The sequence below is a fragment of the Panthera onca genome, chromosome X (assembly GCF_046562875.1).
Source record: "Panthera onca isolate mPanOnc1 chromosome X, mPanOnc1 haplotype 2, whole genome shotgun sequence".
Lineage (NCBI taxonomy): Eukaryota > Metazoa > Chordata > Mammalia > Carnivora > Felidae > Panthera > Panthera onca.
The window spans coordinates 83,034,933-83,142,257 of NC_138357.1; the positions used below are offsets into that span (position 1 = coordinate 83,034,933).

The following is a 107,325-nucleotide window of genomic DNA, read 5'->3' on the forward strand; positions in this document are numbered from 1 at the left end:
TTGCACAGGTACCCTCCAAGACACGCACTGCCCCCATTTTATTGATGCTGACACATATTTAATCCTCAGGAAACAAGTGACTTTCCCGATGACACACAACCAGGATTTGGGGGTCCGGGCTTTGGAATCATATCTGCCAGCTTCCAAACCCCTCAGTTCCTGGAAAGAGACCTCACAACCACAAAGATAAAAGATTTTACTTCTCAGACACAGACGCCAAACAGCTCAGATACCCAGGGACACCAAAAACAGATCCCTGAACACACCCTAAAAAAGATTCAAAAAATCTCTGCACAAAGAGCTTGCAACTTGAGTCACAGAATACAAAAAAACAACAGAGATCATACACACTGAAACAACTCCTGCCCCCCCCCCCGCCCCCGCAACAGATCAACGTGTTCACTCCAGGAAACAAATTAAATCTGCTCAGAGACCTCACATCCTAGAGAAGACTCCCAAACCCTGCAGACACCTCCCAAGCTATTACAAGGACCTCAAAATAAAAAGGGAAAGACAGAAGCTCAAATAACTCAGAAACATCACATAACCTTTATCTTTAAAGTCCCCAGACATTTCAGAGAACCCACACCTTGGACTCGCAAACAGCACAGATCCTTTACACCTTAAGATAATGCCCCCCACCCCACGCAGCTCAGAGATATCACAACTTGAAACAGAATCACAAACAGCTCAGAGACCTCATACCCTGGGGTGCAGACGCCCACACAGATCTCAACCCCACGGACATAAATGCGCAAAAAGCTCAGAAAATGCACCCCCAGATATACAGACACGCACGGCCTAAAGTCCTTATCCCGTGGCGTACAAAATCCACTCAGATAAAATATCCCATTCACTCACAATCTCCTAAAAGGCTCAGAGAGATCAAATATACTCAAACTGTGCCTGTGATGTCCTCTCTAGCCATACACATCCCCAAACTGCTTGACACACTCTACTTCCCAGGCAGGGACGCCAAACAAGCGCACAGACCTCGCCCTGGACTTAATTGATTGCATCTGTAGGATGGATGGCGCCGTGCCAAATGCGCCCGACTAGGCTTGTGACCGAGTTAGGGCTGAACAAGACTGAAAGAGCTCACGTGAAGACAGTTGCACAGTCACGGCGCGCGTCCAGCGCCAGACTCTGGCTACAAACGAGCTGTTGCGCCGAACCTCGCCACCGACTGGGACAGCATCTTCAGCCCCTCGGGGCAGTCAGTCGGAGAGTAGTTCAACTCGGAGAAAAACTGCGCCCTCTGAAAAGCCACACACACACAAACACACCCACACCCACACAAACACACACACACCCCTCGCCCAGAGCTCCTGCCCTCGTTGTGCCTGACCCCGCTAGATAGCCAATGGGAACGGGGTAGACGAAGACAGGGGCGGGGAGTAGGGAGTTTTTCCGGAGCCATTTTGCGCCCCGGAAGGGCTTACTCTGGCACACTCTCTCCCGGACCAATCATCACCTAGAAAGTCTCTGACCTCGCCCCCTATATATAGGAGAGCCAATCTCTCACCTCGTTGCTGCCCAGCTGGACGTAACCATGTAGAAACGGAGGGGTGGAGTCGGCGAAGTGCAAATGAATAAAGCGGCCTGAGACCCGGTGTTCACATAGGTTCACATGGGCAGGAAGAATGGAGTGGAGCGAGTGGGGAAGGACCTGGCGGCGCCATTAGCGCCTCCGCTGCGACCTGTGGCTGATGCCACACGCTGTATAAGCAGACCCTCAGTACTGTCACATACACAATGGATTATTCCAAAATCGGAGTCCCCTCTCTAGTGGTACCTCCCGGAGTGGACGGTCCTGCCTCTGTGGCCCTGAGAGGTGTGTCCAGTGACGCTTACCGTTCCAGCTCGCGCGCCCCTTAGTGGCGCGTACCTGGAATGGCTGGTCGATGCAGATGCCCACGGACCGTTCCAGGCTGGTCCCAAAGGGAGGGAGGGCAAAGCCAGGGTGTAAACCCCAGCTCGCTGCAGTGGTGGACTCGGGAGAAAGTCTTCCTGCGCTGAAATTTACCTGTCTCCGGTGGCCGCCAGTGTAATAGGGAGCGTTAAAAGTGATTTTTTTTTTTTTTTTTTAATGTGGTAGGCGTTGTGCTGGCTTGTGCCTCCGTGGGCAATGCAAACTAGGTCTAGTGGGGGAACAGGGGCAGGAGGGGTAGAGCACGGGGATGGTGTTAGAGGTCTGCTGTGTGTCAGGCCTTTGTGATTGACTGTCAGTAATAAGTCATTTGTTTCTGTTAGGGAAAGGGCCATCTTCCAGGGGCCCCAAGGACACTGAGAAAGTGATATAAAGACTGCGGACTTTGTCAGCATCCTGCCACCCGTGAACATGTTCCCTAGGAGAATCCTTTGGCCTGTGTAGCTATGCGTCTCACCACAGCCTTGTACTTATTCATTCTCTCATTCATTCATTAATTCCCTCCAAATTATGTGTCAGGCACTATTATGGGTGTTAGGAATACGACCGCGTGGAAACAACAACAACCCCCCCCCCCCCCTTGCTCTCATGGAGCTTACATTCTATTGGGATCATACAGCACAAAAATGTAAGTAATTTGTCAAGTAATTTGGCAATTGCGATTAAAATTAAATCGGAATAATGAAATAGAGGGGGACAATTTTTAGAATCAGGTCAAGGAAGGTCTTTCAAAGAATGTGACCCTTGAGCAGACACCTGGAGATGAATATCTGCTAGAAAACAATCCCAGACAGAGGTAGGAGCCAGTAGAAAAATGCAGGAGTGGAACTCAGTGCAGGGTGTATGAGGTACAGTGAGGAGGCCACTGCGGCTGGCCAAGTATGGTTGAGGGAGAGAGGTAGGAGACAAGGTGAGAGAGGTAATGGGGGCCAGATAGTGAAGCACCTTCAGGGCCATGGTGAGGAGTTTGACTATCGTGTTTGAGCCATGGAGACTTTTTGTTGGTTGGTTGGTTGGTTGGTTGGTCGGTTGGTTGGTCGGTCGGTTGGTTTTTTAGCAGAGAAGCCCCTATTTCAGAAGCCCCCTTTCAGAGGCCAGAGGCCCAGGCCACCCAATACATGGGGATCAGCTCCTTGCTTGCCCTAAGGGAGAACCTTTTTTCTACCCATCTGCAGCTGAACATGCCTTCTTGGACAGCTCCATAGACTCGTGAGCAACCCCCTAACAGTTCCCCATGAGTATCCATGTCAAAAGATGATAGCCTCAGGAGAGGCCAAGCAAGGGTCCTCTTGGGTGAGTGAGGTCCCACCCACGTGGGTGGGCAACAGAGACAAAGTTTCAGGCACAGAGAAGACAGAAAGGAAGATAGCATTAGAGAGACTGAGACAGAGAGACCATCTGGCAGCACCACTGTCCCCACTGAATTAGTACCCACCTATGGGCTCCCAGCTCTGCTACTGGATGATGTGCCTGTCTCTCCAGAGGAAAAGACGCCCCTCCCCAGGGGTATCTAGGAAATACCTCAGCAGCCTGTGGTCTTGGTCTCAGTCCCACTGCTTTGACATACATCAGGACCCTCTGCCTATAAGGACAAGGACACATTTCAGGTATGGGGAGGCTTATGCTGTACACAGGGTTGCCCACACCCCCTCATGACCTTGACTGCCCTCCTTCCGATCTCAGTGCCCAAAAGTGCTGCAAGGAGGGAAGCGGGGGCAGGAATCTCTAGGTTTGCTTGAGGCTTTGTGAAAATTGGTGCATTTGAGGTGCTTCCCTCACCTGTCTACCTTCTACCACCACCTCTACGTTTGTGCATCAAGTATTGTGCCCGGTAACGGGGCATGTGAGTGAGTGCCAGAGAGGGACAGACATCCTGAAAGTGAGTCAGTTACAGGGTCCTTGTGGCCATGCACTAACCTCAGCTTTCCCCCTTCCTGGTCACCTCCTACCTGGCCTTGCTGTGCTGACGTCTCCCTGCCTGCTTCAAAAAGCTTAAGTTACATCCAGTTCCTCCCTCCTCAGGAGCTTAGATTGGCCTCCCTTGCTGGGCCTCAGGCTCCTCACCTGCAAATAGCGACCTTCTCCGTGAGGACTGGGCAGATCAGCTGAGTTAGTACATGTCCATAGGTTTGTCACAGTGGTTGGCCCCTAGCAAGGATGGGAGTAATGCTAACAGATATTCCTTTGACCTGTATTGTTACCATGGGCTCCTAGGGGCTGTGTATGGCTGAGGAAAGGCCCTCCCTGAGGATGGGGGCCCTAAGCCCTCATCCCTAGCAGGGCAGGCATGGGGGAAAGCACAGCAAATGTGAAATCCCAGGCCTAGTGCTAAGCCCTGTGAGAGTAAGGTGCATCCTGCCTTCCTCTCAAAATCATTCTCAGATGCAGATACATGAACATTTCAGAGACCCACCCCTCTGGACAAAGACTCCCCCAAATAGTTCAGAGACCTCATACCCTGGGATAGAGGCTCACAAATCATTCAGAGGCCTCTCATCCTAGACCCCAACCACAAAGAGCTCAAAGATGTCACATGTGACAACTAGACTCCAACCAGCTGAGAGGATTCCTAGTTGAGGTAATAGCTCCTTTTCAGCTCAGCGGCCTCACGCACCCACTCACAGAGACTACAGGCTGCACCCTGTGACACAGAGCCACAAATCTTCAGCTCAGGGCTGCTGTGTGGGCCGTGACAGTGAGTCTCTGTTCAGTCCACCCTATGGGGGAGAGGCCTGGGCTCTTGCAGCCCTCGCTGTCTGCAGTCACCACCACGTCATCAGGAAGGCAGGTTCACCCCAGGGATGCGGAGGTCTCTTAGACTGAAGGATTCTGAGAGACATCTCAGGTCTGGATCCTGGGAATGACCATCGTCTGACCCACCCTGGTCACCTCTGATCATAGCGACTTCTGCATCCTGCCCCATGGGGTGTTAAGGTGAATCCCAGATCCACAAATGGAGGTCGTGGATCCTGTCGTCTCTGCCATCTCTCCGCGCCCACTGTGGGATACTGTATCCCGGAGAGAGGGATACTGTATCACTGCCTCTGGCAACCCCCTTAAATCCCTCTGATCATCCCTGTCCTTTCCCTAAACCCCCTCTCCTGGTGGCAGCTTCTTCACCTCTTCCCTCTGCTGAAATCTCCCTGCTCCCCTTGCCAGCCACCAGGTGTCCCCTTCTCCCCCAGGAGCCTCTTTAGCCCCCTCCTCCAGCCCTAGTCTTGGGCCTCAGTTACACCCTGTCCCTCCTGTTTTTGTCCTGTCAACCAGCACCCCAGTTCTACCTCAGAGGACCCACCCAGAGCCTTTCCTGCTCCCTGCAAACGCACAACATTGTGCAGGACAGAGGTCTTCCTGCCACCATGTAGGGGTCTGTAATAATGTCCCTGTTAGGGAGGAACAGAAAATTCTCCAGGATTCAGGTGAAACTCCAGCCCTGGACTGGGGATCCAGGGCAGTCCCCCAGGGCTGGAGGTAAAGGGAAGGTTTTCTGAGAAGAGGAGCTGGGATGAGTGTCCCATCAGGAGGTGGGATGACACTGTGCAGGTCTGGGTCTGTGAGCACAGAGAAGGGACCCTCGGGGGGACTGGGGGAGCATGATCGCAGGAGTGCTCCAGTCGCTGTCCTCATGGGCTTTGGCCTCTGGCCAGCTGTGCCCCAAGGCTGCTGGACAGCCCAAGCAGAGGCCAAAGCCCATGAGGGCAGCCACTGGAGCACTTCTTAGGAGTTTTTGATTCCAACCATCTGGAGGGCATCATCACTTGCCTTCCTTCTGACCCCTTTGCCCTCTTTGTGTGTGTTCCCAGTATTCACTGCCCACAGCAGCCCTCTCTGATTCCTTCTCTGAGTTTTCAGCCCCAGCCGAGGCCCCTCTGGAATGGACCACTCCATGCCATACCCCATCCCCAGCAGTGGTCAGGAATTTGGGTTCTGGTGTTTTCCTGAGTGCCAATCTCAGCTTGTTCTCTTCATATCAGCTGTGTGACTGGGGATTTTCCCTTACTGTCTCTGTGCCTCAGTCTTCTCCACCGTGAAATAGTGTCAATCCTCATAGGTTGTAGTGAAAAGCAAATGAGATGACCCTAGCAGGAGTTTTCATAGCGCCTGATGCAGAATAAATCTGTGATAAACATTAACCAGGATCATTATTGTTTTTGTCAGTATTGTTTCCACAGATGCCCTGTTTTAACCATCAGTTAACTCCGTTAATAGCCATAACATCTTTGGGAGGTGGTTATTATTATTAATCACTGTTTTACAGATGAGTAACTTATACTATGTATGAGCTAACTATCTTACTGAAGCTCACCAGAGCCAGGAGGGGAGATACCAGCACCCACTCCCAGGTATGTCTGGCCCCAGAGCTCCTGCCCATAACCCCTGGCTGTGCCTTATTCCACAGCAGTGTCAGTGACAGCAGTAGCTGCTGGCATTATAAAAGTAGCCAAAGCTGAGCAAAGACCCTGAAACAAATATGGTCCCCACAGCATGAAGTGGAAAGACTAGATATCCAGAGTACTCTCAATTTCAGTGAGTCACTCCTCCCTATACATGTCCTGTGGGCTTGTTTTCCAGGGACTTCTTAGCCACTTGCAGGATATGTCCAGGGATGATGCAAGCAACATGCACCTCTCCCTGCACTGCTGAGTGGGACATGCTGAGGCCCTGTGTTCTATGGACTCTCTGCCTCTGGACCCAGCTGAACATTCACAGCCTCCTTCCTGGCACTCTCCCCTTTGAGTGGGTGCAGTAGCCCACATTCACCCCGATTCTGTTAGTAGACCAGTTGATGAGGAAACTTAAGTACCAAGGGGTTAGATCCCCTTGCTATACCAACGGGTTAGATCCCCTTGCTAGTCCACAGCAAAGCCTGCACCTTGTGACTCTAGGTGTATTGACCTAAAACAGTATTCCTTTCTGCCTCTAGTAGCAGATGTTCTTTAATGGTGCCCACATGCCACATGCTTTACACACAATTCTGTAACATCCTCATTATCATAAATAGTGGTAATTGTTAGGGTAGCAACAACTGTTACACCCTTACACTGACAGAACTCTGGGAGTTTCCTTGAACCTCTTCATCACAGGACACACACATGTCACATGAGAAAGACAGCCAATCCTATTAACACAGCATTCAAGGATTAGTTCAAGACTGACAGGATTTGGGGGCACCTGGGTGGCTCAGTCGGTTAGGCGTCTGACTCTTAATTTTGGCTCAGGTCATGATCTCAGCGTTTGTGCATTTGAGCCCCACGTTGGGCTCTGTGCTGATAGCACAAAGCCTGCTTTGCATTCTCTGTCTCCCTCTCTCTCTGCCCCCCCCCCCACCTCTGTCTCAAGAATAAATAAGTAAATTTTTTTTTAATTTGATTTTTTTTAACGTTTATTTATTTTTGAGACAGAGAGAGACAGAGCATGAACGGGGGAGGGTCAGAGAGAGGGAGATACAGAATCCGAAACAGGCTCCAGGCTCTGAGCTGTCAGCACAGAGCCCGACGCGGGGCTCGAACTCACAGACCGCGAGATCATGACCTGAGCCGAATTCGGCCGCCCAACCGACTGAGCCACCCAGGCGCCCCATAAATAAGTAAATTTTTTTTAAAAAGACTGACTTAGGATTTGGATCTGGCCATGATGGAGAAACAGGCCTGGATTTATCCTCCCACTTAAAATAACTAAAAAAACTGGAACAGACAATTCTTGGATCTGGTACAACAGGCAGTTCAGGTCACTGATACCTGACAGAAGGGGGGAAATGAGGTGAGTAGTATAATTTTCCCCATCTTACTGCCTGGAGAGGGTTTTCGGGCATCAGTGCAAGGAGAGGAAACCCAAAACAGAGGCCCATGGTCTCCCCAGAGTTGAGGAAGCAGTTGAGAATTCAGGGAGGCCAAGACAAGGAAAATTCCGAGATTAGAGGACCAGAGAAAAGAGAGCTGCATGGAGGGGGAGAGAACTGCAGAGAGAGAGAGAGTGCAGAGAGAGAGAGAGAGAGAGAGAGAGAGCACGCTCTGGAGATCTGCATAGGGCTCCCCTAGAGTCTCCAGCTGAATTCTGATCAGTGCATATGTGTGAGGAAATTACCCAAGCAAGGGAAAAGTACCACCAAAAAAGAATGTGTGGAGCAACCCCAGAGTTCACAGAGGGACGGAAATAGTTCATCTTCTCACCTGCCAGAAGTGAGAAAACCTCAAAATATGCAGGGGGTTGGGTAGATCTCACAGCTAGTTATTACCTCAGTAGTTGGGAAAATTTACCGTGGACTAAAGGCTGTTCTGGTCACATATAATAATGCTTAAAAGCAAGCCTTAAAAGGATAAAACGGTTTCCAGGTAACTTATCTGCATCCCAGCACAAAGCTCAAAATCACTTAAAGGAATTATTACTGTTATTATAAAAACCAGAACCCCACAGGTAAAATTCACAATGTCTGGCATCCAATAAAAAACTATTGGGGGGGGGGGGGCGCCTGAGCAGCTCAGTTGGTTAAGCCTTCTACTTCAGCTCAGGTCATGGTATCACTGTCCGTGAGTTTGAGTCTCGTGTTGGGCTCTGTGCTGACAGCTCACAGCCTGGAGCCTGCTTGAGATTCTGTGGCTCCGTCTCTCTCTGCCCCTCCCCGGCTCAAACTCTGTCTCTGTCTCTGTCTCTGTCTCTGTCTCTCTCAATCTCTCAAAGAATAAATAAACTTTAAATTTTTAAAAAAAAACTATTAGGCATGCACAGAATTAGAAAATGCAACCAATAATGAGGATAAAAATCTATCAATAGAAAGAGATCCAGAAATAACACAGGTGATAAAGTTAACAGATGTAGACATTAAAACAGCTATTATAGATGTATTCCATGGGTTGAAGAAGATAGAAGAAAGAGTGAGCATGTTAATAGGAGACATAGAGTTATTTTTAAAAGACTCAAATGGAACTGCTAGAGATCAAAAGTACATGGTCTGAGATGAAAATTACTTCTCATAAGATTAAAAGCAGATTTCAGAAGAAAAGATTAGTAAACTTGAAGACATAATGAGATTTTTTTTTTAACCTTCAGGGACACCTGGGTGGCTCAGTCGGTTAAGTATCTGATTCTTGACTTCGGCTCAGGTCATGACCTCATGGTTCATGAGACAGAGCCCCCCATCAGGCTCTGTGCTGACAGTGTAGAGCCTGATTTGGATTCTGTCTCTCCCCCTCCCTCTGTCCCTCCCCCATTCTCTCTCTCTCAAAATAAATAAATAAATATTTTAAAATAATTTTTAAAAACTTTCAAAATGCACACATGGGGGGAAAAAAGCTTTGTTAAAAATGAAGTGGAATCAACAATAGCCAAACTACGGAGAGAGCCCAAATGGCCATCGACTGATGAATGGATAAAGAAAAAATGTCATATATAGAAAATGGAATATTAGTCAGCCCTCAAAAAGAATCAAATCTTGCCATTTGCAATAACATGGATGGAGCTAGAGTGTATTTTGATAAGTGAAATAAGTCAAGAAAGACAAATACAATATGATTTCACTCACGTGGAATTTTAGGAACAAACAGATGAACATATGGGAGAAGGAGAAAAAAGAGAGGGAAACAAACCACACGAGACCCTTAACAAGAGAACAAACTGATGGTTGATTGGGGGAGGTTGGTAGGATATGGGCTAGATGGGTGATGGGTATTAAGGAGGGCACTTGTGATGAGTACTTGCTGTTGTATATAAGTGATGAATTACTGAATTAATTCCTGAAACCAATTAATCCTGAAACCAATATTGTACTGTATGTTAAAAACTAACATTTACATTTTAAAAAACCTACTACACTAATATAAAACAAAGCATAAAACGAGGATACTGGGGATGGAGAACAGATGGGCCAAATAGAAAACAAATAAGAATATGGAATATGTAAACATAGACACATCAATAATCATATTAAATATAAAGGGTCTAAATGACTCCATTAAAAGACAATGATTGTAGGGTTAAATAAAAGCGCAAGACCCAATTACATACTGCATGAAAGAAACCCAATTTGAATTTGAATGTAATGATACAAACAGGTTAAAGGAAAAAGGGTGGGCCACTCAGGGGATTCCACTTCCAGAATGGCAACACAAAGAACTCTGTGGACCTGTTCACCAGCAAAGAAACTAATAAAAATTATTGTTTTACAACCAAAACATTTAAAGTCCCCAGAAATTGTCCTAGAAGAATACAACAAATAAGGAAACGTTTAGTCAAGAAAATCTATTAAACCTCACAGTGAGAGTCTGTGGCACTTGAGCCATGACCCACTCCATCCTCCACCCCAACTCAGCTATAGGGAGGGTCCACTTTGGGAGGATGTGGCCAAAAAAATTGGAGATCCCTCTCCATTCAGCTCCCAATCAAGGGATACAGGATCTCACTGGAAGGGGCAGGACGCCAGGATTTCTCATCCACTCCCTCTCCAAGTTGCAGAGGCCAAATTCCTGGTAAAAGCATCTGAAAGTTCTGGTGTTCCCGTCCTCCATCTAGCCCCCACTCATAGAGTGGAAAACTTATCTCAGGCACAACAGGTCCCAAATACTAGAGCCTCTATAACCTTTGCCCCAGCCCACACGTGAGAAGAAGTTTCAGTTGGGAAAGGCAGAAGTTACAACCCTTACCCAGTGCCTGGAGCAGTGGCTCAGAGATTTTGTCCAGGGAGAGAGGCAGTTCCTATGGGAGAACTCCAAGTTATCCTCAAAGGAAGTAACTTTATTTGAAACAGAATTTGGAGAAGTTCAAACTCAAGTATACTCTGAGACTATGGAGATCCTGCTGGTAAGCGATTAAGAGGAGGCTGGTAGCTCCATGAGAGCAACAAGCTAAACTGACTAGAGGCTCTAGCCAGGGCAGTTAGGTTGGGCCCTAAATCCAATGACAGGTGTCCTTATAAAAGAAAGGCAAAGGGAGATTTGAGACACAGAGAGGAAGGCAATGTGAAGACAGAGGCAGAGATTGGAGTGATGCATCTATAAGCCAAGGAATGTCAAGGATTGCTGGAAGCCACCAGAAGCTGGTGAAAAGAGGCATGGAACAGATTATCCCTCAGAGTCTCTACAAGGAGCCAACCCTGCCTACATCTTGATTTCAGACTTCTGCTCTCCAGAATGTGAGAGAATAAATTTCTATTGTTTAAAGCTATCAAGTTTGTGGTAATTTGTTATGGCAGCCTTAAGAAACTAATACAACCATATGGTGGACCATAAAACAAATCTCTGTAAACTTAAAAGATTGAAATCATACAAAGTCTTCTCTCTCAACGCAATGGAATTAAATTGGAGATAAATTTTTATTTTTTATTTTTTATTTTTTATTTAAAAAAAAAATTTTTTTTAACATTTATTTATTTTTGAGACAGAGAGAGACAGAGCATGAATAGGGGAGGGGCAGAGAGAGAGGGAGACACAGAATCTGAAACAGGCTCCAGGCTCTGAGCGGTCAGCACAGAGCCTGATGCGGGGCTCGAACCCACGGACCGTGAGATCATGACCTGAGCCGAAGTTGGACACTTAACCGACCGAGCCACCCAGGCGCCCCTGGAGATAAATTTTTAAAAGGTATTTGGGAAATACACAAATATTTTTTTAAATGTTTTTTTTAACATTTATTTATTTTTGAGACAGAGAGAGACAGAGCATGAACGGGGGAGGGTCAGAGAGAGAGGGAGACACAGAATCTGAAACAGGCTCCAGGCTCTGAGCAGTCAGCACAGAGCCCGACACGGGGCTCGAACTCACATACCGCGAGATCGTGACCTGAGCCGAAGTCGGACGCTTAACCGACTGAACCACCCAGGCGCCCCGAAATACACAAATATTTTGAAGCAAAATAACACTTCTCAATATTGTGTCGAGGAATAAATAAAAAGGGGCAACAGAAAAAATTCTTTCACTTTATTGAGGTATTATTGACAAATGAAATTGTGGGAAGATGGGTGGGGGGATGGGTGAAATAGGCGAAAGGGATTAAGAGCACACTTATTGTGATGAGCACTGAGTAATGTATAGAATTGTTGAATCGTTACATTGTATACTTGAAACTAATATAACACTGTATGTTCATTATACTTGAATTAAAAATAAGTAATAATTTAAAAAATAAAAATAGCAGGAAAAAATAAAATGTACAGCATCATGATTTGATATGTTTGCATTCCCACCACCATTTCCATTGCCTCACTTACTAACCTGTTTGGTGTTTTGTTTTTGTTTTTGTTTTTTTGGGTTTTTTGGTGAGAACATTTAAGTTTCACTCTCTTAGCACATTTCAATTACATAATGCTGTATTATCAAGTATAGTAGTCACCATGTAACACATTACATCCTCAGACCTTATTCATCTTATAACTGAAAGTTTGTACCCTTTTACCAGCCTCTTCCTTTTTTCTCCATTCCTTAGCCCCTGGCAACCACCATTCTACTGTTTCTGTAAGGTCAATTTTTTTTCCACATATAAGTGATAAGATTCCACATATAAGTGATATCATGCATAATGCCCTTCAAGTTCAAGTTCACCCATGCTGTTACAAATGGCAACATTTCCTTCTTTTTAAAGGCTGAATAATATTCCTTTGTGTGTGTATGTATGTGATATATGCATATATATACACATATGTAAATATATAACATTTGTGTGTACTTGTATACATACATACGTATATGTGTATATATGTTTATGCATAACATATATACATATAACACACACACACACACCACATTTTCTTTATCCATTCATCTGCTGGACACAGGTTGTTTCCATGCTTTGGCTATTGTGAATAATACTGCAATGAACATGGGAGGACAGATATCTTTTTGAGATAGTAGTTTCATTTCCTTTGGCTATATACCCAGAAGTGTGGTTGTTGGATCATATGGTATTTCTATTTTTCATTTCTTGAGAGACCTCCATAGTCGTTGCATTCCACCAGTTTACATTCCCACCAACAGTGCACAAGGGTTCCTTTTTCTCCCCATCCTCACCAGCATGTGTTATCCCTTGTCTTTTCTAATAACAGAAATCCTAACAGATGTGGGATGATATTGTGATGTTGATTTGCATCTCCCTGATAATTAGTGATGCGAACATCTTCAAAAAATCTACAGCTAATATCATACTCTATGGTGGAAAGACTGAATGCTTTCTCTTTGAGATCAACAACAAGGCAAAAATGTCTGACTCCACTTCTGTTCAACATTGTACTGGAGGCTCTAGCCCTTGAAGTACGGGAAGAAAAAGAAATGCATCCAGATTGTAAAGAAAGAAGTAAAGCTGTCCTTTTGTCATATAACAGTTCTGTCTATAGAAAATCCTAAGAAATCTACACACACACACACACACACACACACACACACACCTCTTCCAAATGAATTAAGCAACTTTGCAGGATAAAACCTCAATATTGAAAATCAACTACATGTCTATATACTAGCAATTAGCAATTGGAATTTGAAATAAAAATACCATTTAAAATAGCATTACAATATATACAGTACTTAGAGATAAATTTGACCACAAATGTGCAAGGCGTATACACCAAAAATTACAAAACATTACTAAGAGTAATTAAAGAAGATTTAAATAAATGGAAAGATATCCTATGTTCACAGACTGGAAGACTCAATATTGCTAAGATACATAAATTGACAAACCAATTCTAAAATTCATATGAAAATGCAAAGGATCTAGGATAGCCAAAAAAATGTTTTTAAAGAACAAAGTTAGAGGACTTACACTACCTGATTTCAAACTACAGTAATCAAGACAATGTGGTATTGGTGTAAAGATCAGTGAAAAAGAGAGTCAAGAAACAGGCCCATATATATGTTTAATTAATTTTCCACAAAAGTATAAATGCAATTCAATGAGGGGAAGAATAACATTTTCAACAAATGGTGCTGGAACCATTGGAGAGCCATATGCAAAAAAAAAAAAAAAAAGAACTTTGAGAGTTACCTCACAACATTATACAAAAATGGATCATATAAATGTAAAACAAAAAACTAAGAATTTATTAAAGAAAACATAGAAGGAAATTTTAGTCACCTTTGGTTTAGTAAATATTTCCTAACCAGGACTCAAAATGTATGGTTATAAAATAAGTATTGATAAGTTGGACTTCATCAAAACTAGAAATTTTTCTTCAAAAAGAGACTGTTATGAAATTCGAAGGCAAGCCACAGAGTGGGAGAAAAATTTTTGCAAAATATATACGTAATAAAGAACTTGTACCCAGAGTATATAAAAACAACTCTGAAAAACTCAATAATAAGAAATCAAACAGCACATTTTTTTAAATGGGCAAAAGATCTGAATAGACACTTCATTAAAGAAAATGTACAGATGACAAATACACACATGAAAAAATGCTAAACATCATTGGTCATTAGGGAAATGCAAATCAAAACCATGATAACGTACTACTATGCACTTATTGAAATGGTTAAAATTTTAAGACTGACCATAGCAAGTTTTGGCAAGGATATGAAGGAACTGGAAGTCTCATACACAGCTGATGGGAATGAAATGGTACAACCTTTGGAAAACAGTTTAACTGTTTCTCACAAAATTAAACATCTACTATACGCTCATTCCTATGTATTTACCCAGGAGAAATGAAAGCGTATGTCCATACAAAGACATGTGCACAAATCTTCATAGCAGCTTTATTTGTAATAGACAAAAACTGGAAATGACCTAAATGCCTATCAATGGGTGAATGGATAAAGAAATTGTTGTATATAAATACAATGCAATACTACTCAGCACTAAAAGGAATGAACTGTTGACACACGCAACCTCAAGGATGAATCTCAAACTAATTATGCTGAGTGAAAGAAGCCAGACAATAAAAAAGAAGCAAACATATTGTATGATTCCATTTATATGAAATCTAGGAAATGCAAATGAATAGGTTAGTAGACTTCAGGATGGATTGGATGTGGGGTGCGGAAGAGAAAGGAGTAAAGAATAACTCTAAGAATGTGGCCTGAGCAACCAAAAGGATGAAATTGCCAATGTGATAAGAACAAGACTGCAAGAGGAGCTGGTTTTAGGGGTAAGGTCAAGAGTTCATTGTTGCTTGTGTTGAGTTTCAGAATACCGAGCAGACATTCAAGTGGACATGTTGAGTGGTAAGTTGGATATGAGAGTCTGGAGATCAGGAGAGAGAACTGGGCTGGACAAAATTTGGAAACCTGACTCCAGAACTTTCACTCTTAACCACCAATATGTCTCCTTGCCTCCTGCTCTTCCCCTTCCAATCCATCATTCCTGCCATGGCCAGAGGGACCCTTCTAAACTGCAAAATAGGCCATATGATGCCCCTGCTATAAAAATAAAGAGAAAAAATGAATGAGGAGGAGAGAAAACAATCTTTCAGTAGCATTCCAATCCCCTAAGGGATAAAGTCTCATCTTCTTAACCTAGCACCCTAGGACTTTTGTGACATATCCTTTGCCTTACCAATCTACTCTGCTACCTTGGTTCTCCCTTCCACCTCTAAATGCAGCCCCCTCTGACTTAGCCTTCCCCAGATGTTACTGGTTCCCAGATCCTCACCATGCTCTCCCTCTGCCCGGAAGCTCCCTGTCTCTTTCCGTCTCTTCTCTCTCTATATATCTTCTTAGAGAGATCCTATCTTCTCATCCTTCAAAACTTACCTCCAACATCTCAAAGTCCATCTATCCATAACTCCACATGTATAGTTCTCATAAAGAGCTTGTTCTGGAACTCTGCCTCATTTGTCTGTCTCACCTATGGGGCCGTGATCTTCAGTTTGGTTTTTTCTTTCTTTTACAAGCTATGTATACGCAACTCAAGTTTCCAACAATGCCAGTGAAACAGATTTTTTTAAATTGTGGTGTATTCATACAATGAGATGCTATTCAGCAATAAGAATGAACTATCTTCATACAACGGACTGGATAAATCTCACAAACATAATTAAGTAAAAAAAGCTACCCTCTATTAGCTTTCCACTTATGTAAAGAGCAAAAGTAAACCATGTTCTTAGAAGTCAGAGTAGTTGCCCACCTTGAGGTAGAAAGTGACTGGGAGGAGACACAGTTGGGGATTCTGGGGGCATGATCTGTTTCTTGACTTGCGTATATTCACTTCGTGAAAACTCATCAAGTTGTCCATAATTTTTGTGCGCTTTTGTGTGTGTGTGTGTGTGTGTGTGTGTGTGTGTGTGTTATCTTCGAATAAAGGCAAAATGAAACTAAGGTGGTTAACTGTAAAGAAAAGGAAAGAAATTGTATGCCGATTATGTGTCAATAAATAAAGAAAGAAAAAAGAAAAGCAAGGAAGTAAATACCATAACATTCAGGATGAGAGAGAAGGAGCCATGATTGGCAAAAGTCACCCAGAGGACTTCTAGGATGCTGACAATGCCTGTTTCTTTTTTTTTAATGTTTATTTATTTTTCTTGAGAGAGAGAGAGCAAACAGGGGACAGGCAGAGAGAGAGGGAGACACAGAATTCAAAGCAGGCTCCAGGCTCTGAGCTGTCAGCGCAGAGCCCAATGCAGGGCTCAAACTTGGGCCGTGAGATCATGACCTGAGCCGAAATCAAGAGTGTGATGTTTAACCGACTGAGCCACCCAGATGCCCCTGACAATGTCTATTTCTGAAGCTGTGTGGTGCTTATATAATTATTCTTAAAAAATAAATGTATGTTTTATGTATTTCCTGTATTATATTTTACCACTAAAAGGTTTTTATAAGTATATACATTTTACTTTTATAAGTATATACATTTTCAGGATGTATTGTAAAGCAAATAGTGCAAAGAAAAGCAAAGTGCAAGAGTGTATCTATAGTATGCTATACTTTGTGTAAAAAAGAAGTAGGAATGAAAAATACAGTGTTGTTTATTTGTGCAAAAAGAAACACAATCAGGGTAAACCAGAAACTAGTGGGATTTACTATCCACAGGAGATGAGTGGGAATGGGATGAAAAGGATGGAGGATGGGAACAGGGTACAGGGATGGGAATTATACCCACTTCTTTGGCTATTTTTTTCGTATAATTTTGATTTTTAAAATCATTTTATTGTTTTACATAATCAGTCAATCAACAATGATGGGAAAACAAAATGGAATACAAACAGAAACAAACAAGCCTATTTCAAATGAATAACATAACTACACTGAAGGGGAAAACGGAAAAGAACTGTAAACAAATATTGAGCCTTAGTTAGTAGCTTTATTTTTCACAGTGGTGTGGGCTGGCAGTTCTGAAACTACTGAACGTGTGTCCTAGAATTGAACAAGTAAGCAAATACAATGTAGATAATGAGAACCAGTTTTCTCACTGTTAGAGAAGGGAGTTAGAAAATGAGGAGGCTAGAATGAACCTTGTGGTTTGAGATTGGAATTGGAGTACTAGGACGAACTCATGATTTTTAAGATGATAACAGAGATTGCATAGATAGATAGATAATGTGTATCTATATATTTCTGTATTTATATGTATATATTTCTATATATACACACATACATATACATGTATATATATATGTGTGTGTGTGTGTGTGTATTTCTATACTAGCTCTGTGCCCTGAAATGGCCTAGAAGCAGTGAGTACACTTAGTACCCTTATCTTGGTATCTCTACAAAAAGGAACCAAGGCTGAATTCTTGGAGAAATGGCTGATTCCAGAGCTGGGACAGGAAAGGTACAAGATGAACCTGGAACATCTTGCTGTTCCAGAAAATAAGGAAGTGTTCAAAGAATGATGGGCATATCAAAAGGACACAAAAGCAAGCTTAAAAAGACTCCCCCATCCTTGTCAAATTCTGGGTTAATTTGAGCATCAAAATAAATAATTAATGCTGCAATGTATAACCTATTCAATAAAATTAGAATCCACAAATCCATATGACAAAACTAAATAAATGAATAAACAAATAAATGGAGGAGAAGAGGAAGCTCTTCCTTATTGTAGGATGTGAATTAATAAAGGTAGAAGGAATACTGGAATTAGAAAATCACCATTTGGCAACTGCCATCGGAATAATTATTTCAGTCAAGTGTAGTGGGACTGGGTGAGAGTCAAGGCAAACAATGGCTTGTTATTCCATACACTTCTGTGTTGCTCAAGCGTCTCACAATGTGCGTGTTCTCATGCATAACTTATGTAATTAAAAATTTGTTTATTCTTTTGACATGCTGAGGGACAAGTGTTTGTCACTGTCAGTGCTTACTGCAAGATAGTAAAAGATAAATAAGTCACACTGAGGTGGCATCCAGGAGCACTGTCTCCTGAGAGACAGAGATAACAGCCGCAGCCCTAATTAACTGTAGTACCAAAAAATGCACAAAAACATGGTGATAAGTGGGATTGCTCTTGCCTGAGTTCCTCAGCCCAGTGCTGGGAGTATAATAACCACTCAATAGGTGCTTGCAGAAGATGTAAAACAGTATATCCAGGCTGTGCCCTTTGCGTAAAGAAAGTGGGAAATGCAAAGTGTATTATATATATATATATATATAGATATAGATATAGATATAGATATAGATATAGATATAGATATAGATATAGATATAGATATACACACACACACAATATGTATATATATTATATATAATATGTAATATATATATTCCAGGTCTGGAGCAGGAAATATTCAATATGAGCCTGAGACATCTTTTAATATAGAAGCCAGGAAAACAATAAAAAACTACTAGTGTCATGTCAAAAAAGCACAGGAACCAACTTGAAGGGGTTCCCACTGGCCAAATGAGGGGTAATTTGAACATCAAACAGAATAATGATTAAAATAGATTGAAACACGCCTAATATATTTATTTTTAAAAATCCGTGAGTTCACAGTGGCACTAAAAACAAGAAGAAGCAAAAAAACAAAGAAACAGTCTAAACAAAAACCTCATTTGAACCATTGGAACCATAGGGCATCAATTACTCTCAAATTGACATCGGTAATGACAGAATTACATCTTTATCTTGTCTTAACTGTATTTTAGATAACACAATAGCCCAAGTTGATGAAAGAAATTTTTTACTTATATAAGAATGTAGAAAATCGATAGAATTTTAGAAAAGTTTTAGAAAAATTGCTGATTCGGACAACAATCAACAGATGAGATCATTAGATAAATGGTTGATGGAGAAATTTTCCATGGAGAGATCAGACTGTTACCACCTTAACTCACTGATGAATCTTAACATCATTAAAAGTAGGACCACCAGATATTATATGCCTCCTGGTGTGATGAAATATGAATCTCACAGCACCACCTATGAAGTGTTCTTGCAATAATAATAATAATAATAAATAACCTGAATGCAATAGAGTCCTCAGAGCTAACTTTCATATCTAGGAAGTATGTGTGGTTTATTCTGCTCAGCATAATGTTTGTAGAATCCATCCATATTGTGTGTAGATGTGGGGTATTTCTTATTGGTGTGTAGTATTCCATTGTGTGAATATGACACAATTCATTTCTCCTTTTTCTGTTGTTAGCATTTGAATTGTTTCCAGTTTGGACTATGACAAATAGTGCTTTTAGGAACATTATTTTATGTGTCTTTTGGTAAACATACAGAAACATTTCTGTTGGGCATATACCTAGAAGGATTGCTGAGTTATGGGGTGTGGATATGGTCACCTTCAGTGGATATTGCTAAGCAGTTTCCAAAGTGACTATATTAATTTATACTCTCATCAACATTGAATGAGAATTCCGGTCACTCCACATTCTTAGCAACATTCAGTATTGTCTTTTTTAGTCATTTTAGTGAGCTGATTTATTTCATACTTTCTTGACTAATGAAGCTGCATGTTCATATTTTCCTTTCTAACCCTTATGTATTTTTATTTATTTATTTATTTATTTATTTATTTATTTATTTTACTTTAGTGCACTAGCCAGGACTTCAGTACAATTTGAATAAAAGTAGTTATGATGGGCATCCTTATCTCATTCCCAATCTTAGATGGAAAGCATTCAACATCTCCCATTAGGTATGATATTTGCTATAGGTTTTTTGTAGATTACATATATTAAATTAGAGAATTTCCCTTATATTCTTGGTAAACTTTGTCATGATGCTTTTTTTGTATATATTGAAATGATCATACAATTTGTCTCCAATTTCCTGAAGGAATTTGTGTAAAATTAGAAAATTGGTGCATTTTGTCTTTAAATATTTTGTAGAATTCACCGTTGACAGTCTCTGGGTCTGGAAGATTGTGAAAAGCTTTTTAATTATAAATTCAATTATTTAATAGTTACAGGATATTTTACATTTAAGCTGTTTTCTTGTGTGAGTTTTAGTGAATTGTATTTTTCCAGGAATTGTCCCATTTATCAAAATTTTCAAATTTTTTGGTATAAAGTTCTTCATAATACTATCTTATATTTTAATGTATCTGTGACCCAAATTGTGCTTCCTCCTTTTACTCCTGATACTAGTTATGTGCCTTCTATATATTTTTTCCAGATCAGTGTTAGCGCTTTATCATTTTTTCTAGTTTTTTCAAAGAACCAACTTTGATAAAATACAGATTTTGGAGCCTCATCTCAAACCTCCTGGATTAGTATTTCTGGGAAGTAAATCTGGAGATCCACATTTCACAAGCTCTCCTGGGGATTCAGATGCAAGTGGGTTGCAGGACCATAGTCTGGTAGCACAGCAAGGGGTTCCTAAGGACAGGGAGCAAGTCTGATCCACCTGTATCTCCAGTGCCCACCAGGGGCTTAGCACAAAGCCATGTTTAAGAAATGAGTGAGCCAATGGATGAGAGAAGGAAACAAATAAAAGAAAATTGCTTTATCAAGAGAATCGGAGTTTTGGAATGCTATGAATTAGCGAACCACTATGGTATCATTTTGCCCCAATTGAATCCATTCAGGATAGAAATATTTTTTTCTTGTCTTAAAATCTCTGCCTACTAGGGTTCCTCACCTGTCCCCTTCAGCTGTCCTGGAACACGGCCTTAAGTATGAGTGTGTGCCTGTCTACTGGCACAGAGAAAGTAGGAGTGACAAGGGAGGTGTCCTGAGAGGGGCTGTTCAGAGCTGAGCAGGGCTCCCTGCCCCTCTCCCCACACCAGCCCACAGGCCTTGCTGGGAAAATCCTCACACAACCCATTCCGAATGAGGTCATGAGCTCTACCTCGCAGAGCTCTAAGCATTCCCCGCCCCTCCCCTCCATCCCAAAGCTTTTGAGAAACTTCCATATGACCTCTCAGCCCAGATCCGACCCCGGACCCCTACCCTTCCTTGCCTCCTCTGCACTTGTAGCCCAGGTGAGTTGCTCTCTCAGCAGCCCCTTGGCCGCCTCTCCCCACGTCCACGTCTGCCTCCCTCAAGCATCTCAGAAAAGCAGGAGTCTGACTTCCCCAGCCAGCTACTGTCCGGGCAGCACAGCTGCCACGCCAGCGTCCCCACCTAGTCGGCCAGCCAGCAGCCTGCAGCTCCCCAGCCTCTCCAGCCCCCACCGCGCCCCGCCCCGCCCCAGGGAGGACCAGGCTGGCGGCTGGGAGTCTCCCTGCCTGCTCAGCCTCCCTCCTTCCCTCCCGCTCCCTCCCTGCCTGCCTTCCTCCCCCGCCCGCCCCTGAGGCAGGGACCGTGCAAATCGAGGAGAGGGGGGGACAGACAGGCCGGATGGGGTCCAGCTTAAAGCCCCGGGCTCCCCACTAATGTCCCATCCAGGCCGGGTGTCCCCAACATCTTGGGACCCGGATCTGTGTGAGCTGGGGTGGTTGCCAGGTCAGGAGCATCCCTCCGGCAGGCCCGTGGTGCTCCCGTTTTGCATCAGGACCCCCCCCCCCCCTTGGATGCTCTGAGCCACCCTCCTCAACCCGGATCTAAAACCCGGGACACAGCTATCTGGCCAGCCTCTCTCTCCACCCCACCCCCTCTTTCTGGCGTCCATCCCCTCCCCAACACCACCTCTGCTGCTGCCTCTGGCTGTGGACCTGCACCTCTTCCCCATCCCCGCCAGGCCTGTGGAGCGGGGTGAGCCTGGACGAGAGCCCCCCAACCTGGGGCTCTCCCAGGCCATGGCCAGAGTACTCCCAGAGAGGAGCCCCGGCCCCTGAGCATCTGCTAGAAGCTTGGCAGAGGCCCCGCGGAGACCGTGTCTTCTGAGGACAAAAGGCGGCGGCCAACAGGCAGACGGGGCGGGGGGAGGGGGGTATCGGCAGCCAGGCGGGCAGACGGGTAGCAGGGGCCAGCGCTGGTCCCCCTCCCAGCTTGGAGGTGGCATGAAGATGGGGGTGGGAGTGTGTAGTGGGGGAAGCACCTGCCTGGACCTTCACCTGCCAGCTGGCTGGGCACCCCAAGGCTGTGTGCTGCCCACTTGGTGTTCCCTAATGCCCCCATCCCTGCTCAGTGCACCCCTTCGGTGCCTGCTTCCCCTGATGTCTGCGTTTTAGACCAGCCCGGCCGCTGTATCCACGGCAACAGAAGCAGGAGTGTCACTGGCCGCCACATCACTGAGGACACATCTGAGGGTCCCACAATGTGGCCTGGGCTGTGATTTATCCTCGGTGAGACAGCTTGAGCCCCCTCCCTGGATTCCAAGACAGCCCTGCTGAGAGAGCCCAGGTAAGTAGTCAGCATCCCTCCAGCAAGGATGAGGGGCTGAGACTTCTCTTCTGTCTCCCCACACATATTTCAGAGTCTCCATCACTGCCATGCTCTCTGTCTCTCTCTCTGACTCTGTTAGTGTGTCTCCCCTGCCCCCATCCCCGTTCCATCACAAGGACTACTTGGACACCCAAGCCTGGAGAGTCCTCTAGCCATCTCCATCTTCCCCAATCCCAAATGTCCCATGAGAAAGGGAACTACCACCTGTTTCCCCACTCCCCACATGGGGTCTGTTTTTATCATGATGGTCGCTTTGGGGCATGAGGCTGTGTTAATGTCCCCTTGTGTGCTAGCTGTGGAAGGCATGCCTGGGAGCCTGGCAGTGCTCTCCTCAATGCCTGCACCCTGGGCAGGCTCAGCCTCCTGCGGCTGCCTCCTCTCCCTCTCCATCTCCCTCTCCTTCCTCCTCCACTCTCCTCCAGGTTCCTTGGCCTGCATGCAGGGTGTGTGCATTTCTGTCTGTGTGTGTGAACAGGCAGGTGGGTAGACATGACAGAGAAGCTGATCCCAGCCCAGACCACCCCCCCACTCCTCCTTTCCTTCTTTCCTCTCTCCCGGCTTTCCTTCCTTTCTACTTTCCCCAGTCTCTCCCCACAGGTAGCACAGACTTTTGCTCACTCACCACTGAAGATATTGCTGTGATTCCTAGCTGGTAGGGAAAGTGAGGTGGGGGTGGGAAGCACGTCCAGGCCCTAGGCTGCCTGGTGGCTCTGTGGGGGCAAGGACCATGCCACACAACCTGCAGGGGCCACAGTGTAGGCCCCAGCCTTCACCCAAGGCTATCTCTGCTTCAGATGCCCGTGTTGTATCTGGGACCCCCAGATCTTATGATCTTGTGCACAGTGTGGCCAGTGGTCCTTATGTCTGAAGGGGCAGGGAAGCCTAGTGCATGAAGAACATGGATTCTCCAGGGACATTTCCCCCAACTACTAGCTCTGCAACTGTAGTGAAAGTGTGCCACTTATTGAACCTCGGTTTTCTCATCCGCCAAAGAGACTGGTGACCCTCCCATCATGGGTGTGTGTAGTGACTAGATGAGTTGGTGCATGCAAATAAAGGATGTGCATAGAAGTGGCCCTGAAGCAGTATCAGCAAAGCTCATGGTCAATATCGCTGATTATTCATGATTAATATTGTTAATGATTATTTGGAGGAGGGACCGGCCCCTCTTCTCCAGGGTCTTGGCAGAGATCTAGGGAGGACAGCAGGTAGGCAAATGGGGGTTGGGAAGTGGAGGGGAGGCAGGAGCAGCTCAGTGTTGTCACTCTTTTTTTGTAGGGAGTGATGAGTGGTGGCTATGGGCAGAGCCTTCCACCCCTACTCCACTCCAGTCTCCTTTCCCTGCACTTGCCCCCTTGCACGCGCGTGCGTGTGTGCGCGCACACGCACACAGACAGACACACACACACACACACACACACAGGCTTGAGCCCCCATGAGCTAGCAGAGGCCTGGCTTGCAGCCTGCAGCATTCCTGGCCCTGGTGATGTAGGCGTCTCCCTGTTGAGGGGAGACTTGGCAAGAGTTTGGCCTGTGGTCAGTGGTTGGCAGGGCCTGGAGACAAGGCTGAAGCTTCTGAGATGGCAGGGCTTCGGGTAGAACTGGGGTGTGGCCCATGCGGCAGCTAGACCTGTGGGGGATGGGTCCCAGGGACCCTAGTCTAGAGCCTAGACTGGGTTGGAGGGGGACAGTGGGGTCTCCTGGCTGGTTTCTGGGCATAGAGATGTGGTGGGACATTGCGTGAGGGGTGGGTGGCTGGAGGAAGGTCTTTAAGGCCAGGGGAGGAGTAGGAGGGGAGGAAAGTCTGAGACCCAGAAGACCCCATGGTGAGGGTAGGGAGGGGTGGGGCTTTGGGGTATGGAGTAGACTTTTCTGAAGAAGAATTTGGAAGAGAGTACCCAGACTGTGGTTTAGAGGCATCTGGATCTGAGAGTGGGTATATATGTGTAACTGTGTGCAGTCTGTGTGTCTGTGTATCTGTTCATGGGCATTGTGGATATATGTGAGCCTGTATGTGAGCAGGGCACATGATGGTGTGTGCAAGTGTGTGAATGTCTGGGTAAGCTTGTGTGTATACAGGGGAGTGGGTATGACTTTGCAGGTCTGGGTGAGCAAATGGGCATGTTTGATTATGAGGCTGAGTGAGACTGTTTCTGTGAGCCAACAGGCCTGTTGAATGTCTAGTTGTGTATGTTTGTGGTATCAATTTGTCTTTGAATGTACATGTCTAATTATATGCATATGAGTATGAGGGTTTCAGAATGCCTGGGTATGCATACCGAATTAGGTGAATGTCTAGCTGTATCTGTGTATATTGGTGTGTGTGCCTATGTGTGCATATGAGTGTAGGTATATCTAAACGGTGTGTTCATGAGTATACGGGCATGTGTGTGTGTGTGTCCATGCATGTATGGGAGAGTATTTATGTGTGAACATGCCTCTGTGTGGGTGTATCTGTCATGTATATATATGAGTTGGTCTGTGTGTTAATGCCCATGTGGATTCTCCAGCATTTTGGATTATGTGTATGTCTGTGTGAGTGTTTTGAGTACATATCATCTGTAGACAGACCTGTGGGTCCACATCTGATTAGGGGAATGTTAGTGTAGATGATCACATGAGTAAAAGAACTAATTGTGTGGATAGAGGGGAGTGTGTGAATACATGTTTTGTGCATGAAAATATATTTTGTGGGTATCCCCATGTGTACACATTTGATCATGTATATGGGTCTGGCTGTGGTGGGGGGAGGTCTGTGCCTGTGTGTATATGCACAAAAGGCTATGTGCATAAGTGAATGAATGTATTTGTGTACATGTCTATGTGTGTTTGTGGGTACACTGTTATGTGTGAATGCGAGTCTGATTGTGGGATGCATGAGTAACTACATTTCATAATACTTGGTGCACATATCTCAATATGTGTTTTGTTTGAATTTCTGAGTGCAAGTGTGAATGCGTGAGTATGGATGTGCCTGTGAGTGACTGTGAGTGTATATGTGTGAGTATATGCTACTACCTGTGAACATATGGCTGTGTGTGCATTTGAGTGAACATGTCTGTATATTTGCCACCTCTAAGTGTGTTTGTGTGAATATGCCTGTGTGTGCCAGTCTGTACAGGTATATGGATGTACCATTTTGTGTAGTTCTAATTATTTGTGTATGTGTATTTGTGTTTATTCTGGAACATATGTTCTAGAACAGTGTAAGTGAATGTATGTGCATGCCCTCTTGGTCTATAAATATGTTTGAGCTTGGGTGTGAAAAGTGTTATCAGTTCTTCTTGTGCAGATATACAAGCATGTAAGAATATCTGACTGTTCTTCCATGTGCACATGTGTGTGAACAGACCTTTGTGTCCAAGTCTGTCTAAGGATATAAGTATAAATGGATCTTCTTTTGTTTGCATAGCTTCTCATATGGGTGTATAAACATGTGGGAATGTACATGGTGTGCATATCTTATTGTGATTGTGTGAGTGTATTTTGTAAGTACATTTGTGTCTCTGTGTCTGGTTATGTGCATATAGGAATGAATGATGTACATGTCTATGTATATGTGAATATGCTCACAGGCATACATGCCCAGTTGTGTGTATATGTCTATGTGTGTTAGAATGTCTGTATATGAATACATCATCTCACTGACAAGCATGTGCACATCTGGGTGTTTATGTGTGAGTACACCCTCATGTGAATGCGTGTGAAAATGCTTATGTGGTCATGTCTGGGTGTGTGTGTATATATATTTGGGAGCTCACTTCTGTGTGTCATGTTTCTTCATTGTCTCACTGGGTATGATGTAGAGTGTGTCCATCTGTGGACATGTGAAAGTATGCCTGTGTGTACACCTGTGTTTGTGAGTGAATGTATGTCCTTCATGGGTGTTATGTCATGGAAATATATGCCATGCATGTATGCCTATGTTTGAGAGTAAATGGAAATGCACATATGGGACCAAGAGCAATGCGAGTGTGCCTATGTGTAGGGATAAGTGTAGGTATTTGTGCATGTGCCTGTCTGATGGTGTGTGTGTGTGAGAGAGATTTGGCCTTGGGCTTACCCAGATAGGCCTAATCACTGAAAGAGTGATAAAGGACGGTACTTAAGAGTCTGTGTGATGCTGTGTGTACACCCCAGCATGTGTTTATGCGCATGTCTAAGAGTCAGTGTCACCCTGCTAGACCATAGCTGGCTCTGTGTAGACATCCTACAGGATGGCAAGCTATAACACCTAAGCAATCCATGACCCTCTTCTGGGGCCTCTTTGGCCTTGACCATGTGCTGGGTTTTTGTGGGGGGAGGTGTCTCAGGATAATTCCTGTCATCATTCACACTCAAGAAGTGGGAACCAATCATGGCTGATGTCCTCCTAGGGACTGAAGTCCTCTTAGGAAAGGGGACCTTGTGACCTTTTAGAAAAGGATTTCTTGAAACATAAAGACCTCCCTTCCCATCCCCCCACAATTGAAGGCCCAGAACAAAATGGCATTGTTTAGTGTTTAAGGTTGGTTTTCACAGAGAGCACCCAAATTATGCCGTCAAGGCAGAAATCTAGATGTCAATGTGTATGTATAAGTAAAGGTATATCTAGGTAGAGTGGTGTGTGTGTGTGTGTGTGTGTGTGTGTGTGTGTGTGTAGAAGGTAGTATATTTGGTAAGAGAATGAAAAAGAAAGAGAGAGAGAGAAGGGATCTGGGTTCTGTGTATGTAAGAGACTCTGGGTGTTTCTGGGAAAAATACATATGTGAGAAATTTGGCTGTATTTGGGAGGGGTGAGTGTGAGTGTGGGTGTATGTAAATGGTGTGTTTGTGAGGTGTTATGAGAACATCAGCCTGTTTGGGTGGAGGATGGTATGGGTGAGAGTTTGGGTGTGGGGGTGGTATGATATGTATTGGGTATGGTATGAGTGGGAGTGGGAATATGTGTGAGGATGTGTGTTTTTGAGGAGTATGTGTGTACGGGTGTATCTGGCTGGTGCAAGAGAGTGAGGGGGTGTTTGGATGATGTATGTGTTTTATAGTGTAGATGTATCTGTGAAAGTGTGGGTGCTTCTGGGTAGACTGTGTGCATGAAGGAGTATGGGTGTATTGGGGTAGGAGCATTTAAATATGGGTATATCTGGATAGTGTGTAGGTGGGTGAGCATACAAGTCTATTAGGCAATGGAAGTGTGCGATGGAATATATCTAGATGGTATGTATGTGTGTGGGGGGAGAATTTGGGCACATCTGGGTGATGATGGGGGTGTATGTGAGTATACATATAATTGGGAAGTATCTATGGTTGGTGTGTGGGAGTGTATGTGGATGAGATGTGTGTATAGTGTGTGAGAGAGAGTATGGGTATATCTGCATTGTATGTGTGGAGTGTGGGTATTCTGGATGATGGTGATGAAGAGAGGGGAATCTGGATTGTGTGTATGTGTAAAAGAGTATGCAGGTGTTTCTGAGTATGGTAGGGATATGACAGTATGGAAGTATCTGGTGGGAGAAATGTGTAGGTGTATCTGGATGGGTTGTAAGTGTTTGGGTTTACCTGGGTTGGGGAGTGTGAGTGGGTGTGTCTGGATGTCGTGTGTGTGAGATGTGGGTATATCTGGATGGTGTGTGAAAGAGAGCATAGTGGTACATTTGGGCTCTGTGTTAGATAGTGTGTGGGTATAGTTTGGGTGGAGTGTGTTTGAATATGAGTGTACCTAAATGGTGGGTGGGTGAAAGCACAGGTGTGTTTGGGTGGTGGAGTGCGTAGTATCTCTAGGTGGTGTGTTGTAAGAGCTTTGGTTGTGTATCTGGGTATGGATGTACTTGGACGTGTGTGAGTGTGGGTATAACTGGATGGGGTGTGTAAGAGAGTTTAGGGGGCATATCTGGGTGGAAAGTGCGTTTGGAGTGTTAGTGTATCTGACTGGTGTGGAGGGGATGAAAGTATGGATGTATCTGGGTAGTGGAGTGTCTGAGATGGCATACCTGGATGGCATGTGTAAGACTTGAATATATCTGGGTGGGATGTGTGTGTGTTTGTGTGTGTGTGTGTGCGTGTGTGAATGCAGACGTGTCTAGATTGTAGTGGAATGTATCTAGTTGATGTGTGTGTGTGTGTGTGTGTGTGTGTGTGTGTGTGTGTGAGAGAGAGAGAGAGAGAGAGAGAGAATCTCGATGGTCCACTTGTGATGAATCTGGGTGGTGTATACATATGTATCGGGGTGGATGTATCTGGGTGGGGCTTTGTGAGTGGGTCTGTTTGGTGTGTGTGAGAGAGAGAGAAAGAGGGAGAGAACATGAGAAAATAATGGGTGTATACGTATAAGATTTGTGTGTGAGCAGGTGTCTCTGGATAATGTGTAGGTGCTGTGTGTGTGAACGTACTTAGGCTGGGAATTTGTGAGTGTGAGTATCTGGGTTGGCTGTATGTAAGTGTAGTGTCTGTGAATGGTGTGTGTGTCATTGTGGGTGTGTGCCTTGATACCATGTGTGAAGAAGATAGTAGGTGTGCCTGGGTCAAATATGACGGTTCTAGGTTGGGAGTGTCTACGGATTTGAGTATATTTGAATGTTGCACATGAGAGTGTGGGTGTACTGAGTTGGGAGTTTGCAGAAGTGTGGCTGTTGTTGGGTGGAATGCCTGTGGAATGTAGGTGTGTTTGAGGTGGGTGTGTATGAGGATGGGTGTGTTTAGATGGGATGTGTGTGAGAGAATGTGGCTGTATCAGTATTGGGTATGTGTGTGAAAGTGGGTGTGTCTGAATGGTGTGTATAAGAAAGAGAGTGTGCACGTATCTGTGTTGGGGTGTGGTTGTGTGTGTATCTAAGTAAAGGAGTGTGGGCTTCTCTCTGGCTGGTATATGAGAGATGGATAGGGTATATCTGGGTGGTATGTGAATGAGAGGATATAGGTGAATCTGGGTGGGGTGTGTGAGTGTATCTGGGTGGGGGTGTGGGCATGTGGGTATATCTGGATAGTGTGTGTGAGAGTGTTTGTGGGTATTTGGGTGGGGAACGTATCTGAGAATGTTGGTGTATCTGCATGTGAGTGTGGACTTGTCCAGATGGTGTGTAGGTGGTATAACAGGGTGTTTTGTGTGTTTGATAGTGTGGGTGTGTCTGGGTGGGGTGTGTGATTGTGGGTATGTGTGGGAATGTATATATATTTCCTAGGGCATATATGCCTCTGGTAGAGTGTAAATGTGAGTATGTATGTGCTTACATGTGTGTGGCTATTGGTACCCATGTATGTTGGTACGTGGCTTGTGTGTGCATGTGTTTGTGCTAGAGTGGTGTGTATCTGTATGTGTGTGTGAGGTGAGTGTGTTTCTCCCTGTGAGTAAGTTAGATCCGCAAGTTCTCTGGAGGTAAGCTCTAGATTTGCATCCTCGTTCTGTCATTTATTAGCTGTGGGGCTTTGGGCAAGTCACCTAATCTCAACTAAGCCCCAGTTTCGTATTTTTAAAGTAGGGGTAATAATAGTATCTATCTCATAGGGTGAGGATCAGATGAGTTAATATTTGAAAAGTGCTTAGGACAGTGCCTGGCACATAATGAGTCCTCTGTGCTGTATCAGGTGTTACATAGTACTATAATTATTGTATGTGCCTGGTGTGTAAGTAACAGTATGTGCCCATCAGCAAGTGCAATGGAGTAGTTTCTATGTGCATATTTCCTACATTATTTGTGTTCATGTGTATGTGTAAGAGAGTGAGTGGATCCTGTGTGTATGTGAGAATGTGTACATAAAACTGGCTTTATATTTATATGTGTCCCATTGTGTATATAAAACCATAAGCATATGAGAAAGGAAGTGTGTGTCTAGGAGGTCAATGGAAGGGGTTTGGCCATGCATGTGTATTTCCCAGTGTACATCTGGGTGAATGAATGCATATATCTGTATCTGTGATGATGTGTGTCCATGTGAGTTCAGGTGTTACCTGCAATGCTGGTATGCTGCATATATGAGCATGTGTATGTGTATTTTAAAGTTTATTTATTTTAAGAGAGAGAGAGAGCACAAGTGGAGGAGGGGCAGAGAGAGAGAGAGGGAGAGAGAGAGAATCCCAAGTAGTCTCCACACTGTCAGTGCAGAGCCTGATGTGGGGCTTGAACTCACAAACTGAGATCATGAGCTGAGCCGAAGTGGGATGCTTAACTGACTGAACCACCCAGGTGCCCTGTGTGTGTTTTTATCTGAATATGTAAACAGGTTTGTACTAGTCAGGGTGTAAATGTGTGCGTGTGAATCTCTGTTGTGCTTATACATGTAGGAAGGTTAGTATCCAGGTTTATATATGATGATATGTGTGTATAAAGGATTTGTGCCCATATGGCCATGTAATAGGATGTATTTGTGTTGTATAAGTGAATGCATAGGTGTGAATGGGTGTGTGCATCTGAGGGTTTGTGTCTGGCTGTGTTTATAAGCATCGGTGGCTACATGGCTGTGTGTGTGTGTGAGTCTGCATTGCTCAGTATATGCCTGCCTCTGTGTGTGTAGCAGTGAATCTGAGCAATGTGCCTGTATGTGTGAGAGTGTCAGTACTGTGTGTATAATGTATGTGTACCAGGGCAAGGTTTGTATAAAACAGTGGATTTTAATCTCTTAATGTTAGATCCTGGGGGTAGGGGAAGGCCTGGATCTATAGGATGTGAATAGGACTTAACCTGTGTCTGAATGCCAGTTCTTATGTCTATGCATATGCACGATTGTATCTGAAAGCATGTAGGCCCGTATGATTTGGTTTGTATGTGTATGTGTCTGCATGTGCCCATGTGTATGGTGAATTTTTCTCTGCCTAGGCCTCCATTTCTGTTGAAGGGTAGTTATCTGTGTGTATGTATGTACGTGTATGTTTGTGTGTGTGTTTATATCTTTGCATGATTTGCTGTTAGATGGGTACCTACACACATACCTAACTTTCTGTGTAGAAGAGGAGGTGTGTGTGTGTGTGTGTGTGTGTGTGTGTGTACATATACAAATGCACCTGATTGTGCTTATCAGCTGATGTAAGTCTGGATGTGAGTGCAAATTTGAATCTCCATGTACACATGTGCCTGTGTGCACATATCTGTCCATGTGTGCTAGTGGGTCTGTGCATTGTGACTAGATGTGAATGTCTTAGGGCATGCCCAACCTGGCACATGGAGAAGGGGACTATCCATATGACACATTGGAGTAAACTGAAGAGGATATAGGGATACTGGGGTTTGGTGAAAAGAAATTCCATAGATTTTATTTATGTTACACAAATTGTGATAAGGATAACAAAAATGCAAAGTTTTGAGGGAGTTATTAAATATTGAATTCAAATGACATCTTTTCAGGAATTTTTCACAGCACACGAGCTCACTTCTAGAAATATAACTTTTATTCACTCATGCATATTTGCGGTGGTCAACATTCATGCCCACCTCTGAGCCTTTGATCATGACTGCTTTTATTTATTTTATGGTAATATGACTCATTTATGGACATTTTCATCATGATTTGGTAAATCAGTTTGTGCTGAGCATAGATCTTCGACATCAAGTAATCATGTTTCTTGATAAAAACACAAACAAAACAAACGAAACAAGTAACCATTAGTAGTTCCGACATGGATGTAAACTTATATCATGACTTGCCACTTCGTGGTCTTGGAAAGCCTATTGTTGAAGGTAAGATCTATTCCATGGAGGTTGTGCAGGCACAGTTTGCCCTGATGTCTTCAGTAATTAGCTTGAATGTGTGAAACATAGCTGCATGATTCTGTGGGTCATCAAAGCTCACCTTAAATGCATCAGCTTTGGGGTCATCAGGTACCATTTTGGTTTCTCTGAAGCTTTCACACCTTACCAACCTTTCTTAAGAAATGCAACAACTAACTGCTTGTTTGTGCCTCTCTGTTTCACCTCCCTTTCTAATTCACTTGTTTTTGCCATGGCCAGGCAGAGAGACCCAGGTTACCCAGGTTCTCTGCTGAAATAGCTAATAATCTCTTCTGTCTCTTGGTAGTCACCATCAACAGGAAATTGCTTGCATGTGTAGGTGGCAGCAAATGATCATTGTTTTTTGTTTTTTGTTTTTTACTGGTTAAAGCCTCTTTCTCCTCAATAATCAGAACTTGGATAATTATAGTCTTTGAATTTTGTACTTCAAAGGTAGGAACCTTCTTTAAATCTAACACCTCTTTCTTTTCTTTCAATCAAATGTGATGTTGAAACTCTTGTAATGAATGCACATTAGGGGCTCCTGAGTGGCTCAGTTGGTGGAGCATCTGACTCTTTTTTTTAAGTTTTTTGAGAGAGAGAGCACGCACAAGTGCAAATGTGCATTGTGGGGGAGGGGCAGAGAGAGAGGGAGAGAGAGAATCCCAAGCAGGCTCTGCCCTGATGTGGGGTTCAATCCCAGGAACCGTGAAATCACCACCTGAGCCGAAATCAAGAGTGGGTCGCTCAACCGACTGAGCTACCCAGGGGCCCCTGAGCATCCAATTCTTGATTTCAGCTTAGGTCATGATCCCAGGGTCGTGGGATGGAGCCCTGTATGGGGCTCCATGTTGAGCATGGAGCCTGCTTAAGATTCTATCTCTCTCCCTCTGCCCCTCTCCCCCACTTGCGTGCGCTCTCTCTCTAAATAAAAAAAATGCACATGGATTTTGAAACCAAAAAAAATTTTCATTTTGAGCATTTAAAAATAATTGAAGAAGCTTTTACCCTAAGGAGACACAGACATTGCTCTACTCATCTTAATAAGTCTTTAATATTCAACTTAATAACACCAACTAAATATCACCCAGGGAAGCACACATGACCTCACTTCTTCTAAGTTGAAGTTTGGCTTTGAATCCATAAACCTTAACAGTATACTTTCATATATATATTTTTTTTTTAATATGAAATTTATTTTCAAATTGGTTTCAAATTGGTTTCCCAGTGTTCCTCCCAACAGGTGCCCTCCTCAATGCCCATCACCCACCCTCCCCTCCCTACCACTCCCCATCAACCCTCAGTTTATTCTGTTTTTAAGTCTCTTATGGTTTGGCTCTCTCCCTCTCTAACTCTTTTTTCCTTCCCCTCCCCAATGGTCTTCTGTTAACTTTCTCAGGATCCACATAGGAGTGAAAACATATGGTATCTGTCTTTCTTTGTATGACTTATTTCACTTAGCATAACACTCTCCAGTTCCATCCACATTGCTACAAAAGGCCAGATTTCATTCTTTCTCATTGCCACGTAGTATTCCATTGTGTATATAAACCACAATTTCTTTATCCATTTATCAGTTGATGGACATTTAGGCTCTTTCCATAATTTGGCTATTGTTGAAAGTGCTGCTATAAACATTGGGGTACAAGTGCCCCTATGCATCAGCACTCCTGTAGCCCTTGGGTAAATTCCTAGCAGTGCTATTGCTGGGTCATAGGGTAGGTCTCTTTTTAATTTTTTGAGGAACCTCCACACTGTTTTCCAGAGCAGCTGTACCAGTTTGCATTCCCACCAACAGTGCAAGAGGGTTCCCATCTCTCCACATCCTCGCCAGCATCTAGAGTCTCCTGATTTGTTCATTTTGGCCACTCTGACGGGCGTGAGGTGATATCTGAGTGTGGTTTTGATTTGTATTTCCGTGATGAGGAGCGATGTTGAGCATCTTTTCATGTGCCTGTTGGCCATCTGGATGCCTTCTTTAGAGAAGTGTCTATTCATGTTTTCTGCCCATTTCTTCACTGGATTATTTGTTTTTTGGGTGTGGAGTTTGGTGAGCTCTTTATAGATTTTGGATACTAGCCCTTTGTCCGATATGTCATTTGCAAATATCTTTTCCCATTTCGTTGGTTGCCTTTTAGTTTTGTTGATTGTTTCCTTTGCAGTGCAGAAGCTTTTTATCTTGATGAGGTCCCAATAGTTCATTTTTGCTTTTAATTCCCTTGCCTTTGGGGATGTGTCAAGTAAGAAATTGCTGCGGCTGAGGTCAGAGGGTATTTTTTCCTGCTTTCTCCTCTAGGGTTTTGATGGTTTCCTGTCTCACATTCAGGTCCTTTATCCATTTTGAGTTTATTTTTGTGAATGGTGTAAGAAAGTGGTCTAGTTTCAACCTTCTGCATGTTGCTGTCCAGCTCTCCCCGCACCATTTGTTAAAGAGACTGTCTTTTTTCCATTGGATATTCTTTCCTGCTTTGTCAAAGATGAGTTGGCCATACGTTTGTGGGTCTAGTTCTGGGGTTTCTATTCTATTCCATTGGTCTATGTGTCTGTTTTTGTGCCAATACCATGCTGTCTTGGAACAAGTAAGCATCAAATCGGCAAATGAGAATCATTCACAAAAAAATGCTGAAAATTTTCTTTTAGCTCATAAATCTTTTACAAAATCCTTATACACTTAGGTTTAGAACAATAGAGAAAAATGTACTGATATCAAAGCTTCACAGAAACCCAACACACAGGTGAGTAGTGGTTTGGATTTAATCAAACCCACCTAGCATCATATACTGTGGAGATCAGACCTACAGGCAAACTTTGATAGGTGGGTGCTCCTTGGTGCATGAATCTCGGCATTTTCAGAACAAATTCCCAATGCAAATTTCATGCCATCTCAGCAGCATCAGTTTATGGACTAATGTAGAGTTTCCACAGTATTTCAAAATACTCATGTATCACTTTGAATATTTCAACCTTAGTTTATTTTGGTGCTTCTTGCATTTCTGTTCAGGTTTTCTGACTAGTACTATGAACTGAGCACAATTAATCAACATCTAGAGACTCCTCAATGTAAAATGAAAAACACTTTTGATTCAACAATCTTCTGGGTTAGTGTCATTTCAATGTCCTTTGACCCACCATCACTATATCTCCTAATAGCAATAATTGAAAATGACCCCTTTCTTATTCTTTTTACCTCATTGGTCCCAAATGTGGTGTGGACAATTTTCTGGCAGATTGCTAACATGTGAGATTCTACTGAGAGGAGCACCTTAGCTTTACTTGTTAATCCTGCAACCCTGTCACTAGCTGGTTGAGCTCTGTCTAAGGATGTTATAACCCATCCCATAAAAGAGCCAGGTTTCTTAATTTGCACTTTGAGATGCTTTAAAAACTCCAAATATTTCTCTGTGTGATAGTGTTTTGTGGCCAGTTGACTGACATACCCTACTGGGAAATGAAGTTTCTTTTGATAACTTTCCCACACAAATCGGACATTTAGGTTGAGGAAGAGAGGGCTTATTTGTTTTGTTTTGTTTTTTAATATGAAATTTATTGTCAAATTGGTTTCCATACAACACCCAGTGCTCATCCCAACAGGTGCCCTTCTCAATGCCCATCACCCACTTTCCCCTCCCTCCCACCCCCCATCAACTCTCAGTTTATTCTCAGTTTTTTAAGAGTCTCTTATGGTTTGCCTCCCTAGAGAGGGCTTATTTGGCAGCTGAATCCAAATTTGAAACAATCCTCATTAAACTGCTCAAATTAGGGACAGCCTAGATTTTTTTGATGGAAGACTGTGTTTGTCTTGTGAGTCTCCTGATTTTCCAGCTTTAATCAAAAAGTCCATTTTGATGGGAAAAGAAGTGTCTTAAAAATTAAATCTACTTGAATATAAAGTATTGAAGGGGCCATCAGATCTTTGTGACTTCTGAAAACCTATTTTTTAAATCTTTTTTAAATTTTTTAATGTTTATTTTTTGAGAGAGAGAGACACATACGCAGAGTATGAGCGGGGGAAGGTCAGAGAGAGAGAGGGAGACACAGAATCTGAAGCAGGTTCTGGGCTCTGTGCAGACAGCTCAGAGCCCAACACGGGGCTCAAACCCACAATCCATGAGATGATGACCTCAGCCGAAGTCAGACGCTCAGCCTGAACCACTCAGGCGCCCCTGAAAACCTATTTTTTTTTTTAAAGAGAAACTTGAGGTCTTTTGCGCTGTTAAAAGAGCAGCACTCTGGAAACAAAGCCTTGAATAAAGGCCTTGCTTTCCCTTTAATGAATCAATTCAACTCAACTACAGTTGGTCTTTATTTACTTATTGACAAATATTTTTACCTAAAAGCAAAAGGTAATAATTAATTAATTATGAAATCCCACCAAGAATCAGATTTGGCTAACTTTTAATATTAAAAACCAGTCACAAGTAAGTCAGTAAATGAACCAAGAGATAATAAAAATTATATTGTTGTAATGTCTTTAAAAGAGTCCTTTTAGAAATACTTATGGATGAATGGTATGATAGATATGCTTCAGAGTACTCTGGAAATGGATGAGTTTATAGGCAAAACAAGACCCTGAGAGTTGATCATTGGTGAATCTGGGTGATGGGTGCACTGAAGTTCATTACAGGATTCTTTGTACGTTTTTATATCTGAAATGTTCTAGAAGGGAAAAAAAGTTTATGAAGAAGCAGCAATCAAGGCAATTAACAAAAACAATTATATTCCCTTAAGAATACCTTATACTATATAATAATAATAACAGCAACAATCATACAACTATTTTTGTAGAAAAAAAGTTGTGGAAAAATAAATGAGGCCAAATTAAAAAGAAAAACAAACGCTGTACGTGTATAGGCCAAACCAAAAAACCTCACCGATGAACCAGGGTGGCAATCAAAGTAATAGATTATCTGGGATGTTTCAATAGGAAGCGATCCAAACATTTACAATTTCCCTTTGAACCTCTAGAGGGCTTCTTGCTCTGGATCCCTGCTGTGGCAGGTACCCACCAGCCAAGTAGCTCTGCTAATGTTTCCACCTGTGTCTGAAGGACACATGTGTGGGTTTTCTCTGGGTGTACATCTGTTGCAGGGTATATATATCAAGTAATGTGAGCATGCTTCTGTGTGTACACATCCCTGTGTGTGCAAGAGTGTGTTTGTATACACGGGTGGTTTTTCTCTTTGTGGTTGGTTGTGGTTGCATATTGCAAAGAGGGGTGTGTGTGTGTGTGTGTGTGTGTGTGTGTGTGTTAGAGCTGGTATACTTCTCTGCATAAGTGAGTGTGTACATGAATGGGTATCTGTGTGTACATGTGCCAAGATGTACATGTCTGTTTTGGTGACTATGCCTAATCTGTGTGAAAGGGTTTGGATCAATCGGCCTCTGTGTGTTAGAGTGTGTTAGAGTATGTACATGTGTGTATATATGAGCAGTTTTTTGCTTGTCTATTTTTTTCTCTATGCAAATATTTCTGTGGATATTTAAGGGGGATTCTGTCTGTGTGTACATGCCTGTGTGTGTTTATATGTGTGTATGCATGTGGGAGGGTTCAAGTGCATGTGAGTATGGTGGCATATGTAAATGACTTTGAATGTTAACATGTGTAACAGTGTTTGTATGTGATGATATAGGAATGCCACTGTATACATGCCTGTGTCACAAAAGTTTGAGTGTGTGAGAGGATTTGAACAATGTGTGAATGGGTTTGCATATGTGTATCTATCTGTCGGGATTTGAGTGTTCATCTCTGTGTGTGTGTGTGTGTGTGTGTGTGTGTGTGTGTGTGTTAGGGGAGTTATAATTGTGGGTTTATGGGCCATTGCACATGTGTGTGTGTGTGTGGGTGTGTGTGTATCGGTGTATACGAGCAATTCTCAGCCCTCTCATACCTAACACTCTCTTGTATGTAACACGTATTTTGTAACACCCCTTTACTATATGGACATGAAGTTCTTAGATAATATAGTCTCTGCACATATAATTTCAAAAGAAAATCCATATAGTATTTTATGCAATATGCATATTGTATTAACTAATACAAATAAATAAGTAAAAGGGAAGTAATTTATAAGAAAATAATTTGTATTTCAATATGTAAATGTTTGGGCATGGCACTCCCCAGGAAATTCAATAAGGTAGTTAGAGGCTTGTAACGTCTTGTGAGTAAACATGGGTTTGGGAGGGGAAAACTCAAGAGGCTGCCCCATGCCCAAAGTGCAGGAAAATGACAGGCAAAGGCCTAGGGGTGAGATTTTCTGAAATAGTGAACAACTCAAAGAAAGTGCTCCCCAAAACAAAGTGCAGTCACCTCTGGATTTACTTGACAGCTATATTCCTGGAGAATTTAGGGTATATTAAATTAGGGGGATTTTGTATTTATATGTGAAATACAGTTAGATTCAAGGTTCAGCTCATTACAAGTATAAAGTCTAGGGGATTCAGGATGTATGCTGGCTGTGTGTGACTGCCCCATAGATCACTGGATGGCCAGCATCCTTGTCTGGACCCCTAAATGTTGGAAGGACATCCTACACGTCAGCATTGTGGCCACCAAAAATGCTCTTACAAATTTCCAAAATGTCCCCTAGGGGGAGTAATGCCTTTGTTGAAGACGGAGCACTGGTGTTTAGACAGGGGTATTCAGTGCCTGTGGGAAGGAGGCAGCATACAGATGTACTGTGTGCGAGTATGGGAGGGGCAAGGTCCATATGTGTAAGCTGGTTGCTGTCCGTAGGTCTCCATAGCAGTAGGCTATGTGTCCGTGTAAGCGTGTGTGTAGGTGTCTGCGTAACTTTCTGAGGGTGTCTGGGCACGAGCAGGTGCGAATGTGTTTGTGTGCATGCCCTGTTTTTAGCCCAGGATGGGTCCAGGCTGTGGCTGCCAGTCTGCTCAGAAGAAACCTCTCCTCACCTGTAGAATCGCCCCAGCTTTCTAGGCAACACTAGAGTTTTGTTTGTTTGCTGCTATTGTTTTGTGTTGTTTCATTTTAGCGTTTGTTTTTGTTTTCACTGAGACTCTGGACTACAAAGTATCCACCTTCTCGATCTTAGTGTGTTTCTCTGTGTCTCCCTCTCTCTATCTCCATCTTTGTTTCTGCTTCTATCTCTGTCTCTGCCTCTGTCTCAACCCCTGTCTCTATGTCTCTATATTGTTCTCTCTCTTTCCTGGCATCTCTCTCTTATCTCTCTCTCTTTCTCTCTCTCTTTCTCCCTCCCTCTTTCCCTATCTCCTTTTGTCTCTCTCATTTTTCTTTCTCTCCCTCCTTCTCACTCTCTCTTTCATTCTCTATTTTCCTGCCTCTTTTTCTCTTCCTTTTCTGTCTCTTGTACTGTCTCTGTTTCTGTGTGTGTCTTTGTGTCTTTTTTCTCACTCTTCTTCCCCTTTCTGTCTCTATTTCTATCTCTTCCTGTTTGTGTGTAAGGCTCGCTCCCCTTTCTCTATTTCTCCCCTTCTCCCTCATATGTCTCTGTCCCTCTCTCACACACACAAACCTCTCTCCTCTGTCACTTTCTGTGTGTCTCTCTTCTACATTCAATCTCTTTCTGTCTTTAATGCTTTCCCCCGGCTTCCCCTCAAAGCTAAGGAGTGTGTGTGTGTGTGTGTGTGTGTGTGTGTGTGTGTGCACATTTACACACACTCAGTTGTCAGCTAGTCCACAGTTCTGTGGGAGCTATCAGGCCTTGAGGGGCTGAGAGGGGGGTCCACCAAATCCATTTCTCCCAAGCCCCTTCCCTGGCACCTTCTCATGGCCTATTGGCACCATGTCTGAGACTTTGGGGTGTCATCAAAAAAGCTTGGCCTAAGGTGGCTGTGGCAGGCCAGGTTGGAGCGAGCTGGGAAACAGTACAGAGGGGTGACTTTTTTCCCGGGAGGGGAGTGTAGAGAGGCTCCATTCAGCCCCGTAGCCCCCAACCTCCAGCCCATCCCAGCCCCAACAGTAGTTCTGAGCTTCCTCAGCTTCTTCCCAGGTTGCCTTGCTACCTTCCCTCTGGCACCTACCATATTACCTTATAACACTCCCTCTCCCCCTGCCCCCAGCTCGCACACACCAGGAGTCCCCCTGTTCCCCCCTGCCCCCCACCCCCGCGCAAGCTTTGCCCATGCCCTCCCACCCCTGTATTGGCCAAGCTGCTCTTTCAGCTTATCCTACCTGGGTACCTTCAGGCAGCCGTCCTTGAGCCACCAGCCCATTTAGTCCCTCAGCCAATTAACTGATTTGAAAGCCTTTAACTGAGGGTCTACCATGTACTATGTACTGCTCTTCTGGAGAAGAGCATGTGAATCTCTAATCCCTGCCCTTGTGGAGCTTTTCTTCTAACAGGGAGAGGTGGATAATAAACTGAATTTTGAAAGTTAAGTTATATAGTGCGCTAGAAGAGATAAATTCTAGAAAGAAAAATAAAGCAGGGCAAGGGGCATGGAGTGCTATCATTTCTCACCTGAATTACTGCAGGAGCCTCCTGTGTACTCTCTCCAGTTCCACCTTTGCCCCACATGGTGTGTGCTCCTCCCAGCAGCACGGGGGATGCTGTGCAATCCTGAGTCATCACATCTTGCTTCTGTTCCCATGGCTCCCGTATCACTCAAAGTCAAGGTCCTCACGATGGCCTACGTGATCTGGCCTCACCACTTTTCTGACTTCACCTCCTACTACTTTCTGATCGCTCACTCTGTTCCAAGCACAGTGGCCTCCTTACTCTTCCCCAAATATACCACATGTAATCCCACCTCAGGGCCTTTGCACTGGCTGTTCCCTCTGCCTGGACTTCTCTTCCATCCAATACCCACATGGCTCACTCTCTTGCCTCTTTTAAGTCTTTGCTTAGATGACACCTCCGTGAAGCCTTTGCTCTCCATTCCATCCAAAAGCATACCTCCCCCACCCCTAGCACTTCCTATCCCCTTTCCCTCCTTTACTTTTCTTTTAAGGAACTTACCATCATCTGACCTACTATACTTCACTTATGTATCTTCTTTATTATCTAGAATATCAGCTTCATAAGGGCAGGGATGCTTGTCCATCTGACTCACAGCTGTACTCCCAGTGCCTGTCATACAATAGATGCTCAATAAATCGTTTTTCAGTGAATGAAAGCACACAAGCATACCCACATCTTTAGATTCACAATACTCCCCACCTGACTTAAAATAAAAACCTAAGTCCTTGTCATGGCCCACAGCCCTATATAATCCAGCCCCAAACACCTCAGACACCTCTGTGATCTCACTTTCTACCACTGTCTCCCTTGCCTGCCCTGTTCCAACCACACTGGTCTTCCCACTCTTCCTCGATCATGCTAACCACATTCCTGATCATGAATATATATTAAAAAAAGCCTATTTAATGAGTGGCTACCAACATCCACAAAAAGTCATGAAATAGAGTAGAACTAATGGGGTATGTGACACATAGGATCAGTACCGTTTTCTGAAACTTTTGGTTCAGCTCTGTGTGCACACGTGTGTGTACCGGGTTGTGATGTAAAATGTATGTCTTACTATGGGTAGAGGTCAAAATAGTTTGAGGAACATAACCTTAGGGCCTTGAAAAGGGGGAGGAGAGCTGCACCAACACCCCCGCCCCACAGAACCACCAATGGAGGAAACAGGTAACCGAGGACAAGCCAGAGAGGTGAAGCACCCCCCGCCCAGCAAGGAGGGGGTAGGAGCAGCAGTGGGCCAGGGGCAGGACCTGACACCAGCCAGGGAGTAAGTGTGGAGGCCATGTAGACCCACTAACACTGCCCTTTCTGTTTCTTCCTCACCTCTCCTTTCCACCTGTTTCTCACTGTCTCTTTTTCTTGTGTTTCTCTCTCCCTCTCTCTCTCTCTCTCTCTCTCTCCTCTCTCCATTTCTATCTCTATCTCTCCTTTCCCTCTTTCCCTGTCTCTCTGGTTCTGTTTCTTCTTATGTCTTCTCACTCTCACCCTCCCATTGCTGTCTCAATTTGTATCTATTTATGTCTTTGTCACCATTTTCTCTTTGTTCTATCCTTTCTCACTCTGTCTCTGTGCCTCTGTGTTTTTCTCTCTGTCTCTCTCCTGCCCTCATCTCTCTATCTCTGTCTGTCTGTCTCTTCCCCATTATCCCTATTTGCAGGTGCAGCCCAGCAGGACAACTGATGGAGTCCCCCAGGGCCCATCGAATACCGGACTGGCTGATCCTGTAAGGCTGGGAGCAGCCCCTGCCCCCTCAGTATGGCCAACGCTACTGGAGAACCCCAAGAGGTGAGCGGCGCACTATCCCCGCCATCAGCATCAGCTTATGTGAAGCTGGTGCTGTTGGGACTGATCATGTGCGTAAGCCTGGCGGGCAATGCCATCTTGTCCCTGCTGGTGCTCAAGGAGCGTGCCCTGCACAAGGCTCCTTATTACTTTCTGCTGGACCTGTGCCTGGCCGACGGCATACGCTCTGCCGTCTGCTTCCCCTTTGTGCTGGCTTCTGTGCGCCACGGCTCCTCATGGACCTTCAGTGCTCTCAGCTGCAAGATTGTGGCCTTTATGGCTGTGCTCTTTTGCTTCCATGCGGCCTTCATGCTGTTCTGCATCAGCGTCACCCGCTACATGGCCATCGCCCACCACCGCTTCTACGCCAAGCGCATGACACTCTGGACATGCGCAGCTGTCATCTGCATGGCCTGGACCCTGTCTGTGGCCATGGCCTTCCCACCTGTCTTTGATGTGGGCACCTACAAGTTTATCCGTGAGGAGGACCAGTGCATCTTTGAGCATCGCTACTTCAAGGCCAATGACACGCTGGGCTTCATGCTTATGTTGGCTGTGCTCATGGCAGCCACACATGCTGTCTATGGCAAGCTGCTCCTCTTCGAGTATCGTCACCGCAAGATGAAGCCAGTGCAGATGGTGCCAGCCATTAGCCAGAACTGGACATTCCATGGTCCTGGGGCCACCGGCCAGGCTGCTGCCAACTGGATCGCTGGGTTTGGCCGTGGGCCCATGCCACCAACCCTGCTGGGTATCAGGCAGAATGGGCACGCAGCCAGCCGGCGGCTGCTGGGCATGGACGAGGTCAAGGGTGAAAAGCAGCTGGGCCGTATGTTCTATGCGATCACACTGCTCTTCTTGCTCCTCTGGTCACCCTACATTGTGGCCTGCTACTGGCGAGTGTTTGTGAAAGCCTGTGCCGTGCCCCACCGTTACCTGGCCACCGCTGTTTGGATGAGCTTCGCCCAGGCTGCCGTCAACCCGATCGTCTGCTTCTTGCTCAACAAGGACCTCAAGAAGTGCCTGAGGACTCACGCCCCCTGCTGGGGCACAGGAGGTGCCCCGGCTCCCAGAGAACCCTACTGTGTCATGTGAAGCAGGCCGGGAGGCAGACAGGCAGGGAGGTCATGGCTACCTTGCTGGGGCAAACAATAAGGGAAGGGTGGGCCCCCTACAGGAGCCTTTCTTTCTGAGCTCCAGCCCCAGCCCCTGGAACCACCCAGAATCTAGGCACCTTTGCCAACACCTCCCCAGGGTTGGAGACCGGGGTGGGGGACTGGGAAAGAGGTGTTTCTAGTTCTGTGGGGCCTGTCTCTGCCACCTCATTCTCCACTTCTACAATCTCTGTCATTTCCTCTTTCTTTCTCTCTCTCTCTCTCCTCTCTCTTTTCCTCTCTCTCTCAGAAGTGACAATTCAGAAAAAGAAAGTAAGACTGAAAATGCAGGTTTTTCTACTAACAGCTGAGGAGATAGGCTTTCTTGCTTTAATGTCTCTCCTTCTGACATTGTCCAGAAGGGGGAAATTTGTCCTGTAAAATAGACTTCCAGAGCTCTTATTGCCCCCTCTGCTCCCATGCACCCTCTCCTTCCAAGTCCTTTAGCAAGACCTGGATTTTAGGGAGAAATTCATACTGTTGACAACAGGGATCAAAGGGGGTGCTGGGTCCCCAGGGAGCGGGAATGTTTAATTGCCACGTTGTGTGCAATTGTTGTTTTAAGCTAACCCTGGTCCCAAGCCTGGTTTCCTCTCCCTTCCCACCATGTCCAGACCTCCTGAGTGTTTCTTGAGCATCTGTTCAAGAAGCCAGGAGGGGAGGGAGAAGGACCCTTGGAATGGGCTCAGGCTAGGTGAAGAATGGGATGTGAGCTGCACGCCTCAAGTTGAAGAGACCTGAGCTTGGCTGCATTCTTTCGAGCTGCCTCCTGGATCCCCAGCCCCCAACTCTTCTTCCTGAGGATGGAAATCCACTCCAGCTCCACTAGGGCTGATGTGGGTGCCATACAGGCAGGAGCATTCCCCCAGGGAAGTGTAGGGAGAAAGCCAAACTCCCCAGAGTAACTGGAAACCAGCACCTGGGGTCAGAGCCGAACTCAACCCCAGATTTGTCTCCTGGGTTCATACTATTATCCTGAAGATGAAAAGTTGGGGGGTGGCCTTGGTATAATGCATAATGGTATAAGCTCCAAGGCATTGTGGACTTGAGTCCATTCCTATCTGACCTCTTTTTGTCCCCTTGAAGCCTCAGGGGCCTTGCCCCTCTTGGTAGCCCTTGGCCTTCTGGGCCCTCAGCCCCCAGATTCCTTCCCCTGAACAGCCCTTCTCCCCTTTTTTCCCTCCAACCAAAGTGGAGCAGACTACAGCCAGATTCTTCAGGTGGGAGAGCCCAAGCCTCCCTCCCAGGGCCGAGTCCACCCTGGACTCACATCATGGCCAGTTCTTATGGAACTGGTGAGCCAAGCTGGCATTCCTTTGCCTGGTCTTGCCCAGATTCTTTGTCCCCCTCTCATTTCCTGGGGGAGGGAGAGATCTGTATTTATCCACACCCCTTTCCCTTTCTGATAGAAACCCTTGTCCTAAGCTCCCTCCCTTCCCCCAAGACAGTCCCAGCACTGGGGAAGCCTTGATCCAAGAGGAATGGGGAGGGCACTCTAGGCAGGAGAGACATTAATGAGCCTGGTTGTGGAGTGGCCCTGGAAAGGCAGGCCAGAGTGGCTGAGTGGGTGTGGGGGTGGGTACCTGTTCTCTCAGTGATAGTGATGGGGGTGCCTTTCCCAGGGAGTGGGGTGGGGGGACCACAGGGGTGGGAGTAGATAGGATATATTCTGGAAGGTTTTCCTCCATTTCTTTTTTCTAACTGCCTGGATTCACCATTGGATTTTGTAAATGGAAAACTGAAAAGAACAATGCTATATTGGATGTTTTCTCTTTCTGACTCTGTGTGTGTGTGTGTGTGTGTGTGTGTCTCCTGTCTGCATGACCACATGTGGGGAGGTATGGTCGAGTGAGACTGTGTGCGACTCTGTGTGGGGAGGCAGCACTGCCTGGTGCACACATGTGAGCAAATGCCTGTATGTGGAGACATATGGCACAAACACACACACGTACACATATGCACCTAACTGAAAGGAGACAAACTAGAGTATGTCCCTGCAGCAGGAGGTTGAGTGGTCAGAGAATAGAATTTTAAAACTGTACATATGTATGCAGCAAGAGGGTAGACTCCCATTTCGTAAATCTTCCTCCTTTGGCCCAGGCTGTGAACATGGAGCAGGGGCAAGATACTTGAGAACTCCATCTCTTCCCAAAGCCTGGAACCCCCAGGTACCATTCCAATTCCATGGTCCGTCTCCTCTCAAAAACACAAATGAAGTGTTCCTGAAAGTGGACCACAATGGAAAATAGGGACTGGGAATTGGGGATTAAACTTGAGGGTGAACTAATGGGGTTAGAAAATGCTCCCTACAAAGTAATGGCTTCTAGAGGGACTGCTCAGACTGGGATGGGAGCCCTTCTGAAGAGTCCACTGTATACAGCTGGGACTTTGGTAACCTTTGATTAAACTCAGGAGGGATGTTAGGGGTGAATAAAGCCAAGCCTGGGAGTCTAACCAGCTATCCTGCTACCTGGGCACTCAAATACTTTATTTACTTATTCTCTCAGGTGCACAGAATTGAGTTGACCATACTCCTCAGTTCTTGGCACACTATATCATCGTTGGTCCATGTGAGTCCCTCTTATTCTTTTGTTTTGTTTCGTCCCTTTCATCACTCATCCCTGATCCAATCCCCCCTCCCACATAGACACCCACTCTTGTGTATTTAATGTATGTCCTTCCAATTCACCGTTCATGTATTTGTTTACATATATGTGTATCTGTGAAAAATATATGGTATTGTTATGTGTTTTAATTTACATAAACAGTATTGTACTTTAAATCTTGTTCTGTTTCTCTTTTCACTCAACATTCTGTTTTATAAAGATCCAGCCTTGTTGCTGTATGTAGATCTAATTCATTCTAGTGGTCCATCTTCTACATGTATCACATTTTTCTTATCCATTCCCCTGGTGATGGGTCTCCAGGTTGCCTCCAATTTTCCGCTACCACAGAAAGGCTGCAATGGGCAGTTTCCTACAATTCTTAAGGATCTCTAATTTAGAGGAGAGGAAACTGAAGCTCAGAGAAAGGCAGTGATTTGGTTAGTGTTACAAAATGAAGAGCAGGCCCCTGATGCCAATCCCAGACCAAAGCCAGAGCCCACCACCCTACCTCACTAAAGACCATCCATCTGGTCCCCAAAAATCTAAAATACAATTTTAAAAAAGCATACACTGGGTAAAGGGAGAGGAAAGGATTGGGAGGAGGGCAAGTATTGAGCAGACGAAAAGATAGAAAATCCTAGAAAAATCTAGCAGATGAACGGAATCACAATCATGTTAATGACGCAGAGAAAGTTACTTCTTGTGTGTGATTATTATTTCTAGAGTCATTTTGCAGAGATAGAAAACGCCACGTCAAAATCTAGCTCGAAACCAAAAGTCCTAGGTTTCGAAAGTCCAGACCCCTTTAGGGCAACCCTAGCCCCCGGAGGGGCCACATCAGAGTTCGCCACAGGGGCAAACGCTGGGCACGGGGGAAGGAGCAGATTTAAGAAGTGCGTAGTTGCTGAGGGGAGGGCTGCTAAGAGGGAAAACGATAGCGAGGCTCTTCCAATTTTATCTGAGCATATCCTGCTCGGTGCCTGCGTTTGTTTTTTGTTTTGTTTTTTGGTCTTCAGAACCACTGGTACTTTTCCCATTGGATAAAATGCTGGAGGGGTGAGGAAGAGGGGCTTCTTCCCCCTTAGCTTCCCTTGCAGCCAATCGCCCTGCAGTTTCCCTCTCGTCGCTGGCGGAGTCAGCCCGGTGATTGGAGGGCCCGGAGGGGAGCCAATCGGAAAGAGATGAGGTGTGGTGTTGGCAAGCGGATTGCGTGAGAGTGGGCAGAGGTCGAGGGAGAGCGAGCATCGCGGCCGCGGCTGGCAGCCACTGGCGAGGACGAATGGGCCTCTGACGTCACGGAGAGGGCGGGGCCTGGACACTTGGCGCGGAGGGAGTAGGGTTGGCGCTGTGGGAGGGAACGCCAGAGCGAGGCTGTGGGGAGAGCTGGTCGTGTGAGGTGCAGTGGCTCCGCTTCAGGTGTGACAGGCAGCGGCGGTTTGGCCGAGAGCGAAGGGGCGAGTGCGATCCCCTAAGCTGTGAGCGCGGTCGCCATGGACCGCCAGGATGAGGGGCCTCCGGCCAAGGCCCGCCGCCTGAGCAGCTCCGAGCCCGCTCAGCACGACCAGCTGCCACCGCCTCCGCCGCCTCCGCCTCCCCCGCCACTCCTGCCTCCCCCGCCGCTCCTGCGACTGCCCCTGCCTCCACCCGAGCAGCGCCCGAGGCTCCAGGAGGAAACCGAGGCGGCACAGGTGCTGGCTGACATGAGGGGGGTGGGGCTGGGCCCCGCTCTGCCTCCGCCGCCGCCCTATGTCATTCTGGAGGAGGGGGGGATCCGCGCGTACTTCACCCTGGGTTCTGGGGGTCCCGGCTGGGAGCCTGAGATGGAGTCAGGGTATGGGGAGGCGTCCCCTCCCACGGAGAGCCTAGAAACATACTCTCCTTCGGAGGCTTCTGGGGGAAGTGTGGAGATTGACTTTCAGGTTGTGGAGCCCAGCGGTTTTGCTGAAGAGAATGTCCTAGAAACCTGTAGCGCAGGGCACTGGGCGTACCAGAGGTTAACCGGTCCAGGGGGGAAGGAAGAGGCTATCATCCTAGTGGAAGATGACGATGAGGATGAAAAGGAAAGCGTGAGGAAGCGGAGGAGGAGGAGGAAGAGGAAGCAGAGGAAGGTGAAGAAGGAAAGCAAGAAGAACGCCGAGAAGATAGAATGCATTCTGCAGGCACTGGAAAACATTCAACTGGACCTGGAGGCGGTGAACATCAAGGCAGGCAAGGCCTTCCTCCGTCTGAAGCGCAAGTTCATCCAGATGCGAAGACCCTTCCTGGAGCGCAGGGACCTCATCATCCAGCATATCCCAGGCTTCTGGGTCAAAGCAGTATCCTTGTCATCTAAATTCATGGGCCAGGAGCTCATGATAAAAAAGGGGGGGGGGAAGGGGGAGGAACAGAAAGGGTGAATTTGTGTGTGGGTGGATCCCTATTGGAAAAACGCCTAGGTTTGGTGGAGGAGGAATGGAAGGAGAGGGGCAAAACATCAGAGAAGCTGGACTACAGATGATGAAGGGGGGAGAGAGGCACACAGCATAAAAACTGGACCACAGATGGGAAAGAGAAAAGGGGAGGAGCATAATAAAAATCAATAGTGAAATGGGGAGGATGGTAGAGGGGCACACAGAAAAATTGGACCAGAGATGGTGAAAGGAGGAGGGGAGGGACACACAGAAGATAAAGTGGCTCAGAGATGGTGAAGAGGGAGAGGAAAGGCACACAGCAGAGAAATTGCCCAGAAAGGATGCCTAAGTCACAGGTGGCTCTTCAAGTGTAGGTCTCTGCTGAGATACTAGGGAGACCCCAATCCTTGCTAGAGAGAAGGGGGCTAGAAAGGAGCTGGAACCCTTAAAAGATCAGAAGAAGGAGTACCTAGAAGTGGAGATCAAGGAGTTAAGTGAAGCAAAGAAGAGTAAGAAGAATCTTCTTCACTATTGGTGAAAATCTTATCTCTGGGGTACATATATACAACATGTTAGGAACACATGGGTTTAACTTCATAATGGAATTACATGGATAGAGACCCTTGACACTCATACAAAGTATCACATGATCCCAGGCTGTCAGCACTCTGGCACACAGTATTATGTGGCCGCAGGTCCTCAGCATGCAGACATGTAGCATCATGTGACTTACTGGTTTTCAGCATCCAGACACATTATCACATGGATACAAACCTTCAGACTCAGATACCCAATATCATGTGGACACAGACCTGTAACACTCAAATAAGCAACATCATGACTACAAGCCCTCAACAACCAGATATAACATCACTTGGGCCTGGGGCTTCAGCCCCCAGACACACAATGTCTTGTGAATACAAATTCACAGCACCGAAGGATACAACATCACACAGACATAGGACCCTTAGCACCCAGACACACAGCAAATATGGACCATGGCAAGGCAACCTAATAACAGATGTTTGACATTGCGTAAACATAGGTTCTCACCACATAGTATCATAGGAAGAAAACTATGGGTCATGTCCCATGACCCACTTGCTCCCCACACATCACATGAACACAGAAGGAATTCTGCTCCAGCTTCTCTTTTGCTCTGCCCTGCCTGGCCTTCCCTCCCTCCTTCTCTCATTGAACAGTCACTCCTTGACCTAAACTGCTCCCTCCATCAGTTCCTCAACCACCCCAAAATTTCAATCTTGATCAACCGACGTGATGAAGACATTTTCCGCTACTTGACCAATCTGCAGGTCAGACCAAAGACATGTTTTTTACTAGGATCGGGCAAGGAATCTGGTCCTTGGAGGTGAGGGGGTTTGGGTGGGAAGGGCCTTGGTGTGGTGGGGATTTCAACATTACCTCTAACCTGAGCAGGTACAGGATCTCAGACATATCTCCATGGGCTACAAGATGAAGCTGTATTTCCAGACAAACCCCTATTTCACAAACATGGTGATTGTCAAGGAGTTCCAGCGCAGCCGCTCTGGTAAGAGGCAGTCCTAGGGAAAACCGTCACTCCCCACTGCCATCTGTCTTTGTCCAGTGCCCTCTCTACAGCCTCCTTTCCTCTCAGGCCGGCTGGTGTCTCACTCAACTCCAATCCGCTGGCACCGGGGCCAGGAGCCCCAGGCCCGCAGGCACAGGAACCAGGACACCAGCCACAGCTTCTTCAGCTGGTTCTCAAACCACAGCCTCCCAGAGGCTGACAGGATTGCTGAGGTGGGGCCCCTTCTGGCATTACCAGAGAAAGCCTTGCTAGGCTTGCTTCTGGATGCTTGGGGAATTGGGAGTAGGCTCTGGGGCTTATACTCATAACTCTGTTCCCCTTTCCCCCTCATTTCTTTCAACAGATTATCAAAAATGACCTGTGGGTCAACCCTCTGCGCTACTACATGATGGGAGAAGGAGGCTACAGGGCAAACAGAAAGAAGCAAGAAAAGGAAGAAAGGTGATGGGGGGGGGAATTGGTGGCTGAGAGGTGGTTTGTTAGGGACAAAGATTAGGCAAGTCTTACCCAGAATTTATAGGGCCAAAGCGACCTTTGAGAGAATTCAGTATGTTTTACAAGTGGAGAATGATACGCATAAGTGGGGTGTGATTGGCCTGAGGTCGTGCAGGCAGGAGCAGAAATGGGACTCTCCCCACCCTAACCTCATCCCTTGAATTTCTTGTATCCTACTGCCTCCTCAGTTACTTAGCACCTTTTAGTGTCTGCCCTGCCTCCCACCAATCCTATACTCAACTCCAGGCTTCCCCACAGTAAAAACAGGGACAAGTGTGAGGTGGTGATTATGGAAGACTCTGACGACTATCACATAATGGAAGACATTATCAGCGAGACTTCAGACAGTGATGACATCACCGACAATGAGACCATTCATGACATCAAGATCTCTGACTTCATGGAGACCACCGACTGCTTTGAGACCACTGACAATGAGATAACCGACATTAGTGAGAGCCTCTGTGACAGTGAGAGCCCTGACCACAATGAGAGCCCTGACAATGAGACCACTGACAACAATGAGAGCCCCGATGACCACGAGACCACTGATAATAATGAGAGCTCTGATGACAACGAGACCACTGACAACAACGAAAGTGCCGATGACAACAGTGAGAACCCTGACGACGAGAACCCTGACGACAACAGTGAGAACCCTGAAGACAACACTGATGACAACGAAGAGAACCCTGATGACAATGAAGAAAATACTGATGACAACAATAAGAATCCTGATGGTGATGAGAACCCTAATAGTGCCGAGAATCCCAAAGGTGGCAACCATGGCAGCAGCAGTGATAACCAGGACAGCAGTGACAGTGACAATGAAGGAGACAATGAGGGCAGTGATGATGAAGATAATGATGGCAATGAAGGTGACAATGAAGGCAGCGATGATGATGGCAATGAAGGTGACAATGAAGGCAGTGATGATGACGACAGAGACATCGAAGATTACAGGAATGATAGTGATGACCCTGACAAGGATCAGGATAACAGCAACAACCAGGATGACTATGAGGCCGAAGTGGAGAACATCTCTGAAGAAGGATCCTCAGTGGAGGAAGAAGAAGATGAGGGCAGTGAGGAAGGTGAGCCTAGAGCCCCCCTCTTTTCTCTTTCTCTTCCCAGAAAAAAGCTGGCCAGGGTCAGGATATCAAGGCATGAGTACAGTCTGTTCTTGTGGAGAAAAGAAAAAAGCATTTTATGCAACTTTTTAAACAAAGCAAGGCCAGGGAACCTTTAACCTAACAATTGTAAGAGAACCAAAGAAGCAAATTTCAGTTCTAAGCTGGTGGGTAGATAAGTTCTAAGCTGGTGGGTAGACAAATAAGGAATGAAGAGATAGAAGGTGGATAGAAAATTGAGAAGGACAAGTTCACACACAGAAAGAGGGAAACTGGCAAACATATTACGATTCAGCACACTCTGTACCCAGCCCTGGCCTTCAGGGAACTCCCAGGCTTGTTTGTCTTCTGAGGATCCTTCACCAGCCCTGAAAGCTGTTTCTCACAAAAGGGTCCAGTAGTCAGGTATGTTGGGGACAATACTGCATACATTAATATTTGCAGGTAGAGTGACAGGTACATTAGCCCCTTAAAGGCTCTGAAAAGTCCTGCTGTTAGAAACCTATTTAAACATTGTGGAACCCAGCATTTCCCAAACTTCTTAACCGCAGAAGCCACTGTTTACTGCTCACCAAAACATGTATTTTAGGAAATGCTGAGAAAGGTTTGCACATGAGGGGTTGAGGGAGAAGGCAGTATTTACGGTGACTCCCAGGTTTGGTCTGGCCTGGATGACTGGCAAACGGAGGTGCCATTTCTTAGGATTGGGAACGACATGGTGGCAGGATTGATGAAATGCAGAGGGGAACATGGAGTTGGAAAGGCCTGTTGGACATAAGGTATAGGTAGCCCAGGCAGGTGGTTGCTTATGTGTCTGGGAAGTCAGAAGTTATAAATAAAAGGGGGTAACAAGCCAGAACAGACTCCTAGCCCTGATTCTGGCCAGTTAACATTAATGAAGTGTTTAGCATGTGCCAGGCACTATTGTAAGTGATTTACTTACTAACTCATTTAATCCTCACAGCAGCTCTTATGAGCTAGGTACTGTTATCACCGTTTTATAGATTAGGAAACTGAGGCTCTGAGAGGGTAGAATTAGGAAGAGAACTGGGCATGGAGGGGATTGTGGGCAGTGTCCAGGTCAGGTATAATGAGGACTGGATTTGGCACTGAATAGGTCATCTGTGACCTTGCCAAGAGTAGTTTCAGTGGATTGGTGTGAGCAGAGCCACATCAGTGGGGTAGGAGGAGGGAATGAGCAAGGGGCAAGGCAATAGAATCAAACCTTGGCTAAGAAGGGGATGGCAGAGGACAGGCAAGGGAGATGTTTGAGCCTGGCTGTGGGCAGGCAGACCTTGGAGAGGCAGGCCCCTGGGGGAGGTAGAAGGAGCTGGAAGACCAACCACTCCTGGGGGTTTTGGCCATGGGGTCTCTGGCAAATTTCCATTGAGGGCAGGGGCAAGGAAAGAGGCATTGAATGTAGATTCAATCTAGACATATATTCAGTTAGAATAGGGAAACTGAGGGAGTTGCCACTGGATGGCATCTTCTTTCAGAGAAGGGGAGGAAGAGCTATCTGCCCAGCCCTAGGGTGGGAGTGGGGGTAGGGAATTGGACTAAAGAAGACAGAGTGTGGCCTGTTTGGATCAGACTGGGGAAAAGAAGAGGGGGAGCTGCCTGGGAAGAACAGAAGGTTTATTCAGCCAAGGTTAGAGCTCATAAGACACATACATTGACACATTACATGGGGAGAAAAAGCTACTTTCAGACATAGTATCAATTTTGATAAGCCAGAGGCAGGGCTCCCACCCCTCCTTCCCTCTGGGCTTGCTTGAGATAACACACACACACACACACACACACACACACACACACACACACGCTTTTTCCAAGCAGAGGCGCTTGGGGAGTGGTTCCAGGCCCCCAAAGCCCTGGCTATAGGCTCTGTTCACTGTTAAGTGCTATCCTCCTGCTTCCAAAACTGAGAAGATAAATTTCTATTGTTTAAACAAAAAAGAGTGACATCTACCTGCTCATCTAACCACCCTCTTTTTTCCCCTCCTTGCCTCTCTTCCCCTGTACAGACAGTGAGCAAGAAGGTGAGGAGAGTGATGATGAGGAAGTAAGCGAGGAGGAGGAGGAAGAGGAGGAAGAAGGCATCGAAGATGACTTCGAAGGAGGGGAAGACTCTGAAGACTCCGACATGGAGGAGGTGCTTCAGGTCCAAAATGTTTGGGCCAACCCGGCGAAGAGGGGCAAAACTGGATAAACATTTTACCCTTGCAGGGGTTGCCTCTCTGTATCCCTCTCCCCCTGCCCCATTTGCCCTCCCCCTCAGCTAGGGCCGTGCGGCCCCATATTGCACTTCTGGGGGGTGACCGACTTCGTACACGGGTTTAAAGTTTATTTTTATGGTTTAGTAATTGCAGAGTTCTTATTTTGGGGGGGGGGGAGGGAAGGGGGTATTTCCCCCTTCCTTTTGGCCCTCCTCCCCTGCAAGCTTCTGTGTGCTGCTAAACGTATTTATTGTGATGCCTTGGTCAGGGCCCCTCTATCCTCCTCCTCGTGCTGTGTGGAGTGGACACCCTTGATCCCGAAGCGGGGAGGGCCGCTGTGGCCTTGGGGGGGCTCTATTGCCACCCTGTTCTCCCAAGCCTCTCTTTGCCTCCGTCCCTCGCCCCCTCCCCACGCTGTGCCTGCTAGCTCGCCTTGGTGTCTATGCAAGGCCGCTTGTCATTGCGGTATTCCTGTTCCCCTCCCCCCCAGAAGCCCCTCCTTGTTCCTTGTGAACCTTGGTAATCCTAATAAAACTCTGAGCAAATTCAAAGTGCAACTTCCAGTCTTTTGTCCTGCTTGGCGAGCCATCCCCAGGAGCCAGTCTCCATTCCCACAGGCCCTCAAAACGCCATCCATTTCTCCGCACTGGCCTGCAAGATGGTGGTGGCGGTGGGAGGGGGGGGGTGTTTGGTTTTCTGGGGGCGAGCTCTGCAGGACCGCAGAGGTGTTGCGTCAGCCAATGCGGACCATCTTGGCCAATGGCAGGGTGAGGCTGAAAAAGCCCCACCCCCCTCCCCCCCCCCCCCCATCGGAGGCTGCAGTGGACCAGCCAGGTAGCAAATAACTTCCCACGCCGTCCGGTGTCACGCAGGCGCAAAGAAACGCCTTGCGCCCTGGAATATCCGTTTGTTAGTGATTCATCTTTTTATTTATCATGCGTCAAACCTTTCCTCAGGCCTAGTGTGAGCTGGGCGTGGGGAGCCACTGGAATCCATTTTTTTCTCATTGGCATGTAGTTTTAAAAAAATAATCTGTCGAGACATTACATCCTAATAATGCAGGGATGCTCTCTCATTTTAGGGAGAGGGAGCAGGGTCCCTGGATCTGGGCCTGGAAGAGAAGGCAAGAAAAGATGGCTCGAGCCCAAGAGTGCATAGGGATAAGGGGAAAGCAAAGGGAGATTACTATGTAGCTGTGTGATTGAGGGGGGAAGTGTCGGGAGTTGGGCGTCTGAAAGGCAGACTATCTGGGAGACTTTGGAAAGGCTGAGTTTCAGATTTTGGATAACGATAACTTTATTAAAACGGACACCGTAAATACCTCCAGATTCTTTGTGCCTCATAATAATAACTTATACAAATATCCAGGTTGGTCTTTGGCAATATACCTCCCGAATTTTCCATGCAATGCCCATGTTTTAATGAATAGAAGGCTTCGGATACAGATTTGAGTTTTAGCGGATGCCCTCTGCTGGCTGCCAGGAGAATGGATTGGAAGGAGGGAGAGCAGTGAGGAAGTTAATGCTATTTTTCAGGTGAGAGTGGCGTAATGGGCAGAAATGGGAGGATTTTTAAATAAATTTTTTATTTTAGAAGTTTTAGAGTTCGGGGCACCTGGCTGGTTCAGTCAGTAGAGCATGCAACTCTTGATCTCAGGGTTGTGAGTTCGAGCCCCACGTTTAGTGTAGAGATTACTTAGAAAAATAGAATCTTAAAACAGTTTTAGATTTATAGAATTATTACAAAGATAATACAGAGAGTACCCATATACCCCGCATCCAGTTTCTCCCATTGTTAACATCTTACATTAGTCTGGTACGTCTGTCATAATTAATGAACCAATACCAATACATTAAAGTCAACACTTTATTCAGATTTCCTTAGTTGTTTTAAATATTTATTTTTGAGAGACAGAGCATGAGCAGGGGAGGAGCAGAGAGAGAGAGAGAGAGAATCTGAAGCAGGCTCCAGGCTCTGAACTGTTAGCACGGAGCCTGATGTGGGTCTTGAACCCATAAATTGAGATCATGACCTGAGCTGAAGTCAGACAACCAACTGAGCCACCCAGGTGCCCCAGATTTCCTTAGTTTTTAATTAAGTTTTCTGTTACAGGATGCCATCCAAAAAACATATTACATTTATTTTTAATGTCTCCCTAGACTCCTCTTGGCTGTGACTGTTTCTCAGACTTTACTTGTTTTTGATGACCTGAAGTCATCAACATTTGAGGAATACTGGTCAGGTATTTTGTAGAATGTCCCTCAATTGGGATTTTGTCTGATGTTTTTTCTCATGATTAGATTGGGGTTATGGGTTTGGGGAAGGAAGACCACAGAAGGAAAATGACAGCCTCATCATATCAAGGGTATATGTTATCAATATGTCTTACATTGTTGATGTTAATTCTGATCGCCTGGCTGAGGTATGTCAGGTTTTTCCACTGTAAAGCTACTCGTCCCCTCCCCCCAGCCCCCTTTCTGTACCCTACATACTTTTTGGAAGGAAGCCACTAAGTGTAGTTTATGCTTAGGGAGTAGGGAGTTAAGCTCCATCTCCTTGAGGGGGAAATATCTACATAAATTAATTGAAATTCTTTGACACGAAAGACCTATCTATTCTATGAGAGCTTTTAAGATGATGGAATCAATGGACTTTGGATATGGGAAAAGAGGGGACTGAGAGGAGTCAGGGATGACTGCCAGGTTGTTGTGGGACCTTGGGCAAGGCCCCTTCCCTCCCTTGTCCCATCTCTGTGAAATAGTTGGAACACCAGATCTTAGACATACTCCATGATTCTGATAAATGTTTTGGGGAGAGCATGAAGGCTTTGTTGGCTCTGGTTCTGACTTGGGACTGCACTGTCAGAGGTGGGTAGAGGAGACTCTGGCCCAGAAAGGGTAACATCTTGCCTCAGGGCCAGAGCTGAGAGTGCAGGATCCCAAGTCAAAGGCATCTTGTGCAGAGGAAAAAGATACCACTGTGTAGTATCAGGGGCCAGTCCCAATTATCAGGTGGTGAATTAGGGGAGAAACATCAGGGGCAAAGGGCCTGGAGTAGGCCAGGAAGAGGCCAGTCTGAGAGACAGACAGCCTGGCCTGGGTATCCTTCCCTCAGTGTGCTCTGCCTCACAATGTGATTCCATCACCCTCACTAGAGGGTCTTTTTCCTTTCTGCAAACTTAGATCAAGCATGCTGGGACATCAACACTTGGAGAAACAATCTGCCCAGGATCCCAAGATGGAGACCAGCCCTGAAGCAGACCTCTGAAGCCTGGCCCTCATCATGCTCTTCCCTGATTCCTTTCTGCTCTCCTAATCAAATCCCCAGCCCCTCATCCTGGCATCCTGGCTCCTCTTCACCCACACTGTCATAGAAGGCCTCTCGCTTCAAGGACACTGTTAGAAGCCAATTCTGGGATTCTAATATAGTTGGCTAGGGTTCTCATGTTTTGGGTTAAGACATGGAAGGAGAGGATGTTCTTTGCCTAGAGTGACATCTTTTCCATGTCCTCACTCCTCAGTATGGTGTGGATTCAGGTCCTGCCCCGTTTGGGCCTCCAAAAGGGAGGGCTGTTCTTGAAGGTCTTTAAGGTCACATCCAACTCCAAAATATAGTCTTTGCTGAAGACCAGAGAAGACAGGAGCCATTTTCTGGGAGCCTAAACAGAAACCAGGAGGAGGACCAGATGGAAGATGAGGAGTCATGGACCCAGTGTGCCCCAGGGCCTGTTCCCATGCTAAAGCTATTTGTCTTTGTATCCTTCATAGCTTACCCCACTCCTCTGCAGCAGAAGGCCCTGTTCCTGGGGGTGAGGTTCCCAGGATCTCCTGGGACCAGACCTTTAAAGTTCCACCCACTTCTGTGAACAAAAGCAGATGGACAGGGACAAAAGTAGACTCAGGAATATCCCTCCTTCTCAGGTGACCAAGAGTGCCAGCACTGGTTCCCTTGGTTGGTGGTATGGAGGATGGTTGGGGATGAATCTTATTCAGTTAGTAAACATTGATTGAATACCTACTGTGTGTCTAATACTAAACTTAGTGATAGGGATAAAATAAGGAAACATGATAAACTAAGTCTTCCTGAATCCCAGAGTTCAAGACAAGTTTGTGCCATGGACCTGTTTGGTGATCTGGTGAAGGCTATGGACCTTTTCTTTTCTTTAAAAAAATTTTTTTTAATGTTTATTTATTTTTGAGAGAGACAGAGTGCAAGCAGGGAAGAGGCAGAGAGAGAGGGAGACACAGAATCTGAAGCAGGCTCCAGCCTCTGAGCTGTCAGCACAGAGCCCAACGCGGGGCTCAAACTCACGAACCACGAGATCATGACCTGAGCTGAAGTTGGATGCCCAACTGACTGAGCCACCCAGGTGCCCCAGGCCTTTTCTAAAGCAAAACAAAAGAAAACAAAACAGCATCTTTTAGATGCATAAAATTAGATACCTAGACTTACAAAAGAAACTGATTATATTGAACTGTAGTTATTAAAATATGGAAAAGGCAAATATGTGCTATGGTAATATATGTGCTCCTCACTAATCCCTTAAATCATAAGATCTAGTGGAGAGTCTCATGAGAATCATGATTTTATTTTTTTAATGTTTGTTTGTTTTTTTGTTTGTTTGTTTATTGAGAGAGACAGAGGGAGGGAGAGGGAGAGAATCCCAACCAGGCTCCACAGTCAGTGCCAAGCCCAGTGCGGGGCTCAGTTTCACATAGCATGAGATCATGACCTAAGCTGAAATCAAGAGTCGGAGGCTTAACCCACTGAGCCACTCAGGCACCCCTATCATAAATTTAGATTAGAGATGAGATTACATATTTCAAGAGATCTGCAACATCTGTGCTGTGATATGAAAAGCTCTGTGATTTCTCTTGGTGACAGAATCACAGGTACTACTACTATTTTACATTCTCTGCTGAAAAAAATTCTAAATTTCAATTAGAGTGAAAATAAAGATGTATAATTTTTCTCATCTGAATTCATGGGCCCCTCCAAACCCTGTCCTGGGACTGGATTGGAGGTCCATCAACCCCAGTTAAGAACTCCTGATAACAGAAATGTCCTTCCTGTCTCTCCTTCCTTCTTAAATAGCTTTCCTTTGGAGAACAGAACCTGGGTTTTATTCAGGGTCTTGTTGCTGTGTGACCTCAAGACAATCAGTTTGCCTCTCTGGGGCCATAGTTCCTTCAGTCTGAAACAATGGGAAAGGCAAGAATTAGGAGGGGAGAACTTAACTATATATGCGCCAGGCAATTAATGTGTGTCCTCTAAATCCGCACAACAGCATCGTTAGGAAAGATTTCAAAATTATCTTTCCCTTTCACAGATGGTTAAACTGAGGCTCCTAGTGAGGTTGTCACTTGACCAATGTCTTAGTAAGCAGCAGGACCTGATGGGTGAATGGCCAGAGCCCCATAACCACCTCATCGTCCATGGTTGAAATGAAGCAGTACGTTCATTTTGAGCAAAAGAAACCTGGTTCAGAAATCCCTGCAGGTGGAGGTAAGGTCGTGTCTCTTAGCAGAGCGTTGGCTTAGGTAAAATGGCTCACGGAGAGTAAGACGTCAAGAAGCCGGGAATCTACTTGACTGACGCCCAGCCTCGCTTTGGGCTTCGCGTCTGCGTGTTCCCAACTAATTCCCGAAGTCCTCAAACAGACTGGCAAAGGGCAACGACAAGTCCTCTTCTCCTGGCCAATCCTATTAAAGGGTGGGCTTGGCTCATAAACCAATCAAAGACCCCTAAGAGGGCGGTGTTTTCTTCGGCTTGGATCCCGGCCTGGGGGAATAAAACTAAAGTGTTTCCAACTCCAGCCAATCCCAGGGAAGGCAGGAGGGCACTCCTCCAATGGGAACCCGAGAGCGGTCAGTAGCTGTGGAGGCCTGCTAACCCGCTCGTTCTCCAGCCGACTGGAGGGACGCGTTCAGTGTTCACTAGATCCAGCCGTCGGTCCTTCGAATCTGCTCGCGCTCGGCAGCGGCGACGCGGATGGCAGGAGGTGTCTGGTGAGACGCTGTAAAGACGGGGTTGGGGGGTGTAAAGGAAAGAGGCCGGGCTGGAGCGCAAGAGGGGTGGGGCCTGGGCGAGCTTTTACCTGGGCGGCCTCTTAACCCTAGGTCAGCAGGTTGCTGAGGATCCTGCGGGTAGCAAAGGGAGGGCGAGTGCCCCTGCAGCCCCAGACAGCAACCAGGTGAGTACCCTGCGGAGCCCATCGCCCATGCCCAGTCTCCATCCCCCACTCCTGTCTCTTGGGAAACGGTTCGGTGCAGGTCTGCAGCTCACGTGATCGTCTGCATGCGTGTCTGAAGTCTCCATCTCTCTGCCGCTCCTCTCCCTCTCCGTCTCTACCTCCATCTTACTGTGTATCTCTATATTTCTGCCTCTTTCTCTGAGACATGCTAGACAGCCCAGACCTAGAAGGCTGAACCCTGACCTTACCAGTTAAAACTAGCCATGAGACCTTGAGCCATCTACATCACCCATATAGGCCTCAGTTTCCTCATCTGTCAAATGGGAGTCTAATAATCTCCACCTGAGACCATACATGTGCATCACTTTGCTCAGTGCCTGGCCCCTAGAGAATTCCCAATAAATTATGACTGTCGTGATTGAAAAAAAAAAAAAAAAAAAGATCTCTCTTGGTCTTTGACTTTATTTTCTCCCTGTCTCTGACCCAACCCCCGTTGATTCTTCTTTCTAAATGCTTCTTTCTCTGTTACTGTTTTTCATCTTTGTATCTGTCTCTTTCTCATCTCTAAGCAGGTTAAAGGTGCATTGCTTATAGCAATGAGTTTGGCCTGAGAGCCCTTATGAGCTTCACCTGGGGTTCTGGACTGTTCTGTGGGTAATAAATAAATAAATAAATACATGATAAAAATAAATTAAAAAATGGAGCCGGGCCTTGACTGGCTTCTGGCTTCACTGAGGAGAGACTCCTCTTTATTTCCTCACTCTACTGTGTTAAACAGGCGGAGACCTACAGGGTCAGAAGCAGCTTAGATGAAAAAGTGAACCAGGCCCTTTAACCTTTATCATGTTGGTCACCACAAGAAGACCAGGATTCTTCTAGTTAGATCTCCCACACAGCCCCAGATGCCCTCTTTTCTGTCCCCATCCTGAAATCCTTTAATCAAGCCTTCTGGAACTTGCTGTCAGTCAACAGCAAAATCTCCATTCTCATGCTGGCTTCTGAATAGTCCCTTCGTTTTCTTGCTATGCCTTAGTGATTTTTATACCTATTGGACTCAACACTCCATTTTTTATAATTTATATTTTGAAATGCCCCTTTCACTATTATGAAATGAAGTTCATAGATAATAGAATCTGTCTACACACATAATTCCCCCCAAACCAATGTAATGTCCTAATTGTAATATAAGGGAGAAGTAAAGGAAGAGTAATTTATGATAAAATGATATGCATTTCAGTATTTAAAGGCTGGGATATAATTTCACTGGAAGATATAATGAATGGTCTTGCATGTAATGATACTTGCACCTGGGAATGTGACACATGTGTATTGATTGCTCAGAAACCATGGGTAGGGTGATATGCTTTTCCAAACCATTGTTCATGAATATCAAGAATTGTTATTCTTCATAAAGTTTTAAACAAAACAAAGTGCAATCCTCCCTCAATTTGTATGGTTCATTGAATTTCTGGAAAAGTCAGTACATATTCCATAATCTGGCCCCCATAACCTTTCAGACCTTCTCTCCTACCATTCTCCCCACTTGTTCCCTCTCTCCCACCCATACTGGCCTCCTCTATGCTACTTGAACATAGTAGGCACACTTCCACCTCAGGGGTTTGTACTGGGCCATCCCCTAGACCTAGAATGCTTTCCCCCCAAATATGTACAAGGCTCATGCCCTCACTTCCTTCAGGCCTCTTCTCAGATGTCACTTTCTCAATGAGGCTTACCTTGACCATCCTCTTTAAAGTTACAGCTCTTCCTTAGACTGTACCCCATCTATTTTTTTCCCATAGTGCTCCTCACCCTCTTATATAATATATAATCTACACCTTTATTGTGTTTGTCATTTATTGTTTAAGTCTCCTACTGGATTGTAACCTCTAGAAGGGCAGAGATTTTTGTCTTTTTCATGCCTTGATGTATCCCTATTACCTAAACAGTGCTTAGCACATAATAGGCTCTCTTTTTTAAATTTTTAATGTTTTATTTATTTTTGAAGGAGAGAGAAACAGAGCATTAGCAGGGGAGGGGCAGAGAGAGAGGGAGACACAGAATCTGAAATGGGCTCCAGGCTCTGAGCTGTCAGCACAGAGCCCAACGTGGGGCTCAAACCCACGAACTGTGAGATCATGACCTGGGCCGAAGTCTGACACTTAACCAACTGAGCCACCCAGGTGCCCCAATAGGCTCTCTTAATAAATGTTTGTTGAATGAATAAATGAATGCAATGAATGGGTTTTTCACCTACGTGATCGTCTGGTGGGACATTCTAAAGTTGCATGGGATATGGTATAATTCTTTGCTGTTTGGAGCTGTCTCGAGCACTGGGCACCCCTGGTCCATGCCTACTAAATGTTACTAGTGATCTCCAGTTACGGTGGTGATCTAAAATGTCCCCAAACGTCCCTTGACTGTCTACCCCCTGCTTGAATAGAAATTGGCTTTCCCCTGAGCACTCTGCTCCCCAGCAGCCCCCTCATACCCCTCTTGCCAGGAGGCCTGGAGGTGAAGGTAGGTGTCCTCACTCTGATTGACCATCCCAGACACTTTCTTTCCCTCCTCCTCAAACAACTTTTTTTTAGCATTAAAAAATTTTTTATTTTTACCTAACTTCAGACTTAAAAAGTTATAAAAATAGTACAAAGAATTCTCACCTATCCTTCACTCAGGTTCCTTAAGTATTAATAAATTATGCAACTATAGTTCAACTATCAAAATTAGGGAATTAACATTGGTAAAATAGTATTAATGAAAGTACAGAACTTATTCAAATTGGATCAGTTTTTCCACTAATGTAATTTTTCTCTTCCAGGATCTAATTCAGGATCTTACATTTCATTTAGTTGTCATGTCCTCCTTAGGCTGAATACCTAAGAAGATATGTGTCTTCAGTGTTTTATGTCAGAAAGCATATGATGTCAGTTTTTCCCAATACTGGTTTTGTACACTTTGACTATTTGTTTAAGGTGGTGTCTGCCAGGTTTCTCCATTATAGTTGCTCTTTTTTCCTTTGTAATTAATAAGTGATTTGTGGGGAGATACTTTAAGATTATGTAAATATCAACCACCTTGTTTTAAATCTCAAATCATCAGACTAAACCATTACCCACCCATCTGTGTTATAGTCAGGTATAGGCATACACTAATACCTGCTCCCATCATACCTCATTCCTAGAATTTAGCTACTATCTCACTGTCACTTTTTAGCACTACACCAGTCCTACTTCTTGGTGATTTTAATATCCTCATTGATGATCCTTCCAATATTCTTGTCTCTCACTTCCTTGATCCGTTTTCCTATAATGCTCTTGCCTTTCAATCCCACCTCAGCTACCCTCTCTGATAGTCTCACCCTTCTTATCTGTACCTATGACTATATCACCTCCGTACTCTGTTTCACGCATTTTGCCATCCAGCCAGTGATTCTTATCCTTCTAGTTTACTCCCTCTAGCTCTCCAGCTCCAACAACCCCTCCACACCACCAAGACTGAACGCTTTCACTACCCTTTACTTCCTCTGTGTTCCCATGCCCTTCCTTTAATCAGCTCAGATTCCATGGTGCATCATGATAACCATAGCCTTGCATATATCGTCACTTCCTTTGCCCTCTGTGTACTTCAGCATGTCTATGGGGCAAAACTCCTGCCCCGGTTAAGTCCTACTCTCTGCTTGCTCCGCTGCGCTACCCTGTGCCATTCACTCTCCTACCTTCCTCATTGACTCAGATTCCTTAAATATTAATAAATTATGCAACTATAGTTCAGTTATCAAAATTAGGGAATTAACATTGGTATAATTGGTATAAATACAAAATAGCATCTTCTTTCTCCTTAAATCTCCTGATACCTCCTCTTCCATCCTGTTCTCAAGCTTCCCACTTGCCTGAAGAATTAAAACCATCAGAAGAAAACCTGCACAGATTCCCATAACCACATCTAACCACCAAACAGCACCTGTAGTCACATACTCTGCCTTCTTCTCTGTTATTATGGATAAACTGGCCCTGTTGTCATCAGGGCCATCAGTTGGTCCCTCCACTCAAATACATTGTTCCAGCAATTTCCACTTCTCTACAGATCATTAGCACACAGACATTCTTTTACTGCTCCCACCTTTTTGTAGAGCATTATTGAGATATATTTAATACAATAAAATTCACTCTTTTAAAGGGTGCTATTTTTTTTAGTATATTCAGAGTTGTGCAACCATCACCACAATCAATTTTAGAACATTTTTATCTGCCCCCAAAAGAACTTCATACCCATTAGCAGACCCTCCCCATTACTCCCCTCCCCTCAGTCATAGGTAACCACTAATCTACTTCCTGTCTCTGTTGATTTGTCTAGTCTAGACATTTTATATAAATGTGATCATACAGTACATTGGTCTTTCTGACCAGCTTCTTTCATTTAGCATAATGGTTTGGAGGTTCATCCATGTTGTTGATGTAGCATTCCTTTTCACTGCCAAGTAATATTCCATTTGATGGAATAGACCACATTTTGTTTGTCCTATCTGTTTGTAAATTTTTGGACATTTAAATCGTGTTTGTGTTTGGTATTATGAATAATACTGCTCTGATCATTTGTGCACAAGTTTTTGTGTGGGTGTGTGTTTGCTTTTCCTTTGGGTAGATACCTAGGAAGTGTACTTACTTGGTCATATGGCAAATCTACGTTAACTTTTTGAGAAGCTGTTTGCAAAAGGGGCTGCTCCATTTTACATTCCAATTTCTCCATATCTTCACTGACACGTTTTACTGTCTGTCTTTTTTATTATAACAATCTTAGTCAGTATGAAGGGGTGCTTCATTGTGGTTTTGGTTTGCATTTCCCTAATAACTAATTATGTTGAACATCTTTTCATGTGTTTATTGGCTATTTGTGTATCTCCTTTGGAGAAATGTCTGTTCAAATTCTTAGCCCATTTAAAGTTTGATTGTCTTACTGTTGAGCTGTAAGTGTTCTTTATATGTTCTGGATACAAGTCACTTATCAGATATGTGAATTGCAAATATTTCCTCCTATTCTGTAGGTTGTCTTTTTACTTTCTTGATGGTGTCCTTTGATGCACAAAAGTTTTTAATTTGGGGAAAGTCCAATTGATCAATTTTTTGACACTTCAGCATTTTGTGTCATATCCAAGAAAACGTTCCCTAACCTGAGGTCACAAAGATTTCTTCTGGCTTTTTCTTCCAGGAATTGTATGCTTTTAGCTCTTACATTTAGGTCAATGATTCATTTTTGAGTTCATTTCTGTGTATGGTGTGAGGCAGGAGTCCAAATTTCATTCTTCTGCATGTGGATGTTTAGTTGTTCTAGCACCTTTTGTTAAAAAGAGTATTTTCCCCCCTTTGAATTATCTTGGAAACCTTGTCAAAGGTCAACTGACTGTAAATCCTAAATGTAAAGGTTACTTTTCTGGATTCTTAATTCTACCTCATTGATCTGTATGTCTGTCACTATGCCAGACCACACTGTCTTGATTACTATGTCATAAGTTTTGAAATCAGGAAATGGGAGTTCTCCAACTTTGTTTTTCTTTTGCAAGACTGTTTTGACTATTCTAAGTCCCTTGCATTTCCATATGAATTTTTGGATCATCTTGTCAGTTTCTGCAGAAAAACAGCTGGGATTTTTATTGGGATTATATTGAATCTATATATCCATTTAGGAAGTATTGCCATCTAATAATATCAAGCCTTCTAATCCATGAACATAAGGTGTCTTCCCATTGAGATGTTTAGTTTTTTTCAGAAGTGTTTTGTAGTTTTCAGTGCTTGTACTTTTTTGGTTAAATTTATTCCTAGGTATTTTATTCTTTATGCTGCTATTATAAATGAGATTATTTTCCTGATTTCACTTCCGGAGTGTTCGTTACTAGTACATAGAAATACATCTGATTTTTTGTTTCTTGATCTTCTTCTATCCTGTCACATTGTTGAACTTATTAGTTCAAATGGTTTTTTAATGGATTCCCTAGGGTTTTCTATGTATAAGATCATGTCATCTGCAAATACAGTTTTACTTTTTTTTTTTCTAATCTGGATGCCTTTTATTTCTTTTTCTTGACTAATTGCCCCGGCTAGATCTTCTAGTACAGTGTTGACTAGAAGTGATGAGAACAGATGTTCTTGTCTTGTTCCTGATCTTAGGGGGAAGGTATTGAGTCTTTCTCCATTGAGTGTGATGTTAACTGTGGGGTTTATATAGATGCCCTTTATCAATTGAGGAAGTTTCCTTCTCTTCCTAGTTCTCGGAGTCTTTTGCCATGAATGGGTATTGGATTTTGTCAGATGCCTTTTCTGCATCTTTTGATATGATCATCTGGAGTTTTTGCTTTATTCTATTTATATAGTGTATTACGTTGATTAATTTTCAAATGATAAACGAACTTTGTATTTCAGAAATAAATCCTTCTTGGTCATGTTATATAATACTTTGTATACATTGCTGAAATTGGTTTCCTAGTGTTTTGTTGAGGATTTTTACGTCTGTATTCATATGGTATATTGGTCTGTAATTTTCTTGTGATGTCATTGTCTGGTTTTGGTATCAGAGTAATACTGGCTGCACAGTGTTTCCTCCCCTATTTTTGGAAGAGTTTGTGAAGGATTAATATATGCTTTTTGTATGTCATTTGTCTTTTCTGTTCCTTTGTTTTTCAGTTCCTCTTTTCTTTTGTGTTAAGTAGATATTTTCTACTTTAACGTTTTAATTTCCTTGTTAACCATATATTTTTAGTTAGATTGTTAATAGTTAATAGATAGTTAATAGTTGCCCTGGGGATTACAATTAACATCTTAACTGGAAACAATCTACTTTGAATTAATTCTGATTTAATTTCAATAGTAACTTTGTTCCAATATGCCTCTGTTCCCTCTTTCCTTCTTTGTAGTGTTATTATCATACAAATTACTTCCTACATTATAAGCCCATCAACACAGTTTTATTATTATTGCTTTATAACAGTTGTCTTTTAAAACAGATAGGAGAATATGAGTTACAAACAAAAATACTTTCTTTCATAATACCTATTTCAGGTTACCATTCAGTGTCCCTTAATTTAAGGCTGAAAGTAGGGTTTTTTGTAGGATAAGTAGGCTAGCAACAAATTCTTTCAGGTTTTGTTTATCTTAACTTCTGTTTTATGTTTGAAGAGCAATTTAGCTAGATAGAGAATTCTCAGTTGACAGTCTTTTTATGTAAATATTTTGAAGATGCCATCTTACTATATTCTGGCCTCCATGGTTTCTGATGAGAAGACAGCTGTTAATCATATTGAGAGTCCCTGATACACAGTAAGTTATTTTTCTCTTGCTGTATTCACGATTTTCTTTTAGTCTTTGCTTTCCTCAGTTACACTATGATGTGTCTAGGTATGGATCTCTTTGAGTTTATTCTACTTGCATTTATTTATGTACAGATTAATGTTTTTCATCAAGTTTGCTATGTTTGGCCCCTTTCTCTTCCTCTTGCCCTTTTGGTACTCCTGTTATGCATATGTTGATACTTTTGGTGGCGTCCTGAAGGTTTGTGCAAGCTCTTTTTCTTTTTCTTCGTTCCTTTTTCTTTCTGCTTTTCAGAATGGATCATTTCTATTGACCTATCATCAGCTTCACCCTTTCTCTCTTCTGTCAACTCAGATCTGTTGTTGAACACTTCTAAGTCAATTTTTCATTTTAGTTACTATGTTTTTCAACTCCAGGTTTTCTATATGATTTTTTAAATGATTTCCATGTCTTTATTGGTATGCTCTATTTTGTGAGACATTGTTCTCATACTTTTCCTTAATTCTGTGGATATGCTTTCTTTTATTTCTTTGAAAATATTTATAGTAATAATTTAAAGTCTTTGTCTGTTAAGTTTCAAACATGAACTCCCTCAGGGACAAATCTGTTGGCTGCTTTTTTTTTTTTTTTTTTTTGTACATGTAACATACTTTGCTGCTTCTTTGCGTATCTCATAATTTTTTTGTCAAAAACTGGGCATTTTTATTTTTTATTTTTTAAAGTTTATTTATTTATTTTTGAGAGAGGGAGAAAGAGCACACAAGCAGGGGAGGGGCAGAGAGAGAGGGAGACACAGAATCCCAAGCAGACTCCAGGCTCAGAGCTGTCAGCACAGAGCCTGACGTGAGGCTTAAACTCACCAACTGTGAGATCATGACCTGAGCTGAAGTCAGATGCTTAACCAACTGAGCTACCCAGGCGCCCCCAAAACTGGTCATTTTAAAAAAGTTTTTATTTATTTAATTGATCTCTATACCCAACATGGGGCTTGAACTCACAACTCCCAATCAAGAGTCACATGCTCTTCTGACTGAGCCAGCCAGATGCCCCCAAAACTGGGCATTTTAGATATTCTATTCTAATAACTCTGGTATCAACCTCTTCTACCCTCAAGGTTTGTTTTTCTGGGATGTGTGTGTGTGTGTGTGTGTGTGTGTGCACGTGTGTGTGTTTGCGTATGTTTGGTGGTTGTTATTTTTCACATTGCTGTTTATTTGTTTAGTTACTTTTCTCGACTAATTCCTTGGATTTTATATTCCTTGTACTATGTGGCCCCTGAGTTCTCTGTTAGCTTATTTTTAAAAGGTTCTTGTTTAGTTTTAAGCCTGGATTCCTTGGACATCACACCTGGATAAATATACTTTGGTGGTCAGCCAGTGATTGGTTGGGTTTCCTTAAATGCCTTGTCTGTTTGTCTTCCACCCTTTGACAAGGGGATCTGTGTGAGAAGGCATGCCTTCAAACTAGCCAACTTACTAGCAGCCTTAGCTTTCCCATTCTGCTTGTATAGGGCCTTACAGTCAGCCAGAAGTGAGTGACTTGGGGCCTCTCCTTTTCCAGCTCTTTTTTGGGCATTTGCACAGCCTTGAATATGTGCACAGCCCTTTTTATATACCTGGGAATATGTCAGAGCTTTTCCAAGTTTCCTATGGTTGCTCCATTCTCTGAGATTTCCTTTTAAATTTCTGACCAAAGCAATGAGGCCTCTCTGTTGTCTGCAATTTAGTCAACCTTTGGCTGCTATACTACTGAGCTTGAGAGGGAAGGAGGACGGGAATTAACTACAAGTTAAAATGTCACAGAACCCTTTGTCTCACTGAGATTCAGTAGTTTTTCTTGGATAGATGATTTTTACTTCATTCTGTGTCTTTGGTTCATTGCAAGTTTTGAAATGGTTGATTTTAGTTGGTTTGCCCATATTTTTGTTGTTTCAAAGGGAAAGCTGGTTCACTAAAGCTGTTATTCTGTCATTCCATTTCTCTCCTATTGCTCCCGTCTTTAAAAAACATCTAAAACCCTATTCATCGTACATCCCTACGCAACTATGACTTTCTCTATTCCCCTGAAAGCAAAACTCTTCAAAAGAGCTTTCATTCCTCACTTTATCCTATTTTTCTATTCTCTGTTCATATAAAAGTATTGGATATATAATAAAAATTATATACATGAGTTATAAAGAAATAATATAATCAAAACTGAAGAAATCACAGCTCCATGCGAGAGCAACATTAAGATAGCATCTATCTCTGTGTCCTTTTCTGTTCTATTTCCCACCACCACCACCACCCCACCAGAAATTACCATTTCTTAAGTCTTGTGTTTAACATTCCCTTGCTTTTTTTGATATATTTTTGGGGGCGCCTGGGTGGCTCAGTTAAGCGTCCAACTCTTGATCTTGGCTTAGGTCACCATCTCATAGCTTTGTGAATTTGAGCCCCACATCTGGGTCTGTGCTGGCAGCACAGAGCCTGCTTGGGATTCTCTCTCTCTCTCTCTCTGTCTCTGCCCCCCCCCCAACTCACGCTGTCTCTCTCAAAATAAACATTAAAATTTTTTTGATATATTTTTTCACATTTGTGGAAATGCTTAACCAATACATTATTTATTTGCTTGTTTTTGAGCTTTGTAAAAATAGCCTCATACTATATGTAGTCGTCTGTGACTTACTTTTTTCACTCATTATTATGTTTCAAAGATTCACCTATGTTTTGCATGTAACTATCACTTGTTCATTCTCAGTGCTGCATAATATTTCATTGGGTAACCATAAAACAAATCATTCATCCATTCATCTGTTGATAGACATCTGGATTGGTCCAGCTCTTTGCTCTTATGAACAGTGCTACTATGAACATTCTTGTGTGTGTCTCCTAGTACGCATGTACACCCATCTTTCTAAGGTGTATACTTAGAAATAGAATTGCGAGTTAATGGGATATATAAACATTCAGCTTGACAGTATTATGCCAAAATGTATTCCTATCTGAAGGTTAACAATTTATATACCTTTCAGCAATTTATAAGATATCCCGTTGATCCACACCCTAATTAGTACTTGATATTGTCCCACTTTTTACTTTTTGTCATTATAGTAGATATAAAATGATATTTCGATGTGGACTTAATTAGCATTTTTCTAGTCACTAATGTGGTTGAGCATTTTTTCATGTTTATTGGCCATTCATGTTTCTTCTTTTATGAAATGACTGTTAACATTTTTTGCCCATTTTTAAAATTGGGATTTTTATCAGTTTTACTGATTTGTAGGAGTTATTCAACTATTTGGATACTCATCATTTGCCAATTATACGTGTTGAATATCTTTTCTCAGTTTGTGGCTTTTTTTTTAATGGTGTCTTTGCATGAGCAGGAATTCCTAATTTTAGTTGAACAATTCAATCTTTTGTCTCCAACCAGCACACTTTTTGTGTATCTCTCCTAACCTGTGGTCATAAAGATATTCTTTGTTTTCTTCAAATAAAAGTTTAAAAGTTTATTTTTCCTGGGGTGCCTGGGTAGCTCCGTCAGTTAAGCATCTGACTCTTGGTTTCGGCCTAGGTTATGATCTCATGGTTTCGTGAGTTTAAGCACCGCATTGGGCTCTGTGCTGACAATGCAGAGCCTGCTCGAGATTCTATTCTCTCTCTCTCCCTCTCGCTCTCTGCCCCTCCCCCATTCACACTGTCTCTGTCTCTCTCAAAATAAGTAAACAAACTTTTTTAAAAAGTTTATTTTTCCTATTTAAGTCTTTAGTCTAAATGGAATTGGTTTTTGTGTGGTAGAAGGTGATGGGGTACGGAGTCGGTTTCATTATTTTCCACATGGATAGCCTAATGATCTGAAGTGCCACCCCTGTCATACACCAAAGTTCCATATCTGTATTGGTCTGTTTCTGGAATCTCTGTTATTGGCCAACTTTTTGTCCCTGAATTAATATGACACCACCTTAATCACGTTACACTACCTTAATAACTTTAGTTTCATGAAGAATCTTGATAATGGATACAGCAAAATCTTCCCCATCTTATTCAGGAATATCACATATTCTTGGCCCATTGTTATTTCAAACACATTTAAGAATCATCTTTTCATGTTCTACAAGAATATTAGAATTGCAATGACTCTATAGATCAGTTTGAAGGGAATTGGGTATATTTATGATGTCGAGTCTTCCTAGCTATGAACATGATATATACCCTTTCATTTTAAATAAATTCTTGAATGTCTTTTGGTATAGTTCTCTAATTTCTGCATAAGGTCTTGCATATCTTGTGTCAGACTTATTCCTTGATATTAATGGTTTTGCTTTCAAGGAGATCTTGTTATTTAACATGTTTTATCTCATTTGCAGGTGTATAGAAATGAAGTTGGCTTTTATATTAATATTATAGCCATTCACCTTTCTGAACTTATATTTTTTAAGCAATCTTTTTATTTTCGAATAATTTTACAGTTACAGAAGAGTAAAAAAAGAGATAGTATGGAGAGTTCCTGTGTATTCCTCACCATGGTATATTTGTCAAAACTAAGAAAGCCATATTGGTATATTACTATTAACTGAACTTTAGACTTTATATGGATTTATCAGTTTTCCCACTAATGTCTTTCTTCTGTTCTAGGATCCAGTTCAAAATACCATATTGAGTTTAGTTCTCTCTCTTTATTGTCCTCTGCTCTGTGATAGTTTCTCAGTCTTTCCATGTTTTTTATGCCCTTAACAGTTTTGAGGCATACTATAGAATGTCCCTCAGTTTGGATTTGTCTGAAGTTTTCCTCATAATTAGCCTGGGGTTGTTTTTGGAAGGAATGCCGTAGAGTTGAAGTGCCTTTTTCATCACATTATATCAGAGGTATGTGATACCCTATGACATCACTGATGTTGACCTTAATCACTTGGTTAAGGTAGTGTTTGTCCAGCTTCTCCACTGCAAAGTTGTTATTTTTCCCCTTTTATTTTCTGTTCTTTAGAAGAATCTAGCCCACCCTTAAGGAGAGGAAGAGGATTTAAGCTCCACCTCTGGAAGGGGGTGGTAAATGATACATGTATACATGTATTTACATGTATCATTTGGAATTCTTCTGTAAAAACTATTTTTTCTTCTTTCTTTATTTACCTATCCATTCCCTCATTTATCCAGTCACCTGTTTGTATCAGTAAGAACTCATGCCTATTTATTTAATAGTTTGGTCACTGGGAGCTCCTTCAGGTTGGCTCCTGTGTCCCTTTGACATGCCTCCATCTTTTTTTGTTTGTTTGTTTTTTAGCACTGCCTTACTGGCTTTGGCACTACAAGATGTTCCCTACTCATCTGAAGATTTTCCTGCCTCATCCCTAGCATTGACCATTTCTCAAGGATCCCTTGTTTCTTTTAAGCTGTCTGTATGTTCTTTTGTGTTTTCTATGTTGACAACAATATCAGCTACCAACAATGACATTTTTGTTTTTGCCTTTCCAATCTTTATGCCTTTAATTTATTCTTCTTGTGTTACTGAGATGGACAGGACCTCCAGTACGGTGTTCAAGAGAAAAAAAACCAGTAGTGGGCATCCTTGTCTTGTTGGGTATTTTAAAGGAAACCCCACTAACTTTTTTCCCTTTTAAGAATGCTATTTGCTGTAGATTTCTCCAGGTTTTATCAGATTAAAGCAAGTGCCCACCTGTTTCACTATGCCAAGTTTTTATTATTGTTTTTAAATCATGAAAGGGTGTTGAATTTTTTTTATCAGATACGTTTTCTAGTTTGGGGGATGATTATGGGGTTTTTTTTGTCAGTAATGTGATAGTGTGGTAAATGATGTTTATAGATTTTACCTTTGCATTTCTGGTATAAACACAACTTGGTCATGATCTTTTCCCTTTTATACAGTACTAGATTTAGTTAGTTAATATTTGTTTAGGATTTTTGTATCTGTGTCCATGAGTAAAATTGGTCTTTAATTTTCCTTTCTCATGCTGTCATAATTTGCTTTTGGCCTCAAGTTCTGCTGGTATCATAGAATGAGTTAGCAGTCCCCCTTTGACAATATTCTGGAAGATGCTATATGACTTGGGAATGATCTGTTTGGTAGAATCCTCTGGTAAAACCATTTTGGCCTGGTATTTTGCTTTCTACCATTGAATTAATATTAAATTTCTAAATAAAATCTTTTCAGAAATGTAAATGAGAAGCCTGAAATCTGCTTCCATGCCATGTTTATTTTATATCCGGTTTTATGCTTGAAATGGCTAAACACAAATCCTGATCAAGACTCTTTAATGATACATTCTTCAAATTCTTAACAGTCCCCATCATCAAAAATCTTTCCTTGTACAACTAAGTGATAAAGCATTTAAAACCAATTTTTAACTTGTTAAAAAATGTTTAACAACTGAAATGATACATAACAGCTTTTTTGGTTGTTGTTGTTGTTCTCCTGACAAATCTGTTGTTCAAATTTCTTGAGATAATGTGATTAGATTTCAAATCCAATTGACTTCTTTCATATTAATTATTTCAAAATAATGATGAAGCTCTTATTTTCAGAACACGCATCACTGTTAGAACCATCACCCTGCAGCTAGCTTGGACACCATTAAAAGGGCTCATCAGCTGCAAACGGATAGAAGTTTCTGTTATTCACGAAGACACAGTTTCAGGGCTTCTACCTGGAGCTACCCACCCTCCAGAAGCCCCTGCTTGGCCTCCCTGCACCCAACCCCACACCAATCAGTCACAACTTGGGCTGTGTGTGGTGTTTCTTGGCAACTGGAACGCAGACTCCTCCAGCAGCTCCACAGGTTCCCTGTCCTCAGTGAGCAGAAGACTACAGAAGCTGGCTGCTGAAGAGGCTGTCCAAGTGAGAGAGCTCCTCCTTGGCCTTGCTTATTAGCACACTGACCACAGAGCATTAACTGAGTGCTGGATGTTATTCACTCGTGCTCCCTACCTCCAGGGACTGTAGAGGGATTTTCCAGGCCCCACTTCACAGGAGGCTGCCCTGTAAGGATCTCCCTAGGAGGCTGTCCATAGAGAGAAGTGGCCTGCCTAGGGTCTCCACTGCCTTAAGTCCTACGTGGACACCTCCAGGGCTGAGGGGCTCAATAGCTTTTCACCTACCTGTAATCAGCTGGAAAATTCTGCCTCCTATTTTGTTGTTGTTGTTGTTCTTCTGTTTGTTTTTTGGTAGGAAGAGTTTTAATTGCTTCTTCAGTTCCTCCAGCCACTAGAGGGCTATTCAGGATTTTGTTTTCCTTCTTGAGTCCATTTTGATAAGTTATCAATTTCTAGGAATTGGTCCATTTTATCTGCATTCTCAAATTTATTGGCAAAAAGTTCTCTTTTGAAAGATTCCCTGCTGTATATAATCTGTAATCATGTCTCCTTTTTCATTGCTGATATTGGTTATTTGTGCCTTCTCCCTGTTTTTCTTAATCAATCTCACCAGAGGTTTGTCTATTTTATTAGTCTTTTCGAAGAACCAGCTTTTGGCTCTGTTGCTCCTCTCTATCGTGTCTTTGTTTTCTATTTCTTTAATTTCTGCTCTCATCTTTTTTGATCTCCTTCCCTCCACATTTTTTGGGTTTATTCTGTTGTTCTTTTTCTGATTTCTTATGTTGGACATGGAGCGCATTCATTTTCAGCCTTTCTTGTTTCATAACGTGTGCATTTAAGGATAGAAATTTCCTTCCAAATACTACTTTTCTATACATTCAGACATGTCGTATTTCATTATTGTTCGATTCCCAGTACTTCAGCATTTCCATCATGGTTACTTATTTGGTGAGTTATATAGAAGTGTGTTTATAAATTTCTAAAAGTATGGGGAATTTTTAATGTATCTTTTTGTTATTGAAATCTGTCTTAATTGCATTATGGTCTGAGTATGTGGTCTGTGTCATGACAATTCTTTGAAATTTATTGAGACTTGTTTTATGGTTTAGTACATGATCAATATTTTTTAATGTTTCCTATGTGCTTTATAAGATGTATGTTCTCTAATTGTTGAACACAGAGTTCTACATATGTCTATTATCAAGTTTGTTAATTGTATTATTCAAATTTTCTATATCTACACTGAGTTTTTGGTCATGCTATGCCAGTAATTGTAAGAAGTGTGTTAATTTTCAACTATGGTGGTGGATTTGTCATCTGCTTCTCCTTATAGTTCTTTTTTAAAATTTTATATTTTTTGAGGATATTTTATTAGGAATATTCAAATGAAGAATTATTATATATTCCTGGTAAATATGTAATGACCCTCTCTATTCTCGATAATGTATTTTTTGAAGTCTATCTTATCTTACATTAACACACGCTTTTCTTCTTGTTCGGATTTGTGTGGTATACAGTTTTCTATCCTGTTATTTTTCAACATTGTCATGCCCTTATACTTTAATTATATCTCTCGAAAATAGCATATAGCTGGACCCTTTAAAAAATCGAATCTGATGTTCTCTTTTAATGGACAAGTTTACTCTGTGTTTTCTATGATATGTTTGGACTTGTTTGTACTTTTTTATTTCTGTTTGCTACCACTGCCTTTTCTATGCTTCATTTATCTCTTGCCTGTTTTCTTTAGTTTTGAGATTTACTTATTTGCTTTCTTACTCAATTTTGTCTTCTACTTTTTGGGATTTACACATTCTTTTTTTACCCACTTATTTCTGTGGTTATTCCTGAACTTTTATCATGTGTGTGTAACTTATAAGGCCTAAAGTTAAATCACATTTTCACCTCCCTCTTGAAGAATGCAGGAACCTCACACCTGGTCCATCCTTTCTTTGCCACATGCTATTGTCTTCAGTATGTTAGTTTTTTCCTTTTTTTTTTTTTTTTTGCTAACCTCACAAATTGCACATTGTCCTGAGTATTATTTTATATAGACAGTATTTGTTTGGATTTACATGCATACATTCTTGCATCTCAGACCATGATTCTGGGATCCTTTTCTTTTCTAAGCACAATGTTTAGATGCTCTCTTAGTACAGGTTTCGTGGTATTAAATTCTCCCAGGTGTTGTTATATGCAAATGTCTGTAATTTATCCCCATGCTTAAAAGATGATTTGTTACAGGTATTTAGAAGTCTGCTGTCAGTCTAATTGCTATTTTTGGTAGGTGTTACTGTTTTCTTCTACTCTGGCCACTTTTAAGAAATTCTCTGTCTCTGTCTCTGTCTCAGAGGGGGATGTACAGGGGGCTATGCAGTTTCAGTGTAACATGTTTAGGCATGTATTTCTTTTTTATTCTACTTTGGAAATGTGATTCATGCTTTTGGATTCATGTTTTTTCATAATTTTAGAAAATTCTCAGCCATTATCTTTTAAAATATTGCCTTTCTTCCATTCTTTCTGTATTTTCTTTCTCCGAATCCAGTCAGTCATATTTTGGGCCTCATTATATCTTCCATATGTCATAATGTCTCATTGATATTTCCTATTTCCTTATCTTCCTGCACTTCATTCTGGGCAGTTTCTTCAGATTTATCTTTAAGTTTACTGATTCTCTCTTCAGCTATATCTGATCTACTGTTTAATCCATCTACTGAGTTTTTTATTTCAATAGGTGCATTTTTCATTTGTACAAACTGCATATATTTCACTTTCTAATCTGCCTAGTCATCCCTCATAGTCTCTTTTTGCTTGCTTATCTTTGTGGCTGCATCTGTTATTTTGAAAAACATCTTATATACATTTTTTGTTCAACCAACAATCACTGTTGGCATAAGTATGACATTGTAATTACTGTCCACATCCAAACCACATAGTGCACTCTGATTATACATCCTTTGTTGTTTTCCTAGTAATTGTCTGTTTTTTTCTTTTGCCTAATGTTAGAATACCTATTACTAATTCTTTGAAATTCCTTTTAAATCCATATCAGATCATGTCTCTCTGTTCAAAGTTCTCCTGTGGCTCCCAGCTCCCTCAGAATAAAACTTGAAGCCCTCACCATGGCCCAAAAGTCTACGAAATCTGGTCCCCATCCTCTTTCTGACCTCATATCCTATTAATCTTACAATTACTCACTCTTTTCCAGCACCCTGGTCTCCATGTTCCTCAAACATGTCAAGTACCCGCTCCTTTCAGAGCCTTTGTATCTGCTGTTCTCACTGCCTGGAACACTCTTCTTTCCAGATAATCTTGTGAGTTTCCCACCCACTTCCAGTGTGCTTAAATGTCACCTCCCTAGAGAAGCATTCCCTGACTAGCACGTACAAACTAGTCCTGTTCACCAGTGTTTTCTAACTCTACTTGATGTGTTATGTTTTTGTACAAAACACTGACCACCACCTGATATATTTTATATTTATTTATTGTGATTAATGTTTCCCTCTTCTCAGTAGACTGTAAGCTCCATAAAGCAGGGCTTTGTTTTGTTCACTGTTGTATCCCCAGTGCCAAGAATAACAGTGCATAGTAATATTTAGTAGATACTCAATAAATATTTATGGAATAAACTGTATTAATTAATGTGGATGATAGAGAAATGCATTGAGAACTAGGCTAGGCATGAAGGCCTTTCATGGCATGCCAAGGAGCATGGATGTCATTGTTCAGAAGGGTGAGGGCTGTGAAGAATCAGTGAAGATAGCTCCTGGGTTCTTTCAAGAAGCAAGTTCACATTTGGTAGGGTGGTGACAAAGACCCATGTTCTCTGTGACTGGCTCTGGGCCCTGGGGCTCCTAAAGGTGGCCTGCCTCTTTTTTTATGTTTACTTATTTATTTATTTTTATTTATTAAAAAAAAATTTTTAACGTTTATTCAGTTTTGACAGAGTGTGAGCAGGGGAGGGGGCAGAGAGTGGGAGACACAGAATCTGAAGCAGGACCCAGGCTCTGAGCTGTCAGTGCAGAGCCCAACATGGGGCTCGAACCCACCAACTGTGAGATCATGACCTGAGCCAAAGTCGGACACTTAACCGACTGAGCCACCCAGGTGCCCCAGAACTGTCTCTTTTTCAAACAGCCCCTCAAACTGCTGTGTGGTCATGCCCACCTCTTGGTAAAAAACAAAGCCTCAGCTTTCACTGGGCCTTCTGATCCCAGCTAGAATACCCTTTTTTCCTGCTCTGTGAGTAACTGTTTCTTGGTCCCAGACCAAGCAAATCACCTCCATTGGATTTCTTCTGGGTTGGAGGTGGTACAGAAGCTGGTACAAAGCCTGGCACCTAGTATGTACTGTTATAATGGTGGACTATATGGGGAGGTAAGTTTCAGCTCAAAAAAACCTTTTCTCCATTGTCAAGGCTGCAATTGGTTATGAGGTTTTAGTTGTGACTTTCCCCCTAAACTCCTTGGGGACCACTGTGGCTCCAGTGTACCTACTTGCCAAGAGTGTTGGGATACTAATTCTGTTGTCTAATGTGCAACCTAGTCCCTTAGTTTTTTGTCACCCACTGATTTCATCAAAATGCCATCATTATACACAGGGCCCTACAGCACTCGACTAGAGATTTCCCTCCCCCGACCAACATGAATTCGTTAATCATAACCAGTGGAACCATCTAACTAGTTATAAGTTTAGTTGAGCAAAACTGAGTTACTGCCTACTCTGTGTCAGGCATCCTGCTCTGCACTGAGGACCCAGAGATGAACAAGGTGTGTTCCCAGGCACAGAACCATAATTCAGTATGGCCAGTACAGTGGCTACAACAGACTGTGGGAGCCTCTGAGGAACACAGAACCCAGGATAGGGAACCAGGGAAAATTCCTTAGAAGAGATGGCATACGAACTGAGCTTTTTTTTAAAATTTTTTTAATGTTTATTTATTTTTTGAGAGAGAGATCGACAGAGTGTGAGCAGGTGAGGGGCAGAGAGAGAGAGAGAAAGACACAGAATCTGAAGCAGGCTCTAGGCTCTGAGCTGTCAGCAGAGCCTGACATGGGGCTCGAACCCATAAACCGTGAGATCGTGACTTGAGCTGAAGTAAGACGCTCAACCCACTGAGCCACCCAGGCGCCCCTGAACTGAGCTTTAAAAGATGAGTAGGGATCTTCTGGATGACTAACAAGGGGAGAGGAGGTCAGTTCAGGCAAAGGGTACAGCATGAGCAAAGGCCAAAAGATAGGAAGCAGAATGATGTGTACTGACCTGCCTAACTACCCTTACTATTCACCTGTCTTCCTATGAGATCATCCTAAGATAATCTAGCACCAAAACCCAGATATGAGGAGTTTGTGCCCCCCCCCCCCACGACATGCCAATGTGTTCAAACTCTTAAGAAAAGTAATGAAAATTTGGTCAGACCTGACTGTCTATGAGCTCATCCACACCAGTTTCCAACATCCCTGGCTTCCTTATCTAGACCATGATGTTCATGTGACCTGCTTCCCTTAGACCTCCCTGGGGCAGGGATCATTCCCACTCTCCTGGAGATGGCAGAGTCTCCTCAGCCCTATGTGTGGGAATCTCCTTGTGGAGAGGAGCTTTTCTGACTCCTGACACCAGCCATGATGTAGAGACCCTCATCTCACCAGGAGTCTTGTCTTCAGGCATTGTGATTCATCTTTTCTCGAGCTTCATTCACACCTGCAATAATCTAGGACAAATGGGTTGTGGAGTCTGGCAGGCCCAGTTTCAAATCCTGGAACCCCCATGTCTTGGTTGTGTGACTTAACTGATCCTCTTTAAGCATCAGTTCCCTCATCCGTAAAATGAGTCTAATGCCAACCTTGGACAGTTTTTGTGGGTGTTAGAACATATGTCAAGTACTTGGCCCTTGGCCGCCATTTATTGAACATCTACTACCATCAACAATAAAGGGAGAAGAGCAGAGTGATTAAGAACATGAGCTGTAGATCCAGAACCACCTCAGTTTGGGTCACTGCTCAACTACTTACTAGCATTTTGACCTTGGTCAAGTTTCCTAACCTTTTTTAGCCTTAGTTTTTACATTTGTAAAATGAGGTTAATGTCCCTGCTTCAGAGCTGTTGCCTGTATATATTATTCTAGCAGTGTATAATATGCTTTCACAGGCTCCAGGCCTGTTCCCAGCCTGGCCTCTTCAAAGACCCCATCTCCAAGAGATTTACCCCTTTCTCAGCCTCCCCTTCTCTCCAGGGATGACAAAGAGGACTGAGCTTCTCTGTGAGACTCACGGGGACACTTTGTTATGGGACTTTCTAATGATAAACTGCTCTTGCATTTCTGGAATTAGACCCAATACTTTCATGTTATGTTAAATCTCTTTTTTTTTTTTTTACTCATCTTGGATTCGGTTTGCTAATAAATTGCTTAGGATTTTTGCATCTTTGGTCACCTATTGCATTTGTCTGGTTAAGGTTATAGTGGGCTCATCTAATAAATAAATGAATTTTCTAGAAATTGGTCCCAATTCACGTAAGTTATAAAATTCATTCTATTCTCTTATTTTTTGATTTCTGCTCTTTTACATTGCTCGTATTACTTATTTGTGCCTTTTCTCTTTTTTTCTTGATTGGTCCCTCCAAAAGTTTTGTTAGTGGTTTGTCTTAAAATTTTACTATACATATTTAACCTAAAGTCTAAAGTTAAACATAATCATAATTCCCCACCCAAACAGTACAAAAACTTAATAAAGCATTGTTGCCCAAGTCACATGTTCTTGTTGTTCACTATTTTAGTTCTTTCTTTTCTAAGGAAGTCATTCAATACACAAAGAATAGACACAAATAATATTATTTTATGCAGACAGTGCTTGTTTACATTTGAATACTCATTTATTATTTTATTTGCTAAGCTTCCTTCTTTTGGGGGATGGGTTTTCATCTTCTTGAAACAGATGCTTTAGAAGATCCTTGAGTGCAAATCTCCTCACAGTAAACTGTCTCCAACTGCATTTATCTGTAAATGCCTTTATTTTACTTTATTCTTCTTGAAAGATAGGGTTGTTGAGTACTCAATTCTAAATTACACTTTTTTTCTCTAAACACTTAGGAGATATTACAGCACTGTCTTCTGGTTTCCATTACTGCTGTGGAGAAGTCTGATGTTGTCTAATTGTTTTTTGTTTTTTTTGTGTGTCCTTTTTCTCTGGCTGCTTTGAAGATCCTTCTTCGATTATTGCTTGACTCTAAGGGCTTTTGTTGTTGTTCTCTGAATGTTCCTTTTTTTATGAATGGAAAAAATTCCCCCATTTCTTTTCCTAGGAAATTATTAAGATACAGGACGGTTATTGACTTCTGTACATTTGACTGACTTATAAGCCATCTTATTAATATACTCATTCTAATGCATTTTTCATATCAGAACCTTTTGGGTTTCCTGGGCATGAAATTATATCAGCAGCAAATAGGTTTTTATCTCTGCTTTTCCAGTGTTATACCAGTTATCTGATTGTTTTGTCCTACTATTCTTTTATAACTTCCACGACAACATTGAGGATTATGGTAGTAGCAGGTAGTCCTGTTTTGTTCCTGATGGAATGTTCATTCAACATTTGCAGAGAGGCAGTGTTCTGGGGTCTAAGAATACCTAGGGAATGCACGTTGCTTTTTATAGCTTCCTCATTTTCCTGAATATGCAATATTTTTTCATGTCACATTAAATCTTCCATCCTCAGTACTAGTTTTTGTTTCCACATATGTATGTTTGGGTGTCAGTGACAGTGGGAAACTCTCCCTGATGTCAGATTTGGCCAGAGGCACCACAGATACCAAAGACGTGACATATTCTGAAGTCTTAAAGTTTGTACAGATAGTAGGGGTGGGAAGGTGGGGAGGGGCCCTCTGCTAGAGTACAAGTACGGAACAGTGCCATGGTTCTGTCACTCGACTGCATAGTAGTGCAGTGGATTCTGGAGCCAGAATGCCTGGACTCAAATTCCAGATCTGTCATTTCATAGCTGGGCAAGTCACTTAACTTCTTTTTTTTTTTCTAAAATGTTTATTTATTTTTGAGAGAGAGTGCGCGTGCAAGTTAGGGAGGGGCAAGAGAGGGGGACAGAGGGTCTGAAGCAGGCTCTGCACTGACGGAGGTGAACCTGATGCTGGGCTCGAGCTCACAAACTCTGAGATCATGATCTGAGCCGAAGTCGGACGCTCAACTGACTGAGCCATCCAGGCGCCCTAAGTCACTTAACTTCTATATTTTTTAGTTTTGTCTGTAAAAATGGGGATAATAATAGTACCTATTTCATATGGTGATTGAGGGTATTAAATAAGTTAATTTAGAATAGTGTCTGGCACATAGTAAGCACTCTATATGTGTTTGCTATTATTACCATTATTACTTTTGTGCATGAAGGGATGGAAGGGAGAAGAGTTTCTGCGGTGCAACAAGAAAAGTGCAGAGTGTATCCTGTCCTGTGTGTTCTCCCAATATCTTGAAAACAAAAGTGATTCACAAAAAAACACAAAGTCAGAAATCTGAAGTAGTTATTTGGGCCCCTTAGGGTGTGGGATATCAAGTTCATTAGGTAGAACGGGATAGGATTCTTCAGCAGTGTTTAAGGGTGGACCCCTCTTGAGAGGTGACCTGTATTGGATATTTCCTCAGTGCAGAGCAATACCAAATGGGGGAACAGTGACAGTGAGGGGTTAATTCAGGGCAAGGGATTTCCTAAGCATTTAGTAATGCTTTCCTCTTCAGAACACACCTGTCAGGTACTGAGAGGCTTTAAAAGGTGTGATAGCTCTTCAGGCTGGGAACCTGCATCTGTTGAGGGGCAAGCCTGCCGCCAGGAGTTGATAGTTGCTCTCAGAGGTAGGACTTACCACATCAGAAATGCTTTCAACCTTTGTTTTAAATTTTCTTGGGCCCTCTCTGAGTTTGGGAAAAGTCTCAGCCGTAGTAATCATCTCAGACACAGTCTGAAGGATATGGACAGGAGGAGGGGGTCATACTGAAGATAAGTACTTGGTGGCAAGGCAAATTTGAGGAAATGGTGTCAAAAGAGAAGGTGCAAGAGATGAAAAAATTTTAAACAAAACTTTGTCAAATCAAATTGAACAATATATTAAAAAGAGAAGGTAGAGGGGCGCCTGGGTGGCGCAGTCGGTTAAGCGTCCGACTTCAGCCAGGTCACGATCTCGCGGTCCGTGAGTTCGAGCCCCGCGTCAGGCTCTGGGCTGATGGCTCGGAGCCTGGAGCCTGTTTCCGATTCTGTGTCTCCCTCTCTCTCTGCCCCTCCCCCGTTCATGCTCTGTCTCTCTCTGTCCCAAAAATAAATAAAAAAAAAAAAAAAAAAAAAAACGTTGAAAAAAAAAAAAAGAGAAGGTAGAGGGGCTGGGCGGACTTGGAGGGACCAGGGGCGGGGTCTTGGGGCGCGGCCGCACGAGGTGACCCCGGGCCTGGCTCCCGCAGGAGGCCAGGGCAGAGCGCCCGCTGGCTGCAGGAGGATCTGCCAGAGCATCTTTTGGAGATCGAAAGGTAGAACTTTCCAGTTCATCCCAGCACGGAGCCAGCTACGATGTATACAACCCATGCTATAGGTATCAGCACATTTCACCTGATTTGATCCGGCGCCTTCCTCCACGTTCAGAAGCAGCGAGACTATATGGATCAGTTTGTGATTTAAGGACCAGCAAACTTCCCAGTTCCCCTGGGCTAAGCAAGTCTATGTTTGATCTTACAAGTTCATCCCAGCGGTTCATCCAGAGACATGATTCCCTGTCCAGTGTGCCTAGCAACTCTTCTTCCAGGAAGAACTCCCAGGGGAGTAACAGAAGCCTGGATACAATTACTCTGTCAGGAGATGAAAGAGATTTTGGGAGATTGAATGTGAAAGTGTTTTATAATTCTTCAGTAGAGCAGATCTGGATCACAGTTTTACAGTGCAAAGATTTAAGTTGGCCTTCTAGTTGTGGAGACACTCCTACTATTTCTATAAAAGGAATACTAACATTGCCCAAACCAGTGCATTTCAAATCTTCAGCAAAGGAAGGCTCTAATAGTATTGAATTTATGGAAACTTTTGTATTTGCTATTAAACTCCAAAGTCTACAAACCGTAAGGCTTGTATTTAAGATTCAAACCCAGACACCCAGGAAGAAAACCATTGGAGAATGCTCACTGTCACTCAGAGCTCTTAGCACACAGGAGATGGATTACTCTTTGGATATAACACCACCTTCAAAAATTTCTGTTTGCCATGCAGAACTTGAATTGGGGACTTGTTTTCAAGCAGTAAATAGCAGAATTCAGTTACAGATTCTCGAGGCACAATACCTTCCAAGCTGTTCATCACCTCTCACTTTGAGTTTTTTTGTGAAGGTGGCAATGTTTAGTTCAGGAGAGTTGATTTATAAGAAGAAGACACGTTTACTGAAGGCCTCCAGTGGCAGAGTAAAGTGGGGAGAAACTATGATTTTTCCACTCAGACAGAATGAAAAAGAAATTATTTTTCTCATTAAGCTTTACAGTCGGAGCTCTGTAAGAAGACGACACTTTGTGGGGCAGATTTGGATAAGCGAAGACAGTAATAACACTGAAGCAGTGAATCAGTGGAAAGAAACCATTACAAATCCAGAAAAGGTTGTTATCAAGTGGCACAGATTAAATCCATCTTGAAGACATCACACATTAATTTGATGAAGAATTTGACATTCTTTTAGAAGACTTAGGATTTCAATTTGCTACCAATGAAAAGAGACAAATCAATACATTTGTCAATTTATTTATGGAGGTCATAATTGTAATGTGTAATGGATCTTATAGAAAATTAAATTTGATTAAAGAAAATGGGATGACTTCTATCTGATATCCAAAATAAAGGGGATGTTTTAAAACTATGCCAAAATAGACAGTGAAATAAAGAGTAGTATTTCTGGGGCAACTAAATAAATTATAAAATAAAAAAAAAAAAAGAGAAGGTATCATGACCAAATGGGGTTTATCTCAGGAATACAGGGTTGGTTTAACATTAGAAAATCAATCAATGTGATTCACCACGTGAACAAACCAAGAAAAGAAAAACCCATAGGATCACTGCAATAAATGCAGAAAATCATTTGACAAAATCCAGTATCCATATATGATTAAAAAAGAAAAGAACTACTTGGCAAACTAGGACTAGAAAGGAACTTCCTCCATCTGATATAGGGCATCTAAAAAAACCCACAGCTAGCTTCGTATTTAGTGGTGAAAGACTGAATGTTTTTCCCCCAAGATCAAACATAAGACAAGGATGTCCATTCTGACTACTTCTATTCAACATTGTACTGGAGCTTCTTACCAATGGAATGAAAAGAAAGAAAAGGCACCCAGATTGAAATGGAGGAAGTAAAGCTGTATTTAAGGATGAACTGACTGGGGCGCCTAGGTGGGTCAATGCAGAGCCACTTCAGATCTTCTGTTTCCCTCTCTATGCCCCTCGCCCCATCTCTCTCTCTCTCTCTCTCTCTCAAAAATAAATAAACATTAAAAAATAAAGATGAGGGGTGCCTTGGTGGCTCAGTTGGTTGAGCACCCGACTTCGGCTCAGGTCATGATCTCATGTTCATGGGTTCGAGCCCCACATCGGGCTCTGTGCTGACAGCTCAGAGCCTGGAGCCTGCTTTGGATTCTGTGTCTCCCTTTCTCTCTGCTCCTTCCCTGCTCGTGCTCCCTCTCTCTCTGTCTCTCAAAAAATACAATGTTAAAAAAATAAAGATGAAACAATCATCTGTGTAGAAAATACAACTGTATCTACTAAACAATGACAAAAAACCCTACTAGAACTAATAAGTGAAGCCAGCAAGTTGCAAGATACAAGGTCAATATACACAATTGTGTATACCAATTGTATATAGCAATGAACAATTGGATATAGAAATTTTTTGAATTCCAGTTGTAATAACATCTAAAAATGTGAATTAGCAATAAATTTGACAAAAGATGTGAAGACCTGTATGCTTGTATTGCCGAGAGAGAGAACAAAATAAATGGAAAGATATACCTTCTTCACGTGTTGGAAAACTCAGTATTGTTAATATGTCGATTCTTCCTAAACTGATCTCTAGATTCAACATAATACCTATAAAAATCTCAGCAGGCTTTTTTGCAGAACTTGACAAGCTGATCCTAAAATTCATATGGAAGTACAAAGGCACTGTCGTGCCTGATACAGAGTACAGAAGCCTTGGTTAGAGTCCAGCCTTCCCATGGGATCAGGACAATCAATGGAGCCCACATAGAAAGCAAAATAGTGGAGGGGCCTCCACAAACAGGTCTACAAAGGATTTGAACAAGCAATTTCCTGAAGTTGAAAACCCAAAAAAGGTAACAGGCATAAGAAAAGATGCTCAAATGCATTAGTTATCAGAGAAATACAAAATAAAACTATGATGACATTTCACTTTAGATTTCATAGGTAGGCAACATTTTATTATTTAAAAAATTTTTTAATGTTTTTATTTATTTTTGAGAGAGAGAGAAAAAGAGCATGAGTGGGGTAGGGGCAGAGAGAGAGGGAGACACAGAATCTGAAGCAGGCTCCAAGCTCCAAGCTGTCAGCACAGAGCCCAACACGGGGCTCAAACTCATGAACCGCGAGATCATGACCTAAGCCGAAGTCAGACCCTTAACTGATTGAGTCACACAGAGTCCCGGTAGGCAACATTTTAAAAAGTTGAATCATGGGGCGCCTCGGTGGCTCAGTGCATTAAGCGTCCAACTCTTGATTTCAGCTCAGGTCATGATCTCATGATCATGGGATCAAGCCCTGAGTGGGGCTCTGTGCTGGGTGTGGAGCCTGCTTAAGATTCTCTCTGTCCCTCTCCCTCTGCCCTCCCCCACTTGTGCGCACATGCTCTCTCTCTCTGTCTCAAAAAAAAATATTAAGAAAAATAAAAATAAAGAGTTGAATCATGCCAAATCCTGTGGCGGGAATGCAGGGGCACTTCTAGTGGTAGTGGAGACTTCAGCAACCATCACAGGGCTGAATGTGTCAGTACATAGTCGAATTCATTATCCCCATGAACTCTGAAGAAATTCTCACACAGATCCATAAAGGGTAATGTAGGAGAATGTTCATTATGGTGTGGTTTGCAACAGTGGGAAATTGGATCCATTCTGGGTGTCCCATCACCAGGGGAGTGCACAGGGAAATAGCAAGGGAGGCATGCCACAGTCAGCCTTTCAGAAGTTAGATCAGTGGGTTAGATATACACAGAGCAACACTGATGATCTGTATGTAGCACTGGGCGGAAAAAAAAGCGCCATGTAACAATGTGAAACATTGTTCACATAAGTTACAAATACATGCACATACACACCAAATACACATCTTACAAGAACTCACACAAACAAGGATATAAGTTAAACACATTCAAAGAAATGTCTGTGTGGCAGGATTTGGAGAGGAATGGGAGAGTGGATAATAGAAAATAAATAAAACACTAAAGAAGAAAAAAGAACTATATTCCTTTACTTTCAGTCACCCACTCCCATAGCATTCATCCTTGAGTATCTGCGCTTCTGGAAGGAGGAGTCAGCCCCACCTGTTCTCTGTTAACCTGAAGACAGAATGTCCAGGTGAGCCTGGCTCAGAGTATTTGTACTTGGCTAATTTGATCACCTGCCACCAAAGCTCTTGCACACCCTCCTTCCAAGCACCGCAGCAACCTGGTCTGGTGTGTACATGCATTCCACCCCACAGAAATTATCTGCTGTCATCAGCTCTTGGTGGGGAGAAGTCCTGGGAAGACTGGAAGTAGAGAAGTCATGGAACATAATGGAGAGTCGAGAAATAAACCCATGCTTATATGGCCAACTAATCTACAACAAAGGAGGCAAGTATATAGAATATACAATAGAGAAATATAGTCTCTTTAATAAATGGTGCTGGGAAAACTGGACAGCTACATTGCAAAACAATAAAATTGGACGATTTTCTTATACATTACACAAAAATAAACTCAAAATGGATTAAAGGCCTAAATGTGAGCCCCCAAACCATAAAAATTCCAGAAGAAAACCGAAGAAGTAATCTTTGACATCAGCTGTTATAACATTTTTCTAGGTACGTCTCCTGAGGCAAGGAAAACAAAAGCAAATATAAACTCCTGGTACTACACCAGAATAAAAAGCTTTTGCACAGCAAAGGAAGCCATCAACAAAATGACAAGGCAATCTACTAAATGGGAAAAGATATTTACAAATGATATACCTGATAAATGGTTAATACCCAAAATATATAAATAACTTATACAACTCAACACCCCCCCCCAAAAAAAAGCCAATCTGATTAAAAAATGGACAGAGGACTTGAATAGATATCCAGATGGCCAACATGAAATGATGTTCAACATCACTCGTCATCAGGAAAATGCAAATCAAAACCACAATGAGATATCACCTCAAACCTGTCAGAATGGCTAGAATCAAAAAGTTAAGAAATAAGAAGTGCTGGTGAGGTTTTGGAGAAAAAGGAACCCTCGTGCACTGTTGCTGGGAATGAAAATTGCTGTAGTCACTGTGGAAAAGAGTATGGAGGTACCTCAAAGAATTAAAAATAGAAGTACTGGGGCACCTGGATGGCTCAGTTGGTTAAATGTACAACTCTTGATTTTGGCTCAGATCATGATCCCAGGGTGGTGAGATCAAGCCCCATGTTGGACTCCACACTGGCGTGGAGCCTGCTTAAGATTCTCTCTCTCTCTCTCTCTCTCTCTCTCTCTCTCTCTCTCTCACCCTGTGTCCCTCCCCTCCCCCTCAAAATAAAAATAATAAAATAAAAACACAAGTTCTGTATTATCCAGTAATACCACTACTCGATATTTACCCAAGGAAAATGAAAACACTAATTTGAAAAGATATATACACCCCTATATTTATTGTAGCATTATTTATAATAGTCACCATATGGAAGTAACCAAAGTGCCTATTAATAGATGAATGGATAAAGAAGAAGTTATATATATATATATATATATATATATATATATATATATATATACACACACACATATACACACACACACACACACACATATATATATATATATTAAAATATATATTCAGCCACATAAAATGAGATCTTGCCATTTGTGATAACATGAATGGACGTGTAGGGTATAATACTAAGTGAAATAAGTTGGACAAAAAGGTAAATACCATATGATTTCATTCATATGTGGAATTTAAGAAACAAAACAAAGAAAAAAGAGACAAAAAACAGACTTAAATTCAGAGAACAGGTGGCTGTCAGAGAGGAAGTGGGTAGGGAGATGGGTGAAATAGGCAAAGGGGATTAAGATGTACAGACTACCAGGGGCGCTTGTGTGGCTCAGTTGGTTAAGCATCAGACTTCAGCTCCTGTCATGATCTCACAGTTTGTGAGTTCGAGCCCTGCGGGCTCTGTGCTGACAGCCTGGAACCTGCTTCAGATTTTGTCTCCGTTGCTCTGTGCCCCTCCCCAACTTGCTCTCTCTCTCTCTCTCTCTGTCTCTCGAAAATAAGGAAACACTAAAAAAAAATTAAGACATACAGACTTCCAGTTACAAAAGAAGTCAAGAGATGATCAAAGTACAGCATAGGGATGGAGCACCTGGGTGGCTCAGTGGGTTAAATGATTCTTGATTTCGGCTCAGGTCATGATCTCATGATTCATGAGTTGGAGCCCTTCATGGAGCTCTTTGCTGACAGTGTGGAGCCTTCTTGGGATTCTCTCCTTCTCTCTCTGCCCCCCCCCCACTTGTTCTAGTTCTTTCTCTCTTTCTCTCTCTCTCTCACAATAAATAAAAAAAAAACTTTTTTTTTAAAGCACAGCATAGGGAATATACTCAATAAGATTGTGAAAATGTTATTTGCTGACAGGTGATGACTATGCTTATCATGGTGAGCACTGAACAATGCATAGAATTATTGAATCATTATGTTGTATGCCTGAAACGAATATAACCCTGTATGTTAAGCATACATTAATTTAAAAAGTAGATAATTCAGAAGGGTGCACTCACTATCAAACCATATTGTTACCAGACAACTAATTTCTGGTCCACACAACAACCCACTGGTACCCTAACTGTTGAGCTATGTATGGACTCACTCATGACCTTACCCACTGACTTCCTCTGAAGCATCTTTTTTTAAAAGTCTTGCATTTATTTATTTATTTATTTATTTATTTATTTAAGAGACAGAGAGAGAGAGAGAGAGAGAATGAGTGGAGGAGGGACAGAGAGAGAATGGAATAGAGGATCCAAAGCGGGCTCTGTGGTGGCGAGCCTGATGCAGAGCTTGAACTCATGAACCATGAGATCATGCCCTGAGCTGAAGTCAGATGCTCAACCTACTGAAGGCCCCTCTGAGTGGTCATTTCTCCAAAGTTTCGTCTGTGGACTGCTGCCCAATGTTCTAGAAGAATTCAAAATGCAGCCCTTGGCTCATCAGCCCACTTCATAATAAAACTTAAAAACCAGTGGAGAAATCAGGAAACTGGACTCATGTCCCTACAAAAGGAAAGGACCATACCCTCATACCTTAGAGGTGCAGTCCCATGTTGGACCATGTCTTGGAAATTGCCTCTATAGTTTAAAAACAAGAAACTAGAAACTAGGGGCAACTGGGTGGCTCGGTTGGTAAGACTATTGATTTCAGCTCAGGTCATGATCTCACGGTTTGTGGGATCAAGCCCCACGTCAAGCTCTGGGCTGACAGCATGGAACCTGCTTGGGATTCACTCTCTCTCCCTTTCTCTGCCCCTCCCCTGCTCATGCTCTCTCTGTCTCTCTCTTAAAATAAATAAACATTAACAAATAATAATAATAAAAACAAGAAACTAAAACCTGGCTGTTGGACAAATGAGTGCTTGTGTAAACCTAGCCATCCTCAACCTGGAAAAGAATCGTGGGGGTCTGAGTCTACTCAGACTGTGCCTCCTTTTGTCCCCCAATTTTAGTGGCCCTGTCTCTGTTGATGGGCAAATTAACATTTTTCCTGAACACTAAAGTCAACCTATTCTGCCTTTCCACTCCATGTTCAGTTTGCCTTGTCACATCTGTTGTTTGCTGTAATTGAAATCAAGATTGAGACAATCATCCCTTATCTTATGAAATGGCTTCCTATCACCATGGGATGCCTCACTGAGCTATGTGCCTTCCTTCCTAACTCCTGCATGTCTACTAACACACCAGGTATAAATATTTCTTGCAAATTAAACATAGTAATATGCTGTAGGCCAGTTGGGCTATAATGACCTCCCCCTGCGATCTGTAACAACTTGATCTGACCCACAGTAGCTGACTTGCTATGTTGGGTCCTTGCAGAAGTCCCAGACAGTTGACCTTAACAAGGGACGACAGCTGCTTAGGACACTCCCATTAAAGTCAAAACTACACAGCACATGTTGCCACCTTTTTGTCCCAGTGCCCACTTTCAAAACAGGCAGAAAAGGGAAAAGATCCTGTTACCAATGTGTTCCTCAAACAAAGCATCTTAATGCCAACTCAGAATCTATGCAATGGCTCTGGTAAGAAAGCCAAATTTCTTTCTTTTGTTTAGTTAATTTTTTTAATGTTTATTATTTTTGAGAAAGAGACAGAGCGTGAGCAGGGGAGGGACAGAGAGAGAGAGGGGGAGAGACACAGAATCCGAAGCAGGCTCCAGGCTCTGAGCTGTCAGCACAGAGCCCGACGCAGGGCTCAAGCCTACGAACTGTGAGATCATGACCTGATCCCAAGTTGGATGTTTAACTGACTGAGCCACGCAGGTGCCTCAGGCAAGGCAAATTTATTTCTAAGAGCAGACAGGTCTGCCACCTTGATCAGGACCCACACCACATCAATGAATATGTCACCCCTTTCATCCCAGAGTGCTGAACCCACCATCATCCTCTCCATGAATCCAGTTCAAGCTTCTTTGAGGTTGATCTGACCAACACTTTGTTTCTCTGTCTCAGGACACCCCAATTCCCCAGAATTCTGCCTTCACCCACCATCAGCAACAGATAACTTGGGCTGTCCCTTCCCAGGCCCCACTCATTATCTCTAAGGGAACTAGACAGTGTTTCTGTTGGTCCTCAGTATGCGTCGGTGGCACCTGAGAGCAGTAGTCTTAACACATAAGCCTCAATATGTCTCTTACTATCCTGAAATGGAATTCAATAGTAATGGAACCCACATACACACACTTCTTAAAAATAAAGCTAATGTGGGGCACCTTGGTGGCTCAGTCCATTAAGCATCTGGCTCTTGGTTAAAGCTCAGGTCATGGTTTCACGGTTTCATGGGTTCGAGCCCCACATCGGGCTCTGCGCTGACAGCGTGGCATCTGCCTGGGATTCTCTCTCCCCCACTCTCTGTCCCTCCCCCACTTGTACTGTCTCTGTCTCTCTCAAAATAAATAGACTTTAAAAAAATAAAAAATAAATAAAGCTAATGCACCAACTTCAACATAAAAATATATCAAATGCTTGTTCTGCATCAGTTGAACTAATTCATGACTGTTTTCCTTTCGACCATTTATACGGCGACTTTTGATGTTGAACCATAACATCTTTATATTCCTGAGGTGAACTTACCTGGCCATCAACTGTGCTTTTGAATATACTGTTAATATCTGTTAGCCAATATTTTATTTTGGATTTTTGTTTCATAAATGAAACAGCCCTAGGATTTTCTTTTCTTGGTTTCTCCTTACCTGGTTTTGCAATCTAGGTTACAGTAGGTTCAAAAAGTAAAATGGATGGGTTGCACCCTTTTGTTATGCATAAGATCAGAAACTCAAAAGTTTGCTACAACTCACCTACAGAACTAACTAGGGTTTTAAAGGAGAGTTCTTTGGCTACCATTTCTGTTTCTTTAATACTCACTGGACTATTCAAGACCTGTTTTTTGTGTCAATTTTAGCGTATTCTAGTTTTCCAAGTTTTTAAAGTTTTATTTATTTTAAATGTTTATTTTTGAGAGAGAGAGAGAGAGAGAGAGAGAGAGAGAGTGCAAGTAGGGGAGGGGCAGAGAGAGAGGGAAACAGAGGATCCAAAGTGGGCTCCATGCAACAGCAGACAGCGCCATGCGGGACTCTGACTCAGAAACCGCGATATCATGACCTGAACCAAAATCTGATGTTTAACTGACTGAGTCACCCAGGTGCCCCAGTATATTCTAGTTTTCTAAGGATGTATCCTTTTCATTTAGGTTTTCAAATTCATTGGCATATCATTTATACTTCTTTTTGAAAAAAAGTCTGTTTTGTTCAGTTATTGCCCCCTTTTTAAAATTTTTAATGTTTATTTATTTTTGAGAGAGACAGAGACAGAGCATGAGCAGAGGAGGGGCAGAAAGAGAGAGGGAGATATAGAAACTGAAGTAGGATCAAGGCTGTAAGCTGTCAGCACAGAGCCCGACACGGGGCTCAAACTCACAGACCGGGAGATAATGACCTGATCCAAAGTCGGACACTTAACCGACTGAGCTACCCAGGCGTCCCTTGCCCCCTTTTTATTCTGTATCTTAGTTTTTAAATTTTCTTTGTTTTTTTTTCTTGATCACTCTTTCCAGAGGTCTTTTCATTTTTAAAAAATGTTTTAAAGTTTATTTATTTTTGAGAGAGAGAGAGACAGAGAAAGAGTGCAAGCACGGGAGGGGCAGAAAGAGAGGGAGACACAGAATCTGAAGCAGGCTTCAGGCTCTGAGCTGTCAGCACAGAGCCCGACGCTGGGCTGAACCCACAAGCATTGAGATCATGACGCTCAACTGATTGATCCACCCAGGCACCCCCTTATTAGTCTTTTCAAAGACCAGCTTTGGTTGGGCCAATTATCACTACTGTCCCTTGTTCTCTATTTCATTTATTTCTGCCTTATCATTATGATTTCTTTCTTGTTTCTTTGAATTTAGCAATATAAACAGTGTAGCACCAGCACAAAAACAGAATAGATCAATAGAATAACATAGATACAGATTTGTGTATATAAAGGAACCTAGTGTATAACAAATCAATGGAGAAAAGACAGTTGTTTAGTTGATGGTGTTGAAAACTCTGGCTCATGACATGGAGAATAATAAAACCATATCCCTACCTCCTACCACAAACAAAAATGCACTCTGGATAGAGGACTTAAATGTGAAAGATAAAACTCTAGTGTTAATAGAAGAAATTGTAGGAGGGTATCTTTGTGACCTAAAGGCTTGGAATAACTTCCGAGGTGAAACTTCAAGATTACAACCTATATAATAAAGAGTTGATTAATTTGATTGCATCAAAATTAAGGATTAGTGCTTGATGAGAGACACTATGGACAAAGGCAAGAGATCATCTACAGATTGCAAGGGGATATTTGCAATATATAAACCAACAAGGGATTTAATATCTAGAATATACAAAGACCTTCTGTGAATCAACAAGAAGAGAATACCACCATCTGTATAAAATTGAGCAATGTATGGGGCACCTGGGTGGCTCAGTCGGTTGAGCAACCAACTTCGGCTCAGGTCATGATCTCAGAGTTTGTGAGTTCGAGCCCCGCATCGGGCTCTGTGCTGACAGCTCAGAGCCTGGAGCCTGCTTCTGATTCTGTGTCTCTCTCTCTGCCCCTCCCCCGCTCATGATCTGTCTCTCTCTGTCTCAGAAATAAATAAACATTAAAAATTTTTTTTAATAAAATAAAATTGAGCAATGTATAGAATAGGCAATTTGCAGATGCAGAAATTTGAAAAGCCAACAGCATATGATGAGGTATTCAGGATCACTAAAAATCTGGGAAATTAAAATAACCGTGAGATAGGACTTTATATCTATGAAACTGACAAAATTAGAAAGCAAGATAATGACAAGTGCTGGTGGGGATGTGAGGACCTACAAATCCACCTGTGTGGCTGGGGGGACGGTTGAACTTGGGCAGCCATTCTGAAGGGCTTGTCTGGCAGTAGTTTGTCAAGTGAAATATGCACATCCTAATATGAACTGGCAATTCTGCTCATGGATAGAAATCCCAGGGAAATATATAGATGTATAAAGGGACATATGTGAAGGTGTTCACAGCATTAAACCCAAAAAGAACTAAGCTCCTAAGGGCAAAAATACAAGCCCTCGCTCATTAAGGTGAAGTTTTCCAACCCATGTGCCCAGGTACCCTACAGTGCTGCAAATTGGTTCCAAAGGTAGGAGTTATTGATAGTAATTTTTTGATAGTAATATTGATTGTAAATTTTTTAGAGTTTTTAGAGAGAGAGAGAGAGGGAGGGAGGGAGAGAGGAACAGAGGACGAGAGAGAAAGAGAAAGAGAGAGAGAGAGAGAGAGAGAGAGAGAGAACCTCAAGCAGGCTCCACACTCAGCTCGGAGCCCAAAACGGAGCTAGATCCCATGACCCTGGGATCATGACCCAAGCCAAAATCAAGAGTCGGAGACTCAACTGACTGAGCCACCCAGGCGCCCCTTGATAGCTGTAATTTTTAATGATAAATGTTTTGGGGCGCCTGGGTGGCTCAGTCAGTCTCTGAGTCTTGATTTTGGCTCCAGTCACGATCTCACAGTTTCTTGAGTCCGAGCGCAAGGGGCTCTGCCCTGACCCTGCAGAGCCTGCTTGGGATTCTTCCTCTCTCTCTCTCTCTGCCCCTCCCCCTGCTCGTGCTCTGTCTCTCTCAAAATAAATAAATCAAGTTAAAAAAATGACAAATGTTTTACAAATATCTCTAAAAAACATTTACAACTTTTTTACCCCTTTTAAAATAGTTTGAAACTATATTTGAACAGTACAGTTTTCAACAATTCCCTCTGTTCACTTTGCTCCTGTTTTGTGTGCATATGTATAATATTTAAAATTTTATGAGATTCAATCTGTTATTTTTAGCAGTTTTTTCCAGGAACACAGAAGTTATGTAAGTTCTGTCTTTGTTATCAGAATCATCAGCATGTATTGTTAGGTGCTGCTAAAAGGAACATAATTGAGTTTGTTTATTTTCTAAATTTTTTTACAATTTTTAAAAAATGTTTTTATTTATTTTTGAGAGAGAGAGAGAGACAGAGCGTGAGTGGGGGAGGGGCAGAGAGAGAGAGAGAGGGACACACAAAATCTGAAACAGGCTCCAGGCTCTGTCAGCACAGAGCCTCACACGGGTCTTGACTCCGGAATGGCGAGATCATGCCCTGAGCCAAAGAGGGATGCTTAACGGACTGAGCCACCCAGGCGCCCCAAGTTTGTTTGTTTTCCAAGTTATTTCCCCATTTTCTCTTTCTGCTTCCACCCTTCCTCCCTCCCTCCATTGCTCCCTCTCTCTCTCCCTTCTTGCCTTCCTTCCTTCTCTCTCTACTTTCTCTCTGTAACTCTCCCCAATTTCTCTTTTTCCCCATCTTTCTGTATGTATTATTGGATTTTGATGTTAACAATTGGCCACATGCTGAATTTTGATGGAATTTCATTCTGAATTATTTCCTTTTACAAAAAATATGAAAACATAATAATGGAATTATTTAATTAAATCCGTTCATTAGAATGGGCTGATTATAAGGCCTTGCAGGTTCAAAGAAAAATCTCTTATTCAAAATATGTTCATACATGAGTATAAGTAACATTTATTTTGAATATTTAGAATTAAAAAAATTTTTTAACGTTTATTCACTTTTGAGAGACAGAGACAGAGCGCATTTGGGGGTCGGGCAAAGAGAGAGGGAGACACAGAATCCAAAGTAGGCTCCAGACTCTGAACTGTCAGCACAGAGTGAGACGCGGGGCTCGAACCCACGAGCTGTGAGATCATAACCTGAGCTGAAGTCAGATGCCTAGCCTATTGAGCCACCCAGGTGCCCTGAATATTTAGAATTTTTAGAGTTTTCATTATGAAATTAACCAAAAAGTGAATATTTCATGTACCACATGTGAATTTTTAAATTTTCAATGAAATTTATTTTCAAGCATTCTAAATGTATCCTGATATTAAAAACCATTTTTGAGACCCTAACATATAAATAGATTTAATTTATACAAATATTTATTTCCAAATCTCTATTAGAGTTCTCCAGAGAAACATAACCTATATACACATATATGGGGAGGGAGAGAGAAAGAGAGAGAGGGAGAGGAAAACAAGGAGTGATAGATTTATTATAAGGAATTGGCTCATGCAGTCATGGAGGCTGATAAGCCCCTAGACCTATGGGGTGAGCAGAAGACCCAGGAGAATTTCTGGTGTATTTCTTGTCCAAGAGGCTGACAGGCTCAAGACCCATGAAGAGCTGCTATTTCATTTCAAATCAGGAAAGGCAGGAAAAAACCTGATGGCCCAGTTCAGAGGTAGTCAGGCAGAAAAAATCCTTCCTTACACTGGAGGAAGGTCTGCCTTTCTGTTCAGTTCAGGCCTTCAGTGGATTTGGATGTGTCCCGCCCACATTACAGAGAGCAACCTGCTTTACTCAGACTACCAATTTGAATATTAATACCATCACAAAGCACTCTAACAGAAACATCCAGAATATTGTTTGGCCAAATAGCTGATAGTCTGTAGCCCAGTCAAGCTGATACATTGAATTAACCATCACAAGTTTACCCCCATCAACTTGACACTCCTATCAATCTCCCTAAACTATACTTAATCTCCAAAGGAAGACAATAACAAGGTCAAACTTTCACCTAACATGATACAATTACCCTGCATACAACCAAAAACGCACTAACCCCTTCCCCAGAAGAGAAGGTAAAATCCTTGACTCATGTTTACTTTTCTCTTTGATAGTCCATAACTTAAATACAATGATGTAAAGTTAACAATATTTAAATAGTATGATATAAAGTCAGTATATCTTATGTTACATGATAAGGGGATAAAGGAGGGAAAAAACAAAGGTTAGATAGATAGATAGATGATAGATGTAGGCTACGGGATAAACAGTACACACACAAATATATTCATATCAAAATCAGGAGAAAATAGTCGCAACAATTATAGCCCTCCTTTCTGTAAATGGTAACATGGTCATTGTTGTATTATAACCCCCTTCTTCCACTACCCATTGTGTATTTCCTTTACCTTTAACAAGCACCTAGCTGGTCATGGTTCTTTACTGGTGGGGTAACTCAAACCTTTATTCCTGAAGGGTCTGGGCCGATAGTAGTCCTTCCTGGATCAAGTTGTACTTTTACATTGACCTTAATCACAGGGCATGGTGACGCTAAGAGATTCCCTAAAGGATCATCCATATACTGATACACTATTCTTTACTACCATTGTGCAACAACAGTCCAATTTCCCCTTGGCAGATAGGATCAGTCACCCCAGCCTGCACAGTAACTCCCTTCTTTGCCTATTGATTCAGAGGCATGAGGAGTCTAAACTGGCTGGAGGAGCAGACTTAACTTCCAGTTTAGTGGAATCATTGTTGTGTCACCTGGTGGAAGCATCCCTCCCTTTGGAACTAAGGCCTCTAGGCCAGCAGAGAATAAGGTTGCCAGAACAGGAAGGAAAATTTTTGCTAGCGGGTCACTAGGTATAATACTGAGTGGCACCACTCTATTTCCAGCCCTTGATTCCTGGACTGACTTCCGGCTATGTGAGAAATAACACCACACACCGATGCTGATTCAGAGTACATACAGCCTTCTGGAGAACCTTGCTCCAGCCCTGCAAGGTATTGCTACCTAACTGGCCCTGCAACTGAGTCTTCAAAAGGCCATTCTATTGTTCCAGGAAGCCAGCTGCTTTAGAATGGTAAGGAACATGGTAATAACAGTGAATTCCATGAGCATGGGTTCATTGCTGCACTTTTTCTGAGTTCTGTGATCAGAACCAAAGTTGTGTAGAATACCCTGATGGTGGATAAGGCACTCTGTAAGTCCACAGATGGTGGTTTTGGCAGAAGAATTAAGTATAGGGAAGGCAGCCCTGCATCCAGAGTAAGTGTCTATTCCAGTAACCACAAAATCTTGCCCCTTTCATAATGGAAGGGGTCCAATGTAATCAACCTGCTACCAGGTCACTGGCTGATCACCCTAGACAATTGTGCCATATCAGGGACTCAGTGCTGGTCCCTGCTGCTTCCAGGTTGGGCACTCAGTGGTGGCCATAGCCAGGTTGGCCTTGATGAGTTGAAATTCATGCTTCAGAGCCTGTGCACATCCTCCATCCTTGCCATTTTGTTCATGAGCCCATTGGGTGACAGGGGTGCTTGGTGAAGGAGACTGATATCCACAGAATGGGTCATCTTATCCACTTGATTATTCAAGTTTTCCTGTGCCAAGGTTACCCTTTGGTGAGCATTCACATGAAGCACAACGATCTTCACATTTTTTGCCCATTCAGAGAGGTCTATCCACATACTTCTTCCCCCAATTTCCTTGTCACAAATTTTCCAATCATGTTGGATCAGATAACACCCAGTTTGTGATGGGCATCTCAGGTCACATGGTAGCTCAGGGCCCATGGTTAAGCTTTCAGTCTCAGTAAGCTAAGGCTCAGTAGCAAGCCAAGAGTGGTTTCTCAAAAGGAGAGTCATTATACACAGAGGATGGCAGGGTTTTGCTCTGAAATCCTAAGAGCCTGCATTGCAGTTCATCTACAGGAGCCTGCCCCAAACTCCAAACAGCATCCCTGTCTGCCACTGACACCAAGTACCTTTAGATCTGCTGAGTCATATGGCCCAAGTGACAGAGCCTGGCACAGCAGCCTGGACCAGTTGCAGAACTTCATTTGTTCTGAGTCCCACTCCAAACAAGCAGCTTCTACAGTCACTCAGTAAATGAGCCAGAATAACTCACCCAAATGAGAAATATGTGGCCTCCAAAATCCAAACAGGCCCACTAAGCATTGTGTCTCATTTTTACTTCTAGGAGGGACCAGATGCAACAACTTATTGTCCACCTTGGAAGGGATATCTCAACCTGCCCCATATCACTGCATCCCCAGAAATTTCACTGAGGCAGGATTTTTGAATTTTTGAATTCTTGAATTTTTGTCAGATTTATTTCCCACTTTCTGACACTGTGTGTCTTACCAATGAGTCTACAGGGGTTGCTACTACTTGCTCACTAGATCCAGGTAGCAAAATGTCATCAATGCAATGAACCAGTATGGTATTTTATGGAAAGGAAAAGTAATAAAGATACATGTGAACTAAATTATGACATAGGGCTAGGGAGTTGACATACCCTAAGAGTGGAGAGTAAAGATGTGTTGCTGAAAGCAAACTACTTTGGGTGGTCCATATTATCAGGTACGGAGGGAAAAAAAGAATTTTGCAGATCAATAGTCACGCACCAGGTACCAGGGGAAACCAGGGTGTGTGTTAATTTGCTCAAGCAATGAATCTGCATCTGGTACAGCAGCTTCAGTTGGAGTCACCATATGATTAAGCCTACTAAAATCCACTGTCATTCCCCAAGATCCATCTGTCTTCTGTGTAAGCCAAGTAGGAGAATTGAATGGGGAAGTGGTGGAATCACCACCCTTGCATCTTTCCAGTCCTTGATGATGGCATTTGTCTCTGCAGTCCCTCTAGGGATGCATTTCTACTTTAGATTGACTCTATTCATAAGTAGGTATATTTCTAGTGGATTCCATTTGGCCTTTCCCACCATAACACCTGTCACTCCACAGGTCAGGAAAATACTATGAGTATGTATATTCCAATTATGGATTTAGCAGCTGAGTATATAGATTCTACTTATGAATTCCAGACTGGGGAAATAGCCACAAGATGGATTTGGGGACCCACTAGGCCTATTGTGAGATGGAACTGAACTAAAACCCCATTGATCACCTGACTTCCATAAGCTCCTACTCAGACTGCGCGGCGGGGCGGGGGGGAGGGGGGCGATGGTCACAGTGACATTTTGGTGATCATGCTATCTCCCCCGTCAAGTAAGGGTCACAGTGACGTTTTGGATCTCCTGGAATCAGTGTCAGTTCAGACCCAGTGTCCAGTAATCCCCCAATGATCTGATTATTTCCTTTTACCCAATGCTGTTATCCTGTAAAAAGCTGTGGGTCCCTTTGGGAAAGGCTAAGAGAAAGATCAGAAAGATAAATTTTTGGCAGTGTTCCTTAAGGAGACTCACCATCTCAACTTCCAGGATCCTATTCTTTCCCGCATCATTGCTTTCACTTTAACCATAGACACCCTAGGTTTGGCTCAGTTGGTTAAGCGTCAGACTCTTGGTTTTGGCTCATGTCGTGATCTCATGGTTTGTGAGTTCGAGCCCCATATTGGGCTCCATGCTGACAGTGTGGAGCCTGCTCGGGATTCTCTCTCTCCCTCTCTTTCTGCCCCTCCCCCACTTGGTCTCTCTCTCTCTCTCTCTCTCTCAAAACTAAAAATATACTTTAAAAAACGTATAACAGTAGACACCCTGTGAGCCTGTGAGTTTAGCTTATATTAAAATTCAATCAAATAAGCCATACAGAGAAAGACAGATACCATATGGTTTCACTCTTATGTGGATCCTGAGAAACTTAACAGAAACCCATGGGGGAGGGGAAGGAAAAAAAAAAAAAAAAAGAGGTTAGAGTGGGAGAGAGCCAAAGCATAAGAGACTGTTAAAAACTGAGAACAAACTGACGGTTGATGGGGGGTGGGAGGGAGGGCAGGGTGGGTGATGGGTATTGAGGAGGGCACCTTTTGGGATGAGCACTGGGTGTTGTATGGAAACCAATTTGACAATAAATTTCATATATTGAAAAAAAATGTGCAAAAAAAAAAAATAAAATAAAATTCAATCAGTTGTAGAATGAGGTTCTGTGTTTGATTTTCAACGATCTCAGCCCCGCAGCTACAGGAGATAAGGGTCTCCAGGGCACACACGGAAGCTTTCAAGTCATTTATGTGGCTCTTGCAGGGGGAATTCAAATCCTTGAGCTCGTTCTCCCCCATCCTCCTACTTTGTCCAGCAACATTAGGAGCAAAAAACCAATCTCCTTATATTTGTTAATTTGACCCCCCAAAAATGTTTAAAAAGTGTTAAAAAGTATATACACAGTCATCCAGATCCTTGCTTCTTGTAAGTGGTTGATTAGGAATATTACATGATGATATTTTGTGTTTCTCTATAAGTTCATGCTATGAACAATCAGTTCTCTCTTTACCACTGGGATAGAGTCGTTAGTGTCTTTTTTTTTATATATGAAATTTATTGTCAAATTGGTTTCCATACAACACCCAGTGCTCATCCTAACAGGTGCCCTCCTCAGTACCCCTCACCCACCCTCCCCTCCCTCCTACCCCCCATTAACCCTCAGTTTGTTCTTAGTTTTTAAGAGTCTCTTATGTGTTGGCTCCCTCCCTCTCTAACCTTTATTTTTCCTTCTCCTCCCCATGGTCTTCTGTTAACTTTCTCAGGATCCACATAGGAGTGAAACCATATGGTATCTGTCTTTCTCTGTATGGCTTATTTCACTTAGCATCACACTCTCCAGTTCCATCCATGTTGCTACAAAAGGCCATATTTCATTTTTTCTCATTGCCACGTAGTATTCCATTGTGTATATAAACCACAATTTCTTTATCCATTTATCAGTTGATGGACATTTAGGCTCTTTCCATAATTTGGCTATTGTTGAAAGTGCTGCTATAAACATTGGGGTACAAGTGCCCCTATGCATCAGCACTCCTGTAGCCCTTGGGTAAATTCCTAGCAGTGCTATTGCTGGGTCATAGGGTAGGTCTCTTTTTAATTTTTTGAGGAACCTCCACACTGTTTTCCAGAGCAGCTGTACCAGTTTGCATTCCCACCAACAGTGCAAGAGGGTTCCCGTTTCTCCACATCCTCGCCAGCATCGACAGTCTCCTGATTTGTTCATTTTAGCCACTCTGACAGGCGTGAGGTGATATCTGAGTGTGGTTTTGATTTGTATTTCCGTGATGAGGAGCGACGTTGAGCATCTTTTCATGTGCCTGTTGGCCATCTGGATGTCTTCTTTAGAGAAGTGTCTATTCATGTTTTCTGCCCATTTCCTCACTGGATTATTTGTTTTTTGGGTGTGGAGTTTGGTGAGTTCTTTATAGATTTTGGATACTAGCCCTTTGTCCAATATGTCATTTGCAAATATCTTTTCCCATTCCATTGGTTGCCTTTTAGTTTTGTTGATTGTTTCCTTTGCAGTGCAGAAGCTTTTTATCTTGATGAGGTCCCAATAGTTCATTTTTGCTTTTAATTCCCTTGCCTTTGGGGATGTGTCAAGTAAGAAATTGCTGCGGCTGAGGTCAGAGAGGTTTTTTTCCTGCTTTCTCCTCTAGGGTTTTGATGGTTTCCTGTCTCACATTCAGGTCCTTTATCCATTTTGAGTATATTTTTGTCAATGGTGTGAGAAAGTGGTCTAGTTTCAACCTTCTGCATGTTGCTGTCCAGCTCTCCCCACACCATTTGTTAAAGAGACTGTCTTTTTTCCATTGGATATTCTTTCCTGCTTTGTCAAAGAGTAGTTGGCCATACTTTTGTGGGTCTAATTATGGGGTTTCTATTCTATTTCATTGGTCTATGTGTCTGTTTTTGTGCCAATCCCATGCTGTCTTGATGATTACAGCTTTGTAGTAGAGGCTAAAGTCTGGGATTGTGATGCCTCCTGCTTTGGTCTTCTTCTTCAAAATTACTTTGTCTATTCGGGGTCTTTTGTGGTTCCATACAAATTTTAGCATTGCTTATTCTAGCTTCGAGAAGAATGCTGGTGCAATTTTGATTGGGATTGCATTGAATGTGTAGATAGCTTTGGGTAGTATTGACATTTTAACAATATTTATTCTTCCAATCCATGAGCATGGAATGTTTTTCCACTTCTTTATATCTTCTTCAATTTCCTTCATAAGCTTTCTATAGTTTTCAGCATACAGATCTTTTACATCTTTGGTTAGGTTTATTCCTAGGTATTTTATGATACTTGGTGCAATTGTGAATGGGATCAGTTTCTTTTTTTGTCTTTCTGTTGCTTCATTGTTAGTGTATAAGAATGCAACTGATTTCTGTACATTGATTTTGTATCCTGCGACTTTGCTGAATTTAGTATAAGTTCTAGCAGACTTTTGGTGGAGTCTATCGGGTTTTCCATGTATAATATCATGTCATCTGCAAAAAGTGAAAGCTTGGCTTCATCTTGGCCCATTTTGATGCCTTTGATTTCCTTTTGTTGTCTGATTGCTGATGCTAGCACTTCCAACACTATGTGAAACAACAGCGCTGAGAGTGGACATCCCTGTCATGTTCCTGATCTCAGGGGAAAAGGTCTCAGTTTTTCCCCATTGAGGATGATATTAGCTGTGGGCTTCTCATAAATGGCTTTTGTGATGTTTAAGTATGTTCCTTCTTTCCCGACTTTCTTGAGGGTTTTTATTAAGAAAGGATGCTGAATTTTGTCAAATGCTTTTTCTGAATCGATTGACAGGATCTTATGGTTCTTTTTTCTTTTATTAATGTGATGTATCACGTTGATTGATTTGCAAATGTGGAACCAGCCCTGCAGCCCAAGAATGAATCCCACTTGATCATGGTGAATAATTCTTTTTATATGTTGTTGAATTCGATTTGCTAGCATCTTATTGAGAATTTTTGCATCCATATTCATCGGGGATGTTGGCCTGTAGTTCTCTTTTTTTTGCTGGGTCTCTGTCTGGTTTAGGAACTAAAGTAATGCTGGCTTCATAGAATGAGTCTGGAAGTTTTCCTTCCCTTTCTATTTTTTTGAACAGCTTGAGAAGGATAGGTATTATCTCTGCTTTAAATGTCTGGTAGAGTTCCCCAGGGAAGCCATCTGGTCCTGGACTCTTATTTGTTGGGAGATTTTTGATAACTGATTCAATTTCTTCACTGGTTATGGGTCTGTTCAAGTTTTCTATTTCTTCCTGTTTGAGTTTTGGAAGTGTGTGGGTGCCTAGGAATTTGTCCATTTCTTCCAGGTTGTCCAGTTTGTTGGCATGTAATTTTTCATAGTATTCCCTGATAATTGCTTGTATTTCTGAGGGATTGGTTGTAATAAGTCCATTTTCATTCATGATTTTATCTATTTGGGTCATCTCCCTTTTCTTTTTGAGAAGCCTGGCTAGAGGTTTATCAGTTTTGTTTATTTTTTCAAAAAACCAACTCTTGGTTTCATTGATTTGCTCTACAGTTTTTTTAGATTCTATATTGTTTATTTCTGCTCTGATCTTTATTATTTCTCTTCTTCTGCTGGGTTTGGGGTGTCTTTGCTGTTCTGCTTCTATTTCCTTTAGGTGTGCTGTTAGATTTTGTATTTGGGATTTTTCTTGTTTCTGGAGGCAGGCCTGGATTGCAAAGTATTTTCCTCTGAGGACTGCCTTTGCTGTATCCCAAAGCATTTGGATTGTTGTATTTTCATCTTCATTTGTTTCCATATATTTTTAAATTTCTTCTCTAATTGTCTGGTTGACCCATTCATTCTTTAGTAGGATGTTCTTTAACCTCCATGCTTTTGGAGGTTTCCCAGACTTTTTCCTGTGGTTGATTTCAAGTTTCATAGCATTGTGGTCTGAAAGTGTGCATGGTACGATCTCAATTCTTTTGTACTTATGAAGGGCTGTTTTGTGATCCAGAATGTGATCTATCTTGGAGAATGTTCCATGTGCACTCGAGAAGAAAATATATTCTGTTGCTTTGGGATGCAGAGTTCTAAATATATCTGTCAAGTCCATCTGATCCAATGTATCATTCAGGGCCCTTGTTTCTTTATTGATCCCCTGTCTAGATGATCTATCCATTGTTGTAAGTGGAGTATTTAAAGTCCCATGCAATTACCACATTCTTATCAATAAGGTTGCTTATGTTTGTGATTAATTGTTTTATATATTTGGGGGCTCCCATATTCGGCACATAGACATTTATACTTGTTAGCTCTTCCTGATGGATAGACCCTGTAATTATTACATAATGCCCTTCTTCATCTCTTGTTACAGCCTTTAATTTAAAGTCTAGTTTGTCTGATATAAGTATGGCTACTCCAGCTTTCTTTTGACTTCCAGTAGCATGATAGATAGTTCTCCATCCCCTCACTTTCAATCTGAAGGTGTCCTCAGGTCTAAAATGAGTCTCTTGTAGACAGCAAATAGATGGGTCTTGTTTTTTATCCATTCTGATACCCTATGTCTTTTGGTTGGAGCATTTTGTCCATTTACATTCAGTGTTATTATAGAAAGATATGGATTTAGAGGCATTGTGATGTCTGTAGGTTTCGTGCTTGTAGTGATGTCTCTGGTACTTTGTGGTCCTTGCAACACTTCACTCACAGAATCCCCCTTAGGATCTCTTGTAGGGCTGGTTTAGTGGTGATGCATTCCTTCAGTTTTTGTTTGTTTGGGAAGACCTTTATCTCTCCTTCTATTTTGAATGACAGACTTGCTGGATAAAGGATTCTCGGCTGCATATTTTTTCTGTTCATCACATTGAAGATTTTCTGCCACTCCTTTCTGGCCTGCCAAGTTTCAGTAAATAGGTCTGCCATGAGTCTTATGGATCTCCCTTTATAAGTTAGAGTGTGTTTATCCCTAGCTGCTTTCAGAATTTTTTCTTTATCCTTGTATTTTGCCAGTTTCACTATGATATGTCATGCAGAAGATCAATTCAACTTATGTCTGAAGGGAGTTCTCTGTGCCTCTTGGATTTCAATGCCTTTTTCCTTCCCCAGATCAGGGAAGTTCTCAACTATGATTTGTTCAAGTTCACCTTCACCCCCTTTCTCTCTCTCTTCCTCTTCTGGAATTCCTATAATACTTATATTGTTGCATTTGATTGCATCACTTAGTTCTCTAATTCTCCCCTCATACTCCTGGATTTTCTTATCTCTCTTTTTCTCAGCATCTTCTTTTTCCACAATTTTATCTTCTAATTCATCTATTCTCTCCTCTTCCTCTTCAATCCAAGCTGTGGTTGCTTCCATTTTATTTTGCCCCTCATTTATAGGATTTTTTAGCTCCTCATGACTATTTCTTAGTCCCTTGATCTCTGTAGCAATAGATTCTCTGCTGTCCTCTGTACTTTTTTCAAGTCCAGCGATTAATTTTAT

The 107,325-nt window shown here is 42.9% G+C and overlaps 3 protein-coding genes and 1 pseudogene across 4 annotated transcripts; all 4 read left to right on the forward strand.

The window, feature by feature from the left end:
- The first annotated feature begins 21,609 nt into the window (after positions 1-21,609).
- Positions 21,610-47,364, forward strand: GPR173 (G protein-coupled receptor 173). Its single transcript, XM_081793465.1, has 2 exons — positions 21,610-22,521; positions 42,339-47,364. The coding sequence occupies exon 2, from the start codon at positions 42,437-42,439 to the stop codon at positions 43,556-43,558; it is 1,122 nt and encodes a 373-aa protein (XP_081649591.1). The 5' UTR covers positions 21,610-22,521; positions 42,339-42,436; the 3' UTR covers positions 43,559-47,364.
- A 209-nt stretch (positions 47,365-47,573) lies between these two features.
- TSPYL2 (TSPY like 2) lies at positions 47,574-54,574 on the forward strand. The gene is made up of 7 exons (XM_081793464.1): positions 47,574-48,538; positions 49,849-49,926; positions 50,051-50,162; positions 50,250-50,395; positions 50,527-50,624; positions 50,937-51,772; positions 53,833-54,574. Exons 1-7 carry the CDS (start codon positions 47,714-47,716, stop codon positions 54,015-54,017), a joined length of 2,280 nt encoding a protein of 759 aa, XP_081649590.1. The 5' UTR covers positions 47,574-47,713; the 3' UTR covers positions 54,018-54,574.
- Positions 54,575-59,703: 5,129 nt separating this feature from the next.
- On the forward strand, positions 59,704-79,226 carry KANTR (KANTR integral membrane protein). Of its 2 annotated transcripts, XM_081792696.1 has the most exons (4): positions 59,704-60,032; positions 60,144-60,217; positions 72,237-72,365; positions 74,040-79,226. In XM_081792696.1, exon 4 carries the CDS (start codon positions 74,870-74,872, stop codon positions 75,098-75,100), a length of 231 nt encoding a protein of 76 aa, XP_081648822.1. In that variant the 5' UTR covers positions 59,704-60,032; positions 60,144-60,217; positions 72,237-72,365; positions 74,040-74,869; the 3' UTR covers positions 75,101-79,226. The 2 variants fall into 2 exon arrangements, with proteins under 2 accessions (XP_081648822.1, XP_081648821.1); XM_081792695.1 differs by lacking the exon at positions 72,237-72,365.
- A 4,546-nt stretch (positions 79,227-83,772) lies between these two features.
- On the forward strand, positions 83,773-85,169 carry LOC145714412 (tandem C2 domains nuclear protein pseudogene; annotated as a pseudogene).
- The last annotated feature ends 22,156 nt before the right edge of the window (positions 85,170-107,325 follow it).

Excerpts from the sequence above, each read along its gene's own strand:
- KANTR (XM_081792696.1), top strand. The coding sequence starts at position 74,870 with ATGTCTCCTTTTTCATTGCTGATATTGGTTATTTGTGCCTTCTCCCTG.
- GPR173 (XM_081793465.1), top strand. The coding sequence starts at position 42,437 with ATGGCCAACGCTACTGGAGAACCCCAAGAGGTGAGCGGCGCACTATCC.
- TSPYL2 (XM_081793464.1), top strand. The coding sequence starts at position 47,714 with ATGGACCGCCAGGATGAGGGGCCTCCGGCCAAGGCCCGCCGCCTGAGC. Across the intron at positions 50,163-50,249 it reads GTTCCAGCGCAGCCGCTCTG|GCCGGCTGGTGTCTCACTCA; the intron begins GTAAGAGGCAGT and ends CTTTCCTCTCAG. Across the intron at positions 50,396-50,526 it reads AGGCTGACAGGATTGCTGAG|ATTATCAAAAATGACCTGTG; the intron begins GTGGGGCCCCTT and ends TTCTTTCAACAG.